The sequence below is a fragment of the Rhinopithecus roxellana genome, chromosome 8 (assembly GCF_007565055.1).
Source record: "Rhinopithecus roxellana isolate Shanxi Qingling chromosome 8, ASM756505v1, whole genome shotgun sequence".
Taxonomy (NCBI): Eukaryota; Metazoa; Chordata; class Mammalia; order Primates; family Cercopithecidae; genus Rhinopithecus; species Rhinopithecus roxellana.
In genome coordinates this window covers 47,764,969-47,909,147 of record NC_044556.1, presented here as the reverse complement: position 1 = coordinate 47,909,147, position 144,179 = coordinate 47,764,969, and the positions used below count along the sequence as shown (strand labels likewise).

The window sequence follows — 144,179 nt, the reverse complement described above, 5'->3', positions numbered from 1 at the left end:
TTAGGAGAGCCTATATGAACAATGATTCTTGCTGCACTTTGGGTAATCAGGCTAAGTATATGGGACTGAAGCTTCTTTTGCAGGTAGGTTGGTCCTGCTGTGTTTTGTCTTTAGTGGAAGTGGGGAACTGGAGAAAGGAAGATGCTGTTTCAGGAGAAACTACAGTATTTGCTTTCCTTCCTGGGTGAACGTTTGATTCCTGGATGGCCATGCGGTCACCCATGGTGTGAAGCTGCTCAGGATGCCCCTTCTCTACATGACGCAGACAGAAAGATGAATGACCAGATTCCCCATGATTGAGGAAATGAGAAATAGAAAGTAGGGACTCAAATTGATGCAATAGTCCCACAGACAGTGTTTTTGGATAGACGTAGAAATGGACCCTTCTGGTCTTAAAGCTTGAAACTTACATTTGTTTTACCTGAGTTCCTTCCTCAGGAAAGGACGCTCAGGCCTCTCAAAAAGCATCTTAGACCTGAAACTTAGCAGATCACAGCCTCCAGACAATAAGATGTCAGACCCCTCACTCATCAAGAGTGCTTCCTCAGCCCTCCCTAGTTCCTCTTTTCCCACCCACAGTTACATTTCTTCCCTGCTAAATAAACCCCTCAGTTCCGTTGATCAGGGAGATTAATTTGGAACTGATCTTCCATCTCCTCAGCTGCAGCACCCATTTAATGCCTTCTTCCTTGGCAATACTCAAGGTCTGAATGATTGGCTTTCTGTGAGCTGAGCAGCACGGCCTAGACCAAACACCTGGCCTTTCAGTAACAATACATGTACACTTTTGAAGACCGCAATGAATGGGTCATGAGATATTGAGAAATTGGAATGGCATTAACTTGACCAATTCTGAGAAAACACACTGTGCTTAAATGTTAGGGCCCTGCCTCCTGACCTTGACAGTATATGGTTGATTTTGAGTTATAGCAGGTGAGTATGGCCTGGTTTGAGTGTTTTATAGAAATGTAAAACGTGGCTGACTGCATTTATTTTAAATCCAAAAGATTTCCATTTCTGGTGAGAAAATTTTATTAAAACCAACCAAACAAACAAACATAGAAGTATATGAACAAGACAATGAAGGATTCACTGCTTCCCAATCTCATTTGATTGCTGTCTTCTGTTATATACTACAGGAAGGAAGGGGGCAAGGCGCCCAGGAAGTCCCATGTCCTGTTTTGACAATCATCTGGCCTCCTTGGGCAAACAGAAAAGAGGGAAAGCAAAAAGAAAATAACAGAAATTTTGCAGAAATTTCATCTCCAGTCTGGGTGTGGTGGCTCACACCTGTAATCCCAGCACTTTGGGAGGCCAAGGTGGGCAAATCACTTGAGGTCAAGAGTTCAAGACCAGCCTGGCCAACATGGCAAAACCTCATCTCTACTAAATTTACAAAATGTAACCAGGCATGGTGGCCTACGCTTGTAATCGCAGCTACTGGTGATTACAATCACTTGAACCCGGCAGATGGAGGTTGCAGTGAGGGGAGATGGCACACTGCCACTGCACTGCACTCCAGCCTGAGTAACAGAAGGAGACTCTGTCTCAATGCAAAGAAAGAAAGAAAGAAAGAAAGAAAGAAAGAAAGAAAGAAAGAAAGAAAGAAAGAAAGAAGAAAGAAGAAGAAAGAAGAAAGAAGAAGAAGGAAGGAAGGAAGGAAGACGAATGAGGAAAAGGAATGAAGGAAGTCATAATTCCGTCCCTAATTCCTCCCTCCCTCTTGCCCTCCCCCCTTCGCTCCCTCCGCGCCCTCCCCCTCCCCCTGCCCCCCCCAGCCCTCCCCTCCCCCCCCTCCCTCCTCCCCCCCTCCCTCCCTCCCCGCCCGTCCCTCCCTCCCTCCGCCCTCTCCCTCCCCCTTCCCCCCTCCCTCCCTCTCCCGCCTTCCTTCCTTCTTCTCTTCCTTTCCTCCCCCCCTCCTTTCTTCCTTTCTATCTCCTTCCTTCCTTATCACTAAAACCTAGAGAACAGAACTACAGAATCTGCAAGAAGCAAGTCGGAAGAAATTTCACCTCAGCACAGGAAACTCTATAAACAAGGCTTCAGGGGCTCTTCTCTGGCCCTAAACCCACAGCAGATTTTTGCCTCATTTTCCGGGGTGCAAATGAAATGATAGAAGTCGATCAAAGGAGAGAGCAGAGAGAAAGCAAGAAGGATGGCTCCTTCCTGCTGCTCCACCTTCCTCAAGTGGAGTGACATGGGTGGGTGGGAACTATTGCTACTTATTAGGAATGCAGATGCCTCTAGCAAATTTGCACTGTGAGGTTCCATGGTGTAATGGTAAGCACTCTGGACTCTGAATCCAGCGATCCGAGTTCGAGTCTCGGTGGAACCTTTCTGTTTAATTAGGACGGTAATGCCGTGTTTTATTCCCTAAATGGGATGGGGATTCCGCTGACGTTCAGAAGCTCTGTGCTGGAGGACCTCCGTGTCCCTTCTGCTCCCCCTGTCCGAGCCTCGCGATGTACCCCGCACTCTTTGTCCCTTCTTCGTCTCCCTCTTCGGTGTTTGGGGTCCCAGAAACCGGGTTCTCACATTGGCCCGGACTACAGGGAAATCGCCGAATCATCCGGTCGGGGTCACCGAGCCTGCAGGGTACCCCTCCAGGGCCAACCTCCTGGCACCCAGCAATCGGAGGCCCGGACCGCCCCGCCAGGGATCCAGCGACCCAGCAAGTCCTCACCCCTTCTCAGGGCGATCCTGGGCCTCGGGGTGAGAGGTCTCCTCCACCAAAAAGGCTGCCGCCCCTCAATCCTAGACCCAGAGATTCCTTTCACCCGGGAAATCTCCTAATGGCACCCATTGTCATTTTGGTAAGTAAACGGTGGCGTGAGAAATTTTGATGGGGTTAGCTCAGTCATTGGAGATTGTGTCTCAGCTTAAGATCGATGGTTGCAGACCTAACTTGGGAGTAGCACTGCTTTATTCACATGGTCCATCTGATTCTGAATGTTAATTTATTCTGTTCTTCATATTCAGATTTTTGTGACGAATTTCTAGCTCCTACGTCTCTATTGCGGGCCCTAAAAGTCGCTGTTTCACTAAGCTTTGGAACCTGACTCCTGGAAATTTCATTCTTTCGTCCCAAGATCTCAGCCAGAAAGAGAAATTCGCACGGCGGCCTCTTCAAGCACACAGCCAGGGAGCGCGGGTTCTGATCCTCCGCCGCCCCGGCCGAGCTCCCGCGGGACCACGGGGAAGAGGAGCCTGAGCAGCTCTGACGGGCGAGTCTCTGACGGTGGGGCTCCCCCTCGTCCCGTCAGAACCCTGCCCCAAGAAGAAGACGCCTTAGGAGCTACCAGAGTTAAAAATGTTCTCTCCTGCTCTTCAGAGCACTTGGGATGAGGTTCCTGATGGCTCTTGGGAGCTAAGATGTCGCTCCAGGCGCTCAGGACCATCGCTCTCATTTTCATATTTCGGGGCTGAGAGGGATTATGAAGGACTGAAAAACACCACAGTCTTTGAGGGGCTCAGTTTGGAGGACGAGCCGGGAGTGGGGGGTGAGAGGACGCCTTCTTGGCTCCTTGGAGTGGACTGGCAGGTAACGAAACACAAATTCTGTTTCCTCTTGCAGGCTGGACTGCAGGGCCTGGGATGGAAAATTGGACAGTCAAAGAGTAACCATAGTTATGCAGAGGTTGGCTGCATGCATTAAAATTTGTTATCCCTAGAGATAAGTGTAGGAAGGGACCAGGGCTCTGCTGTTCACCACCAGCTTTGCAGCATATGTAACTTTGATAACAGAGTGTAGTGCATAAAAAATTCATTCCTGTTTACAAAGAAGTGATCACAACCAGTTACAGGTTTCTTTGTTCCTTCTCCACTTCCACTGTTTCACTTGACTAGCCTTACAGGAAAAAAAAAAAAAAATCATTTGTAAATATTGTTTCAGTTGACCCTCAGCCCACGCATTCCCCACCCCCTGAAAGTAGCTGGACAACAGGTGTGCACCACGTGCTGGGCTAATTTTTGTATTTTTAGTAGAGATGGGGTTTTGACATTTTGGCCAGGCAGGTCTGGATCTACAGAACTCAAGTGATCCGCCTGCCTGGGCCTCCCTGCACCTCCCTGCTGGGATTACAGCCATGAGCCACCCCTCTTGGCCATCATTTGTATTTTGAATTTAAATATTTTGTAGTCATTGTTCTTCAATGACTGGGTTTTGTTGCATGAGCATGATGGGGTTCAGGACATGCTACTCCAAAATATAACATCTTAGGGTATTGAATATTTTATGCTAAAGAAATTTGAGTAAACAACAGAAGCAGGAAGGTCACTGTCACCTCCCCCTGCCCTTCTTCCCTGAAGTCAATTATAAGACCCTTATGTGAGAGGTGCCCTCTCTGTACCCAAAGGAAAGGTGCATCCTGGAGTGTGAAGACACAGGGACACAGAGAAGAGCCTGAACACAGAGGCCCGGCTACATTTTCCCCAGTTTGTTACTGTTAGATCATACTTCTGTTGTCTTATCATACTTCTCCATGACTATCCATTCTTCAATATAACTACTGTTAAAAAAACAAAAACAAGACAAAACAAAACAAAAAAAACTGAGGTTTAGCTGTTTCCATGGGCTTTCATTTTCTTTGGAAGGCGCTCCGGTCATGTAAATCTTACATTCAATAAATACACATGCTCTTCTCTTGTTGGTCTGTGTTTTGCTGTAAGGGTCTCAGCAGTGAACCTAGGCTGGGTGAGGAAAAGTCATATTTCCTCCCTTACATGTACAAATGTATTTCATTATAAAACTATAAACATTTTATTGGGGCAGATTTGAAGCAAGAAATTGAATCATTATTCCCCTGTGTATAAGCTGAACAGATGAGCTAATAAGCTCCCAGTTCCTCCCAGATAGAAATACTTCTCTAGCTCCTTTCCTGAAGCTCCTTGAGGGTCAAACCTGCTGGAGATTGAGGGGCCTTCCTGGGATCTCCCAGCCCAGGAGGTTACTGCTGGTGAGAGGATTACTGCAGGCTCCCTGGGAGGGTGCAAGGCCACAGCAAAGTATCACGGCTATAACTTCCGTGCAACCGGTTTTCATCACATCTGTTCTTTGTGCAGTGTTGCAAGCAAAATACAAGAGCTAACATGCACATGAGTAACATATGCACATCATCAACTGTGCCTGAATCACAAAGTGCCACATGTCACGCACAGTTGATGATGTGCATATGTTTACTCATTTAGTCCTTACCTCAGGCCGAGGTCACACCATCACTTTCATCTTCCATATGAGAAAACTGAGATGCACAAAGACATTAAGTGACCTGCCCAGAGTCACTCAGCCAGCAAAGGAGGATTTGAAAGCAGGAATTTGAAGTGAAGGCAGCCTGGCTCCAGAAGACATTCTCAGAACCACTGCGTTTATACTGCTCCTAACGAAATCACCCTTGCAAAAATTATGACAGTGAGAAAAACCTGGCATAGGAAAACTATGACTGTGAAAGAAATCTGACCTGACTGACTGCATCTTGCTTCTAACCTCTGAGCTGCCCTTGTCCATTCCTGGGCATAGGCCAGGCTAACTATGAGAGGAGTTTAATTCCAAGTCTAAGTCTGAAACAGAGATGACTACCCCTTCCTGAGACAAACCCCTTCCTTTCTTGGGGATCAGACCTCCTTAGCAAAGCTAACAAATTAGGCACGAAATTGGAAATTATGGCTCAGGAGCCACGCAACCAGAAGCCTCATGATTCCTAAGCTCCCCAACTGTACCTTTATATAACATTATTAGTATCAAACCTAAGGTTTGACAGGGTGTTCAAGATATTTTTCAGACCCTGCCTTATGATGGACTAGCTGGCACACCCAGACCAGTAAACTGGCTCATCTGGTCCTGTGGCCCTCGCCCAGGGACTGACTCAGTGCGGTAAACAAGCTCTGACACTGTGATTTCATCCCCCAAACCAACCAATCAGCTTTGCCCATTCCCTACCCCCCTGCCTGCCAAACTATCCAAAAAACAAAACAACAACAACAACAAAACCCTAGTCTCTGAATTTGGGGGGAGGCAGATTTGAGTAATAATAAACCCTTGTCCTGGTCCCTCAGCTGCCTCTGCATTTATTAAATTCTTTCTCTATTGTAGAAAGCCTGCTGTTCTCAGCTCCATTGGCTTTTCTGGGCAACCAGCAAGATAAACCTACCGGGCAGTTACATTAATAAAAGAGAAACACAAATGGTAGGCAAGCTTGAAAAGATATGTAAGTCTGTGTATTTCTTTTGAAGAAACACAAAAGGAGGAGGAATGATGAGACAGGCAATACACTGTCCTAAATATTTTCGTGATTTTCCTGCCTCCCCATTTCCTTTTTATCCCAACAACTGCTCCCCAGAAACCTTCAACTTAAACACGGTCCTGCCAGAACTGGGTTTGTCCTTCCCTCTACATTTTCCTCTCACCTGCTCCACACCCCTTCCATAGCTAATCTGTTCTTTCACTTCCAGGTCATTGAGTTTTTCCATTTAAAAATATAAAAGATACAGAAAGAAAAAGATAACCAGTCATCCATATTCCCATCACCTAGAATTAAGTACTGTTTACATATGTACATATTTTTCTTCCAAACAATTTTAAAGTTACTCTCACTTTTTTAAAACAAAATTATACATGCTTAGCATAGACCATACCACCAATACAGAAAAAGTGCAGATACGTAAAATTTCTGATCACCTTAAGTTCAAAATAATTTTTGTTAACATTAGGGCAACACTGATTGAGTCATGTTCTTCTGGTATATCTACAGAGAGAAGAATGTATATTTTAGCTAGACTGTCCCCCTGCCCCACGCACCCACAAAAGAAAAACTAGAACAATAAAGAAAGCTATATATATATAGGAGTTATATTATATATATATATATCCACATATATATATATGCTTTTATAAAATTGAGCTTAGACTGTACTTTTATTTTACAAATATTCCATTTAATAGTGCATGAATTTAACTGAAGACAAAGAGACAGAAACACAAATGAAGGAATTCCTGAACTCTCAATCACATTTCAAGAGACACTTTTCTAAAGGAATCTTCTAAAGCTAAACCTACATGAAACTAAGTAGAAGACATTATGGTTTGCAGTGTTTTTTTGTTTCTGTTTTTGTTTTGTTTTGTTTTGTTTTGAGATGGAGTCTTGCTCTGTCGCCCAGGCTGAAGTGCAGTGGCATGATCTCGGCTCACTGCAACCTCCGCCTCCCAGGTTCAAGCAATTCTCCTGCCTCAACCTCCCAAGTAGCTGGGACTACAGGTGCGCACCACCACACCCAGCTAATTTTTGTATTTTTAGTAGAGATGGGGTTTCACTATGCTGGCCAGGATGGTCTTGATCTCTTGACCTCGTTATCCGTCCACCTAGCCCTCCCAAAGTGCTGGGATTACAGGTTTGAGCCACTGCACCCGGCCTTTTTCTTTTTCTTTTCGTTGTTGTTGTTTTTAACTTTTTATTTTATTTTATTTTATTTTATTTTTTATTTTTTTATTATTATTATTTTTTTTGAGACGGAGTCTCGCTCTGTCGCCCGGCTGGACTGCAGTGGCCGGATCTCAGCTCACTGCAAGCTCCGCCTCCCGGGTTTACGCCATTCTCCTGCCTCAGCCTCCCGAGTAGCTGGGACTACAGGCGCCAGCCACCTCGCCCGGCTAGCTTTTTGTATTTTTTAGTAGAGACGGGGTTTCACCGTGTTAGCCAGGATGGTCTCGAACTCCTGACCTCGTGATCCGTCCGTCTCGGCCTCCCAAAGTGCTGGGATTACAGGCTTGAGCCACCGCGCCGGGCCTATTTTATTTTATTTTTAGTGTGGCATCACTCACTCTGTCACCCAGACCAGAGTGTAGTGGCATGAGCTTGGCTCACTGCAACCCCCACCTCCCAGGTTCAAGACATTCTCCTGCCTCAGCCTCCCGAGTAGCTGGGATTACAGGCACCCACCACCACGCCCAGCTAATTTGTGTGTGTGTGTGTGTGTGTGTGTGTGTGTGTGTGTGTGTGTGTGTGTGTATGTATTTTTAGTAGAGATGAGGTTTCACCATTTTGGCCCACCGGTTTCAAACTCCTGACCTCAGGTGATCCGCCTGCCTCAGCCTCCCAGAGTGCTAGGATAAAGGCGTGAGTCACCGTGCCCAACTTGCAGTGGTTTTCTTATTACTTTTTACAATCAAATTGATTAAGGCATTGGTTGAATATGGTACAATGCATCCATTTCAAGTTTGATGACATGTCTATTACTTCAAAAGGTCCTCTTGTGCCCTTTGCAGTCAGTACCCTCTACTCTCTGACCCCGGCAATCAATGATGTAGTTTTCTGTCACTATAAGGGTTAGTTTCACCTGTTCTAGAAATTCAGCTTGATGGTGCCACACAGAATGCACTCTTTTCATCACTCAGCATGAGGTTTTTGAGATTCACCCAGGCTATTTCATGTTTCCATGATTTGTCCCATCTTCCATTGGATGAATATATCACAATAGGTCCATTCACTTCTTGATGCATATGAACCCTTTTCAGTTTGGGGACTATTGTAACCAAAGCTGCTAAGAACAAGTTCTTGTTGTGAATATATGTTTTGTATATTCCATTCGTTATTCTTTAGTATTAACTTAATTTGTAAAAGGATGTCACCTTCACAAGTGCAAAATTCATTCAAATGTTTTTTGAAAAAAGTTGAGGCCTGAAGCAGAAGTCTACACAATTTTCTTTATTATATTTCATAATTAAGGGGAAAAAACTTTATCTGGGATATTGTTTCCTATCAGCAAATCCTTAACATAAGCCACACACGATGCTAGCTGTACTATTAGACTATCTCCTGTAATCTGTGCAATAACTCTAATTGCACATTATTATTATTATTATTTTCCTTAACACTTTCCAACTTGAAGCCTAGCAAATTGAAGGACGTGGCCCAAGGTCAAACAGAAGGCAAGTGGCAGCGCCAGGACCGGAAGAAGGCCTTCCCAAAGGCAGACAGAAGCTCATGTCTTTGTCAGAACCTCGGTATTTCTGATGTGCCTGGAAGCCAATATCCAAGCAGTTCTCAGCCACTGGATTGGTGGGCTGCTTTTGCTCAGAAACTCCTCGATCAGGAATCCCAAGCATACGTTATTGATGCCGGTCCCGAAACAAGGGACATTTCTTAAACATTCTAAAAACCCGTTTGCTCATCAGTAACACAATGAAAGTTGTTTTCGATCTTGGTTCATATATTTTATATTTGAGCAAGGCAATGTCCGCTGCTGGGGTTAGAAGTAAATGGCTCGTCTTCCTCAAACTAGATCAGTCCGTAGGACGTACGGCTTCCACTCACAGTGTCCTGAACACTTGCCGGGTGCCCTGTGCGTTCTAGCCGGTTTTCTTTGGAGAGGCGGGTTTCTGCACCTCACCCAGGACGGGATGGCAGAGGCTTCTCGGGACAAGCGGATCTATGAGTGCCGTCCCCAGGGTAGCCAACAGAGGACACCATAGGCCTTCCTGCCATGGTCCTCCTTGCCTTTTCCGTTTGGGCCAGGTAGTTTCTATTGACCAGGACATTAGCGATCAGAAGTGGGTGGGGTCAGAAAACACACCCTGGAAGAGGCTGAGAAAATGCCCAGAACCGCCATCACTAGGCCTGGGATTTTCTTCTGTAGTGGAATTCTCGTGATCATGTAATGCAGGGACAAAACCAATTAGATACTTCTGGGAGTTAAAAGGAGATGAATTTACAATGCCATTTGAGAAGGGGTATTAAGGAAACGTCCGAATTTGCCAGGGTACTCATGCGTGTCAGGTGCAAAACGCAGGTTGAGAGAGAGCTAAGTATTCTCTGTCCATGAAGGTGATAAGCGAGGGCTTGAAGAAAGAGGGACGGGGGAGGACACTGGCGCCAGAGATAGGAAGAGGCGGCTTGGGGTTGGGAAGGATGGGTCGGGGTGCTATTTAGAAAGTTGCCTGTCAATGGATGTAGGATGTGGAAGCGAGACATCAAACAAGAAGCTGTCACTTGAATGAAGTCTGAAGAAAGACTAGATATGTAAACGGCAGGAGATAGTGGATCCGGCTCCTCATAAACTTCCTGCCTGGTATTTCAGGGCGGATCGCAGCGCATTTTCGCCAAGACAGATGAGACTGCGGTTCTGACCTGCGGGCCTCAGGATGAGTTGCGTTAGGGCACCTGGGCGCCGGCAGACCTGTTCCACTCCAGTTTCATGAATCTTGTAAGTTTTTTTCAAATACAGCAATGTACAAAAATGTGCTGCCCCAGCAGACCACACTGGACAATGTAAGCGTGTTATGTATACAACCCAACGGGAACACTAAGAGCTCCAAAGGCCCTGCTTTCATGCCAAGGAACAGGGCCCGTCTGCATAGTTTATACCTGGCTCTATGAGGTGAGAACACATTCCCCGCTAGCACAAAAATCCTACAGACTCCTGCGGGGGCTGCGGTTAGAAGCGGAGGCTGTGTAAAAGATGACTGGGGTCTAGAGAAAAATACGAAGATTTTTACACAGCGTGAGAACGCAAGACACTGGAAACCACGGACCAATCTCTACAATAAGTAGCCTCATGCAGAAGGAAAGGAGCTGTGCGGCCTTCGAGCTACTCAGCTTGTGTTAAACAGGAACATCATTGTCAAACAGGAACATCACAGCTGATGCTTCTTATTTCTCCTTCTGCTGGAGCGATGCAGATTTCCTATCACTTCCTCTCTCCCTTCCATTTGGTTATAAGAATAACACAACACCGAAATTACACACCAATAAAAGCAAAACGTAGACCTTCGCAGATATCCTGCTTTTAGCACTACAAAAACCAGGGAAAAGCACGAACGCAGTCCCCCCATCACAAATTATGCAGTCGAGTTTGCCACGTTTGGGGAAATCGCAGAGGTCAGTACATCCCGAGTGCAATGGATAAACCCTCAACTCTGGGAAATCACTCTGCAAAGTCACCTTCGTGATCATAGTATCTTCCCTGCCCGATAAGTATAACTTCATTCACCTCCGCCCTGCCACAGCCCCATACGCCTCACCCTTTACACACACGGTCACCTGCCCCGCGCACTCCAAACGTCGCCCCCGCCCCGCCCCATGGCACTCCGAGTCCTCCCAGCCCTGACACACAGATGGGACTCTCACGTCCAACCGGCGGTCCTGACTTGCTCCCAAAGAAGGAGAGATCCTTCTTGGCGAAGCAGCGGCCCGTGAGCTGCCTCATCTACATAGGAATCGCCCTATCCGTGATGTCACCGACAGCGCCTTTCCCGGTCCCCGTCTGCTCTTCCGCCCCACCCTCCGCCACTCAGCCGACCAACCCGTTGCGAGAGCCGGCTGAGGAAATGACGCCTGCCTCTATCTCCTTCCCCTCCCTTCCCCGCCCCTGCTCTCTCCCAAAGAAGTAGGCTCTTAGCCTGTGATGCCAAGGACCCCTTTGACTGCCAGCTGAAGCCTGTGCTCTCTTCTTCAAATAATGGCTTTTAATGCGCAAACTAGAAAGTTTAGGATTACACAGAAAACCGGTTCTTTTCACATACGGTTATCCTTGTGATGTAGCTTTCTGCTTGAAATTAGAAGTCGTTCAGTATCAGAGAGAAACCTTATCTGTGAAACTAGACAGGCTGCTCAAATGACTGCAAACCAGCCATCCTTACTTGTTTTATCACTAGGAGTGTTATAAAGACGGTTGTCCAGTTTCATGAATCTTGTAGGTTTTTTTCAAATACAGCAATGTACAAAAATGTGCTGCCCCAGCAGAGCACACTGGACTCAGGCATGGTGCTGGAGTCGTTTTGTCATATCTTCCACTGCCTTCTTTAGACCTTAGCACTTACCTCATGTTAACACTTTATATTCTGCAAAGACAGAAACAAAGTCATCCAAATTTGGCAAAAATATTTGAGGGAAATTTTATTTCAGGTGTTTAACTGATTACTTTTAATATGTAGACTACAACACCAAACTCTGACAATACTCCACAGACTTACTAATGGTTTCCACCCCGTCTCCGCAAATCTATCAGGCAAGTTTTTCCTGCCCTTTACTTTCCTATAAACTGAGTGTAGTGGGTTTTGGGGGCTGGAGTGTTACTGCCCAACAGGTTCACCTTGCCTGCTGCTTAGACAGAGCCAATTTTTTGACACAGGGGAATTGCAATAAAGATTTATTGAAACAGAGCTGGCCGTGTGGGAGACCAGACTTTTATTTTTACTCAAATCAGTCTCCTCAAGCATTCCAGGACCAGTTTTTAAAGATAATTTGGTGGATGGGGGCCAGTGAGTTAGGAGGTCTGATTGATCAGGTTGGAGATGAAATCAGAGGGAGCTGAAGCTGTCGTCTTGTACTAGGTCAGTTCCTGCGTGGGGGCCACAAGACCAGATGAGCCAGGTTATCAGTCTAGCTGATGCCAGCTGATCCATTGAGTGCAAGGTGGGCAAAATACCTCAAGCACTCATCCTAGGTTTTCCAATAATGATGTGATCTCCAGGAACAATTTGGAGAGGTTTAGAATCTAGCAGCCAGAGGCTGCATGACTCCTAAACTATAATTTTTAATCTCGTGGCTAATTTGTTAGTCCTGCAAAGGCCATCTAGTCCCCAGGCAGGAAGGGGGATACTATCTCTCACAGCTAAATCCTAAACTAAGTTTCTCCCAAAGTTATTTTAGCCTGTGCCCAGGGATGAACAAGGACAGCTTGGACGTTAGAAACAAGATGGGATCAGTTAGATCAGATCTCTTTCACCATGAAAATTGTCCCAGTTATAATTTTTGCAAAGGCAGTTTTCAGAAGTAGGTTTGACTTCTTCACTCAGTCTTATGTCTATGAATTTTTCACCTTATTCATATGGTTATTTGTTTCTGTGTGTATTATTTGTATGAATATACATTAACTTATTTATTCATTTGACTGTTGCTGAACATATTGACCTAAAAGAAGAGGCTGAAGCACAAAATATAATTTAGAGTTTACTTGAGCCAACATGAAGACAGCTGCCTGGAAGACTCACACCCAAGGAACCTTGGATCTGAGCTCCCTTTGGCCTTTGTCACAAGTGGGTTTTTAAAGGTCAAAAGCAGGGGCAGACAGTGGGCTGATAGAAAGTGCCTGTCAGGAATTCTTATTGGTTTACAGAAATAACATTGATTGGTAATTGGCTATATGTTGTTAAGTTATAGGGTATGGGGTATAGTGTTTGGTGTGGCATTATTACGATAATTTACAGCTAATTGAGGTGATAATAAGCAATTTTAACAGATGAGTAACAGCTCAGTGCAGCTCAAAAGGAAGGAACAGGAAGGGGTTGATGTCTCGGTTTAACATCTCCCTGGGCCTGATCATTTGAAAGGGCTCACATTCCTCAGATAAAAAAAGTTTTTTAAAATTTTTCTTTTTGAAAGCATTGATAATCAGAAGCTCAGTCAAGGTGTCCCTCTTTGCCAGAAAGGCTCATTCCCAGATAGTCCTATCTTAGGCAGGGGACAAGGGAGGAAAGGAACCACCTCACTGAGGAATTTTTAAGAAAGCCCAAAAGTCCAATTGAAAGGGCATTACAACTAGACCCGGTGGCTCACACCTGTAATCTCAGCACTTCAGGAGGCCAAGGTGGGTGGATTGCTTGAGTCCAGCAGTTCGAGACCAGCCTGGGCAACATGGTGAAACCTGTGTATTTTTGTCTCCACAAAAAATACACAAATTAGCCAGCTGTAGTGGCACACACCTTAGTCCAAGCAACTCAGGAGGCTGAGGTGGGAGGATTGCTTGAGCCTGGGAGTTCGAGGCCGCACTGAGCTAAGATCACGCCACTGCACTCCCGCCCGGGTGACAGAGTGAGACTCGGTCTCACAAAAAAAAAAAAAAAAAGAAAGAAAGAAAGAAAGAAAAAGGGCATCATAGAGTGGCAAAAAAAAAAAAAAAAGAGAGAGAGAGAGGCCTCAGTGAAGTCTACAGTTGCTGTCACTTGTTGAATCATCTCTAGTCTTCAGAATACCATGAAATTAGTTTTCTCAGAAGTAAAACAATGAGAAATACATAACAATTATGACATTGCACGTCATCATTCCATGCCTTTAGACATTTACAGGGCCATGGATGGTGGTCTTTTCAAGAAACAAAAATAAATGCTGGTGCAAAACAGGTAAGTGTGCTATAATTTGAGTACATCAGCTTTTGGGCATTTAAACCGTGGGTCAGAAATTTAGAGCAAGAGGTCAGGTTGGATCCTGATAGCAGGAGGGAGTGTTTTTCTTTTAACTTTCCAACAGCATCATGGTGTTTACCACTGTCATTTCAGAGTGAAGTGACAATTTTTTGTTTGGTTGGTTTTGTACTTTTTATTTTTATTATAATTACTTTTTGAGACAGGGACTCACTCTGTCTCCCAGGCTGGAGTGCAGTGGCAAGATCACAGCTCAGTACAGCCTTGACCTCTTCACCTCCAAGGCTCAATGACTCAAACTCCTAAGCAGCTAGGATTACAGGCACACACCACCATACCCAGCTTATTTATTTATTTTTGGAGACAGGGTCTCACTCTGTTGCCCAGGCTGGAGTGCAGTGGCATCATCAGGGTTCACTGCACGCTTGAACTCCTGAGCTCAAGTCATTCTCTCACCTGATCATCTCACGATCCTGAGTAGCTGAACTACAGGTGGGCACCACCACACCCAGCTAATTTGTACATATTTTGTAGAGTCAGTGTTTCACCATTTTGCCCAAGCTAGTCTCAAACTCCTGGGCTCAAATGATCCTCCCGCCTTGGCCTCCCAAAGTCCTGGGATTACAGGCAGTTATTTTGACAATACGATTATGATGGGTTAAACTGAGACGTGAGGCAGGAAGGTTAGGGTGAGGGAGGAAGGTTAGGGAGAGTCAGACAGATTTAATGGAACAGGTTTTGCTTGATATGACCCTGAGTTGCATCATGAGTGCAATCAGGAGGAATACAGGTAAAATTTAGCACAGGATGTACCAATGGTCATTATGGCCAAAAGTGGTTGGTGGTTTAAGGTGGCGAACCCAGCACCTTGTTAAATTTCCCACAGTGCAATGGTTTGTGAGATTCTGATCAGAGAATTATCCCTCCCTGCTATAATCAAATTAATTAGGGACAGTAAAACAACAATCTGATCATAGGCATTTTGCTATGTATGTATGTATATGTATATACACATACACGCAATAGGACTACTGTGTTGTATCTTTAAAGAATATACATATAGGGTGATTTCACCAAAACCTCCAAGAGAGGACCCCTGCACCTTAAAAGAGCCCTAACAGTGTATGTATTCCAGTCAACAGAAAAAGAGACTAACTCTTTCAGGTGCAGTGAGCACTGGAATTGTATCTTGGGCAAAAGCGGACTACAACAGATGTCAGCCACTTGCCATCTCTGTCAGGAAGATTGCAAGTTACCTTTAAGTGAAAATCTCCACTGACAGATATCCACCCTGGTAGGGTTGCCTTTTACAAGAGAAACATTAATCCATGTTTACTTAAGTTTACTCGCACAGATTGGTCAGTAACACTGTTGTGAGTCAGGTGTGGTGGTCCATGCCTGTGGTCTCAACTATTTGGAAGGTTGAGGCAGAAGGATGACTTGAGCCTAGGAGTTCAAGGCTACAGTGAGTCATGATTGTGCCACTGCATTCTGGCTTGGGGAACAGAGTGAGATCCCACCTCAAAAAAATAACATAAAATAATAATACCCGATGTGGTCCCTTGCAACAGTCTTGGGGGGAATATTTTATCTGATGTTGTTTCCAGTGTACAATAACATCTCCAGGTTATAGGCCGTGATTTTTGATATTTTCTTCTCCCAGGAGTTCGTTATGAAAGGAATCCTCTGTTAATGTAGAGTTCTTAATAAGTTTTGTGAGATCTTAGCAGTAATGGAGAATGTCAACTTTAAGAAGTGCAGATTCATAAGCGTCTTCATCTAACCACTGCATGGGTCTTCCTGTTATTATTTCAAAGAGACAGAGTGTGGACATTTTCCCGAACCAGTGAGAGATCCTTGGCCAAGAAAGGTTAAAAACTTCTGTTAGCTTTGCCAATTGAGTTTTTATTGTATCATTAGTGCATTCCGTCAGCCCGGAGGATTAGGGGTGATAGGTCCAATGGAAATGCTGGTACACAGAAAAAACGTTACAAATGGATCCAATTACCTGGATGTATTCCTCGGTTGCTATGGAGTTCAGATGGCACTCCCCATGAGGAATTGCCTTTTCTAATCACAATCTACCTACTGCTTGGGCTGTGGCTCATCGGCATGGAAATGCTTCACCCCAGTGAGCAAGTACAAATTAGCACCAGAAGGTATCTGTAACCCTGAGATGGAGACAGCTGGGTAAAGTCTAAGTGCTATGTCTCAAAGGGTCCTAAAGGTAAAATGTTCCTGTGACCCTTGAAGTGGTCTTCCAGGGTTATGTTTGGGACAGACAGTATAGCAAAAATAAACATTTTCTGCAATCATAGGCAATGATTTTCAATACCATTGCTTTCCCCATGCTAATATTTTGTCTGGATTCCAATGACTCAGTACTGTAAAAAGGGTAATTGAAGCCTAAGGGGTGGATCAGTGTATCATTGAGCCCATACCATAAGCCTGTTTCTGGAAGAAACTTGTTCCCTTTATCCTTCCAGAGATCCCTCTCCTACTTGGGAACTCCCACTTATGCTCCTTCTTTTTTTTTTTTTTTTTGCCAGAGTCTCGCTCTGTCACCCAGGCTGGAGTGCAGTGATGCAATCTCTGCTCACTGCAACCTCTCCCTCCCAGGTTCAAGCAATCCTCGTGCCTCTGCCTCCTAAGTAGCAGGGATTATAGGCATGTGTCACCACGCCAGCTAATTTTTGTATTTTTAGTAGAGACAGGGTTTTACCATGTTGGCCAGGCTGGTCTCAAACTCCAGACCTCTGGTGATCTGGCCACCTTGGCCTCCCAAAGTGCTGGGATTAGAGGCACAAGCACCATGCTCAGCCCACTTGTACTTCTAATGAAGTCTTCAATGGGTCATAAGTCAGCAAGGTCATTTCGAGAAGTTCTGTGTCTGATGCCACCTTCAGAGCCACATTCTTAGTTGCAGCATCAGCAAAATGGTTGTCCTTACTCTCCAGAATATCTAATTTTGAATGACCAGGAATTTTGATGATGGCTAAAGATTCAGGTTTTCAAATTGCTTCTAAAACATCAGACTTATTGGTCATTTTTGATGACTTGACCTGATGAAATCAGAAATGTATGTTGCTTCTAAAGGATTCCGAAATCATCACCTGCTCCAAATGCATCTCTGCTGCCAGTGTAAATGTTAGGCTGAGGTGGGAGGATTGATTGAGCCCAGGAGTTCATTCAGGTCCAGCCTGGAAAACACAGCGAGACCACCTCTCTACAAAAAAAAAAAAAATCAAAGAATTAGCTGGGCATTGTGGTATGCACCTGTGGTCCCAGCTACTCAGGAGGCTGAGGTGGGAACATTGCTGGAGCTGAGAGATTGAGGCTGTGGTGGGCCATGATGGAGCCACTGCACTCCAGCCTGGGTGATAAAGTGAGAACCTGTCTCAATCAATCAATCAATAAATCTCAACCATTTAAAATAACAATGACAGATTTGCTTGACCTTTTAAGTGCATTGCTGAATTCTCCAATCTACATTTTTAGGAACGAGCTGGGGAATGGCAACATGGAGGTATTTAGCCAAAATGCAGACCCCTTCATTGTCTGCTTCAGTCTGTTTTTTAAAAATCCTCTAAAGGATTATTACAATTTGCCCTTTTCAACCATTTAGTGGCCCTGCCTTCTTACACCAGCATGTGAATTAATTGATAAAGATCAGAATGTCCAGGCTCAAAAGTTTGGACAATTAAGTCAAATTTCCTCCCAAACACTGTAGGATCTTGGAGGCTGCTTTAGAATTAGAAGGGGAAAATTTATTTAAATTTCGATCAGGGAAGTCTTTTTTTCTTTTCTTTCTTTTCTTTTCTTTTTTTTTTTTTTTTTTTTGGATACAGAGTCTTGCTCTGTAACCCAGGCTGGAGTCCAATGGCGCAATCTCGGCTCACTGCAACCTCCACTTCCCGAGTTCAAGTGATTATCTTGCCTCAGCATCCTTAGTAGCTGGGATTACAATTATGTGCCACCATGCCCGGCTAATTTTTGTATTTTTAGTATAGACAGGGTTTCACCATGTTGTCCAGGCTGGTCTTGAACTCCTGACCTCGTGATCTGCCCACCTAGTCCTCCGAAAGTGCTGGGATTATAGGCATGAGCCACCGTGCCCAGCCCAGGGAAGTCTTTTATGATATTCTTAATCCACAGTTTGGTGAAGCAGTATACAGAATGTTAGGCTCCCCTCTTCCTGTGGGTTTTACCTTGAAAGGAGCTGTCAGAACAGAAGTCTCAGGGAAGGGGCCAGAGCGCTGGGGACTTTCCTCAGGTGATGGTGATGGAAGAATAGGCAAGGCAGGACTGGAGGACTCAGGTAAGGGAGACTACGCAGGTGCAGGGGCAGGAGGAGAAGGAGCAGTTGGGGGTGAAAGAGACAAAGTCTCCCCAATATTTCTCAATTCAGAAAACATGTCTGTTTACCTCCTTCGGCTTACTTCCTCACTGGAGGCAATTTTCTCAGTTCTTTTAGAAATTTCTAGGTATTATTGAAGTAAGTCTCCCATTTAATTTGATTCTAAAACCAAATCTTTCCAATTGTGCACACTAATAAATTATTTTAAGCATTTCAAAAGATCCCCATTTTCTTCATTCTGCTTATGACTTTTACTGGTTAGGTGGGTCCAGTTTCTTGGACATTTACAAGAGGATGCCTTGTAAGTGTTATACATAAACCCAGCTGGTGTTTCTAAAGGCGTTTGTTTCTTCACAGTGTGCTAAATTTTGAAGCTTGATTTCCCATAATTCAGGAGCTTTTCAGATGACCAAGGCCTGCAATGTGATTTGGTCACGGTGCGGTGCTTATGAAGTCACTCCTACAGATAATACCGGAGTTGTGTATCGCTGTCTCAGTGGTTCCCACTGTTTCTAACCACCAGGTGGCCACAGAGTGCATGTGCTCTGGGGGACCCATCCGACATATACCCTCCCAGAAGAGCAGGAAAGGGGGTTCATAAAGATGTTCTTCTGATGGGGAGTGCCCTATGAGGCCACCTTCACATGGTGAGTAATGACCCCGACACCTCTGCAGCGTCCCTGGTCACTTGGAGCACCTGAATGGGTCAGCGGGAGCAGATCACTTCTTTTCTTCAGGGCAGGGAAATGCACCTCCGTGCACTTTCCAGTTAAGAACTAACAGGAACTAGTCACAAATGAAAAGCTAAGTCCGAATGTTCAAAACAACATACTACATGAAAGGAAACCACCAGTGCCTACCTGCCAATACCTTGACCCAGATCTTCCTGCCGAGGAACAGAGGCAGAAAAGGCAGAAGCTCTCTGGAGAGTTCTTTGCCTGACTATGACCCAAACCTTCTGTCCTGACGCAGAGGTGGAAAAGGCAATTATTTCCCCCTGAAACTCAAATCTCTTACTCACAGGGTAAAGACAGAAAACCTCCATTCTAGAAAGGGAGAGTTGGAAAGGACGCTCAAACAAACCCCAGGCCTTCAACCAAAGAGTGGGAAGGTCCAGATTTCAGGAGAATTTACCACTTACTACTGCCCAACTGTTTCTCTCAGAGTCAGAACTCAAGAGCTTCAGAGCTGGCCAGGCACCCAGTCCGGGAGGAATGTGGTGTGATCTGAGAGACGAAAATACATGCCCCCTTAGAGAATAAGACTCTAAGGTTAAGGAAACAAAAGTTTGCTACAGGTCAAGGGTTCAGGGCTCAGCTGGCATGGCAACTTCCTGAATTCCTATGGCTACAGGAAAAACCACACTCTTGCTAAACTCCTTAACAATAGGAGCTAGCAGGCAAATTGTCAAAATATTCCCGGCCCTTCTCAACTGGATTTACAACCCAGATCACTAGACCTCCGATGGGACAGAGGAGTGGCCTTCCATTCTCTCCTGATAAGCAACTGCAGGTATCAAGCCAGTTTCAGCCATGTTACAGGGACTGCACACAGACCGACTTCGTGTCCAATAGTTCACCTTTTGACATAAAGAGCCAATTTCCACCTCATTTTAATGCTAAAATCCCTTCCCAATGTGAAGATGAGGTGCATGTTACATATATGTTTACCTGTTGCACATGAGCTCAATACGCCTCAGAAATGGACTTTCCCCAAACCTGATGAATATGTTTAACTCCATTGTGTGATACACACCCTGTGAGGCACAAAAACCAACCTGCCTTCTCTCTCTCTCTCAAGAGAAAGCACCTCTTCAAAGACACACACCGGAGATTGTCTCTTCCTGGACTTCAAACTGATCTCACCAATAAAATTCTTACTACTATTTAGCCACCCTGGAGGCCTTTGAGAGGACAGTCAGATGGTCAGAGATGAGTCGCTCTGAATCCTGCTCCCAGGGCCAAAAACGTCCACCTAGAAGGCAGGGGCTTAAGCACAAAATATGATTTAAAGAGTTGTTTGATCCAGTGTGAGGGTAGACGCCCGGAAGGCTCAGACCCAAGCAATCTCGGATATGGGTTCTGTTTGGCCTTTGTTACAGCAGGTTTGTAAAGTCCAAAAAGGGAGACAGGGAGTTGGCTGGTAGAAAGTTGTTTGTCAGGAACTCCCAGTGGTTTACAGAAATAACACTGATTAGGGATTAGCTACACATTGTTCAGCTACAGGGAATGAGAGATGGTGTCCAGTGCACATGATTAGGTTACTTTATAGCTAACTGTGGCAATAGCAAGCAGTTTCAGTGGATGCATACATAGCTCAAAAGTGAGGAAATGGCCAGTGGCGGTGGCTCACGCCTGTAATTCCAACACTTTGGGAGGCCGAGGTGGGCGGATCACCTGTTAGGAGTTTGAGACCAACCTGGCCAACATGATGAAACCCCGTCTCTACTAAAAATACAAAAAAAAAAAAAAAAAAAAAAAAAAAAAAGGCAGTCATGGTGGTTCGCGCCTTTATTCCCAGCAGCTCAGGAGGCTGTGGCAGGACAATCACTTGAACACGACTGGAAGAGGTTGTATTGGGCCAAACTACTGCCACTGCACTCCAGCTTGGGCAACGGAGTGAGACTCCATCTCAATAAATAAATTATTTTTTAAAAAACTTAAAAAAATTTTAAAAAGCAGGGAAGTAGGATGTGGTTTCTTTCTCCAGCTCTAGGCATGCTAATTTGAAAGCACACATTTTCCTCACATGAAGAAGTTCTTTTCTTTCCTTTCTTTTCTTTTTTTTTTGGAGACACACTCTCACTTACTGTGCCACCCATGCTAAAGTGAAGTGGCATGATCTCGGCTCACTGCAACCTCCACCTCCAGGGATCAAGCGATTCTCATGCCTCAGCCTCCCAAGTAGCTGGGATTACCGGCGCCAGACACCATGCCTGGCTAATGTTTGTATTTTAGTAGAGACGGGGTTTCACCATGTTGGCCAGGCTGGTCTTGAACTCCTGACCTCAGATGATCCACCCGCCTCAGCCTCCCAAAGTGCTGGGATTACAAGTGTGAGCCACCAAGCCCAGCCAAGACCATTAATTTAATCTACAGTTAAATCTATTATTTTTTCATGTTACAAATTCAACAAGAAAAGTTTTCCCTAATGAAAAACCACATTTAAAGCATAAGTAGTAAAGAAAAAAAGCCGGGGCGGGGGGGGGGTCTTGCTGTCGTCCAGGTGAGAGTGCACTGGTGCAACCACAGCTGACAAACCTGGAACTTCTGGGCTCAGGCAGTCCTCCCAGCTCAGCCTGCCTTTTAACTTTTTAGAGATGGCATCTTGCCCTGTTGCCCAGGCTGGTCTCCAACTCCTTGCCTAAAGCAATCCTCCCACCTCAGCCTCCTGATTTGCTGGGATTACAAGTGTGAGTCAACCAGCCTGGCATTGAAAAAAAAAAAAAAAGTCAAGAAATTATTCTTTATTTTATTTTGAGTTGAGGTCTTACTCTGTCACCCAGGCTGGAGTGCAGTGGTACAATGAGAGTTCACTGCAGCCTGGATCTCCCGGGCTCAAGCGATCCTCCTGCATCAGCTTCCCAAGCAGCTGGGACTACAGAGGTGAGCCACTGTGCTGGTTAGTTTTTTGTTAATTAGCTCATTTTAAAAAATTTGTAGAGACAGGGGTCTCACCATGTTGCCCAGGCTGGTATCGAACTCTTGGCTTCAATCCTTCTTCCCTCCTCAGCTGCCTAAAGTGCTAAGATTATAGGTGTGAGCCACCACACCCTGCTTACTTTTCATATTTTAATTTTATATACATAATTATTACTGTCCTTTAGATAACTGGGGCAGTAATCTCTTTTAAGTTTTAGAGACTTAGTTTATCTGTTCACTTCACTGGAAGAGTATGCCAGTTGGTTTCATAAGAAAATATATTTATAAATCAGAAAAATTCTTTCCACCAAACTAGGGGGCATTTGAAAGCAAATAATTGCATTAAGTAACATCATTTAAGGTGAAAACAGACGCAATGGTTATCAGTGCGGGAAACGAACTGAAAAAAATGAACATTATTAGATCCTTGGAAAACCCTCACTGCTGAAAACCTGAGTGATTCTGTGATACCCTTTTGAGTCTTGCATGACATTCTCTTTCTGGAGCATATAAAAGTGAGTAAATCATTTCTTTTCATCCATTTTCATTAAGAGCTGAACTTACTTGATGTTCTGGAGATTATTAAATTTGATTTGTGGCCAGGCGCAGTGGCTTACACCTGTAATCCTAGCACTTTGGGAGGCCAAGGTGGGTAGATCACTTGAGTTCAGAAGTTCGAGGCCAGCCTGGCCAACATGGCAAAACCCCATTTCTACTAAAAATACAAAAATTAGCCAGGCATGGTGTCACATGCCTGTAATCCCAGCTACTCAGGAGGCTGATGCACAAGAATCGCTTGAACCCAGGAGGCCAAGGCTGCAGTGAACCAAGATCGTGCCACTGCGCTCCAGACTTGGTGACAGAGCGTGACTCTGTCTTAAGCAAAAAAAAATTTTTGATTTGTATAGTTGTGAGAAGTGCTTATATTGCTGACTCCATTGCTTATTTGTGATCATATAAATCTATTTTCTCCTGTCTGCAGTGTGATTTAAACTTAATCCTTAAAGGACATGTATTTCAGCTGGTTAGAGTTGTTTAGCTGGTAGAAACCTGAGTATACGAACAAAGAAAACTGCTCCTTACATGCCACAGACTTAGTTTTCTTTCTGTACTAAGACTTTTCTTAGTATAGTAATTTGTTAAAGTCAAGAGCTCCTATGGAATGAGGTTAGGTGGGAGGGGGACATTGAGTAGTAAGATCATCTTTATAATAGAGATGCCACTCTTGCAGGTATTGACAGCTATTGGGCCCAAAAAATTGTTACCAAACATTGGAAAGACAAGATATGAGCAACTTCTGATTACTGCAGTCTCAAACATCAAGAAACACCATTATCCTCAGGACAATGAATAGACCATCAAAAAAGAGTCACAGACTAGATTAGCTGTCATGTATCACCAAACAGGGACTGGATCCTTGTCAAACACCACCCAGCAGAGATTGTCCCCAGAAATTCACTTCATAACATCAAAACCAGAAACCCACACTGATGCCACTGATGGCAGAAAACAATGATGCAAAAATGAGAGAGAGAGAAAGAGAGAGAGGGAGATAGAGGACGGACCTCCCCAGTTACCATGCTTAGTATATAAAAGCAAAAGAGATCAAGTTTTGCTCATGAACACAGAAGAACTGAGGAAACAAGACCCAATAGCTCTAAGGATCCAGGTCTGCACCAGGGGCCTGAGGATTCTGTTGGCTCCAGTGATGGGTCTCAGATGGGCTAATTTTTATGGACATAGTCTCTGAAAAAAATCAGTCAAGAAATAATATAGAGACACTTATCTGCATGCTCATTCTCCATTAATATAGAAAGGAAACTGGCATTAGATGGTTTTCATCAAATAAAATTAAAATCAAGATTTATAAAGAAAAGAGGAAAGGGGAGGAGAAAAAAATGACTGGGACCATTGTGATTTTGCTCCCTTTGGATAAGCAACTTGGCAGAAGGCTATCAAAGAGATCACTGTGACCTGTCTTCTCAGGACCAATGTGACTTGGTCATCACAGGAAACAATTACAGGCTAGGCACAGTGGCTCATGCCTGTAATACCAGCACTTTGGGAGGCTGAGGTGGGCAGATCACTTGAGCTCACGAGTTGGAGAGCAGCCTGGGCAACATGATGAAACTCTCTCTGTACAAAAAATACAAAATTTAGCCGGGCATGGTGGTGTATGCTAGTAGTCCCAGCTACTCAGGAGGCTGAGGTGGGAGGATCACCTGAGCCCGGGGAGGTTGAGGCTGCAGTGAGCCATGATTGCACCACTGCACTCCAGGTTGGGTGACAGAGTAAGACCATGTCTCAAAACAAATAAATTAAATTTGAAATAGAAACAGGGCCAGGCACGGTGGCTCACACATATAATCCCAGCACTCTGGGAGGCCAAGATGGGAATATCACTTGAGCTCAGGAGTTCGAGACCAGCCTGGGCAACATAGTGAGACCTCATTTCTAAAAATATATATATATATATAATTATATATAATGTATAATCAAATATATATATTTTATTATACATAATATATAATTATATATATTTATGTTCATATAATTATAATAAAAATATGTATATATTTGATTATATATAAAATAAAATAAAAAAGAAACAATTACAGATGTTGGAGGACCTTAAAAATATCTCAGCCAGGTACAGTGGTCCAGGCTGGTAATCTGAGCACTTGGGAGACTGAGGCAGGAGGATCACTTGAGCCCAGGAGGCTGAGGCTACTATGATCATGCCACTGCACTGCCACCTGGGTAACAGAGCAAGACCCTATCTCCAAAAGTAAAATAAAATGTCTTAGAAGTTTAGCTGTCCATCCTATGCAGCTGAATATCTGTGTGTAATGTCCACTATGTCCTCCTTTTGTACCTCCCCCTTACTTAATCCAGGAAGGCACTTGTCCCCTTATTAGAATATCATTGGCACATGGCTCAAGTGATCCTCCTGCCTCAGTCTCCCAAAGTGCTCGGATTACCAGCCTGAACCACTGTACCTGGCTGAGATATTTTTAAGGTCCTCCAACATCTGTAATTGTTTCTTTTTTATTATATTTTATATACAATCAAATATATACATATTTTTATTATAATTATACGAACATAAATATATATAATTATATATTATGTATAATAAAATATGTATATATTTGATTATATATTTTATATATATATATATATATATATATTTTTTTTTTTTAGAGATGAGGTCTCACTATGTTGCCCAGGGTGGGCAGGGTGGCTCATGACTGTAATACCAGCGTATTGGGAGGCTGGTCAGCAGTTTGAGACCAGCCTGGCCAACATGATGAAACCTTGTCTCTACTAAAAATACAAAAATTAGCCAGGTGTGGTGGTGCAGGCTTGTAAGCTGAGATCACTCCACTGCACTCCAGCCTGGGTGACAGAGCAAGACTGTGTCTCAAAAGAAAAAAAAAAAGGAAAGAAAAGAATATTATGGGCACAGGTATAGAAAGTTTGTTAGGCCAGGTGCGGTGGTTCACACCTGGAATCCCAGCACTTTGGGAGTCTGAGGCAGGTGAATCTCCTAAGCCCAGAAGTTGGAGCTCCTGGGGCCAACCTGGGCAACATTGCAAGACCCTCTCTCTAAAAAAAGAAAAAAAAAAAAGTTGGATTTGATGGTGCACATCTGTAGTTCCAGTAGTTCCAGCTATTCTGGAGGATCACTAGAGCCAGGGTGGCAGGGGCAGGCAGTGAGTTTGCAGTGAGCTGAGATCACACCACTGCACTCCATCCTGGGTAACAGGGTAACACGTAGTCTCAAAACAAAAAGGGTGGTGGGGGAGAAAATTTGTTGTGTTGGCAAGTAAATGAAGAAAGGGACATTATTAGAGTTGAGAAATAAATTAGAATATGATTTGGTACCTTTCCCACAGAAGATAAGTTTGCTAACGTGCTGAAATTAGAAGCATTATATAAGTCACCGTGCAGTGGCTCATGCCTGCAATCCTAGCACTTTGGGAGACCTCAGAGGTGTCTGAGCCCAGGAATCTGGGGACCAGCCTGGGCAACATAATGAAACGCCTTCTCTACAAAAAATACAAAAGTTAGCTAGGCCTTTCAGATGCGACAACTGATTATTCCACAGAGACACAACCTTAGTGGCTTAGGACTCTGGGAAGATATAGTCTCCCATTTATCTAGTGATCGATAATGCATGAACACTTTAAAAGCTAGAGCAGGTGGCTGGGCGTGGTGGCTCACACCTGTAATCCAGGACTTTGGGAGGCCGAGGCGGGCGGATCACAAGGTCAGCTGATCGAGACCATCCTGGCCAACAAGGTGAAACCTCCCTCTCTACTAAAATACAAAAATTAGCCGGGTGTGGTGGTGTGCGCCTGTAGTCCCAGCTACTCAGGAGGGTGAGGCAGGGGAATAGCTTGAACCTAGGAGGCGGAGGTTGCAGTGAGCTGAGATTGCACCACTGCACTTCAACTTAGGTGACAGAGTAAGACTCCATCTCAAAAAATAAAATAAAATAAAATAAATTAAAAAAATAACGTAATGAACTTTTTCATGTCTTTATATGTTAAATATTTACGTTATTTAAATTGTTCAAAAGCATCGAGAGGCCGGGCGCGGTGGCTCAAGCCTGTAATCCCAGCACTTTGGGAGGCCGAGACGGGCGGATCACGAGGTCAGGAGATCGAGACCATCCTGGCTAACACGGTGAAACCCCGTCTCTACTAAAAAAAATACAAAAAACTAGCCGGGCGAGGTGGCGGGCGCCTGTAGTCCCAGCTACTCGGGAGGCTGAGGCAGGAGAATGGCATGAACCCGGGAGGCGGAGCTTGCAGTGAGCTGAGATCCGGCCACTGCACTCCAGCCTGGGCGACAGAGCGAGACTCTGTCTCAAAAAAAAAAAAAAAGAAATTCAACAAGAAAATTTTTCCCTAATGAAACCTCATATTTCAAGTATAAGTAGGCTGAGCGAGGTGGCTCACACCTGTAATCCCAGCACTTTGGGATGCCGAGACAGGTGCATAACTTGAGGTCAGGAGTTTGAGACCAGCCTGGCAAACATGGTGAAACCTCATCTCTACTAAAACTATAAAAATTAGCTGGGTGTGGTGGCGTGCGCCTGTCATCCCAGTTACTCTGGAGCCTGAGGCAGGGAAATAGCTTCAACATGGGAGGCAGAGCTTGCAGTGATCTGAGATCTCACCACTGCACTCCAGCCTGGGCCACAGAGCAAGACTCTGTCTCAAAAATAAATAAATAAATAAGCATAAGTAGTAAAAAAACAAAATAAAATAAAAAATAAGGCACAGTGTCTTCCTCTGTTATCCATGCCAGAATGCAGCAGGGCAATCATAGGAGACCAACTTGGAACTTCTGTGCTCAGGCAATCCTCCTGAATCAGCTTGCCTTGTATTTTTTTAGAGATGAGGTCTTGCCCTGTTGTCCAGGCTGGTCTCCAACTTCTGGCCTAAAGCAATCCTTCCACCTCAGCCTGTTGAGTTTCTGGGAGTACAGGCACAGGCACAAGACATGCAGCCTAGCATTGTAGTAAAACAGTTTTCAACAAGTTCTTAATTTTCTTTCTTTTTCTTTTCTTTTCTTTTCTTTCTTTCTTTCTTTTTTTTTTTTTTTTTTTTTTTTTTGAGTTGGGAGTCTTACTCTGTCACCCAGGCTGGAGGTCAGTGGGGCAATCATAGTTCACTGCAGCCTGCCTCAGTCTCCCTAGTAGCTGAGATTACAGTCATGCATTATCATGCCTGGCCAACTTTTGAAAATTAGCTAATACTTAAAAATTTGTAGAGACAGGGGTTTCACTATGTTGCCCAGGCTGGTCTCCAACTCCTAACCTCAATTGATCCTCCCTCCTCAGCCTCCTAAAGTGCTGGGATTGCAGATCTGAGCCACCACACCTGGCTTAATTTTCTTATTTTAATTTTATATAAGTGATTATTATTGTTCCTAAGATAATTGGGGCAGTGACTCCTTTAAAATTTTAGAGACCTAATTTGTCTATTCACTTCACTGAAAGAGTATGCCAATTTGTTTCGTGAGAAAATATCCTATATTTATAAAGAAGGAAAATTCCTTCCACCAAACTAGGGGGCATTCTAAAGAAATGAATTGCGCTAAGTATCATCACTTAAGGTGAAAACAGAGGCAATGGTATCTATTAACAATGTTTATCAGTGAAGGAAATAAACTGAAAATATGAACATCATTAGATCCTTGGAGGAACCTTCATCCCTGAAAATCTGAGTAATATTGTGATACCCTTTTGAGTCCGACAGGACATTCTCTTTCCAGGGCATATAAGAGTGGGTGAATAATTTCCTTTCATTCATTTTCATTAAGGGATGAACTTCCTTAATGTTCTGGAGATTATTTAATTTGATTTGTATCATTGTGAAAAGTGCTCATATTGCTGATTCCATTGCTTATATGTGATCATATAAATCTTTTCTCTCCTTTCTGTAGTGTGGTTCAAACTTAATCCTTAAAGGACAAGTATTTGAATTTTTCAGCTGGTTAGAAACCTGAATACACCAATCACAGAAAACTGCTCCTTACATGCTACAGATTTAGTTTTCTTCCTGGACTAAGATGTCTTTTAGATACAGTAAATTTGCTAAAGCCAGGAGCTCCTATGGAACGAAGTTTGGTGGGAGGGGGGACACTGAGTAGTAAGATCACTCCTGTAATAGAGATGCCACTCTTGCAGATATTGACAACTACTGGGCCCATAAAATTTTTACCAAACATTGGAAAGACAAGATATGAACAACTTACCATTGCTGCAGTCTCAAATATCAGGAGATACCATTATCCTCAGGACAATAAATAGACAATAAAAGAGACTCACAGACCAGATTAGCTGTCTAAACAGGGACTGGATCCTTGTCAACACGACGCAACAGAGATTGTCCCCAGAAATTCACTTCATAACGTCAAAACCAAAAACCCACACTGATGGCCAAAAAAAAAAAAAAAAGATGCACAAATGAGAGAGACAGAGAGAGACCTGTCCTATAGCCATACTTAGTGGGTAAAAGCCAAATAGCTCAATTTCTGCTCATGATACTTAATAGAACATAGGCAACATGAGCCAATAGCTCAGTGGGTTCAGATCTGCACCAAGTGCCTGTTGGATGAAGGATTCTACTATCTCCAATAATATGTCTCAGATGGACTAATTTTTTTTTTTTTTTTTTGAGACAGAGTCTCGCTCTGTCGCCCAGGCTGGGGTGTAATGGCGCGATCTCAGCTCATTGCAACCTCCGCCACCCGGGTTCACACACACCACCACGCCCGGCTTTTTGTTTGTTTGCTTGTTTTTTTAGTAGAGACGGACTTTAGCCATGTTGGTCAGTCTGGTCTGGAACTCCTGACCTCAGTTGATCAGAAGTAGGTGAGGTCAGCAAACATACCCTAGGAGAGGCTGCACAATGCCCAGAACCGCCATCGCTAGGCTTGGGGTTTTCTTCTGTAGTGGATACTAGTATTCACGTAATGCAGGGACAAAACCAATTAGATACTTCTGGGAGTTAAAAAGAGATGAATTTACAGTGCCGTTTGAGAAGGGGTATTGAGGAATTTGCCAGGGTACTGACTCGTGTCAGGTGTAAACCTCAGGTTGAGAGAGAGCTAAGTATTTTCTGTCCATGAAGGTGAACAGCGAAGGCCTGAAGAAAGAGGGACGGGGGAGGACGCTGGCGCCAGAAATAGGAAAGGGCTGCCTGGGGGCGGGAAGGATGGGTGGGAGTGCTATCTAGAAAGCTGCCTGGCAATGGATGTAGGATGCGGAAGCGAGACATCAAACGAGAAGCTGTCGCTTGAATAAAGTCTGAAGAAAGACTAGACATGTAAACAGCAGGAAATAGTAGGGAGACTGGACCCGGCTCCTCATAAAACTTCCTGTCTTACATTTCAGGGAGGATCGCGGCACATTTCGGCCAAGACATGTGAGACTGCGGTTCTGACCTGCGGGCCTCAATGGATATGCACTAGGGACCTGGGCGCTGGGAGAGCAGTTCCCCTACAGAAAGTAAGTGTGTTATGTCTACAACCCAGCGGGGACACTAAGAGCCCCAAAAGTCTTGCTTTCTTCCCAAAGAACAGCGCCCGTCTGCGTAGTTTGTACCTGGCTCTATGAAGTGAGAACGCATTCCCCCCTAGCACAGAAATCCTACAAACTACTGTGAAGGCTGCAGTTAGAAGCAGAAGCTGTATAAAAGGTGACTGGGGGCGAGGGAAAAACACGAAGATTTTTACAGATCGTGAGAACCCAAGACACTATGAACCAATCTCTGCAGAAGGCAGCCCCGCATGGAAAGGGAAGAGCTGTGTGACCTTCACAGTAGTTATCTTATGTTACAAGGGCTGACCCTTCTTTTTTCTCCTCTGGCAGAGAATCGGCATGTTACTTACTATTCTTCAGCCTTCCACGGTAAGCATAACATTTACACGGCACACAAAACACAAACCTTAGTACACAATCTGTTCTTTCAAATACAAAAATTCAGGGGAGAGCGCGAACGCAGTCCCCCACTACCACAAATTACGCAGTCGAGTTTCCCACATTTGGGGAAATCGCAGGGGTCAGCACATCTGGAGTGCAATGGACAAGCCTCGCCCTGGGAAAACCACCTTCGTGATCATGGTATCTCCCCTGCCAGGTAAGTATGAGTTTCTGCACCTCCGCCCCGCCACAGCCTCATACGTCTGACCCTTTACACACAAGGTCACTTGCCCCGCGCACTCCCGAGCCCTTCTAGCCCTGGCACACAGCTGGGACTCTCAGGCCCGACCAGCGGTCCTGAACGCGCTCCCACGGCACGGGAACTCCTTCGTGGGAAGCAGCAGGTAGGGAAGCAGCAGCCCCTGCGCTGCCTCATCTACATAGAAGTCGCCCTCTCCGTGATGTCACCGACAGTGCCTTTCCCAGTCCCTGCCTTTCTGCCACTGAGTCTACCAACCCGCTGCGGAGCCATCAAAAGGAAGTGACGTCTGCCTTTCCTTTTTTCCTCCCGCCACCGCATCTGTTCTCTCCCAAAGCTGGTAGTTAGCCTGTATTGAGTAGCAACCTTTCGGCGACCAGATGGAGCCTGGCAACCCTGCTTCAAATAATGGCTTTTAATTCGCAGACTAGAATGTTTAGGATTACAAAAGAAACCGGTTCTCTTCACATCCTTATCCTTGGGATGTAGCATTCCGCCTGAAATTGGAAGCAGTTTAATATCAGAGAGAAACCATATTTATGAAAGTAAAGAGACTGCTCAGATGACTGCAAACCAGCCTTCCTTACTGATTTTATCACTGGTAATGTTATAAAGACAGTTGTCCAGTTTCATGAATCTTGTAGGGTTTTTTTGTATTTTTTTTCCCCCAAATTCAGTATTGTAGAAAAATATGCTGCCCCAGAAGAGATTATTGGACACTCTCAAACGTGGTGTTGGACTTTGTCATCTCTTGCACAGCCATCTCCAGACCTTAGTTCTTACTTCATGTTAGTATTTTATATTCTGCAAAGACAAAAACTAAAATAATCCAAATTTGACACAAATACCTGGGATACATCTTATTTCACATGGTTAACAAATGTCTGGGTCATCTTTTCTTATATTGGATTACAACGCAAGAAACACTGTGAAGTAAGCAAAGTTGGAATGCCCAAGTCAAAGACCATTTGAATATTTCCAAGTAGATTTGAGACAGGAATAATACAGGGTGGTCACAGGATAACAAATTCTAGGCAGCAGATTTACCTGACTTAAGGCTATGGGCTCATAAGACGCTGAAAAACCAGTGTGGACCAAGCTAAGTAAGACTGACTGCACCCAATTTGGTGCTGGATTTGATGTAGGTTTTACCTAGGCCCTCATTATATGCTCATTAACATACTAAATCACACACCCACCAGTGCCATGACAGTTCTGAGACCAATGTTTGATGTAAAAATGGATGGCACCACAGTTCAGAGACATCTCCACCTTTACCCAGAAATTGTCATGAATATTCCACTCCTTGGTTAAAGTAATCCATCAACATGAAACCCCAGAACCCATTGTTCTCTCTCGGGTATGCCCGAACTCACCTTTCTTGAGTGTGTACTTTATGCTTTGCAATAAATCTCTTCTTTCACTGTTTGCTGACTCATCCTTGACTTCATTCTGGAGATGGTGTCAAGAGCCTGGACACCACGGCTGCAGTCAAGTTCCCACCAGTGTCCGGGGACCTTCCCCAGCCCACCAGTATCACATTCTATTCCATTGCTCAAATCATAAAACATCGAGTGGAGAGTTCTCCTTGGAGACCATAAAGTAAAGATTCTGTGGCATGGCAGCCAGTTAGGCCACTGGAAGGCATGGAAAAATACTGAAAATGAGGGATTAGGTGACAGTATAGTAACTGCTGAATAAAAAATACTTGATCCAGGCCCCATTCCCTGGATACTGACAGGGAGACACATTGTCCAGGTAGTAGTGGAGAAATACTTTCTGGGTATCTGACCAGCCTTTGTGGAAAGAACGGGCACCATCCTGCAGATGTAACCACCTGATGGGTTCTTCCTGACCACTGTACACACAAAATCAATTCACGGAGACCATGGCATTGCAGTAAAGAGTTTCACTGACATAGGCCAGCCACGACATGTGGGAGACAGAGTTATTACTCAAATCGATCTCACTGAAGGCTTGGAGCTAAGGGGTTTTTCAAAGATAGTTTGGTGGGGATGGGGCTAGGGCTTGGGTGGTGCAGATTGTTAGGGATGAAATCACAGGGGTGTGGAAAATGGCCCTCCCGCATTGAGTCAGCTTCTGGGTGGGGGCTAAGGGACTGGTTGATTTTCGGGCCAAATGGTGCCATCCAGTAGTCAGAAATGCAAATGCCTGAAAAGATATCTCAAGAGACCAATCTTAGGTTCTACAGTAGTGATGTTCTTCACAGCAGTAATTGGGGAAGCTGCAAATCTTGTGACCTCTGGAATAATGGCTGGTAATTTTTTAACAAGGCATACATCTTAGTAGAATTCACACCCCTTTCATCCTTCTAACTTGGTGGCCTTTCATTAGTTTTACAGGGGTAATTTAGTTTTGGGGAAGGTTATCATTTAAACCAACCTTTTTGGCTGTCCCCAACCTTTTTGGCACCAGGGACTGGTTTCATGGAAGACAATTTTTTCATGGAAGGGGATGGTGGATGGTTTCCCGATGAAACTGTTGGCACCTCAGGTCATCAGGCATTAGTTACAGTCTCATAAGGAGTGTGCAATCTGGAATCCCTCACATGCGCAGTTCCCAATAGGGTCCGAGCTCCCATGAGAATCTAATGCCCATGCTGATCTGACAAGAGGCGGAGCTCAGGGGGTAATGCTCCAAAGCCTGCAGCTCACTTCCTGCTGTTCGGCTGAGTTCCTAACAGGTCATGGACCAGTACCTGTCTTGTGGCCCCGGGGGTTGCAGACCCCTGATTTAAACCATAAACGCAATTTTTCCCAAAGATAGCTTGGGAGAAATTGCACAGGAATGAGCAAAGACAGCTAGTCTGTGAGGCTAGAACCAAGATGGAGTCAGCCGTGTCAGCTTTCTCTTATTGTCATAATTTTGCAAAGGCAGTTTCTGAGGGACTACACTGGACACTTGTTAAAAACATCAGACAGATTTTATTGTATGTACTACAGTAGGCAAGAGAGACCAGCAGAGAACAGAGCTCAACCTCAAATACAACAGGAAGAGTTGAAGATTATAGCCAATTGGCAAGATAAGAAAGTTAGTGGATGGAAAATTACTAAGAGGAACTTGTTTAGCTATCAAAGGTGGTTGGGAGGACTCTTGCTAAACTAGACTCAACAGTACTCTTTCCTAAAACTGGACTTGGCAGGCCAAGAACTAATAGAGAAAAGGGCTCAGAGGAATCTACTAAGGTTTGGTCAAAGATGGAGTCCTTGTCAACTCTACATTGAAGTTTCTGCAAATAAAGACCAATCAAATGAAAAAAAGCAAAGGCTATTTATTCTGAGCTTGCTATAGCAGGGAGTCAGCCACTGTTACTTGTGTTTTGGCAGAGACTTGAAGGCAGTCAGAAGGATGGGAAAGCTTTTTAAAAAGAAAGGCTTCAGGTATGCTTGGACTGGAGGCTGTCAGCATGGTGAAGCTGTAGATAGATGGAGAAAATCAAAATATTTTACCCCAGAAAATATTTCTTTGGCATATTTTAAGATGGCTGTCAGAGAGCCAGCAAGCAGAAGTAACTCTGCAAAACTGTCTTTTGTAGGGGAAATTTTCACCTGGAGAGAATCTGCATTAATCCAGCCTTCCCTTGTCAGGATTGAGAAGTAAAAATAAGCCATAGGCCCTACAACCAACCGAACCAACCTCCTCTTGGCTGACAGGACTGCAGAGAAACCTTGAAAGCTGTTTCTGGCTGTGACAGGATAGGTGGTCGGACATGCCGCCTTAAAACCCCTCCCTCACTAACTGCCATTATGAGGCAGGAGAGCAGCAGAGGGAATTGGAAGTTGGATAAAAGGCAGAATGAGTAAAGGCAGAAACAGAAGAAAGGTGATGGGGCAGGAGAGCAGGAAGCAAGATAAAAGGCAGAAGGTGAGCAGCCAAAACAAAAAGTAAGATTAAAAAATGCAAGCAAAGCCAGGCGCAGTGGCTCACGCCTGTAATCCCCAAATTTTGGGAGGCCAAGGCAGGTAGATCACCTGAGGTCAAGAGTTTGAAATCAGCCTGGCCAACAAGGTGAAACGCCGTCTCCACTAAAAATACAAAAAGTTAGCTGGGCGTGGTGGTGCACTCCTGTACCCAGGCTACTCAGGAGGCTGAGACAGGAGCATCGCTAGAACCTGGGAGGCAGAGGTTGCAGTGAGCTGAGATTGTGCCACTACACTCCAGACTGGGCAACAGAGGCGACTCTGTCTAAAATAAAAACAAAACAAAACAAAAGAAAACAAACAAACAAACAAAAAAAGCAAGCAAGGACCCCCATTGCTGGCAAGATCCAAAACAGTAAAGGGGCAGCTCCTCAGAGATAGACATGTACATTCGAGAAAAAGGTATCCTTAACATGACTCTTTATGATAATCAGCTCATTAAAACTCAGGCATATGGACTGCATAACATGCATGTACTTATGGACTGCATAACATGCATGTACTTAAAATTATGGGATGGAGGCAACGTACAAGCACACAAGGGCCAAAGTAACTAAGCAATACACCTATCAATCTAAAGGCAAACAATGGCTAAAGATTAGGCATCCTTGTGAAGAGACGAAAAAAAAAAATCACACATAAAAAGACCCAAAGTACATCAAACTAATATTGATCTCATCTCCCAGAGGTCAGCCCACACTCCCCACTCTGAGAGTGTTACTGTGCTTACTTAATAAACTTTTGCTTTGCTTTGCTGCTTTGTGTGTGTCATGTACAGTTCTTCGTTTGGGACACCAAGATCCTGGAACTGCACGGCACCATCTGGTAAGAATTAGGATTTTTTTCCCTAAGGGTTAACAAACCAACTCTTTGGAAAGACTTGCTTCACTACTGTTATCAACCAGCAGCCTGATACTTTCCCTCCCTTTTGTGGTTTTGACAAAGCAAGCAAGCAGCATTCCCTCCTGATAAGAGACCACCCACCTAGGAAATGATTCTGGCCAGACTACAGAGGATGTGCAGAGAGGGTTTTCATGTCCTCTGCTTCAGCTTTTGACGTCAGAGGGCCACAAACTCCACTCTCAGATAGCTAATGCTACCATTTTATGAACATGGGCCCCATGGAGAGGCACGAAGCTCAATTGCACATCTGCACATTTTTCCTCTTATAAATATTCATATTGGAATATTATTTGGTACTGCTCCCATGAAAGATACATTTGCAGAATGTACTCAAATTAGAAGCATTATATAAACACTATAATGTAGCAATGGTGCATCCAGTTCTCTACACTGTAGAAATATCTGCGATGTAGACGTTTCCACAATGACCAAAGATATGTATACAAGAATGTTGACTGCAGCATTCTTTGTAATCCTAAAACCATGAAACCAACCGCATCCCAAAAACATTTTCTTTTTTGAGATAGAGTCACACTCTGTTGCTCAGGCTAGAGTGTATACCAATCTGAGCTCACTGCAACCTCCACCTCCCAAGTTCAAACGATTCTCCTGCCTCAGCCTCCCGAGTAGCTGGGATTACAGGTGCATGCCACCACACCTGGTTAACAAAAACATTTTGAAAAGGGTTAAATAAATCATGCACAAACTGGGGAAAAATACTGTTTTCAAAAATGATGGAGAGGATCACTATGATGATGACTGATTCCACTGGTCACATTATTGATAGAGCAATCAGTAAATCCAGGCACATCCTGGAGATACCACTGGACTCTTATTACTAAAATATGAAAAAATGGAGGCATGTAAATTACTCGTTTAAGCGTATAACTCGCTGAATTAGAATTTTATCACATCAGAAGTGGGTTCCTAGGTCTCTGTTTCAGCATTCCCGAATTACACAGGTGTAAACCTGCCACTTCAGGAGATACCAGGTTAAGAATCTGGTCGGGGAGGTGGGCTGGCCCTCGACATAGATCAGTCATAAATTAGTGGCTTGGTACTCCGGGAAGATAAAATCTTCCCCATTTATGTAGTGATTGACAACGTGTGCATGCTTTAAAAGTTGCAATAAGCGTCCCTGGGTGGGCTCGAACCACCAACCTTTACGTTAACAGCCGAACGCGCTAACCGATTGCGCCACAGAGACAAGCACTGCTGAGTCTCCTACGCGATATACGCAGGGCGGACTCACTAAACTTCCTCCGTTCCTTTCATTGTCAGGGCCGGTCCGGAAGGACGACCGAGCAAGACCTTGGAAAACCAGAGAGATTAGAGCGGTGAGTCGCCCTGGTCACGTCGGACACCTGCGTGTTAGGAGATTTTGGAGCCAGACGGAGAGCCGAATGGCCTTCGCCTGCCCTGCTCCTCTCCTGCTTCAGAAGCCCCCAGAAACTCCCCGGTCGGCGACCCAGCCCGAGCCGCCTGGGGTCCCAAGGGAAGCTGAACGCCCGGTGGGCTCCCGGGATGGTTCTTCCGGTTCTTTGTGCCGCCTTCACCCAGTGAGGGAGCCTGTGCCCACCCCGCCCAGTCGCTTTTGGGGCCGCTGCGGAGCTTTCGCTGCCATCTTCGGATCCTGTGTTCCGCAAGGGGGCTCCACCAGGGCAGGGATGGTGGCGAGGGTCGCTCGTGGGTCCCCTCGCGCGGAGCAGGGTCTGGCACTCACCAGGGCGCCCGACTAGGACTTGTCGAATGAATCCATCGTCACCTTTAGCTTCTAGTACTTTGAAGAGCCCTGAGAGTGGAAATCAAGAGGTTTTTTCCACGGGGAAGTTCTGTTTACAAAGCGTTGATTTCTCGGCACCCCCGCGGGGCGGGCAACTGGCAGGGCCTCCGGTGCACCTTCTGCGCGGTGGAGCCGCGGGGACTCAGCTGGGCGGTGGTCGGGTCCTGGGGCCCTAGGGTGGGAGCAAGGGAAGGGAAAAGCAAAAGCTGGGAAAGAAGCCGGGGAGCGGCGGACCAAACAACTGAAAGGCTCGTGCAGAGGCACAGGTGGGATCTTCTGGAAGTGAGTATTCTTTTTGTTTATTTATTGTAGCAGAATGAGGAAATGGAGAGAGAACCTGAAAAAGCCCCAAACTCGAGGACCTGTAGCTCCCAAAGAATAACATCTTCCAGAACTAGACAGAAACCTAAGCGTTTGGGAACCCTGAAATCCTTGGAGGAGTAGCATCATCATGACCCTCTGTTCTTTTTGCAAAGGACTTGCTTCCATTGTTTGTTTGTTCAATTGTCTGTTAAATAAATAAATAAAACCCTTTTCATATCTCTTTAAAATTACTTTGGTTCTATTATTTTATGATTACAAATAATGCTGCAGTCATCATTCTTGTACACTTCTCATTGCCCACTGGTATATTTCTATAGGGTGGAGGCCTGGAGAGCAGTTGTTCCAGCATAGTGTTTACACAGCTTTTATTTCATTCCATTTTCTTTCCTTTGTTGCTTTATTAGCTATAACCCTTTTCTTATTTCAGTGGCTGCATTAGGGTTTCTGGGATACATCTCTAATTTATCACAGTCTGCTTTCAAGTGTCATCATACCTCCCTCTCTGGCCTTTATCCTAGTGTTATGTAATTTTACTTTATTTATTATAAACTTTGTGATTATTATTACTTTTATTTATTAGGTCAAATATTTTTAAAAATATTTAAATTATAAGAAAACGTATAGTACATGCTTTCTAAATGCCATTTCCAAGATTTGTTTCTTCGTATAGGCCCACATTTTTATCTGGTATCCTTTTGCTTCTGCTTGGAAGACTCTTAAGATTTCTTGTAGCATGGGTTGGTGAATTCCTTTAGCTTTTGTATGTTTTTCAGTATCCTTATTTCACTCACAGTTTTGAAATTTTATTTTTGCATAGAATTCTAGGTTAACTTTTTTTCTCTAAGTACTTAAAAAATGTTGCCATTTATGAAGCATTGTCATTATAATATCATCTTTCTTTACTGTGTTTGTAAAAAAGGCATAAAGCCAGTTTCTCGTGCTGGTTATATAATTTTCAGAATGTGTATTTAAAATTAAAATATTAAATTTTACTAAAAAACTGAAAATATTAATCATGAATGTCCTAGATTCATCTTAAGTTCCACCAACAGTGCACTTAAAATGTGCCCAACGTAAGGGTCAAACCTACCTGCTGACGTGTAATTTGTGTTTGTGAGACATTCTCAACAGCATTTGCTTTCCCCAGCCGAGTGATTTTCCTCGCATCTGAATGTCTTCAGTGCAAAAGGAAATATTTTTCTTTGCAAAAATACTTTAAACTGTTCTTACCTCAAGTAAGTGCATTAAAAACAAACTTCTCAGTTGCATCCCTGGAACCCATGGAAAGCCTGAGAGAGACAATCAAGTCCTTCAGGATCAGGAGCTAAACAAGGGACGACAAAGAGTGGTTTCTTCACTAGGAGTCAAGTCAAAGTCAACTGATTTGGTCTCCAAAGGAGACCAGAACTCGGTTCACCAGTGTCATGAGGACCCAGCCCAGAGGAGGCGGACTTTTCTCTTCATGGTGCCTTCAGATAGGAAATCTCCTAGGATTTCTTTCTTTCCCTTTGATCTACTTCCAACTCTCCCGTTTTATTTCTTCAAGACCTTTTTCGGATCCCTACTGAGAAGGACCTAAGGACTGGTGCCCTTCCCTACCGGTCCCTCTCTGGTTGGGTGTCTTTGCCACCCAAGCTCACCCGGAACTTTGCTGCCTGCCTGAGACAGTGAGAGGACCAAGGAGGGCGGCGGGTGCGGTGGGAACCACAGAGTCACCATGCACCTGCGCCTCCTGGGGTCCTAGCAAATTGAATAAATGCCCCCTGGAGCTTCTCTGCAGGTCACAGGGAAGGGGAGGGTGGCTGCTGACCCAGCGGGAGAAGCTTCAAGAAGCCTCGGAAGGACCTGGCCCTGACCCTGGGCCTTGAAGACAGGCCTGGCCAGGCTGATTTTGACGAGTAGACCCAAAGAAAAGGTTCAAGGGTGGCCCAAACCTGGACCCCGAGATTGAAGCTCTTAAATAAGTCTGAGGGTTTTGAGCCTTGTCCTTAGACTCGATCTCACCTGTATCAGGAGACTCCTTTGCCAAAATTCAGAGACCAAGAAAGAGAAAGATTGGGCAGATCAAAGTCTGTAATTAACCCAAACAGGAAACATAATTTTTCTGAAAAATAGTATGTGTGCTGTGAGAAAAAGACTACCTCAAGGAGAATCTGTTTCTTTGGCTTGAGTGTAGGGAAGAATGGAGTTGCAACCAACAATGGTGAATTGAAACAGCAGGTGCATCAGGATGTAGACATCAAGGAATCAAAAATATTTTACTTCAAAATACATTTCTTTGACACATTTTGATATGTCTGTTTAGAAAGCCAGCTGCAGAAGTAGCCCTGCAAAGTTGTCTTTTGTTGGGGAGATTTGCATCTGTAGGGAATCTGCATTGATGCATCCAAGTCTTTCCTTGCCCAGATCTAGGAAAGATGAACTGAGAGTCTGACACCTGTAAAGGTCTGAAAGAAACTTTTAGGATTTATTCTCTCTGAGAGCTGCTACTTGTAAGGTTTCATTTACATATTAAGACCAACTTTGCTAGCCAAGCCTCCTATTCTCTCCCTCCCACAACCTGTCTTGCCCACAATAAATGGATATACCTCTGACTCTGATAGCACCTGGCTTTGGCCATGCTTTGAGCCCTCATTCATTCTGTTACCTCAAGATGGTATATAAGCTTATGCATCCCATTTTGGGTAGGGTAGGGTAATCACTCTGTGGCCCTCCCCATGTACATGTTAGTACATTTTATGCCTTTTCTCCAACTAATCTGCCTTTTGTGACTTGATTTTTGAGTGAAACTTCAGAGGGTTAAGAGGGAGGGATTCCATTGACCCCTACAGTTTTGGAGCTATAAGCAGGATAGCAAAGCTCTGCTCTTCTGGAAGCTGCAGTGAAGAACCCAGGATCTGATCAGGTGTCATAAAGGTAAGAATTTTTTACCAGCCAGGCTCCCGGCCTCCTTCTCTGTGTGGAATCTGATCAAGTGGACAGTAAAAATCACTGTTTCTTTTCCCTCTCCAAAATCTTCATTAATGGGAGAAAAGGATGTGTGTGACTAGTGTTGGGTGTAGTGACTCTGGTCTGCTTTTTGATACTTTGTGGTACCAATTCATATTGTTTAATCCCTTTCTTCCCAGAAATTGTCTGTTCCTTTGTCTTTGTCTCTATGTGTTATTCTATCATAAAAGGGGGTACTGGTTGAGGTTCCTTCTCATCTTATTTGATGTCCTTGAGAGCTTGACTTGCGACCAAGTGGGAGCACTTTCTCTTGGTTTCCCCTATCTGGTAAGAGGTGGTAACTTTCAGGTTATAGTAGGTGGCCTGTCTGAAAATGACTGGGAACCCGAGCACACTTTTTGTTCTGACTATGTCAACTTCTTGGGGTTTGTCTTAAGAAATCCCATCCCTTCGAGGCTTTTGTCATCTCAACTCTTGTTGCCTGATTAGTCCTAAGAAAACTCAATCCCAAGAGGGCCTACATGGTATCACAGACTCACAGGTCTGTGGCTGGAAGCCCCCACAAATGTGTCCAGATGATATCTGGAGGCAAATATCATCCTTAACCATCTGTGGCCTACTCCTTGCATTGAACTTTTTTCTTGGAGGGGAATCTTTGGGATTGCCTCTTCTATGACCTTCCCAGGTAGTTAACCTGAAAAATGACATCCTGGGCTTTCCACAAAGAGGCTATTTGGTTGAATTGCTATTGGAATAATTACACCATTGGAAATTCTAGTTGCCAGTAGACTGAAGATGGATCCCTTAAATTAGACACCTGAATTTTAAAAAGTTTAGAGATCTCTTATTTTAAACAGTTGATGGAAGATCAAATTAAAAGAAAGGCACATACTAGTGTCATAGCTACCCTTAAAATGCTCGACCTTGCAGTTCAGTACTTAAAGTTCTGTGCTTTTGCTGCCATAGCCTGAGTTCAATTTCCAGTCAGGGAACCAGTTTATTTTGGCTTGATATTTGTGTGGCTTTTGACTTTTTGGAATACCCATTTATTGATCCTTTCCCCTTTCATGGGCAGCTTTTGTTTGTTTGTTTATTAAGACGGAGTCTCACTCTATCACCCAGGCTAGAGTACAGTGGTGCAATCTCGGCTGAATTAATCAAGGACCTATGGCTTCCAACACCATTAGTTGCCTGTACTCAGCCACCTTCAGCAGTGCTATCTGGCTCTAGTGAGCAATAGCATTCCAGGAGAGGAGAGAAGGCTGCACAAAGGCCTGGTGTTTGTGTCCCCCCATCTAGACAGACATAGTAGCATGCAGGGACAAAGCGAAAGAGAAGAGTAGGCAGAGACAATGTGAATCTGTTCACCACATATTGTAAATGCATTTAAAAAATTCTTAGCTCATATTTGCAGGTAGTACTAATTATGAAGTTGTTGGACTGAGGAGTTTATTTGTGACTCTCACCATCTTCAAAGTCAGCAATGAAGAGTTTCTTCCTCATTGAATCACTAACATGTTTTGGATCTCCCTGACTTCCTAGTTTGCTGACCTCTGACCTCTAGACCCAGACTTTAAATGCCCATGTTATTACATTAGTCAACATTTATAATCTCCCCATTTTAAGGTTAATTTAATTGTATATGCAAAATCCCTTTGCCATGCAATGTAACATAATTATGTAATTAGCAACCATAAGAAAGCTGAAGTGAGTTTTAAACCAACCCAATTGTCCCATAGAACTGATGTTTATGGTTTCTTTTGAATAAACATAGAAATTGACCCTTTCAGTCTTGAAATTTGAGAAAGTTACATTTGTGTTATCTGAGTTCCTTTCTCAGGAAACCAACCATGGGACCTTCCAGATAGTATCAAAGAGCTGAAATTTACCAGAGTACCACATCTGGACAATGAGATGTCAGACCCCTTATTCCATCATAATTGCCTAAGTGACCACATGCTTCCTGTTGACCAGTTCCTCTTTCTTACCTCTCCGTAATTCCTGTTTTCCTGCATGTAGTTCCATTTCTTCCCTGCTATCTAAACTCTGAATTTTTGTTGATCAGGAAGATGGATTTGAGACTGATCTCCCATCTCCTAAGTTGCAGTGCCTGATGAAAGCCTTCTTCCCTGGCAATACTAGTTGGCTCAGTGATTAGCTTTCTCTGCAGTGAGCAGCAATTCTTAAATCAAACCTCTGGTGTTTCAGTAACAACTATCCTAATACCAGACAAAATAAACAAGAGACTTTAAGACAAAAAAAGTTACCAAAGACAATGAGGAATATTTTGTAATGATAAAAGGGTCAATCCATCAGGAAGAGAGTACAATTATAAATACACATGCATCTAACAGAGCCTCAAAACACAGGAAGCAAAAACTGACAGTATTGAAGGCAGAAATAGACAATTTAACAATAGTAGATGGAAACTTTAATACCACAACTTCCAATAATGGATAGAGCAACTACGCAGAAGACCAATAAAGGAATAAAAGATTTAAACAACATACCCTACCAGACTTCTATAGAATACTCCACTCAACAGAAACAAAATACACTTCCTCTCAAGCACAAATGGGACGTTCTAATGAATAGACCATATGCTAGCCTTAACATATATCTTAATAAATTTAAAAGGACTAAAATCATATAGCTTCTGATATATCTCATAAACTAATACTATTAAACACTATAGTTTCAGGTTAACATGTAGGGTATGCAGTTTGTTGGTCCTGCTTCCTTCTGTTTGTCATGAATGTGGAGGTGACCATGGTTACACATGTGTAGGCCAGTAGCCCAGGAAAGTCAGGCAGCTGAAGGGAAAGGACAGATATTCCATAAGAGTCTCCCTATGTCAGTCTCACAAAACCAGGGAGGAATTGACACATAGGAAGTGAAGAGGTACATCAGGGGATCACTTCTCTTCTGTCTATCTATGCCTGTCTTTAAAACCTCAGTTTCTCTCCCACTAAACCCCATTGCACAGGCATGCTGTTGATCACCACCAACCACCACAGACTCATGACTTTGATTTTTACCATGATCTGTCTGAGAATATATCCTCAGGCCAATGGCTTTGGCTCAATGCAAATCATTAGTGTTCCATAAAAACTGCTTCAAACAAATAGTAACAGTTTATAAGTCATTCCAAATTAGGTGGCCACTACATGTATTTAAAGAGATATACATACATTATTTCAGTGATTGTGATAAATTGGAAAGAAAGCCTGTGGAGTTAGAATGAAAATCATAAATGACAAGCAAAATATATGTATGTAGAGATTATAACACAAAGCAACCCACACATAGAAGAGGAGAGTGGGGTTAGGAGTTATGAATATCAAACTCGTCCTCAAGTTAAGTGAAAAGCCAACATGGGCCAGGTGTGGTGGCTTACGCCCATAATTCCAATACTTTGGGAGGCCAAGGTGTGAGAATAACTTGGGCCCAGGAGTTTGAGACCAGCCTGGGCAACATAGTGAGACCCCATACACAAACACACACAAAATAGCTGAGGGTGGTGACATGTACCTGTAGTCTGAGCTGTTCAGGTGGCTGAGGCAGGAGGATCCCTTGAGCCTGGGAGTTTGAGGTTGCAGTGAGCTGTGATCATGCCATTGCACTCCAGGTTGAGCAGCAGAGCTAGACTCTGTCTAAAAAAAAGAAAAAAAAAAAAAACTAACATGCTTCCCCAGTGGGGGAAAAGATGCCACTATAACATTGGTTTGCAGCAAGAAGTATATTAAGACACTGACCAAAATCCTTTTATTACTTATTTTGCTTTTATTTTTTGAGACAGGGTCTCACTTTGTCATCCAGAATGGAGTGCAGTGACATGATCTTGGTTCACCGCAGCAAAAAACACCTGGACCCTAGTGATCCTCCCACATCAGTCTCCTGAATAGCTGGGACTACAGACACGCCCCACTATGCCCCGCTAATTTTTTTTTTCTTTTATTTTTTTGAGGTGGGGTCTCGTTCTGTTGCCCAGGATGGAGTGCAGTAGTGCTATCTCCACTCACTGCAAGCTCTGCCTCTCAGGTTCACGCCATTCTTCTGCCTCAGCCTCCCAAGTAGCTGGGACTACAGGCACCCGCCACCGCACCCGGCTAATTTTTTGTATTTTTGGTAGAAACGAGGTTTCACCATGTCAGGCAGGATGGTCTCGATCTCCTGACCTCATAATCCATCCATCTCGGCCTCCCAAAGTGCTGGGATTACAGGCATGAGCCACCATGCCCAGCCCTATGCCCAGCTAATTTTTAAAAATTGTTTGTAGAGGCAGGGTTTTGCCCTGCTGCCCAGGTTGGTCTCAAACTCCTGAGCTCAAGTGATCAGACCACCTTGGTCTCCCAAAGTGGTGGGATTACAGGTGTGAACCACTGCACTTGGCCTCTAAATCCATATAAATCAGTTATTCACACACTGAGCAGAATATTCAGGATTTTTTTTCTTATAATATAAATGATGTGGAAAACTGGAGAACCAAAGAAGAACATCAAGACTATCTAAAAGTGTTAAATTTTTCATTAAGAAGAAAATGACTTCATGACAGTCCTTAAGACAACGATAGAACTTGAGGAAATATGTATTCCTTGATATTTTCTATGCATTTGCATAATAAACAATGAAAATATGGTTAAATTTTAGAAAGAGATAGGCCTGTGGTATTGTCACAAGGGTATACAAGTACTGAGAATGACTGCTGAGGGAGTGGTCTCCATTGGTGGTGACCTTCAGAAGAGACCTTGTGTTGCCACATGGCCTAGACACCTGGAAGGCAGAGATCCTAACATTCCATGACACCCCCACCTTCTAATTCTGTTATCGTTACTCCAGACCCTTACCTGGCACTGGGTCTTATCTCTAGCATTCCTATCAGAGCCTGAACCACAGACAGTACCTTAGACTCTAAGCTCAGGCACCTTGTGCCTTGTTTTTGTGGCTAAGGATTCTCAGAGCTGTGGGATGCTGACAAAGTTTATCCCAAAAGTAAGTTATGAATCAGATCTGCTTTCTTTTGACTCATTTAAATCCTTTGTTTAATGTAAAGAAACTTTATTGAGGTATAATTTACATACTATAAAATTTACCCATTATAATTGTACAGTTCAATAATTTTTAGTAATTTACTCAAGTGGTGCAACCATTACCATAATCCATGCATTTGTTTTTAATGTATTATTTGTTTGGGTTTATTCTCCCTAGGCTCTGATTCCACTTCCTCCACAAGCTTCAGCATGGCCGTATCTCCCACCACTTGTTTTGGTCCAAGGGCAGAAATGAACATCCTGGAAACCAATCAGTACTTGCGCTCTGAACTGGAAAAGTGCAAACAGAACTTCCGAGACCTCACAGAGAAATTCCTGACATCCAAAGCAACTGCCTACTCCCTGGCCAATCACCTGCAGAAATACAGTAGGTCCCATAGGGGCATGGTCACCAAAGTGATAAATGATTGTCCATTTTCCTCTGTGAAATGAAACACTGCAGAATTTATTCTCTATCAAAATTAATTTGATCCTAACTGCACTCCCAGAAAGGTAGAAGTGGGCATTTTACTCTCAATTTGCCAAGGACAGAGAAACTGAGGCATAAAGGTGTAAAGTTTACAGAGCAAGTGGAGTGAGGAATAGAGACTAAAACCTTGGTTTAGGCATGAAACTGCCTTTCCCTTCTCAGCAATGAGTATCAGCTTCTACAAACATGTAACATCACTGTTGGTTAAAACAGCTCAGGATTCAATTTAAACTTTTTAAAGAGCACCCATTTGCACAGCACTGTGCCAACAGAACCAGGGGTGAAAGAAGAAATAGTATACCCTATCTGCCTTGAAGGAACTTAAAACTACTTATTCTCAACTGAGTCACAGATATGTGGAGGTGCGAACTTCAATAGCAGACATGGAGAAAAGTCTTTATGTTACCTGGATCAAGAGTCTCTTCCCACATAAGTTCAAATAAGCCATTCCTCATGCTCTGGTTAGATTGAGGGTATTTCCAGAAAAATCAGAGACTTTGTAACACCCTTTCTGTCTCTCTCTGAGTATCAACTTTACAGACAGCAAGCAACTGCAGGTGGACATCCAGGATCAGAGCTATGAGACATATGGCCAAAATGAAAACAAGGCCAAGTGGAGCAGACCGCCATTCTCAGTAGAAGGCCAAGCCAGGTTAAGAGCTGGTCCTTTCCTCTCCACAGTTAGCTCTCACATTTTTAAATTCACTATAAACTCCCAAACCTGTTACTAATAGTCGGGGAAAGGAGAAGCTGTAATGACAAGGAAACATGGGAACAAGGGCATGAGAGGAACAGGGATATTAATTAGAAGAGGATTCTGGTTAACACTGAAATTGAGTTTGCTTTCCAATTTCTACAATTATTTTAAAATAAATCATTGTGGGGGTGGCTAAAAGTTGCTGTCTAACTTACTGTGATAGAAAAGTAAAGCCAAAAGCCCACTTACTAAAGAAGTGAAAAGATGAGCTTTGGTGTGTGGAAAAACTACTTTAAAAAAAACTTCATTCATTATAATTGTAGGAAAAAAAAATTCTCAAGCTAGAGAAGAAGAATGATATTACCTAAGACCTTAGTATAATGGTATTATTGTGCAGTGATTAAAGAGCATATACCCTAGGACCAAATTTCCTGAGTCAAATCTAACTTATCACTGTGCCTCAGTTTCCTCATCTGTAATGGTAATAGAGTAGTAACTACCTCTTTGGATAGTGGTGATGATCATATGATGATAATTCTTAAAAACCTACTGCAACAGTACCATGACAAACACTATATGTTGGTTTTCCCTTCAAAATACCACCTATTAGCTTTCGGGCATATATCATTTGGATCTTTCTCCTCCATATACAGTTTTACACAGTTGTATACAGATAAATGTTTAAATCTTTGAAATATTTTGGGATTATTGAAACTCTTAAAGCAGGAGAACCATCAGTCCTACAGTTCTTAGTATCTTCCCAAACACAGGAAGCGACACAGGAAGCCATTATTTCATGGCCTTATGTTCATGTTTTATTTAAGAGGCTGTAAGGCTTGATAAATTGGCATTAAGATTTGAAGTCATGGCTGGGCGCATTGGCACACTTACTGTAATCCCAGCACTTTGGAAAGTCAAGGTGGATAGATCATTTGAGGTCAGGAGTTCAAGACCAGCCTGGCCAACATGGTGAAGCCCTGTCTCTACTGAAAATACAAAAACTAGCAGGATGTGGTGGTGCACACTTGTAATCTCAGCTACTTGGGAGGCTGAGGCAGGAGAATAACCTGGGAGTCAGAGGTTGATGTGAACCGAGATCATGCCACCGCACTCCAGTCTGGGCAACAAAGTGAGTTTCCATCTCAAAAAAAAATAAAGAAAGAAAGAAAAGAAAAGAAAAAAAAGATGTGGAGTCAGACCTCAGGGGATGTGAATTCTGACTGCCCCATTCCAATTGAATTATCTTACCAAGTTGTTTTATCGGCCTGTGGGTTCTTCTTTCCTCATCTCTAAAACGGGGAGTAGTTGAGAGACTGAGGAATAAAGATATGGAAATCGCAGTGTAAAGCCTGGTACTGAGGATACTTTTATCTTTGAGATAGACCCTGCCTCCTGCCCTGCAGGCAGTGACCACAGTAGCACATCCAGCCTTCCATGATGCAGGCATGTCTGTCTTTTCTCAGAGTGTGAAGAGTGCAAAGACCTTACAGAATCTGTGCTGCAGGAGGAGCTGCAGTTTCAGGAGAGGGAGCTGGCCGAATTGCCGAGACCAGCTACAAGGCTCTGGTAAGGAGGTACCACTGTGGGAAGTGTATAAATCCTGTTTGAAGTGGGGCAGTCTAGGCTGGTAGAACAAAGAGAAAATTTGTGCAAGGAGAAGGGCAGAAACGTATGAGGCAGGCACAGAATTAGACTAAGACACAATGAGGCTATGGTCTAGTTAGGCGTCTAGGGTTTTCCGTTAAATAGCATGTTAGTAAAATGGAGACAGCTGCCTGTGTTGGCATGCTAGCAATGTGGCTTCTATCTGTGTGTCCTTGGTCAAATTTACTTCACTTTTCTGCATGTCATTAACCTAGGCTACCTCATTTATAAAATGGAAATACTGACAGTACCTACCTTAGAGGGTTATGAAGATTAAATGCACAATTGCAAGTAGTTAGAATCATCTCTAACACATAGAAAACTCTGAACAACTATTTTCTATAATTATTATGTTTGTTCCCATTTATAGATGTGGTGATTGTCATTAACATTTTCTTTTTTTTTTTTTTTTTTTTTTGAGATGGAGTCTCGCTCTGTCGCCCAGGCTGGAGTGCAGTGGCCGGATCTTGGCTCACTGCAAGCTCTGCCTCCCAGGTTTACGCCATTCTCCTGCCTCAGCCTCCCCAGTAGCTGGGACTACAGGCACCCGCCACCTCGCCTGGCTAGTTTTTTTGTATTTTTTAGTAGAGATGGGGTTTCACCGGATTAGTCAGGATGGTCTCGATCTCCTGACCTCGTGATCCGCCCGTCTTGGCCTCCCAAAGTGCTGGGATTACAGGCTTGAGCCACTGGTCATTAACATTTTCTATAAGAGATATTTTCAAATTTTCCAAAGTGCCTTTCATGGTAAGAATGTTTCTCCTCCAAACTTTTTTAAAAAGTGTTATACTAGGTGGAGTATTAACTGGTAGGGCTATGGGATAGATAGATGATTGAGCAGCTGTTGTGTAGAAAATGAATTATTAATTTGCTCAGGACCAGCATTGACTATCCTTAGAGGGTTTCAGACATAACGATTCAAAACTTCTTTTAATCTTTCTTTTAATCCTTTGTTGAAATGAAATCATAGAAGCTCAAATGTGTAAAACTCACCAAAGCAGAGAGATTTGATTGAAGGGGGGATAGGTCTGGAGCCCCTGTTTCTCCCCAGTATGTGTCTTTACTTCCCCTGACACTTTCTAGTAACTCTAAGGAATAGAGTTTGAAAGAGGACCTGCGGATAACTACTTAGAAGAATATCAGGGAGAAAACTTGAGCATGAGATGGGGTAGATGACTGCAAATGTTCAGTCCATCTCTGGGACTACATGGTTCTAAACATTAACTGAATAACTACTTGCATGTGTACATACTACTGGGTGCTGTAAGTTGGGTAATAGGTGGCACTGTCTTTAGACTCACAGAGCTCACACTCCACGCTGGAACCCATGTGTATTAGTCCATTCTCACACTGCTATAAACACGTATCTGAGACTGGGTGATTTATAAAGAAAAGAGGTTTAATCAGCTCATGGTTCTGTGGACTGTACAGGCTTCTGCTTCTGGGCAGGCCTCAGGAAACTTACAATCATTGTGGAAGTTGAAGGAGAAGGAGGCACGGTCTTCACATGACCAGAAGAGGAGAGAGAGAGAGAGAGCAAAGAGGGAGGTGCTGCACTTTCAAACCACCAGACCTCATAAGAACTCACTCACTACCATGAGAACAGCAAGGGGGAAATCCGCCCCCATGATCTGGTCACCTTCCAGCTGTTCCCTCCCCCAACATTGGGGATTACAATCCAACATGAGATTTGGGTGGGGACACAGAGCCAAACCATATCACCATGAGAAATGCTTATACCATAATTAGAAAACAATGAAATCCCACATAGAGTAATGAAATTACTACTCAGAACTTTACTTTTTTTTTTTTTTTTTTTTTGGAGATGGAGTCTTACCCTGTTGCCCAGGCTAGAGTGCAGTTGTGTGATCTCAGCTCACTGCAGCCTCCACCTCCCAGGTTCAAGCGATCCTCCTAGGTCAGCCTCCCAAGGAACTGAGAGTACAGGCACACACCACCATGCCAGCTAATTTTTGTATTTTTAGTAAAGATGGGGTGTCGCCATGTTGGCCAGGCTGGTCTCAAAATTCCTAAGGTGATCCTCCTGCCTCGGCCTCCCAAAGTGCTGGGATTACAGGTGTGAGCCACTGTACCCGGCCAGAACTTTAATTTTAATTGCCTTCTTACTGATTATGGTCTATCTCTTCATGTCATTCAAAAGAATACTTCCCTTCTTGACCTTTTCACTGATTTTTCTTTTTAACTTTCAATAATAGCAGAGATACCTGGCCAACATTTTTGAACCTGGCTTTTTTTTTTTTTTTTTTTTTTTGCCAGTTATTGTATAATGCTTGATGTATATTGTACGAAACTGTACTTGGGCTAAAGTGGGGAACCAAAGGGGCGTCTTTTTAAAGCAAAGTTAATAAAATAACAGACAACCCCAAGGCTGTTTCTTCATTCCTTCTGCCACAGGCAAGTCACACAACTTGTACAAGAATTAATCTTGGGCCAGGTGCGGTGGCCTCATGCCTGTAATCCCAGCACTTTGATACAGTGAGGTGCATGAATCGTTTGCGGTCAGGAGTTCAAGACTAGCATGACCAACATGGCAAAACCCCATCTCTACAAAAAATATATAAATTATCCTGGCATGGTGGTGGGCACCTGTAGTCCCAGCTAGTTGGAAGGCTGAGGCAAGAGAATTGCTTGAACCTGGGAGGCAGAGGTAGAGGCAGAGGCAGAGGCAGAGGCAGAGGCAGAGGTTGCAGTGAGCTGAGATCACATCACTGCACTCCAGCCTGGGCAACTGAGTGAGACTCTGTCTCAAAAAAAAAAAAAAAAAAAAAAAAGAAAAGAAAAGAAAAGAAAGAAAAGAAAAGAAAAAAGAAAAAAAAGAATTCAACTTGGGAGTTCCTCACAGGGATCCTAAGAGATCTCTCCTCTGAAACTTCTATAATCTATTATTCACTACATTCCCTTCCCTCTTACTCCTCTTTCCCACCTTAAGATACATGATCCCTTAATTCAGGCTCAGGCTGAAGAACTGACCCACTTACTACAGAAGATACAGGAAGGAAGAGGTGTCTACTAGCTTTTCACCCAGCATGTGAAGAACACAGTCAAGTCTTTTGAGGGCCTTCTCAGGAACACTGGCATTGCCTACTACCAGAGACAGAGATTCTGTGAGCAAATGGTACAAGGAATCCAGCTGACAGAGGTTCTTGTCAGAAAACTTGCCACAGGTTAAATTGGCTACAGGCTCTGAAGACCCTTAGCTCCTCCCAAGTGCCCCAAAGTGGGGAGAAAAAATGCAGAGTTATCTCCATTGTAAATTTTATTTTAGTTTTGACTATGGTCCTTCATCTGCATTCTATTGTTTTCTCTTTAGAGCACTCAGGTAATCACTTTTCATATTCTTTCAAGAGTTCTGAGTTTTGTTTTTTATTTTGAGACAGAGGCTTGCTCTCTTACCCAAGCTGGAGTGCAGTGACACAATCTTGGCTGACTGTGATCTGTGCCTCCTGGGCTCAAGCATTCCTCCAACCTCAGCCTCCCAAGTAGCTGGTACTACAGGTGTGTGCCATCATGCCTGGCTGACTTTTGTATTTTTTGTAGAGACAGGGTTTCTCCATGTTGCCCAGGCTGGTGTTGAACTACTGAGCTCAAGTGATCCACCTGCTTTGGCCTCCCAAAGTGCTGGGATTACAGATGTGAGCCACTGTGCCTGGCCTGAGAGTGTTTAGTTTCAATCAGTAAGAGGGATAGAGTATAGTGGATTACTTCATCTTGATGAGCATAAGAACTCACCTTCATTTCTGGAAGATATTTTCACTGGGTGTAGGATTCTAGTTGACAGTTTTTGTTTTTTAAAAGTGTTTGAAAAGTGATATTCCACTGTCTTCTGGCTTACATTGTTTCCAACAAGAAGTCTGCCATAATTCTTATTTTTGTTCCTCTGTACATAATGTGTCATTTTTCCTCTGGCCACTTTTGAGATTTTCTATTTACCACTGGTTTGAAGCAGTTTAGTTAAGATAAGACCTTGTATAGTTTTATCTTTTACATATTGTTTTACTTTATCTAGTTTCTTGCATCTGCATGTTTATAGTTCTCATCAAATTTGAGTAATAATGACATATATATGTCTTATACATGGCATATACAATATAGTATATATGGCACATATATATCAAATATATATAATGTATATTCTCTTCTTTCTCTCTAGCCTCTCATTCAAAGACTCCAGTTATATTTGTATTAGCTGCTTTGAAATTTTACCACAGCTGACTAATGGTCTGTTCATTTTTGTTGTATCTTTTTTTCCTCTCTTTGTTTGTTTCTATTTCCATGTCTTGTAATTGGTTAATCTTTCCTCAGTAGCACCTAATCTGCTGTTAATCCTATCCAGTGTATTTTCATCTCAGACATTATTTTTCATGTAAATTTAATTTATATCTTTTTTTAAGGCCTTCTATGTAACACTTCATCATTTCATATTTTCCCCTAGCTTGCTTATTTTATTTTATTCTCAACTCAAATTTTTTGAGACAGAGTATTGTTCTGTTGCCCAGGCTGAAGTACAGTGGTGAGATTTCAGCTCACTGCAACCTTCGCCTCCTGGGTTCAAGCGATTCTTGTGCCTCAGCCTCCTGAGTAGCTGTGATTGCAGGCACGTGCCTCCACACCCAGCTAATTTTCATATTTTTCAGAGAGATGGTGTTTCACCACATTGGCCAGGCTGGTCGCCAACTCCTGACCGCAGGTGACCCACTCACCTTGGCCTCACAAAGTGCCAAGATTACAAGTATGAGTTGCCACACCTGGCCTAGCTTCTTTAATACAAGGAATATAGTTATATTTGTTTCAATGTCCTTGTCTACAGATTCTGTCATCTGTGTCCTTTCTATTGTTTTTTTAATTCTCACTTGATGTGTCCTTTCTAAGTCAGTTTAAGCAGATTGATTTTTTTTTTTCCCCTTCTTATCATGGATTACAGTTTTCTGTCTCTCTGCATTCCTAACATTATTTGATTTGGTGTTAGACATTGCGAATTGTAACTTATTGAGTGCTGGATTTTTTTGCATTTTGTGTTAAAACTATTTTAGCTTTGTTTTGGTATACAATAAAGTTACTTAAAATCAATTTGTGTCTTTTAAAGCTGGCTTTTTAAATTTTTTAGGCAGGATAAGAGCAGCTATTAGTCAACGGCTATTTTTTTTCCCACTGTGGAGGCAATATGACTTTTAAGAAAATAGACCTTATTTTTTAGGGTAGTTTCAGATTCACAGCAAAATTGAGCAGGAAGTACAAAAAGTTCCATATACCCCCTGCCTCCACACATGCATAGCCTCCTAGACTATCAACATCTCTCTCCAGAATGGTACATTTGTTACAGTTGATGAACTTAAATTGACATGTCATTATCACACAAAGTCCACAGTTTACATTGGGGGCAATACTCTTTTGAAGATTCTAAGCCAATGATCTCCCACAGATTTGGCACCAGGGACTGGTTGCATGAAAGACAATTTTTCCACAGACAAGGTGGGGGTGGGATGGTAGGGGTTGGGAGTTGGGTGGTTTCAGTACGAAACTGTTCTACCTCAGATCATCAGGCACTAGTTAGAGTCTCATAAGGAGCATGAAGCCTAGATCCCTGGCATGTACAGTTCACAATAGGGTTTGTGCTCCAATGCTGATCTAATGCCATTGCTGATCTGACAGGAGGTGGAACTCAGGCCATAATGTTTTCTGGCTGGCTGCTCACCTCCTGCTGTGCGGCCCCATTCCCAACAGGCCATGGACCAATGCTGGGGATTGGGGACTCCTGTTCTAAGCAATGCTCCCTCTATTAAAAGGGATTTTCACTCTAGCTGATGGAAACACCAAGTGTTACAAACTCTGTGTGAGCTACAGAGATTATTCCTTTTAGGAAGTTCTTTTCCCTGCTTTGCATAATTTCCTCAAATTCATGTACTAATGAGTACTTAGCTGAAGATTGAAGACAGATATCCAAGGCATTCTGTCTGTGCAGCAATTTATTCTCTAGTCTGTCCTGTGATGTCTAGCCACCCTGACTTCTTCAAGCTTACTACCAGGCTCTGCCTGGGTCCTCCCTCCCTGCTCTGCAGTTGACAATCTCAGAAAGTAAACTGGAGCAATCACAGGACTCATCTCTTTTATTTTCTCTCTCTCAGGGATCACTGTACTGTACTGCATTATATCCAATATTGAAGCTACAGTTTAAAATACTTTTTCCAGTTTCTTAGTTGTTTAAGGTGGAGGACAAATCTGGTCCCTATTACTCCAACTTGGCCAGAAGCAGAAGTCTCCATTCAACCTTTGCGGTCAGAAAGAACAGTATGACAGAAGGCAGCTTGTTAGAATGGGAAGACCCCTGGGCTAATAATCAGAATTACCTAGGCTCTAGTCTCAGCACTGTATTTACTAACTTTGTGCAAGTGATTGATCCTTCTTGAATTTCTGTGTCCTCATTTGTAAAGTGGGTCAAATCATAATTCCACGGCTGCTGTACAGATCAGTTGAAGTAGTGTCTTAATGTTCATGAGTGTATTTCTCTTTCAGGGTTATTTATTTATTTATTTTCAGGTCCCAATAAACTGTCCACATCTTTTGGAGTTAGTTTAGGCACAAGATATAGTAGAAGCTGATGTTAGAAAAGTTGATTTATACTGGAATATTTTTCATGGAATCACCCCCAATTCTCACTAACAAACTGAGAAAAAAAAAAAAGAATTACCCCCAAGAACATCTGAGGAAGCACAACAGGGACAGACTTGAAGGCACCTGGGCAGTCCTCTGGTTTTGGAGTAGAGGTAGGACAGGGCTATTTGTCCTCTCTGAGACTGGAGCAGGTTCTGTGTGTGAGTAGCAATGCGACAAACAGTCATGGTCTGGCAACCAGCCTGTGGCAGGAAGGAAGGTTACAACTGGAGAAGTCCAAAGGGCAGCCAGGCAAGAATTCTTTGAACTGGGGAGCAAAGACATTTAAAACTTTTTGCTCTGCTTCAGGCAGCTGATGTCATGGTGATGATTCACCACATCAGGAACACGCTGTCCAGTGGACTCAGGCAAGCCCGCCAGGCCACTTCTCTAAAGACACAACCTGAGGCCTCCTGCAATAATTCTCAGAGAGCATTCTGAACACACATGTAAAGTGTTATGTCCCTGATCATATAGGCCCCGTGTGTGCAATGTGTGAAATGGGACCTGCTTAATTTCTGACCAGCTCTTTGTAATTTTGATTTGCAGAAAATCACAACGGTAAGAAAAATGAAAACAGGCAAAGACTATTGGCTTCCAGGTAACTCTAAATGATGAAGGGGCTGATAATGGACTGATCAAATCTAAAGAGAATTCCAGAAGCAAGGGCTCAAGAGGTTAAAGGTCCCAGATCTAGAAAAAGCAGAAACTGCTGAGTGTTCCTTTTTTGGTTGACTGACTATACAATGTATCCTTTAAAAAATGGTTCTCTGCTCTCTTTGCAATTCTTGTGTTGGTTCTTATTTCCTAGTAATTTCTCACACTTAGTTAACTAGTCAGTCTTACTGAAAAGTAAACTAACCAGGGATCCCTGGTTTCTGTATCTTTAAAACCTATATGGTTACAAACCAAAGTGAGATGCCTTTCTGGTTTCTGCACAGTTTTCCTGAATTATGTTGGCAGATGTTTTATAGCCAGAAAATTACCTTGAAAATAAACTGAAACCATGCCAAGTATTTAGAGCTAGGGGTCTAAAATCTGCAAAAGCCCTGGGATGTTACATTGTCTCAAGAGCCAGTATTCAATGGACCACTCCACATCATATTAAATAACATCTGAACACAGCATTTTGACGCCAATAGTATGGGTCTCTGTGTCCTGTGTGCCCTGAGTGTATTTTAGAGTAGTTGTTGAGTCTGCTGCCTTATCTGTGTGTTATGAGGTCAATGCACTGATCACTTGCTGTTTTCACTTCTATACTAACTCTCGGCCCACTACACTCCCAGTCAAATGTGGATTGTATACTTCCTCTTTGATATGATGGTCCATTTTGTTTTGGTGCCTCTTCAATGAGCTTCAGATCAGAACTGGCTATGAAGCTGTGGTTCCAGGCTGCCTTGGTTTAATCCCTTGTCTTGCCTACTCCACCAGGCTCAGGAGGGAGGTGTAGGAGGAAGAAATGGATGAAGTCCTGGAGGACTCACTAGATGAACAGCATTTGACTCATTCCAGCTGCCATGTCTCCCACCAGCTTCCCATTAGCAATGCCTTCCCCTTTGATGCACAGGAAGACCCCTCTGCTCTGGATTTAGCCAGTGAGTGCTCCTTTGATAAGAAAATAAAGCTCCATCAATCTCTCAGTAGCTCCTACATTCTACATGCTTAACACCTCTGTCTAAACTGAGAGATGTTATTCTCTACAGGCAGGCCCTAAAGATTCACTTTTAAAAAGTGATTAGGCTGAACACAGCTCTGGGATCAAGTCTCAAGTACAGGTCCTTGTTGGGTCAGGTGATTTGCTCTGTTCCTGTCCTCACCTCAGTCCCTCTGACCCCGAATGGCATCTGCAAGCTGGTATACTCAAAGCAGGCCAGAATGGAGAGAGTGAAGAGATTATGGCAAACTCTCTGCCACTGCTGCAGCACATGTACAAATCCGTTTAACAGATCTCCTTCTTTAAAATGGGATATCTTACCTTTCCTGAAATATATATATATTTTTTTTCTTTTTTTTTTTTTTTTTTTTTGAGACAGGGTCTCTTGTTCTGTCATCCAGGCTGGAGTGCAGTGGCATGATCTCGGCTCACCACAACCTACAACCTGGGTCAAATGACCCTCACACCTCAGCCTCCTGAGTAACTGAGACCACAGATGCATGCCACTACTCTCAGCTATATTTTTGCCTTTTTGGTAGAGACAGGGTCTTGCCTTGTTGCCCAGGCTGGCCTCAAACTCCTGAGCTCAAGCAATTCGCTGACCCCTGCCTCCCAAAGTGCTGGAATTACAGACGTGAGCTACCGTGCCCAGCCTTCCTGAAATATTCTTGATAATTATGGTTCCTGAATAGTTTTCCCAAGCTGTTCTAGCCATCCCAAGAATGTTGGCAGGCTTGTCCATATGTTTGGAGGTGCAATTATAATGCTTCCTGGGTTCAAGCTCCGGTCTCCATCTCCCCTCAGGTGCTTGCTTTCCCATAAGGTGCCATCTGACTAATAGAATATCAGGGGATTTCCATAAAGACAAGACTTTGGGCTGGGCGCGATGGCTCAAGCCTGTAATCCCAGCACTTTGGGAGGCCGAGACGGGCGGATCACGAGGTCAGGAGATCGAGACCCTCCTCGCTAACACGGTGAAACCCCGCCTCTACGAAAAAATACAAAAAACTAGCCGGGCGAGGTGGCGGGCGCCTGTAGCCCCAGCTACTCGGGAGGCTGAGGCAGGAGAATGGCTTAAACCCGGGAGGCGGAGCTTGCAGTGAGCTGAGATCCGGCCACTGCACTCCAGCCCGGGTGACAGAGCGAGACTCTGTCTCAAAAAAAAAAAAAAGACAAGACTTTGGTCTTGGCAACCCTTTGGTGAATAGTCAGGGTTCTCAATCTTTGTGCAGCACTAAGGTATTTTTAAGATCTCTGTTAGTTTAGTCTCAATGTTGTAATTCAATCTAAATAAACAACAAGGCTATCTGCTGGAGAAAAGACTGAATCTAACAGCAATTCCACCAGCATGCCCTCTTCCCAGAATAACTCCACGGTAGCCATTGGAGCTTCTTTGGGTATGTCAGAGCCCTTTGGGTTGATAGCCTCACTGGTGTGTGTATAGATTAAAACCTTGACCTATATCTCCTCTCCCTTACTTGAATGTTTGACTTGGCTTTGGGGCAAAAGTTTGGATTGTTAGGGGACTATATGCTTTATATACTCTTCTATGCAATAGAAAGAGACTTATTGAGCTTTCATAGTAATATAAACCCTATTAGGCTTGTCATTTTGCCAGGGATGAGTATAAGTATGCGACTTTTATTACTCATACTATCCTCTGACAAAGGCACCCTTATTATCCTTTCCAATTTCACAACAAGGTGTAGAAGAAGGTCTTTACCATCTGTTAAAGATGTTCAGGGCCGGGCACGGTGGCTCACACCTATAATCCCAGCACTTTGGGAGGCCTAGGTGGGTGGATCACTTGAGGTCAGGATTGGAGACCAGCCAGGCCAACATGGTGAAACCCGGTCTCTACTAAAAATGCAAAAAGTAGCCAAGCATAGTGGTGTATGCCTGTAGTCTCAGCCACTTGGGAGGCTGTGGCATGAGAATCCTTTGAACCTAGGAGACGGAGATGCAGTGAGCTAAGATGGTGCCTCTGTACTCCAGGTTGGGCGACAGAAAGAGACTCTTGTCAAACAACAACAACAACAAAAAGATGTTCAGGAGAGATATTTTGTACTATTTGTAACATATTCCCTAGTACCTATAAGTCGTCTCAAGGAGGTGGCCACACCTTTCCCAGTGCTAGAAAAGCCCTACTCAGAGACCTTCAGTGTTTTCCCACCTCCTGTCAACCTGCTTTATACTTCCCATATCTCCATGTGGGAGGCATCCCTGTGGAATTTGCTTAGCACTTGGCCATGCTTTGTTTGAAACCTTAAAAGCTCCTAAAGAAAGTTGCCTTATGTTCCCTGATGAGAAGATGAAGTTGGCAAAAGAATGGTGAAAGGCAGGCATCTTGATGAGAGGCCCCTGACTACCCCTTTAGTGATCGGCATTCTTCATTTCCCATCTCGTTCCATGTCCTGGTGGAATGGCTGCAGAAGATGAGATCCAGAGCCAGTGGCAGCACCTGAAGGAAACCCTTTTCATCAACAACTGCCTGCCAGGAATGCTGGAATGTCATCTCAGCAGCTTTGACGAACAAAATGGTAGGAGAAGCCCAAGTTGGTCTGCTTCTGGCAATATGTATTTTTCTAAAGGCATGTCACTGGTGCAGAGTTTTATAGATTTCAAGCACTTTGACATACTTTACTTCACTTATTCATTACAAAGTTCCCAGCTAGAGAGGTAGGGCAAGTACATCATTCCTATTTGTAGGTGAATATATAGGCTTAAAGATTTGCCTCCATCTTAGAAGTATCTACCTCTAAAATCATTCTTGTGATTCCTAGGCTGTCTGCTATCTTCTGTCTGCTTCTGTACACCGCCTACTGTCTCTCTGCTTCTTATGTGATTGGCATTCAGTAGAACCCAGGTTTCTGAGCACCTCATGTAACAGAATGAGAGTCTCCTCTGCTGCCATCCTCATCAGCTTCCCTTATGTCTTTATTACTCTTCATTCTACCACCCCAAGGTGGTTCTGTCCAACCCCCTGCTCCTAGATTGCTCTCACACAGAGGCCATCATTTCACAACATCGTGCTGGGCCAGAAGAACAGTAACCAGGTCCCTTCCTATACCAAAGCAGCAACTATTTCAGGAAAGCCTCCTTCATATTGCAGCCATTGGACATGATAATACATGTGATGTGCTGGCATTTGTTCAGAATCATGTGAAAATTTAGCTTCTGTCCCATCACACTAAAGTTCCAGCCCTGAGTCCCCATGGTTTTCTCCCTACGCTAAGATAGAGAGGAAGAACATGGAATGTGCAGAAAGCATTCTCTTAAGCAAACGTGTATGACTTGCGTAAATTGTAATTATTTCCTGGAACAGGATGCACCTCTAACCTCTACAGGCAGATCATAGATTTCGTTGTCCACCTATATAATGAAAACAGAGTTCTCAGAGAAGAATACCAGAGACTACCCCGGCTTGCCTGAATCAAATTTCCAGAGGTAAGTGGTGAAAGGCCACAATATGAAGTCACTCTCAGATGGGTCCCTTCTCTTGTCACACCCCACTGTAGAAGCAAAAGAGGATGGGGAGGCCAGAGCTGCTCAAAGCCTTATAACCCACAATTCTCATAGTTATTCTCAACTTAGAGACTGCTGCTTTCTAGGTGCACCCCCTCCAGGCCCCCAGACTGCCAGGCTCCAGGAATAAGTACCTCTAAGAAATACAGTATTTCAGTGCACTCACATTCCACTATTGCAAATTGGAGAAGAGAAGGACAAACTTAAAAGGTGAAAAGATTTAAGAGAACAACATTGTGAAACTCCGCCTCTACTAAAAATACAAATATTAGCAGGGCGTGGTGGCACGCGCCTGTAGTCCCAACTACTCGGGAGGCTGAGGCAGGAGAATCATGTAAACCCAGGAAGTGGAGGTTGCAGTGAGCCAAGATTGCACCACTGCACTGTAGCCTGGGTGACAGAGCAAGACGAAAGAAAGAGAGAGAGAGAGGGAGGGAGGGAGGGAGGGAGGGAGGGAGGAGGAGGGAGGGAAGGAAGAAGGAAGGAAGGAAGGAAGGAAGGAAGGAAGGAAGGAAGGAAGGAAGGAAGGAAGGAAGGAAGGAAGGAAGGAAGGAAGGAAGGAAGGAAGGAAGGAGAGAGAGAGAAAGAAAGAAGGAAAGAAAGGAAGAAGGAAGGAAAGAAGGAAGGAGAGAGAAAGAGAGACAGAGAGAGAAAGAAAGAGAGAGAAAGAAAAGATTTAAGAGAACAATTATTTTAATTGAATACATTTTGTCAAGATTAAATCAACTTTTCCCTAGAGTACTGAAAGAATAAGCAATCATAATTTAGATTATAAGTTACTTGTCTTTGAGAAAGTGTGAAAACCAAAAAGGTGCCATAAGTCAAAAAAGGAGCAAAAGTCTTAATTTTCAAACTGATGAAAATAAAGTACTAAAAATTTGAACTCGTCATAGATCATCTTGGTCCTTGGCAAAATAAAAATGTATTGATTCAAATTATAATAGCCTAGCTACCTTATTGTGCTTAGCTCTTACCACTGAGGAGAAAAACCAAATGCAAACAAAAGCATGTTCAAATTGGCACAAATGTTTACAAACCTGTAAAATCTCTTCAGCCTATCCCTTAAACTCCAGACTTGGTATTTACTAAGCTCTGCTGTGTACAATACCCACCTTAATATCCATTCTTGCACAAGTTCTGTTAGGTATAAGCCAAGATCACATGGGATTTTTTTTTCCCCCCGTCATGCCTATGTTTGTTTTTGCTTCCAAAGACCCTTCTGAGTAAGGACTGTCCTCAGGCTACTGGAGTTACTTAGTCACAAGCTTGCCTGAGGCTCAGAGCTGGCAATACCTGGGAGTTTATGTCAATCCCACAGCACCCAGCAACCCTGCCTGCAAAGTATTTACCCATGATTGACAGGTGCAGGTGTATGAAGGCCCAGCTCCTTGACTTGAGCAGTGCCTTTGTGGTGAATTAGCTTTGAGAAAAGGGAATCCAGAGGCCAACTTTGTAAAAATCCAGATAGATAAATGGAAAGAAATCTTTGCCTTGGCAGTCCAATTGAGAAAGATAGTGATTTACTTGAGACTGTGAAAAGAGAGACTGACATCTTCACTTTCTCATGGGAAAGAAGCCTATGGTGAAAGAGAAACAAAGACAATGGTGGGAAGTAGGGTGGGTCTACTCAGTAGCTTTAAACCATTCTGTCACATTATAAAGACTGGTGAGGTTTTTAACTAACACAAGTGCCTGGACTGTACACACAGAGATTCTGATTTAAATGCTTCCAGGTGGATGGAAGCCACTAGTAGTCTTAAAAAGCTCCCAAGTAATTTTTACATGTGGCTAGAGATGAAAAGGACCATCTATCTACTAGAATCTCAAGTCACCAGCATAGAAGTGTCCCAAATGTGCAGCTATCTCATAGAAAAGGCTTAACACCATCCATTGATGGAATTTGCCTTCCTCTCTCCCCAGTCTTGTTTGCATAGCATGGACAAAAAGATAAGAGAAAAAGAGGTAGATGGATAGATTGAACCTATAATTTGCCTATGTAGAGCAATTTCTCAAACTTTTCTGACCACAAGATGCAGTGAGAAATATCCAATTCTTTGTGATCAGTTTTTTAAAAATCTTTTACTATGTGTAATCCACCCTACCTAGTATTTAAATAAAGCCTGTAGTAGTACGCCGTTTATTATATTGATTTCACAACCCATAAGTGGTTAAGAATTGCAATTAGAAAATTTTTACTTTTGGCCAGGTGTGGTGGCTCACGCCTGTAATCCCAGCACTTTGGGAGGATCACCTGAGGTCAGGAGTTTGAGAACAGCCTGACCAACATGGAGGAACCCCGTCTCTACAAAAAAATGCAAAAAAAAAAAAAAAAAAAAAAAAAAATTAGCTGGGCGTGGTGGTGCATGCCTGTAATCACAGCTACTTGGGAGGCTGAGGCAGGAAAATTGCTTGAACCCCAGGGGTGGAGGTTGTGGTGAGCTGAGATTGCACCATTGCACTCCAGCCTGGGCAACAAGAGTGAAACTGTCTCAAAAAATAAAAAAATAAAGTAAAAAAAAAGAGAAAAGAAAAAGAAAAGAAAGAAAAATTTTTCACTTTTGCTCAGCTTTTTTATCAAGCAAAATCCCAAAAGAACATGTACTGTAAAAGAATATTCACTATAAACATCTTTCTGTGAATCCTTATTTCTGTCCTAGCCACCATGACTCAATAATCTCTAGAGCCTGTTAGTGTTCTCCAGAATGAAGCCTTCCCTCTAACTGCTCCTAAACTCTGTGATGTAGTGGAAAGGGTTTGAGGCCTCGATTCTCATCCCAGGTTTTTCACCTACAGATCATATGGTCTTAGCCTCTTGACACCATTGTCTCCTTATGGCCAAAGGTGGAACTGTACTTGGGTGATATCTGAGCACCCTGTTGGCTTTGACATTCTAGGGCTCTTCCCTTGGCACCACTCTTAATTAAAAGGAATAGGATGTGGACTTAGGAGGGTTATTTCTCTGCAAACTGTCCTCTCTTTCTTGCAAGTTATTTCTGAATGTGCACATTTGAGGCTAAGCAAATCCCTTCCTGGAGGTGGGAAAGACCTTTATTTCTCTCCACAGGAGTATTATGGAGAGTCAATTGATGCTGAGGAGGTGGTAGAGACCTAGCTAACTCATCTGCAGGGGCTTTGAACAAGGCTTTTAGAATCATAAGGTGACTGGGGTCCTGTATCCTACACCACAGGCCAGCTAGTTCATTTCAGGAGACTTTCTTTTCAATCTGTTATTACTATCTTCTTCTAGGACAGAGATTATCTTCACTACCAGAGATTATCCACTTAGCTGCACTCAGTTTGCACCTGGCCTGTATCACCACTTAGCTCTCACTCCAGCCTCAGTTAGGTATCAGCAAGACCTCACCAAAGGTTATTGTTTCATTGTGTGTGTGTGTGTGTGTGTGTGTGTGTGTGTGTGTGTGTGTGTGTGTGTGTTTCAGGTAACAACTAATGTTGGAACTATCAAAAGCTCTTCTCTACTTTTAACAAAGCTTAGTCACAAACAGTTCCCCAGTTGATGAGAAAAACTGAAACAGAACGATTAAAAGTCCAAATCTGAAAGCTCCATCTCTGAGAAGCAAATTTTACAGCCTCTCCAGATTTGTACTCCAAATGGATAGTTTGTAGAAATCACATCCCTTCATCCTGCAAATGTGATAACTGCCCAAGAGACAGTGATGCCTAGATTCATAGATAATCCCCTTCCCCCAACCTATATGTAACTGGAGTCAACAGCAGCTGGAGGAAAATGGCAAGGACTTGGAATTAAGAATAGGTTAGAATAACACTGCTGTAGACTGTTTATCAGCTCTTCAGCATATGTCCGTTTTCCTTGAAGGATGAGCGTTTAGAAACCTCTGACAATAAAGTTTATTTTACACACATTCTCTTGCCTATGATTTGTTTGTACAAATCACAATTATAAAACTTTCTTGCTCCAGCTAAAAGCAGGAAACTCAATCATGAATGTGTTCACTACATGTATACCACAAAATGATAGCAACCAGTCTGAATGCATCACTTGATTCCAAAATTAAATGTTAGCACTCAGTAGTGAAACTACATGTATCTCCAACTCTGGAAGCCGCAGGCAAGATATTCCTGTTTCCTTGCAAGGAAACAGATCTATAAGCAGGGCAGCAGTCTCACAAATGTACATTCCTGGGAAACCCAAGGAAACAATGACAGTGACGCAGGGCAGGCGAGCCCCAAAACTGGTTTGTAGCCTGGGAAATTTCTCCCAGACTGTTGTTTCCTTGGCTTTGCCAAGGAAATAATTCAAGGGAAAGTTGCTGGTGAGAGAAAGCAACTTTTATTGAACTGGTGCTGCTTCTTGCAGAGCAGGGCTAATCCATAGGCAGTGTGCCCAGAGTTGGTGCCTGTGGGCTGCTAGTTGTATTTAGACCCACTTTTAATTACATGCCAATTAAGAGGTAGGTTATTCAGAACTTTCTGGAAAAGGGGCAGGGAGTTTCCAGAACCATATAAAGTAACTTCCAGGTCATTGCCAAGGTGTGTTGCCATGACATTTGTAAACTGGCCATGTCCCAGTGGTAGTGTCTTTATGCTCATAAGCAGTGAGAGCAACTAGAGGTCACTTTCGTCATCATCCGCTGGTTCCAGCAGGCTTCTTCACTGTGCCCTGTTTTGACCAGATCCTGCTCTGTTCAATGGGATTGTGACTGGAAAACTACACCTACTGGTCTCCTACTTCATTTCCCCGTCAGAGATTATATACTCCTCCTTAATCTTAAAGGGCTTGCAGAAGGGTAGAGGTTCATCTTCTGTAACTGCTTCCTGCTGATGTTATGGGCATAGACCCTGCCTAGCAGTGGAGAGGCAAAATCTCTGGATACCTGTTCTAAAAGGCCCAAAGGCAGGATGTCTTTATTTTCTGGGTCAGAAGAGGGGATGGATTGAAAGCCTTGTGCCAGCATCATCTTTACATGGAATTATTGTAATCTAGAAGACACAAACTTTACAAGGTACAAGCAAGGACCAAAGATTAGTAATAATCTTGGTTTCTTCCAATGCCAAGAAGCCTTAGACAGTCAGCAGCAGTAAAATTGGGCAATGAATCATAACTTTTCTCACTGTTCATAATATCCTCCATAATCCCAGTATAATATGAAAATGGTGTTATCCTCAAGCCCTTCACCATAATATCTGATACGCGGTAAGGGTACAGCATGAGATGATCTTGACTGTACTTTAGCAGTTCCTCATAGTATCTGTGTTCATCTTTCTTGACATGTTTAAGTTATACATAATTTCCACCATCCCAAAAAGGTCTGTAGATGCCAGGCACGGTAGCTCATGCTTGTAATCCCAGCACTTGGGAGGCTGAGGTGGAAAGATTGACTGAGCCCAGGAATTTGAGACCAGACTGGGCAACATGGCAAGATCCCCATCTCTATAAAAATTATTTTTTCATATTTAAAAAATAAAAAAAATTAAAAAGGTCCATAGAGTCCCTTTCCAGGCAATCCCACCCTTTCCCCTTAATCACTATTCTGATGTTTATCATCATAGATTATGTTTCTGTCTTCTTGAAATTCACATAAATTCATTTTTTGTGTTAAGCGTTTTTTTCATGTCTTTGAAGTGTATCCATATTATTATATGTACCTGGTTTATTTGGGTGTTACTGGTGAGTGATATTCGAATATGTGAATACACCACATATTGGAATATGTTGGTGGACAATTTGGTTATTTCTAGTTTGGACTGTTATGAAGAAGACTGCTGTGCATGAATATTCTTGTACAAATCTATTTATCAACAAATACTCTGTGTTTTCTTAGACTTTGTATTTGTCTCTATTCGGCATCTATTCATCACAGGACAATTACAATAACTATATTTTCTTATTTTATTTTCTTTCTTTCTTTCTTTTCTTTTTTTTTTTTTTTTTTTTTTTTTTTTTTTTTTTTTTTTTTTGAGGCGGAGTCTCGCTCTGTCGCCCGGACTGGAGTGCAGTGGCCGGATCTCAGCTCACTGCAAGCTCCGCCTCCCGGGTTCACGCCATTCTCCTGCCTCAGCCTCCCGAGTAGCTGGGACTACAGGCGCCCACCACCTCGCCCGGCTAGATTTTTGTATTTTTTAGTAGAGACGGGGTTTCACCGTGTTAGCCAGGATGGTCTCGATCTCCTGACCTCATGATCCGCCCGTCTCGGCCTCCCAAAGTGCTGGGATTACAGGCTTGAGCCACCGCGCCCGGCCTCTTTCTTTCTTTTATGAGACGAGAGTCTCGCTGTCTTGCCCAGGCTGGAGTACGGTGGCACCATCTTGGCTCACTGTAACCTCTGCCTCCCAGTTCAAGTGATTCTCCTGCCTCAGCTTCCCCAGTAGCTGGGACTACAGGCACCTGCCACCATGCCTGGCTAATTTTTTGTATTTTTAGTAGAGACTGGGTTTCACTGTGTTAGCCAGGATGGTCTGGATCTCCTGACCTCGTGATCTGCCCACTTCGGCCTCCCAAAGTGCTGGGATTACAGGCGTGAGCCACTGTGCCCGGCCCTTTATTTTTTTCTTAAAACAATTTATTGATGTATGCTTGGTATACTAAAAGCTGTACATATATAATGAACACAACTTGCTGAGTTTGGAAATAAGTATAGACCCATTAAATCATCACCACAATGTACACAATAAAACTATTCAGCTGGGTGCAGGCACTCACACCTATAATCACAGCACTTTGGGAGGCCCAGCCTGGTGGATCACTTGAGGTCAGGAGTTTGATACCAGCCTGCCCAACGTGGTGAAATACCATCTCTACCAAAAATACAAAAATTGGTCAGCACGGTGGCACACACCTGTAATTTCAACTGCTCGGGAGACTGAGACATGAGAAGCACTTGAACCTAGGAGATAGAGGTTGCAGTGAGCTGAGATCGCACCACTGCACTCCAAGCTGGGCAACAAAGGAGACTCCATCTCAAAAAAAAAAAAAAAAAAAAAAAAAAAAAAACTATTTGCCACCTCCAAAAGTTCTCTCCTGCCTTCTTTGATTATTATTATTATTATTTTAAGTTTTATATTCTAATTGATACAAAATAATTATACATGTTTAGGGGAGTACATATAATATTTCGATACATGCCTACAATGTGTAATGATCAAATCAGGATGTTTAGGATATCCATCATCTCAAACATTTTCTCATTTCTTTGTGTTGGGAACATTTCACATTCTCTCTTCTTAGCTCCTTTGAAATGTACAATATACTGTTGTTAACTGTAGTCATCCTACTGTGCTGTTTCTTTTCTGAGACTCCACCTAACCCCTTGATGTCCCAACTGCTGTGGTTGTCTAAACTTTGTCCTCTGTTCCTTTAACCTAGGAAGTTTGGTTTTGTATTATAATTTAGCTAACCCAAGTAAGGTGGAGCAAAGTTTGTTCTATAAACTAAAAATAAAATCCTAAGTCCCCCAACTGACTAAATGGACCCCCTGTTGGCCAACGGAACCCTAGGAAAACCTTAAAAACTGACTCCCAGGCCAAGAAGGAACAGGAGGCCAGAAAAGCCTTATTATATTCCCACCCTTTTGCAGTTTAGACAAAACTTTGCAGTTTAGATATTAATGTTATCACAGAGATCATAAGGCTGACAGAACGGACTCTTTATGGCAATAAGATACCAAATTATAAATAAGACACCATGCCGGGCAAGGGTTAACTCATGCACCCCCTACATGCAAAGAATAAACTATGTTCTAACTGCCACAAGGTTTTTTTTCTAGCAGCTAAACAAGTACTGGCCTTGAGAATAGGGAGTGTTGAAGCACTTGCTGCTCACCCCTCACCAGATGCTGAACCTCGCTGTTCCACAAGCCATAACTACAACCTTGACCGACAAGAGACTGATTTCAGTAACTTTCTTCTGATGAGAAGACCAGCGACCATGGACTGGTTCTGTCAGTTTTACAGTATCTGTGCATTTGAGTGCCTTTGTGTCCTGAAAAGACCTTTGTGCATAGGGCCTAATTGTAATGCATTTAAATGCTAAGTATCCATAACGAGGTGAACAAGGTTGTATATTACGTGAATGTTTGTTGAATAAGCATGCATCAGGATGACCTTCATAAATATTCATGAATCCTCCTATAACTTGTTGAATATGTATGTTAGGCCAACCCATTCAACTTAAATTCCTGTCTTGCCCCTCCCTCCCTCAAAGTGCCTGCTTCTGGGCTTCCTGCGTTTCCCAGCCTGTCAGGACGACCACCGTACACGCTGCAACCCTTTATAAGAAATAAATTCTCCTCTGTTACCTCACAAATTGTATGGTTTTTCGGTGAACAGCTGTCTGCCGAAAGTTTGCAAAATGTGAAACTCACTACATGCCGTTCTTCCACATGTCTGCCTGCTTTTGTTCGGTCTTCCAGCACCTTCAGATATATATATATATATGTTTATAATTTATGGTCGTTATCTGTGGGAGAGTTACTCTGAAAGCAGCAAGCAGCCATTACCAGACACAGAACTCATTCTGTCAGTAATGGCAGCCCAGCAAATAAGGCAGAAGCCCCACCCAAGTGTGGATCAATGCATGGCTGTATAACCTTGAACAAGCTGCTTAGTCGACCTCTGAAGTCAATACTGATGTGTGAGAAATGGAGATATGAAAAGAACTGGAGTGCTAGGGTGCCCAAGGGAGAAAAGAGTAGGTAACAAGGTTTTCGGTCGGGAGCATGAGAATCAGGCCGAGGGTGGCCATTCACTCCCCTTCTTCACCAGAGTTTTCTGAAACCCGAGACTACAGAACCTCTCCTGCATATGAGCCTTGGGGCACATAGCAAGTTCCAGCAAAATGGGGGAAGATTGCCTGCTTTTTGGAGACCTTACAAAACACATATTCCATTACCGGGAATCGAACCCGGGTCACGGCGCTGAGCCGAATCCTAGCCACTAGGCCACCAGGGAAGTTCCAGCAAGCGTTTTTCATTCCTGTTGCCTTCCGAAGGTTTCTCCAAAAGGTGAACCTACCCTCAGTGCTCACGAAGGCTGCCAGATGCACAAGTCAAAACTGATCTAGACGCTCTGAAATCCACTGTGCTCCCTGAGGAGTGCGGAGGCACTGGAATGGCAAGCAGCTTCAGACAGGAGCCAATGAGGCCATCAAAACCCTCAACAGAGGCATCTGTGAGTTCACTGTGGTGGCTGCAGACACCACGTTGCTAGAGAGCATTCTGCACCTCCCACTGCTGTGTGAAGACAAGAATGTGCTGGGCCTGCCTGGAATGTTTGTGCACTCCAGGCAGGCCCTGGGGCAGGCCTGTGGGGCTCCAGTCCTGTCATCACCTGTTCTGTCACCATCAAAGAAGGCTGATTCAGTTCATTCAGCACTCCATTGAAAGGCTCCTAGTGTAAACCTGTGGCGTCTAAACCTGTGGCCTCTGCTTCACAATCTCTGCTGACTCCTCCCCCTGAGGTTATTTTCCGCTACTTTCTATTGTTATAAAATATTATAGTACTAAATCTGGTTTCTGGGGTTTTGTACAGTTTTTGTTCTGTTTTATAGGGTTGTTTTCCCACTTCTCCCTGCCCACCCTCTCTCTGCCATCCTTCTCCTCTTATCCTCTCCATTGAAAAATGAAGAAATGTTCAGAACAGAAGAAGTAGAATGGTGGCACCATCCAAGGCAGGAAGGGCCAGGAGAACCTGATGGGAGCAGGGATACAGACCTGGTTCTAGCTTCCAGTCACTAACTTTCAACTGTGTGCAGGGTACAATGGAAGTAAACACCACCCACTACATACCCCTGTGCCTGGCATACAGAATCATTCATACATGTTAAAATGATCGAGGGGTTTCCTTTGCTTCTAGGGGATTATGGATCATATTGGGAGGAAGCATGTCTTCTGTGAGGTTGTTTGGTTTATGTCCAAGTGTCATTTACTAATGTAGCCCTGTTGTTTGCTTTTGTAAGATGATGTATGTTCTTCCTCCACCTGGCAATTGTGCCCCTGATGGTGGCTGGGCAGCAGCATACCAAACAGATATGATGCAAGATTTCAGAGGTGGGTGAGTGAGACATGGGTCAGTGGACTCAGGTCTTGAAAGAGTCAGGAGTGGCAAGGGCAAAGAACATGAACTGGTGCTGGAATGAAGGATTCTGGGAAGATTGTGGAGACCTGGCTGGTAGCTACAGCAGAGTTGATGGAATCCAAGGAAACAACTTCTCTCTGGTGAATCGAGATTTCTTCAGTGGACACATAGTCCCAGCTCTGATAGCCCTTACCCCTGTTTCCTGCCACAGTGTGGGTCATATGTATTCTTTATCACAGGAGGAGAGTGCTAATTCATGTGTCATTTATTTTGTGAGCATCCTAATAAATGTATTCATATTCCAATTTAATGAAAAAAACTGATCTAGAGATGCCCCATTTCGAGGTGACAGCATGGCTGTGGAGAGATGGCCACAGAAGCCATGGGAGTGGACCAGGTTGCTGGGAGAAGGCAGAAGGGGAGGCTCCCAAGCTGAGAAGGGGCTAAGCACTGAGCCCCTGGGACCGTCAACGGCAGGCCTGAGAGACATGCAGGAAACCACACAGCCTGGATGAAATTTCTTTTAAGCAAGGCCCGTGGTCCCTGACAGAACACCAGAGGTTTCCCCTAAAACCTTTCACATCTGCACTGTTTCCATCTTAGTCGGAACTCTTTTGTTCTCATCCTTGCAATACACAGGGAAAACAAATCGCAGGTTTTTGTTTGTTTTAAGATAAGGTCTTGCTCTGTCACCCAGGCTGGAGTGCAGTAGTGTGATCATGGCTCACTGCAGTCTCAAACCCCCTGGGCTCAAGTAATTCTCCCACCTCAGCCTCTGGACTAGCTAGGACCACAGATGCACCACCACAGAGACAGGATATTGCCATTTTGCCCAGAATGGTCTCAAACTCCGGAGCTCAAGGGATCAGCCTGCCTAGGCTTCCCAAAGTGGGGGGACTACAGGCATAAGCCACCTTGCCCAGCCAACCAGAGTTCTTTTTAATGCCAATATTTTACTCGGATTCCACATCTAGGCAGGAATTCGTGTTTTGAAGTAAAGATGTTGCTCTACACAATCCTCTCCTTTCCTGATCACTGAAGTAGAGTAAATGACTGTCCTGAAGAAGGTACCCTTGGGACAGTGGGTTGGCCTGTCTTTCCACCCTTTCTTGGCTCTGCCCTCACCTTCAAGCCTCTTTCTGGCCTCTGCTCAAGGTCCAGAGACATGCTTAAGATCTCTCTGTGTGGCTCCTCTTGAAAAGTCAGGAACCCCATACTTCCTGTTCAGTCGGCAGAGAAGCGTCAAGTTGCACATTTTTGGGTATGACAGGATTCCACAAGGCACAGATACGCCGTGGCCCACAAAGTGAGTCTGTGGGTCTCCAGATACCTGTAGCCCTTTCTGCTCCTGTAGAGTAAAGGGCAATTGCCTTTGTTTTCTGTCCAGGAAGGACCTCAAAATGTTCTGAGTCAGAAAGACAGTGAATCTTCTCTTCTGGGTCAGTGGGGAGGGAGAGAGAGAGATTTCAGAGGGAAGAAAGCAGAAAAAGATGTCACAAAATTGCCTAATCAAAAGTTCCCAGGATGCCTGCCTCATCTGGAACTGGGCTCCCAGTCTCTAGTGAGGGAGACATAGTCCAGTCCAGTCCCAGTCTCCAGTCTGAACCAAAGCAGAACAAAGCTGGACACTGCAGCCTGGCATCCTGCGAACATTTAGTCGCTTTCCCCAGGGTGGGAGCATTCGAACTTTGGATGTGAAGGAAACATGGTAACCACTGCAGTAAGAAAAGCAACTGCTGGAGAAAATGGCACTTTCTTCCCCAAATTTGTTTCTACACTCATGTCTAAAGAACACCTTAGAAACAACATTAACATCTTTCAGCAAAAGGAAATTCTGCCTGTTGACCTTTTGCTGTGAGACGAACTTGAAAACTTCACAGACGCTGCCTTTCTCTGAAAACTGCCCTTACCTCTTTGTTATAATTCACTTCAAGACCTGTTGAGCAGGAACATTAAAAAGGCAAATAAAAAATTCCAAGGATTATGAAAGAATGCAATAAAATTGCCCTTAAAAAATAATCTCAGGATGGAGGTGGAGATCCTGTGATCATGAAATCTGAATAGGCTGCTCCTGTGTCCTTCAGCGGTGATGGCTCTGAAACCCTTGTGTTCTATAAAACTCGTGGCCTGGTCTTCAAACCAATTCAATGCAGGCCAAGAAGCACAGTTTGGCCTGGGTTGGATGTTCTATATTTTCAAACAGTCAAATGCCTTGAGACACAGCCTTTGCTAAAGTACCTGCTAAAACTTCAATGTGCGAATAAATACAGCCTAAACTGAGTCGAATAGACTAAGCGAGAGTGGCAGTGAAGGATGCCCTTTGGAAGACTTCGAGGTGCTGAGGCCAAAGGGCTGGCAAGGAAAAGCCTGTGGGTCAGGCCCCTCGGCCTGAGGGAAGGGCAGGCAGGGAGGGTCTTATGGTTCCTGGGAGGACCTGAAGCGTGATCTCCTGTCACGAGCCAAGAGCCCTGATGGCCAGCACCAGGGGAAAAGGACCCCAAGGCACAGTCAGCAGCCCTGTGGGGGGGGTCCACACTCCTGTGTGGCACGGAGCACTCAGGGCTCCGACGCTCAAAACCCACCAGCTCCTGAAGCTTCTGGGAGCCAGAGAGAGTCAGCTGGGAAATTTCCCAAACACAGGCACTCAGTTCCTGGAAACCCTGCATGAAATGCAGCATGCCGAAGCCAGATAGGGGGTCCCTAGGGTCTTGGCTTCGGGGCTAGGTATGGAACCATAAATGAGGGTTCAGCCTGTCTGCCTGAGGGATTGTGATTCCTGGCATCTTTTTCACTCAAATTTTGAAAAGCAGTCGAATTTCTTATATTGGAAGTTCTAGTTGTTAAAAACAGCAGATGCTAACATTTTCAGGAATGTGTCTTGTGCCAGGAGCTCGGAGGGGTTTGTGTAGTGGAGTGATGACATGTTCGCCTCACATGTGAAAGGTCCCCAGTTTGAAATCGGGCGGCAACACCCTTGCTTTCCTGAAGGTTGGAAATACGTAGGGGATTCTAAAGAAACATGAAAGGAATGCCATTGCTAATCAACAAACCTGCTCACAGCGAACCTCATTCCTTGTCCTGCTAGTCAGAGTGGTGAGGAGGGAAGGGCACATTTGTCACCTAGCAGTCATTTCAGCAAGGGAGGTTGAGGGCAACACAACAATGGGAAGTTTTAGATCAGGAAATCTCACAAAGTTCTCTTCATTCTCTTCCAATGCCGGAATTTCTCCATGGGCTGACAATGTGATTACAGCTCTGAAAGCTCAGGAGTTATTTCCTGGGGGTCCTGCTTGGCTGCCCTCCATCTCAGAGCACAGATGTGGAACAGGTTAATTTGCCTGAGAAAACCAATCAGAAGCTGCATCTGGATCTCAAGCCAAGGATATGGAGTCAATATTCCATATTCACACCAAATAAGAACAGATAGATAGATAGACAGATGTTTTTTCTTTTGTTCTTGTTTTTTGTTGTTGTTCTTGTTGTTGTTGTTTGAGATGGAATCTCGCCGTTGCCCAGGCTGAGGTGCAGTGGCGCGATCTCGGCTCACTGCAACCTCCATCTCCCAGGTTGAAGTGATTCTCCTGCCTCAGCATCCCGAGTAGCTGGGATTACAGGTGTGCACAACATGCTCGGCTAACTTTTGTATTTTTAGGAGAGATGGGGGTTTCACCATGTTGATCAGGCTGGTCTCGAACTCTGTACCTCAGGTGATCCACCCACTTCAGCCTCACAGAGCACTGGGATTACAAACGTAATGGTAATACGTTGTCTCCTCATCAACGTGTCTGCCTTGAGGGCAGGGTTGTGATACTGGAGGAATTAGTACTTGGCCTGAAGGGCAGCAACAACCCCTCCAGCCCACACCATTCAGCTTCCAGAGTGGGAGGTAAGTTCTGGTGTGTTTCTATGGGTTTATAACCTTTAGAACTAGTAACCTTTTCACATTCGTCTATACTCTTGCTGGATCCATGAAGTCCTGACAAAAAATCATAAAGTCACTGTTGATCCATGACATATGTGCTGGGTCTTGGGCAGAAACTGAACCTCCAGGAAGATGTGTATATCTGGAGCTGGCTGGCAGAAAGCTGTGAGGAGAGCCCTTGGACCTTTGACCTGGGTAAAGGGCAGATCCCTGAGGATTCAGACGCCTTGGCCTGCAGCTACACCAGTGCTGGCCACTCAGTGGTTCCAAGCAGCAGTCTGGCACCCAAGTGCCTAAGCGCTCCCTCCAGAAAATAGAAGGCAAAGCAAGCCCTGGATGCAGTGATCCCAAACCTGTCAAGGCGAATAGAAGGCAAAAGCAAGAGACAAGGGTGGGAAAGGGTGGGAAAGTGGGTGAGAGCCTTCCGGGACCTGTACTGTGCCTTGCAAAAGTAATATTTTTAGGCCAGGCTCTGCAGCTCATGCCTGTAATTCCAGCATTTTGGGAGATGGAGGTGGGTGGATCATCTGAGGTCAAGAGTTTGACACCAGCCAGGCCAACATGGTGAAAGCCCGTCTCTATTAAAAATACAAAAATTAGCTGAGCGTGGTTGCGGGTGCCTGTAATCCCAGCTACTGGGGAGGCTGAGGCAAGAGAATCACTTGAGCCTAGGAGGCGGGGGTTGCAGGGATCCGGGGTTGCAGTTAGCCGAGGTTGCAGTGAGTAGAGATCACACCACTGCACTCCAGCCTGAGCGACAGAGTGAGACTCCTCTACAAATAAATAAATAAATAAACCCCAACGGGATTTTTCTTTCCCACATTTCCTCGACTGACAGGCTCACAGTGGCCCTGCTCCTGGATGCTGAATCTCTATGTAGACCAGACTCACCAAGTGAGTAATAAACACTCCAACAGATACAACAAATGAGGTTATATTGACAGTGAGAAAACAAAACAAAACAAAACAAAACAAACTACATGCTTTCGCCAGAAACCGAACCTAGGGAAGAGGAAAAAATTCCACCTGAATCACTAATGCTGTTAGTTTAAAAAATTCTGCTTAGCTTATGATACATTCAGTGCTTCTAGATCTGATTTTGTCCACCATTCACATTAGCCCTAGGGTTCATTTTCCAGACTCCTTTACAGACATGCAAATCAACTGGTTCAAACTGAATGTAATGGCCCAACTGTTTTCAGTTACACTGAACCTCCAATTCCATGTGGGATGGAAGGGAGTGCCAGCCTGGTGCAGAATTGTTTCCAGGCTAGGCACAAAGAAAAGGATCGGTGGCAGACTCCCTGAATTGAGGAAGTGAAGCTAAGTGTCTGGGGAGAGCAACACAGAGTTCATAGGACAAAGATCCAGTGAGAAAATAACTAAGCAGAGAGAGAATCTGGGCGTATGTACAGGTTCTGCCACCAGTATTCAGCAGAGCACTAGTCAGTGCATGATTGTGAAAAAGAGTAGCTGACTAGTACCAGGGAAAGAAACATCCAAGAAAATCATGGAATGGCATCCGGTACTCACACAGTGCAGAAAAGAGTATCTGTTCACACCAGCCAGACTGGAATTATTCATAATTCATATTGCTTTTGTAATGGGATATAATCAGCCTTGGACTGAGCACTACTCCTGAACCACGTAAAAGTTCATAAAAGCAAGATCCAAAAGGATCCAACTGTTTACAGGTCACTTAAGTGCACCCCGGAAAAAATTCAAGATGATTTATAGGAATTATAAAATATAACTTCCTGCTGGCAAGGGAAAAAAAGGAATTTAAAAATAGCTAGCATGCAAAAAGGTAAACTTCACAATGTCCTGCGACCAATTAAAGAATACCAAATAGGCAAAGAGCCAGGAAATGATGACCCATAAAGAGGGAAAATAATCAGTTAATCAAAGTTGAACCAGACCTAACATGATGTTAGAATTAACAGAGAGGACAGCCAGGCGCAGTGGCTCATATCTGTAATCCCAGCACTCTGGGAGGCTGAGGTAGGTGGATCACCTGAGGTCAGGAGTTCGAGACCAGCCTGGTCAACATGGTGAAAGCCCTTCTCCAGTAAAAATACAAAAATTAGCTGGGCATGGTGGTGCATGCCTATAATCCCAGCTACTCGGGAGGCTGAGGCAGGAGAATTGCTTGAACCCAGGAAGCAGCTGTTGCAGTGAGCTGAGATCGTGCCATTGCACTCCGGCCTAGGCAACAAGAGACTCCGTCTCAAAAAAAAAAAAAAAAAAAAAACACAGAGGACTTTAAAACAGTTATTATAACAATATTCTATGGGTCCAAAGAATTAAGCAGAGGTATCGAACATATAAAAACGGTCAGAATCTAACTTTGGAGATGAAAAACTACAACATCTGAGATAATAAATTCACTGGAAGTGATTAACAGCAGATTAGACACTGCAGAAAAAAGGATTAAGAAACACAAAGCCTCCAGGCGCGGTGGCTCATGCCTGTAATCCCAGCACTTTGGGAGGCCGAGGTGGATGGATCACAAGTTCAGAAGATCGAAACCAACCTGGCTAACACAGTGAAACCTTGTCTCTACAAAAAAATAGAAAAAATTAGCTAGGCGTCATGGCGGGCACCTGTAGTCCCAACTACTCAGGAGGCTGAGACAGGAGAATGGCGTGGACCCAGGAGGTGGAGCTTGCAGTGAGCCGAGATCATGCCACTGCACTCCAGCCTGGGCGACAGAGCGACACTCTGTCTCAAAAAAATAAAAAAGGAAAAAAAAAGAAACACAAATTCGCGAATGATTGAAATATCTAAAATACAACTCATGGTAACAATTTTTTGTTTTTTTAACGAACAGAGCATCAGTGAACGATAGTGCAAGTTTAAGACACCTAATAGACAAGTAATTGTAGTTCCCAAAAAGACTGGGGAAAAAGAAAAATATATTTAAGAAACAATGACGGGCCGGGCGCAGTGGCTCAAGCCTGTAATCCCAGCACTTTGGAAGGCCGAGACGGGCGGATCACGAGGTCAGGGTATCGAGACCTTCCTGGCTAATACGGTGAAACCCCGTCTCTACTAAAAAATACAAAAAACTAGCCGGGCGAGGTGGCGGGCGCCTGTAGTCCCAGCTACTCGGGAGGCTGAGGCAGGAGAATGGCGTAAACCCGGGAGGCGGAGCTTGCAGTGAGCTGAGATCCGGCCACTGCACTCCAGCCTGGGTGACAGAGAGAGACTCCGTCTCAAAAAAAAAGAAAGAAAGAAACAATGACATTTTTCAATCATAGTGAAAATTGTTAACCTACTGATCCAAGGAGGTGAATAAACCCCAAGCACAAGAAACCTGAAGAAAACCGTATCTAGTAGGCACTTCATAAATGAATTGATCAAATTTATTGAAAAAAAATCTCAAAATCAGAAGAAAAAGTCATAGTACTTACAAAAACCAGAAAGATTATATCATTGGAAGTCATTCCATAAAAGCACTGAGGGGAAAATGTCAATGTGAAATTCTACAAAAGCTGAAAATTCACTACCACCAGCCTACAATACAAAAAAAAAAAAAAAAGTTAAGGGAGTCCTTCAGGTAGAATGAAACTGACACTGGATGAAAATCTGGATGTACAAAAAAAAAAAGAAAGAAAGAAAGAAAGAAAAGAAAAACCACTAGAAATGACATCTACATAGGCAAATATATAATTTTAACATCTGACTATTTAGCCAGGCATGGTGGCTCATGCCTGTAATCCCAGCACTTTGGGAGGCCGAGGCAGGCGGATCACTTGAGGTCAGGAGTTTGAGACCAGCTTGGCCAATATGGTGAACCCCCCTCTCTACTAAAAGTACAAAAATCAGTCAGGTGTGGTGGCTCACGCCTGTAATCTCTGCTACTCAGGAGTCTGAGTCAGAAGAATCGCTTGAACCCGGGAAGCAGAGGTTGCAGTGAGCCAAGATTGTGCCACTGCACTCCAGCCTGTCCGATAGAGCGAGACTAGTCTTAAAAACAACAACAACAACAAAAAAACAAAAACACATCTGACTCTTTATTTTATTTATTTATTTATTTATTTATTTATTTTATTATACTTTAAGTTCTAGGGTACATGTGCATAACGTGCAGGTTTGTTACATATGTATACCTGTGCCATGTTGGTGTGCTGCACCCACTCAACTCGTCAGCACCCATCAATTCATTATTTATATCATGTATAACTCCCAATGCAATCCCTCCCCCCCCCCATGATAGGCCCCAGTGTGTGATGTTCCCCTTCCACAGTCCAAGTGATCTCATTGTTCAATTCCCACCTATGAGTGAGAACATGCGGTGTTTGGTTTTCAGTTCTTGTGACAGTTTGCTAAGAATGATGGTTTCCAGCTGCATCCATGTCCCTACAAAGGACGCAAACTCATCCTTTTTTATGGCTGCATAGTATTCCATGGTGTATATGTGCCACATTTTCTTAATCCAGTCTGTCACAGATGGACATTTGGGTTGATTCCAAGTCTTTGCTATTGTGAATAGTGCTGCAATAAACATACATGTGCGTGTGTCTTTGTAGTAGAATAATTTATAATCCTTTGGGTATATACCCAGTAGTGGGATGGCTGGGTCATATGGTACATCTAGTTCTAGATCCTTGAGGAATTGCCATACTGTTTTCCATAATGGTTGAACTAGTTTACAATCCCACCAACAGTGTAAAACTGTTCCTATTTCTCCACATCCTCTCCAACACCTGTTGTTTCCTGACTTTTTAATGATTGCCGTTCTCACTGGTGTGAGATGGTATCTCATTGTGGTTTTGATTTGCATTTCTCTGATGGCGAGTGATGGTGAGCATTTTTTCATGTGTCTGTTGGCTGTATGAATGTCTTCTTTTGAGAAATGTCTGTTCATATCCTTTGCCCACTTTTTGATGGGGTTCACAGAATTGGAAAAAACTGCTTTAAAGTTCATATGGAACCAAAAAAGAGCCCGCATTGCCAAGACAATCCTAAGTCAAGAGGACAAAGCTGGAGGTGTCACGCTACCTGACTTCAAACTATACTACAGGGCTACAGTAACCAAAACAGCATGGTACTGGTACCAAAACAGAGATATAGACCAATGGAACAGAACAGAGTCCTCAGAAATAATACCACACATCTACAGCCATCTGATCTTTGACAAACCTGAGAGAAACAAGAAAGAGGGAAAGGATTCCCTATTTAATAAATGGTGCTGGGAAAATTGGGTAGCCATAAGTAGAAAGCTGAAACTGGATCCTTTCCTTACTCCTTATACGAAGATTAATTCAAGATGGATTAGAGACTTAAATGTTAGACCTAATACCATAAAAACCCTAGAAGAAAATCTAGGTAGTACCATTCAGGAAATAGGCATGGGCAAGGACTTCATGTCTAAAACACCAAAAGCAACGGCAGCAAAAGCCAAAATTGACAAATGGGATCTAATTAAACTAAAGAGCTTCTGCACAGCAAAAGAAACTACCATCAGAGTGAACAGGCAACCTACAGAATGGGAGAAAATTTTTGCAATCTACTCATCTGACAAAGGGTTAATATCCAGAATCTACAAAGAACTCACACAAATATACAAGAAAAAAACAAACATCTGACTCTTTAAATAAAAGTAGTAAAGATGGATTGTAAGGTTTATAACACGTGTAAAGTAAAATGCATTACAATAGCATAAAGGCAGAGAGGAGTAATGTGAAGAGGTATGATACCACTTGAAGGCAGACTGTGATGGGTTAATTTTTGTGGAAAGCAAGGCAGAATTTTTGAAGTTTCTTTCTTCGTATACTTTCAGGTTCCCATACATACAACCTAGTTTGTTCTGGAGGGATCTTATTTTCTAGGAGGCTTGGAGAGGGACCTTCTGCTTTGTGTCTTTATGGGATGCACAAGACACAAGGGAACAGTCTCTCACTTTTAAATACAGTCATAGGCCTGAGGAGAAACAACTGCAATTTTTTTTTTGTAAATGAGATGGGATTCTCACTGGTCTTGAACTTAGCTCAGGCGAGGCTTCCGCTATGTCGGCCTCTCAAACTGTTGGGATTACTCATCGTCAGCCACCGCGCCTACCAACATTTAAAAGCACGTCTCTGGGTGGGCTCGAACCACCAACTTTCCGGTTAACAGCCGAACGCGCTAACCGATTGCGCCACAGAGACAACCTCAGCTGATTGTTTTTATCTCAACATAGATTAAGCAATCACTAAACTCTAGGGGTTGCCATTCGCTTTCTGCAGGACAAGTGTGCAGACTTCAAAACTTCGGAAAACCGGAGAGGCTGAGTCGACTAATCGTGTTGTTGCACGTTAGAAACGCGTGCATTGCGTGACTTTGAAACCAGAAGGGCGGTCGAATGGCCTTCACCCTGCGTTGACCCTCGCCTACTTCAGAAGCCAGTGCATCTGGAAATGCCTGGATCTGCGACCCCAGCCTGAGCCTAGTAAGGCCCAAGGGAAGCTGAACGCCCCGACGGCTCTCCTGGTAGCTCTTTGTGTTTTTTGCACCGCCTTCAGGCAATCATCTGCTCCGCTTGCTCTCCCCTCACTCAACTCGGCTTCAGTAGATGGAGTTGGTGGGGCGGGAGCGGGAAAGAGGCAGGGGAGTCAAAAGGGAAAAGGTGAACAGGGGAGACCAGGACGAGACAATGGGACAGCCCAGGATGCCCGTGCAGAGGGCACCGGCTGGATGCAGAGAAGATGGGAGATGTATCAGAATGGAGAGGAGAAGACGAGAGAGAAAATCGCAAGAACCTGTAGCTGCCCAGGAGTAAAGAAGTAAAAATCGCAAAAATGTTTTTACATTAAAAAAAAAATAATTTCGGGGGACCGGGCGCGGTGGCTCACGTCTGTAATCCCAACACTTTGGGAGGACGAGGTGGGTGGATCACTCACTTGAAGTAAGGAGTTCGAGACCAGCCAACATAGTGAAAGCCTGTCTCTACTAAAAATACAAAAATTAGCCGAGTGTGGTGGCACAGGCTTGTAGTCCCAGCTACTCGGGAGGCTGAGGCAGGAGAATCGCTTGAACCTGAGAGGCGGAAGTAGCAGTGAGCCGAGATCGCGCCAGTGCCCTCCAGCCTGGGCGACAAAGCAAAATTCTGTCTCTCAAGAAAATGCATACATAAATAAGAGGGGTGGGAAAGCAAAACGATGGGCAGTTGGGATTCTATAGTGGTTACTACCCTGCCTTGTGCCTGCAGCAACGTCTATTCTAATCCGAATCCCGGTATAGTCAGACTTTATCTTGGACCCACTGGGGCGAACCCGTGTATCTTTTGGTTTGCTTTTCATTCCTGCACCAGTTGCGGCCTTTATCTGCAGCCAGAAAGCCAGAAAGCAGGGTTTTCCCGCTGGCCCCACAGCGCCATACTGTCTGGGGAAAAGAAGGAAACCCAACAGCACACAAACAACGGCTCAGAGAGAAACCTTCGAAGTTCTCTATGCCTCACCCTTTAGCAGAAAATATCAAGCAACTCTCAACCTAACTGGTCTGTAGCTTCCACGAATGAAATAATGTATTTATTGGAGTCTTTCTGGTTGAGATATTTCAAATATTTGGTGGAGCTTTTAATGAGAGAGAGACACTCTCGAGTGTGGAAGAAAAAAATGAGGGGGTGTGAGGATGAGGCGACTTTAGGACAGAAAAGAAAGAGAGACTAGGAAGCCACGTAAACGTTTTTGGGTAGGCGTGAGGCGATGTCAGTCTTGAACTCCGTTGTGTTAGGTAAAGAGGGCAACCCTCTTTTAGCACAAACACCGTTTCTCACATTGAGGAAATCACAGGGATCAGCAACTCTAGAGTGCGATGAAGAAGCTTCACTCTGGGAAAATCCCCTTCGTGACCACGGTCTCTACTCCGCCAGGTAAGTTGGAATGAGCGCAGGCCCTGCAGGGACAGCACAGCCTCCTCGTCCTGGCCGGACGCTCAGGGTCACCACCCTACCCACTGCCGCCCCTCGCCATTCTTCCAAACCACTCTCCGCCAAAGATTCCACCGACAGTCACCCACACGACAACCCAGGCCGCCTTTCAGAAGCGGCTCCCGCCCCGCAGCCACAGCGCCCTGTCACCCCCAAGGTTCTGCCTGCCACCTCTGCCCAGTCTGTGCACTTCACCTCCCTGGCTCCCGCTCTCCCCTGAGCTCACAGTGGACGCGGGGTTCTTCCAAACACCTCTTGGGAGTACTGAATGGAAAATGGGGAGCGTGCGCAAGTGCTTGGTAGAGTATAGACATTGTGGGATTTGACTGTGGTACCATCGCTTCCACGTCCTAGTGCTGATTTTAACACCTGCATTCCGCTTAGGGCACCGGCAACAGTTTTCCATTTGTGCCTACTCCACCTGCTGTCTTTGTTGGCTCAGGGAACATCGCCTCCCTCTGCCGCTCAATCAGCAAACTGGACCGCCCCGGAGGACCTCACCTGCCGCTCACCCAACTCCCAACTTCGCGGGCATCGCCTCCAGTCACCTCTTCCGACGGCCTAACGAGCACGTTAGCTGCGAAGGGAGGTGAGGAGGCTCAGCTGACTGGCCCGTGCCCATGTCCAGGGTACGCACAAACAACACAACTTGGTTTGGCCTCTCTCTTAGTTATTCACAGCTCAGCCCGATAGGTGCCTCCGGGACGGCGACGGCAAAGAGGATGGCCTTATTGGGTACAACTTCACGGGGGCTGGTACCTCTGCACGGCTGTGTACACCTGAGCCAGACGCTCAGGCGCTCTCTAAAGCCTCTTCAGCGGATGACAGACGCGGAGATAAAGGTGAGAGGTGGTCCACCAGGACTTGCCCTCCTTCGCTGGGGTTTGCCCCTCGCTGCGGAGACTGTTCTGCATCTGGCCCTTGGAGAATGCAGGCTGACAGTGTAGTAAAGAAAGATTCCTGTGGGAGTGCGCCCAATACAAAACAATTCCCTGACCGGGAATCGAACCCGGGCCGCGGCGGTGAAAGCGCCGAATCCTAGCCACTAGACCACCAGGGAGATGCGAGCGGCTGTTTTCTCTTCCTTCTTCTGTCTGAGGCGACAGTTCCCCTGTGCTCTGGGAGGACGTTGGCCTTCTAAGGGTCGCTCTTTGCTCCTGGAGTCCTCTCACAAGGCCATTCCCTCCCTACTTTCTTCAAAACAAAGAGCCTGCAGGCGACACACCGTAGGGCTCCGCGAGGGACACCAAGGCCACGAGTCCCGAGTCCTGGAGCGAGTTGCAGCGAGCCGGCGGCAGCTCACCACTGGTCTAGAGATGTGCCTTTGCTAGGCGGCAGCAAATGACGAGACGGTCGCGAGTCGCCAGGTTTGGAGTCGCGCACCAGGTTGCCAGGAGGAGGCGGGAGCCGGGAGGGGCCCGGGGTGAGACGGGGATACCCTCTGCATCATAAAGTACCCAGACCCCGGCACCCTCAACATCATAAGGAATCAGACGGATGCGGAAACCGAAACGGGCTGGATAGGAAACTCTTTCCAGGAAGGCTCCGGGGCCCTCAACTGGTCTCCGTCCTTCCCCTGCAACCTGTGACACCTGCGATTTTCCCATTTTAGGCGATGGCAACGCCACCCTTCCGTTTGCTCCGGGCAAAACTTCGAGAGTTCCCTCTGACGCTGGAGTTTTTTCCTCAGATCCAAAATCCAATTGGTCACCAACTCGTGATTTACCATCGGCCAAGTGCGTGGGCATTGACCTACAAGCGAGTTTCTCCACCTCCGCAGAATTGCTACTTAGGGGTGGGGGAGGGGCCCCTCCGCGGTGAATTGTAAGGTGCTTAGCAGCATCCATCGCCTCCGCTGACTAGATACATGCCAGGGGGTTAACATTCTCCCTTCCGCTTCCCCCAGTCGTGGCCTAGTGTCCCAGCGGGGATGGGACAGGCGTGTGAGAGCGAAGTTGCCCCCAGTGGAGAACCATTGCTGCGCGTTGTCCTGCTCTCTGAACTTGTGCAGAGGACTCTCCAGGTGAAGACTCAAGGATCGATCCAGCTCAAGACACCCTCGCTCCCCCTCACAGTCAGAACTTAGGATTTAGGCTTTAACATCTTGACATCATGAGATTCTAATCCTTTAGGTCCTCCAAATCGGCCTCTTCCGAGCCTGTTGACCAGGGCCAGCCAGGCAGAGGGCTGGGTTCGTTCGACGAGTCTCCTCTCGCCCCTCCTGGACCTTCAGGCTTCTTTCGGTTGCAGAGAAGCTTTATGGGCCACTTCCTTCAGCACCCCCGGGGGCAGGTGCGCGGTGCGCAGGGAAGAAGAGGGTTTGACTGCGGTTCGCAAACCCCAGCGCCCAACCTCCACCCCTCTGCGCGCACTCTTCCAGGCTCCTGCTGGTCCCACTCGCCGGGAGTTAGGTCTCAGGTCAGCCTGAGCTCTCAAGACGCCCAGGCCCGGAAGGAAGCATAGGGGGAAACCAGCTGCTCACTTCGGTCCTGTCCGGAAGGGATCCCTTGCTGACTTGAAAGAAAGGCGGCGAGTCCTGTCCTGTTGGGTAGGCGGAAGAGAGATCAAAGGGAAGACAAGAAAAATCCTGTGAGGTTTCAGGATTTAAAGTTACCATGAAGTCGACCTAACCTCCTCTGGAGGTCCTCCCGGTCCTCCGTGGCTGGAGAGGGTGAATCGAGTTTCCATCTCCAGTTTGTCGAGGCGGACAAAGCCGATGGCAATGGGCCTGTCCACTATCTTCTTTCATATGCACAAAATGTCAGCTCTTCCTGTTTCTAACTTACAACATGCCACCTGATGACCAGCTTAGCAAATTAGAGACCCTCCTGGGATTCCATCTCTGTCTTAGTTCGGGTTTCTATAACAACGTACCATAAACTGGGTGGCGTTCTAATTCACAACAGAAATTTATTTCTCACAGTTCTGGAGATTGGTCCGAGATCAAGGTGCCAACATAGTAGGGTTATGGTGAGGGACTTTTTTTCTGGTTGTAGACTGCCACCTTCTCATTGTATCTTCGGGGGCAGAAAGAAGGCGAGAGAGCTCCCCGGGGTCCCTTTTATAAGGGCATTAGTCCCATTCAGACTAATGGGACTAAATCCAGACTCTGTGCTGAGTGTTGCGGATTTTTTGCATGTTCATCCTCCCTGCAGACAACTGGAGATGTATTGTCCCCAGAGGGTACAATAGAGAATCTTCGGTCACAAGTCAGCAACCAGTCTAGTGAGTGAGAGCATGTGTCCGACTCTGAAATGAGAGTGTATTAGTCCGTTTTCACGCTGCTGACAAAAACATGCCAGAGTCTGGGAAGAAAAAGAGGTTTAATTGGACTTACATTTCCACATGGCTTGGGATGCCTCAGAATCATAGTGGGAAGCAAAAGACACTTCTTACATGGCAGCAACAAGAGAAAATAAGAAAGAAGCAAAAGCAGAAACCCCTGAAAAACCCATCAGATAGTGAGACTTATTCACTATGAGGAGAATAGCACGGGAAAGACCCACCCCCACGATTCAATTACCTCCTCCTAGGTCCCTCCCACAACACATGGGGATTCTGGGAGATACAATTCAAGTTCAGATTTCGGTTAGGGCACAGCCAAACCATATCAGAAAGGGATGAAGTGACAGCATGTCCTGATGTGTGTGATGGTTTTATGAGTTATTACCTATTTCAAAATTTATTGCTATGTGTGAAAAAGAACAAAGACTTGTACTATCTGACTTTAAGGCTGACCATAAGCTATTATAGACAAGGCATCAGAAGTGACAAATAGATAAACAGACTGAGTTAAGAGACCTGAAACTGATCCATAGCTATACGGTCAATAAATGGGTTTTCAATGAAAGCAGTTCAATAGAACAAAATAAACCATTTCAATTAATGGACTTTCATATGGAGGTAGGGGAAGCCAATGATGTTATTCTCCCTCACTCTACACACAAAAGTAACTTGAGGCGCATTATAGACCAAAACTTAAAAGTTAAAGACATAAAGCATTTCAAGCATACTTTGTGACTTGTTGGTAGGCAAAGATTTTCAAGGATACTTTGTGACTTGTTGGTAGGCAAAGATTAGCCTACCAACAAGTAGGACACAGAAAAAATATATATCTATATGAAAGACATGATAAATTAGACTTCATCAACATTAGCCATACTTTCTCATCAAAAGATACCACTAAGACAGTGAAAAGGCAAGCAAGCCACACACAGAGAGAGAGTAGTCACAAAATGTATCTGACCTCCACACCCTGTAATTATTATTACTGTGTCTGGTACACTGCACCCAGTTTCTGCTGGAGTATTTCCCGGGTGTCTCTAATGAGTAAGAGAGGGCCCCATGGGATATTCCTACAGTTCCCAGACGAACAGTGGGAAAGACTCCACGTTGACCAACCCCAAGGGGCCTGAAAACTCAGGTCCTCAAGGAGGGTAGAGGATACCTGGACCCTGACCCAGACCCCTGGATGGGCTGTGCCAAGAGACCCAGCAAGGGAAGGGATTCCCTCCTGCCTCAGGTTCTGTGTTCTTCTGTGGTTAGACGACCTGAACCCAACTCCCTCCCCAAGCACTGGAGTTGGGGCTTTTCCAAGGGCTGGGAATCTTGCTGTCCTAAGGATAGCGAGCAAGGGGGTCGAGGAGGAGCTTGGGTAGTGGAGGAGGGGAAACCGGGTAAGATGCGTGAAGCGGTCAGCTACACAAGGCACAGACAGGACCTGCTGGGACCCAAGCGCCTTCATGTGAAGCTTGGTCTTGGGCCACCTTGTTCCTCAAAGGGGTGCCTACTTCCATGGGGTCTTCAAAGGGGCTGTGGAAAGAGAGGCCTTCAGCCCACACCTCTGAATGCTTTTCCACCACAGCATGCCCTGTAGCCTGTATCCTGCTGGCGTGGAACAGTCAGACCCCTGCACGGCTGCAGAGCCTCTGTACTGGGTGGCATCCCAGCCTGAGTGCCACAGCTCAGTGGGTAGGCCCCCGAGCAAGTAGAGAGGAGGGCACCTTTTGGACAGAATGTGTGGGACAAGAGCGATGGCTCATCCGTTCAGGTTACTCACAAAATGAGAGTCAGGAAGATCAGGGCACAGACCTGATTTCCCACACAGGGCTGAAAGCAGACAACCGGAGGGAGGCAGCACCTGGGCCAATGAGGTAGAAGACAGAAGACCACAGTATACTCCTGCCCTCAAACCTCAACCCCTCCCACACACATCCTCCACGCCCCCTAACCACCTTCCTCAGAAGTGTAATGGGAATCCAGATATCCCCTGGCCTGGTTGCTGCAGGAGGCACAGTAGCCTGGAGGATCCTGAGACAGTTGTGGGAAGATGTGGATTGTCTAACTGGAGGTTGGGAGTCCAGGGTGCAGAAGGAGAAGCTTGGAGTGCAGGATTTGGTGGTATGTGTGTGGCAGCAGGCGAAAGAGACAACTAAGCCACTTGAAATACCATGAGAGATCAAATTTAGAAAATTCCCGGGGACGTATGCATGTAGGCATTCACGAGATCCAGAAAACAGCTGCTGCATAACTGCATGTTGCAAGCAAGCCCTAAGTTGCTGATTTTTAAACAGCCTGATGGGTTCACAAAGGCAATTTCTGAATAGTCTTTTTTTTTTTTTTTTTTTTTTGAGATGGAGTCTCGCTCTGTCACCCAGGCTGGAGTGCTGTGGCCGGATCTCAGCTCACTGCAAGCTCCGCCTCCCGGGTTCACGCCATTCTCCCGCCTCAGCCTCCCGGGTAGCTGGGACTACAGGCGCCGGCCACCACGCCCGGCTAGTTTTTTGTAGTTTTTAGTTGAGACGGGGTTTCACCGTGTTAGCCAGGATGGTCTCGATCTCCTGACCTCATGATCCGCCCGTCTCGGCCTCCCAAAGTGCTGGGATTACAGGCTTGAGAATTTCTGAATAGTCTTAAAAGCCGGGGTGCACTAAAGCCACTGTACCCTGCAGCCCAGGATCCCAGTAAGTTCTTTGACCATTTATGGAAGATTTTTGGAGTTGTCCTTGGTAACCCCCAAGAATGTCTTGGTTAGGAGTAGAATTTTAGATGTCATCATTTTAAAAATTAAAAGTTTAAAACTGTGGAACTCATAGATAAAATTAAGAGAATACATTCACTATCCTGAGTAGAAAGATTTCTTATAGAACATAACAGGCTTTAAAAATAAAGAAAAAATTTCGTCAAATTAAATGCTTTGAGAACTAAAATTAAAATCCAAAGCCATCCAACCAACTGGACAGACCCCATCTTGGCCAAGGAGATCCCAGAGAAGTGTTAAATACTGAGTTCCTGACCAGTATTTGGAAGGTCAGACACCTGTCCTTATTCTCTCTCCCTTTTGTGGTTTAGACGTAACTGACCGGCATTATTGTTAAAATAGAGATCATAAGACTGACAGAACAGACTCCTTACAATAGTAAGATATTATATTATAAACAAGACCTAAGGCCATGCCAGGCAAGGTTAAGTCATGCACTCCTCAACTTAAAAAATAAACCATGTTCTATCTGCCAGGTTTTTTTTTTTTTTTTTCTTCTTTCTTTTTTTCTCTAGCTAAGCAAGCACTGGCCTTGAGATAAGCAATGCTGAAGCACTTGCAGCTCACCCATTACCATAAACTGCCTGAGCCCTCCCTACACAAGCCATAACTACAGCCTTGATTGGACAAGAGACTGATTTCAGTAACTTTCTCCTGATAAGAGACCACTGGCTGTGGACTAGTTCTGGACAGTTTACAGAGGCTGTGCACTTGATTGCCTTTGTGTCCCTGCTTCACCTTTTGAAGCATAAGGCCTAACTATAATGTATTTAAATATTGTCTCCACCCCAAAGTGAACATGGGTTGCATGTGACAGGCATGTTTACTCAGCATGCATGCAGCAGGATCCCTTCATGAATATTCAGAGCTCCTCCTATTCCCTGTTGAATATATGCGGCCAACCAGATCAACATAAATCACTATTCTCCCCTCCCCTCCCTGGAAACCTATTTTTCAGGTTTCAGCAGGAAGGTATGCCTCCCAGTCTGGCAGAATGGCCACCTTGCAGGCTGTAACCCTTTATAAAAAATAAAATCTCCTTTCTAAATTTATAAATTGTGTGATTTTTTCAGTTGACAGCTTTCAGTTGTCAGTCAAGTCACTGGGAAAAGTCCTTTGCAATATATTTATTTGAAAAATGACGGATTTCCTGAATATATAAGAGAACTTTTATAAATCACTAATATAGAGCTAAGCCAAATAAAATCAGGCAAAATATTCAAATAGGTCTTTGCAAAGGAGAATTTCTTATATGCTGGAAGCCATAAGAAAATATGCTTCATAGTATTGCTCATTAGGCAAGTACAAATTAATTCCACACAAAGACACCACTAACCACTCACCAGTGTATGGGTATTTTATTTTATTATTATTACTATTTTTCTGAGACAGGGTCTCACTCTGTCACCCAAGCTGGAGTGCAACGGTGCGATCTTGGCTCTCTGCAACCTCCCCCTCCTGAGTAGCTGGGACTACAGGTGCATGCCACCATGCCCAGCTAATTTTTGTATTTTTAGTAGAGACGGGGTGTCGCCATGTTGGCCAGACTGGTCTGAGAGCACAGCTACATTTAACAAAGTTAGTACACCAAATGCTGACAAGAATTTGGTGCCACTTCAACTGTCACTGCTGGTGAAAAAACATTCTAGAAGACTGGCAATTTATACCAATGTTAAACTTATACTCAGGTCATGACCCAGCAATTGAAGTACTTCCATGAATCTCAAGTGCACAAAAAGACTGTTACAAGAATATTCATTACAAGAATTCAGTAACACTCCAATTGAGAAGTGATCCATGAAACTACGTGGATGTATCTCATGAGTATAATGAACATAACTGCAGAAAAAAGGCCAGATACAAAAGATATGTCCATTCACTCATGAGAACTTTAAGAATAGGCAATTGTAACCTATGGGAATAGACATCAGAATGGTGATTAACTAAGAGGACACAGGGTGGGAATTGCCTGGAAAGGGGCTCTAACAGGCCTTTCTCAGATGATGACAATTTTCTATAACTTGAGCTGGGTAGTGATTACATTTATCAAAATTAAACAAATTGCACTAAAAATTTGTGCACTTTATGTGAACTGTAGTTTATTTACTATTCGCATTGCTTGAACCTGGGAGACAGAGGTTGCAGTGAGCCGAGATTGAGCCATGGCACTCCAGCCCGGGTGGCAGAACAAGACTACATCTCAAAAATAATAATAATAGTAGTAATTTACTGTTCTCATAAAAATTAGCGGATGCGGAATGGAGGCAAGCCGGTGTAGATCATGACAAGTAGTTTAGATTTTATTGTAAACTCATTAAAAGCTCGTTCTCGTTTTGTGTTTTTAAAAATCCCACTGATTCAGCCGTTTTCTCTACCAGAAAATACTATAACCACATTATTTCATCAGTGGAAGCTACAGACAAAGGGCTCTTGAGAGGCGGCATCTTCACCTATGGGAATTTTTTCTGCTCAATTGTGAGACAAAGGGCATGTCCAGGTTTTCCTTTTGGTCAGGCCACCCCCTAGTTTATGCACAGCGGGCTAAACTCCAGAAGCTGGAGCCCTTCTAGGCCAGCGGTTTACTCTGCTCTCTGGAGGCTGCTAGGATTAAAGGCAAAGCAAAGGACAGGTCTATTAGCTACAATCGACAGATAGAAAACACTGCTGTGACTCAGATTTGAACCCAGGTTGTGGGAACCACAACTACAAGTATTAACCACTACACGGCCACAAGGCCTGCTGACAACCATTGTGCTTCTTATCTTTTTTATGTAAAAACACTCATACTATTTTCTCTGCTTTATTCTTGAACGTCTGGAGATTTTCGTGCTTTTCTCTCTTTCATGTGCTTCTCTGTTTCTCTCTCTCCATTCTGCTACATAATTACAAAAAAAAAATCTCATCTCTTAGGATCCGGCCCCTGCCTCTACAACAAGCCTCCTGGGAAGTCTCATTGTCCCAACAACACCTCTGCCTCCTTTCACTCCTTTTTTTTTTTTTTTTTTTTTTTTTTTTTTGACGGACTCGCTGGAGTGCAGTGGCTCACTGCAACCTCCGCCTCCCGGGTTCAAGCGATTCTTCTGCGTTAGCTTCCCAGGTAGCTGGAATAGCAGGTGCATGCCACCACATTTGGCTAATTTTTGTATTTTTAGTAGAGTCAGGATTTCGCCATGTTAGCCAGGCTGGTCTTGAACTCTTGTCCTCAAGCTATCCATCCACCTCGGCCTCACAAAGTTCTGGGATTACAGGTGTGAGCCACCGTATCCGGCCAAATTTGAGGCCAACACCTGTTGATGCACATTGCCAGACACACAGAATCCCTCGCGGAACACCGATGGGCCCACAAAACACGAGGAGGCCAAGGTGGCTGACGATTTTAGCAAATTCTGTTCACGATGTCTGGGGTACAGCCCGGAGGGTCCACTGGCCAATCCTGCACAAGGACCAGTCTCCGCTGCTCCCCTCATCTCTAGGCAGATTCTTCCCCACACACCTCCCCTTTCTTTGGGCCGTGGAGGCCTCTTGGACCTCTGAGGTGACTACCCCGCCTGCAGCTCCTCTCCTTCTGGGAGCTTCAGGGTAAAGAAGTGTAGAAGAGCAAAAACCTCTTGCATTGGCCGGGAATCGAACCCGGGTCTCCCGCATGGGAGGCGAGAATTCTACCACTGAACCACCAATGCCTCCCCATGGAAACCCCCTGTGGAAGGTGAGAATTCTACCACTGAATCACCAATGCTTCCCTGTACCGGCTTCCTGGAAGATAGCTGAAAAGAGTATCCAGGAAGACTTAGAAACTTGCAAGCGGCTTTTTCAAGAGTCGACTAAAAGCTAACAAACACATCCAAACCAAATGTTTTTATAGGAAACTTTTACTAAACAAAGTTATAAATACCAAAATAGCTCATTTGTCGCATCAAACTCTTAACTCTGAAAAAGGTCTTTCTACCTGCATTACAAACCTTTATAATAAAACATCAGAAATTCATTCATGTTTCTTTTCTCTAATCCTAAATCTTCAATTGTCAACCTCAAACTGCTGCCTTAGTGGTTCTGAGAAGGTAACCTGGTAGTTTAGGTAAGTAAAGTTCTAATCCAGGGAGGAAATAAGAAGCAGAAGCAAAATTAGAATTAGAGGAAAGAGGAAATAAAAGGATAGAATCAAGGTAGAGATAATGAAGAAACAAAGGTTGGTATACTAAGTCTTTTGTCGCTGTTTTTTTGGTAAGAGTAATGATTGGTCTTGTAATCATTATAATACTGTTATTTGTCTGCTTGAAGATGTATAAAGCACTTGAAGGAAATGTGATATAAAAAGATTAATAATGCTTGCAGTCAATATTTCATTTTACAGAGAATCCAATGTCCTAAGTTAATATGCTTGATGTATTAGCTATGTAAGGAGTAGACTAGCTTAAGGAAATATTGACAGTCAAAATATTAGCATATTAGTCTTTTGATGAAGTTCAAATAGTAGAGAGATTTCTTTCCTCAATTTTCCCTGGAGAGATTAAACTGAAGAGAAAAATCCAGAGTTTGTCCCATATGTTGGGTCTGGGAATCATTATGACTTTTTCAAAGACAGAAGCTGTGTGTGACATGGAATCATGCTTCTTCTCTAGCTGAGAGGCCAAGCTAGGTCCAGGCTGAGTCATAAACTTGAGCCCAACAAGGAAATCACCCTTCACATTGACCTAGAAGAGCTTTGACTGTTCTCTGTTCTTTGCCCAACACCCAAGACACACATCAGCTCTGGCCAACAAACCTTAACATATTATCTATATCAACCAGAGCTACATGTATTCCCAAATCTCCTTCTAAAATACAAACCTGTACTTTCTACTCTCAACTTCTAAATTTACAAAGGCCTCATATGCATCTCAGAGTCACAGATGCTAAAACTCAACACACCAGTGAGTTCCCTGTCAGCATCATGTACCACCTTCTATCTCAAAACTCAATGATCAGACCCAAGTACAGCATCTCCCAAAGAGTAGTGCACTGTCCTGGGTGTTTCAACGATCACTAAAACCTGTTTCTAGCCCTGCCTAGCACACTTATCCTCGCCACCATCCATCTTATTTGCCAAGCCAGATCTTTCTTTGGATAAACTCTCGTTTTCACAACACAACAATTTCAGTTCAATTCAAAAAAATAGTGTTTAGGTTTACTGGATACTCCACAAGCTTACTGCCACTTTATTACCACACTTTTCCATCTATCAGCTCTTGCGTCCATTAACATAAGCAGACAAAAAAACTGGACTCCTGGCCAGGTGCAGTGGCTCACGCCTGTAACCCCAGCACTTTGGGAGGCCAAGGCAGGCAGATCACGAGGTCAGGAGATTGAGACCATCCTGACTAACACAGTGAAACCCCGTCTCTACTAAAACTATAAAAAAAAAAAATTAGCTGGGCGTGGGGGCATCCACCTGTAGTCCCAGCTACTTGGGAGGCTGAGGCAGGAGAATTACCTGAACCTGGGAGGCGAAGGTTGCAGTGAACCGAGATCACACCATTGCACTCCAGCCTGAGTGAAAGAGCAAGACTACATCTCAAAAAACAGAAACACAAACAAACAAAACTGGACTCCCTACAGCCACTGTAGCACGCACCACTCACTTGCCACACTGTATGCTAAGTGACCCTTCCACAGCTTAAATCTTCACATAACTTCAGCCTAAAACCATGTAATGTCCCTTTAATTCTTCAGTACAATGATACAGTGATTAATACCTTATTCTCTGTACGCTTCTTCCCTCTGTGCTCATCATTCTAATAGTTCTTGCCAATACTCAAATCCAGGAGCAGCAAACTACTTGACATGTCATAAACTTTTCACAGGTTCATGCCAGTGGATTCCCCGGTGAACCAGCTATCTTAACTCAGGCTTCCATAACAAAATACCACAGACTGGATGGCTTAAACATGAGGAATTTCTTTCCCACAGTTTGAGAGGCTGAGAAGTCCAAGATCAAACTGCCAGCTGATTCGGTTCCCTGGTGAGGGCTCTCTCCCTGGCTTGCAAACTGCTACCTTCTCCTTCTGTCCTCACATGGTGGAGAGAGACAGAACACTTTGGTCTTTCTTCTGTTTCTTATAATGACACTGATCTCATCATGGAGATCCTATGGTCATGACCTCATCTAAACCTGATTACTTCCTAAAGGCCCTACCTCCAAAATACTTTCACATTGGGAGTTAAGGCTTCAATATATAATTTGAAGGGAACACAAACATCCATTCCATTACACTAGCACCTGCATTTGCAATCCAGCCTCTGGGCCAGCCTTAGCAGTGCAGAGCCCAAGGCTTCAATTGACAGGATTTTTATGCTCTCATGCTCTAGCTCCTTGGCTCCGGAAGCTTCACAGAACCAGTAGGGTAATACATCATTTAGCAATTATGCTATAAAACACATGGTGGGTAAAAGAGTGCCCTATTAAGTATTTTGGTTATGTCCCTATTAGTGTGCTTGGCTCAACCTATTAATAGTAAGTAGTGGTTAGCATCCACCTCAGTACCATCCCCTGCAGTCATCCTATCCATTCCATTTTCCTATCCTTGGTTTGCTGATTCAATACTCTTAAGTGATTTACTCCTGGTGCTCTCCTTTTTCCCTCAGAGATATCTTGTGATTTCTTTGATTCTCTCCACCTCTACAGGTTAATAAATCTAATATTTAAAAAAATTTGTAGAGGGATGTTGGGAAGCTGTGAGGAGAGCCCTTGGGCTTTTCGCCTGGGTAAAGTGCAGACTCCTGAAGATTCTGGGCCTTGGCCTCCAGCTGCACTACTGCTGGCCACTTAGCTGTTCTCAGCAGCCTGACCTGGTGCACTGGTGCTGAAGCACACTGCCTCAAGGCCAGAAGGCAAAGCGAGAGTCGTTGGCTATGACCTGGAACCCATTTAGGCAAAATTGAGGGCGCTCAGGGACAAAGCAATAGAGAAGGGTGGGCAATACAGGATGTGTACACTACACATTAGGAATTATATTTACTAAATTGTTGATTACCTAAGCCTCCAGAGAGTAGTTTGGACACTTACCGGTTTGCTGAGGATTATTTGGGGAAGGGGTATGCATGCAAATGTATATACATAATTCGTGTGATTTCACAATATTGACTCTACGAGTTCCAGATGCAGATTTAGAACCTTTTTAAAAAATGTTTTGTTTTGTTGTCTCTCAAATCAGCCAGATCTGCAACTGGATCAGAGTAAAGGGAAGCCAAGCGGGACCCTTAGGAAATGCGCTAAGATGTCATCCACTTTCAGTGTCAGCCTGTGAACATTCAGGCGATAGAAGAGAATGAAGAGAACTTTAAGGAATTTCTGGAACCAAAGCTAATATTAAGCAGGCCTGCTGTGACGCCCTCTTATTGGCAGACCAGTGGAAACTGAAGACTGATCGACAATCTGTCTAGATTGATGAGGTCTAAAATGTATCCACAGCTTCAACTACTTTTCTGTTTGTTTCCCAACCTCGATTAAACTCCCCTGCCCACTCTGAGAGGATTCGCCACCTTTATGTCGGGTCTGGACCCTTTGGAGTCCCACATGGACAAGACAAAAGGGGCATTGCCTTTTCCTACAGGAGCGGGAAGAGCCTTCACAGCGGAGGAAACACAGACTAACAGAGCGCATCCCCATATACTTGAGTCCTGCCGGGTTCCAGCAAATCCAACAAGGCATTCTCTGAAGCTTCTCTGGAAACAGAAGGAGTGTGAGGTTTCTGATAAGACAAGAGGAGCCAAAGAGAGGGGACTCAGTCCTTTCCCTGGCTCTAGAGAACAAACCCAGAAGAGGGGCAGATCCAAAGGAAAAGCGCAAAGGCGGCCCAACCCCACGACCTGAGCGACCCAAGGGTGGCGGATTAAATTGCTTTTACCAGAACAGTTGTTTGCTCACATTAAGAAATCATGGAAGAGGGATTGTGTAAGCAATCTGAGCGTTTTATTCATGAAGGGGTATTGGATTTTGCCAATGCTTTTTCTGCCTCAAGTGGTATAATCATCTCCTTTTTCTTTTTAGTTTGTTGATATGGTGGAGTACACTGATTAATTTTGGAATTAAGGAATTTCTGGAACCAAAGCTAACATTAAGCAGGCCTGCTGTGACGTACTCTTACTGGCAGACCAGTGGAAATTGTAGCCTGGTCGACAATCTGTCTAGATTGATGAGGTCTAAAATGTAGGTCACAGGTTCAACAACTTTTCTGTTTTCCAACCTCGAGTAAACTCACTAAATTTAAAGGCAAAAGCAGACCTGTTTCCGCCCGGTTTCGAACCGGGGACCTTTCGCGTGTGAGGCGAACGTGATAACCACTACACTACGGAAACCACACACACGCGAAGCGACGCAAAATATAATCATGAAAATCTTAGTTCAGCCATTTCTACTATAGTTTACAAATCCGAGATCGCGCCACTGCACTCCAGCCTGGACGACAGAGCGAGAGTGTCTCAAAAAAAGTTTGGAGAAGAAGGTGCCATTTCCCCTAGTTGCTTTTCTTACTGCAGTAGTGACCGCATTGCCTTCACATCTGAAGTCCAAGTGCTTCCACCCTAAGGAATATGCAGACCGCTAGGTCACTGGACGCCAGGCCGCAGCGCCGGCCTCGTTTTGCCTTTGGCTCCAAATGCAGTCGGCGGACGCGACTGAACCTCACCAGAGACTGGTGGGATGTTACCCTTACCAGCGACTGGAGAGCCGAGCTCCCAAAGAGGCCTACTTCATGATAGCCTTAAACCAGGAAATTTCGTGAAATCCCACCCCTCTACGGCCCCATTCCCATATTCCATCTCCTCCCCTGCCCACTCTGAGAGGATACGCCGCCTTTCTGTCGCGTCTGGACCCTTTGGAGTCCCACATGGACAAGACAAAAGGGGCATTGCCTTTTACTACAGGAGCGGGAAGAGCCGTCACAGCGGAGGAAACACAGACTCACAGCGCGCATCCCCACATACTTGCACCCTGCCAGGCGCCAGCAAACCCAGCAAAGCACTCTCTGAAGCTTCTCTGGAAAAGGACGGAGTGTGAGGTTCCTGATAAGGCAAGAGGAGCCAAAGAGAGGGGACCCAGTCCTTCCCTTGGCTCGAGAGAACAAACCCAGAAGAAGGGCAGATTCAAAGGAAAAGCGCAAAGGCGGCCCAACCCCACGACCTGAGCGAGCCAAGGGTCGCGAGTTAAATTGCGTTTATCAGAACAGTTGTTTGCTCACTGTCCCAAAGCCCTCCAAGGGGCAAAGAAAACACTGGCATGGCACCAATCGCAGAAGCGGGCAGCATTGACATCCAGGAACGGGCGTGAAAAAGCAGGGATCGTCTCTCCCCTATCCCCTGTATGGCTGCAGACGTAGCTAGCAGTGGTTCTTTTCTCCAGGACCCAGTGAGTGTGCACTAGGACAGAACACTATTTATATTATTCATGGTGGCACCACCCAGGCTGAAAGTGAGCCTGTGCTGCTTCGGTTTTCAGGAAGGACGGGCCCAATTCTTCCTCCCTATACAAAGCTGCAGTGCCCTGGCAATGGAGGACAGATCATGGAGTTGCCTGCCCTGGACTCGGGGAAGAGGCTCTGCCCTAAACCCCATTTTAGTGGTAGCTGTCAGAGTGGCATATCCATAGACTTCAGCTGCACCACAGCCAGGAACCGAAGGACAAAGTCTTTATAAAATGAAGGTTATGAGCTCTGTGACACGGGCATGATAGGGAAGCGGATCACATTCTTGCCTACTCAGGAGGAGGAGCTACAGCACCTCTGCCGCTTCCCCTGAGGCCTCAGCACACCCCAACATGATCTCTTGCCACCATCCTGTCAGGGCAGGTTTTTCCACTGGACACCAGCCTACCTACCCGCCCTTACTCTTAAGCACCATCTACTGGACTGCATCCTAAACTGGACCACTGAATAAAAAAACCCTGCTACCCAAAGGGCTTAGTGCTAGTCCATGAAATAAGCTTCCTGAGAATTCCCTACCCTCAGCCCCCAACAGGGGTTAGTGTGTTAGCTTTTACTTCCAGTACATCACCACAACAAGCAGCATCTGAGAAAGCTACTGCTCAGAAGCTACCTACAACCAAGAAACACATACAGAGATAGGGCCCCCCAAAAGCACCCAGAAATGAAGCCAAACAATCATACACAACACATACCACAGTCATAGCATCAAGGAAAAAAAAAGAATAAAAAAAATTAAAAATCTTCATCCAAACAATACCAAATTCAAAAATAAGAAGCAACAGCTTCCTCAGATGAGAAGGAATCAGTGCAAGAACTCCAGTGTACCCAGAGTATTTACACACTTCCAAAGGATTGTACTAGTTCCTAGCAATGGATCCTAGTCAGACTGAAATGTCAGAAATGACAGATAAGAATTCCAAATACGTATTGCAAGGAAACTCAATGAGATCTAAGAAAAAGTTGAAGGCCAATGCAAAGAAACCAGAAAAACAATACAGAATATGAAAGACAAGAAAACTATATTAAGAAAAAAACAACTACAACTTCTATAATTGAAAAATTCACTAAAGGAATTTCAAAACACATTGAAAGCTTTAACAATAGACTACACAAGCAGAAGAATGAATTTCAGAGCTTGAAGGTTGGTCTTTCAAATTCACCTAGTCAGACAAAAATAAAGAAAAAATAGTTTTTAAAAATGAACAAAGCTTTTGAGAATTATGAGGTTATGTAAAGCGATCAAATCTATGACTTATTGGCGTTCCGGAGAGAGAAGAAGAAAAAGTAAGCAACCTGGAAAACATATTTGAAGGAATAATTCAGGAAATAATTTTCCTAGTCTTACTAGAGAGATTGATATTCAGATACAAGATTCAGACAACTTCTGCAACATACTACACAAGATAACCATTGCAAAGCATACAGTCATCAGACTTTCCAAGATCAATGTGAAAGAAAAAATCTTAAAGGCAGCTGAAGAAAAGGACCAAATTATCTCTAAAGGAAATCCCACCAGACTAACAGCAAACTTCTCAACCGAAATCTTACAAGTCAGAAGAGACTGGGGCCTATTTTTAGCCACCTAAAAGAAAAAAAAAGTGCCTGTCAAAGTTTCATACTCTGCCAAACTAAGCTTCATAAATGAAGGAGAAATAGTTTTTCCCAGAGAAATGCTAAGGGAATTCATTAACACCAGACAGACTCTAAATAAATGTTCAAAGGAGTTCTAAACATGGATGGTACTTGCTACCATAAAAGCACATGTAATTACAAAGCTCATAGACCCTATAAAGCAGTACATAATTGGGTCTACAAAGCAACTAGCTTAACACTATGACAGGAATAACACCTCACACATGAATATTAACCTTGAATGTAAACGGCCTAAAAGCTCCACTTAACAGGCATAGAGTAGTCCAGGCATGATGGCTCACACCTGTAATCTCAGCACTTTGGGAGGCCAAGGCGGGCAGATCACTTGAGGTCAGGAGTTCGAAACCAGCCTGGCCAATATGGTGAAACTTCATCTCCACTAAAATACAAAAATTAGCTAGGTGTGGTGGTGGGTGCCTGTAATGCCAGCTACTCGGGAAGCTGAGGCAGGAGAATCACTTGAACCCAGGAAGCAGAGTCTGCAGTGAGCAAAGATCGCACCACTAAACTCAGCCTGGGTGACAGAGTGAGACTCCATTAAAAAAAAAAAAAAAAAAAGGCATAGGGTGGCAAATTGGAAAAAAAAAAAAAATCAAACTTTCTGTGGCCTTTAAGAGAGACCTATCTTACATGTTATAGCTCCCAGAGGCTCAAAGTAAAGGGATAGAGAGAGATCTGTTATGCAAATGGAAAACAAAAAAGATCAGGAGTTGCTATTCTTATATCTAGTAAAACAGACTAAACCAACAACAGTTAAAAAAAAAAAAAAGGACAAAGAAGGGCATTATGTAATCAGAAAGCATTCAATTCAACAAGAAGATTTAACTATCCTAAATATATATGCACCTCACACTGAAGCACCCAAATTTATAAAACAAATACTACTAGACCTAAGCAAAGAAATAGCCATACTATAATAGTGGAGGACTTCAACATCCCACTGACAGCACTAGACAGATCACCTAATAAAGAAACTTTGGACTTAAATTGGACTCTTGACCAAATGAACCTAATAGATATCTATAGAATACTCTATCCAACAACCACAGAATATACATTATTCTCTTCTGTGCACAGAACATTCTCTAAGATTGACCACATAGTCATAAAGCAAGTCTCAATAAATTTTTTAAATGAAATTATATCAAGTATCTTCTCAGACAACAGTAAATAAAAGCAGAAATCAATGCCAAGAGGAACTCTCAAAACCACACAAATACATGGAAACTAAACAACAGAATCATTTTTGGGCAAACAAAATTAAGGCAGAAATAAAAAAAAATGGAAACAAATGAAAGTAGAGACACAATGTGTCAAAAACTCTGGAATACAGCAAAAGCAGTGTTAAGAGGAAAGTGTATAGCATTCAATACCTACCTTGAAAAGCTAGAAAGATCTCAAATTAACAACATAATATCACACCTACAGAACTAGAAAAAGAAGAAGAAACAAAACCCAAAGCTAGGAGAAGGAAAGAAATAACTAAGATCAGAGCAGAACAAAATGAAACAGAGACCAAAAAAAAAAAAAAACCACAAAGGATCATGAAATGAAAAGTTGGTTATTTGAATGATTGATAGACCACTAGCTAGATTAACCAGAAAAAAAAGATCCAAATAAGCGCAATCAGAAATTACAAAGGTGACATTACAACTCATACCACAGAAACACAAAAGATCCTCAGCGACTACTATGAGAATCTCTATATACACAAACTACAAAACCTAGAGGAAATAGTTAAATTCCTGGAAGCGCACAACTTCTTAAGATTGAACCAGGAAGAAACTGAAATCCTGAACAGACCAATAATGAGTTATGTAATTGAATCAGTAATAAAAGTTCTACTAATCTGAAAGAGCCCTGGACCAGACAGAATTTTACAACTGAATTCTACCAGACATGCAAAGAAGAGCTGGTACCAATCTTACTAAAACTATTCCAAAAAATTGAGGATGAGGGATTCCTAACTCATTCTATGAAACCACTATCATCCTGATACAAAAATCTGGCAGGGACACAATAAAAAAAGAAAACTACAGGCCAATATCTCTGATGAACATAGATGCAAAAATTCTCAACAAAATACTAGCAAACTGAATCCAGCAACACATCAAAAAGATAATTCATCATGATCAAGTGGGCTTTATGCCTAGGATGCAAAGATGGTTCAACAGATGCAAAAAATATATGCTATTCACTGCATAAACAGAATTAAAAAAAAAAACATATGATTATCCCAATAGATGCATAAAAAGCATTCAATAAAATCTTACATCCCTTGCATGATACACACCTTCAACAAACCAGGCATCAAAGGAACATAACTCAAAATAATAAGAGCCATCTGTGACAAACCCATAGCCAACATCATACTGAATAGGCAAAAGTTGGAAGCATTTCCCCTAACAACTGGAACAAGACAAGGATGTCCACTCTCACCACTCCTATTCAACACAGTACTGGAAATCCTGGCCACAGCAATCAGTCAGGAGAAATAAAAGCCATCCAAATAGGAAAAGGGGAAGTCAAATTATCTCTGTTCACCAAAGACATGATCCTGTATCTAGAAACCACTAAAGATTCCTCCAAAATACTCCTAGACTTGATAAACAAGTTCAGTAAAATTTCAGGTTACAGCATCAGGATACAAAAATCAGTAGCATTTCTATACACTAAAAATGCTCGAGCTGAGAGCCAAATCAAGAACTTAATCCCATTTACAATAGCCACACACACACACACACAGAAAAAATAAACAAAACACCTAGGAATATATTTAACCAAGGAGGTCAAAGATCTGTACTGGGAGAACTACAAAACACTGATGAAAGAAATAATAGACAACACAAACAAATGGGAGAACATTCCATGCTTGTGGACTGGAAGAATCAATATTGTTAAAATGAGCATTCTGGGCAAAGCAATCTAAAGATTCAACGCAATTCCTATCAAGTTACCAATGTCATTTTTTACAGAATTAGAAAAAACATTATAAAATTCTTATGGAGCTGGACATGGTGGTTCACACCTGTAATCCCAGCACTTTGGGAGGCTGAGGCAGGAGGATCCCTTGAGGTCAGGAGTTAGAGGGCAGCCTGGCCAATATGGTGAAACCTCGTCTCTACCAAAACACACAAAAATTAGCAGGCGTGGTGGCACACATCTATAGTCCCAGCTACTTCAAGAGACTGAGATGGGAGAATCACTTGAACCCAGAGGCAGAGGTTGCAGTGAACTGAGCTTATGCCACTACACTCTAGCCTGGGTGACAGAGTGAGACCCTGTCTCAAAAAAAAAAAAAAAAAAAAAAAAAAAAAAAAAAAAAAAATCCCCATGGAACCAAAAAAGAGCCCGAATGGTTAAGGAATCCAAAGCAAAAAGAACAAATCCAGAGACATCACATTACCTAACTTCAAACTATACTACAAGGCTATAGCAACAAAAACAGCATGGTACTGGTACAAAAATAGACACATGAATCAGTGGATAAGAATAGAGAACCCAGAAATAAAGTCACACACCTACAGCCAACTGATCTTTAACTAAGTTGACAAAAATAAACAATGGGGAAAATGATACCCTATTCAAAAAATGGTGCTGGGAAAACTGGCTAGCCAAACGCACAAGAATAAAACTGGACCCCCACCTCTCACCATATACAAAAATTAATTTGAGATGGTTTACAGGCTTAAATATAGGATGTCAAACTATAAAAATGCTAGAAGAAAACCTAGGAAAATCTCTTCTCGACATTGGCCTATGACTAAGACCTCAAAAGCAAATGCAACAAAAATGAAAATTGACAAATGGGACTTAAATGTAAAAAGCTTCTGCACTACAAAAGAAATAATCAACAGAGTAAACAGTCAACCTACAGAATGGGAGAAAATATTTGAAAACTACGCATCTGACAAAGGACTAATATCCAGACTCTATAAGGAACTTAAATCAACAAGAGAAAGCCAAATAACCCTATTTTAAAAATGGGCAAAGGACATGGGTAGACACTTATCAAAAAAAGACATACAAGCAGTCAACAAACATATGAAAAAATGCACAACATCACTAATTATCAGAGAAATGCAAATTAAAACTACAGTGAGATATCATCTCACAGTAGTCAGAATGGCTATATTCTAAGCATAAGGCAACTGTGCTCTTCACAATTTCTCAATGTTTACTCACATTGAGAAGCAGGTTCTGTCATTCTCTTGAATGAAGCTCACCTGGTATGGTAAGTTGTCCTCATTTTAAAACATTCAGAGTTTATCCTGCAATGCTTTCACATGTGACAGTTTTTCTGTTCTTTCTAAGCATGTAATGGAAGTCAAGGAATTCTACATCCTCACGATCTATTAATATTTCTTACCTTCCCACAGCAGTGAAATTCCTGTTCTAGTCTTCTGAAACAGAGATAGCTAATAAAGAAAACTCATTTCTCCTTTAACCTTTTCCACGAATTTCAGACCATTCTGGTTTTATTCTTTTTTACACAAATTTTACTCCTTATAGGTGTTCAATAAATAAAATATAAACACTACTTTAAAAAATAATTTATTAATTTGATCTCTTCATTTAAAGATAATATCCAATGCCTCCAAGTTCCCACCCAAGAATTCTGTTGGACAGGGCTGGAAAAGTTCTGGAGAACATTCTTCTAGACCCTCTAGGCATCATGTCACAGGATGTCCTCACCATAGCTGGAAGAGTGACTCTGAGTATATGAACCAGGGGCTACAGTGGACTGTGCAGTACCTAGGGAGGGAGAGACAGGACTGCAATGAAGTCTGGAAGGATTAGGGAATTCACTGATTGTACCAAACAAAAACTTATATTTCTTCTCTCCTATTCCATACCCAGGTGAAAGTGGGAAAGACAGGAAGAGAGACACCAAGCTGCTTTCTAGCTGACAGCTAGTGACTCTCTGATTATCTGCAAAGATTGGGAAAGGAATTTAAACATGACATGTAGATTTTCCAGAACTATTTACTCCTGGAGCCAGGAGTCTGTGAACATGTAGGTGGGATCTTGTAAGAAGCAGCCTTATCTAGATTGGGAATAAGCTATGATAGTTTTAGGCTGTGTGGATCTGGTCAATTTTTGTGCTGCCTACTTATCTTTGCTTCTACAACTGGGCATTGCTGCAGAAAAGAATAAATATGGAAATGACTTCATCTTTGATTTTTTTCCTTCTGGAAGCCTGAAAACTCCAGTTTGCTTCCCTGAGCCCTTTTTCTGTTGCAGAACTACAGTGTGGACTACAGGTCCTACCCATGGAAGATGGAGGTAGATACTTCACAGGGAATAAAAACAGCCCAGACAAGTCACATCTTTAGGTAACTGATACTTTCAAAGATGTACTTTCCTGCACCCATTAAAATTTTAGTCTCAGCCAATCAGAAAACCTGGTGTCTTCATGCAATGGGATAACAGTGCAATATGGCTCAGGCTCAGTGCAATATGGCTTTTGCTGGGCACACCACAGTAGGCTACACACTCTCACATGCAAGGGCTTCAGGTATGGACCAGGGTCTTTCCCCCTAATTGGCTTTGGTTATGATGTTGTAGGTCATCATTCTTCTGGCCTTAATATGAGAGAAGAAGATGTGTGGAATAATTGGTCTCCAAGTGAGAGCATCCAGGCTGAAGAGTGTGGGAATAAGGGTCGTTAGCACAAGAGAAGAGGCAGGTGATATCCAAGGCATGTAGTAATGGCATGAAGGTAGAATGTTGCTCTCATTCTGCTGAAGTGGGCACCATGGAAACCTTGGTGCTACCAGTCGCCAGTTGAGCCACAAGCCCAAGAACAGCACCAGGCAGTATAAGGACATATAAGAATGACATCACTTCAGATAGTCCTGAGAATAAGACCTAGCCCTGTTTGGGGCAAACCACTCGCTGGGAGGAATAGTACCCTTCCTGCTTCCCTATCTGGGCTGATTGTAAGGAACAAGTGAAATCATGCACGCCAATGTGCTTTACACCTGTAAAACTCTGCCCCAAGAAGCTATATGCCCTTTTGAGACTCCCTAGATGTGGACAGAAACATAAAATTTCTGCCTTTCTACCTTTTCCTTGGTCACCATTGCTGAGCACATGCTCCAGCCTCTCCCTCAGGCGGTCATTGAGGCTGACGGACTCCTCCAGGCGCTGGCGCAGTTTCTGGATCTCAGCAAGATTCTTTTCCAGCAGGTCGGCCACTACTGCAAACCACCAAGACATAGGAGAGGTAGGATGTGGGGAAGCCTGATCATCCCTGGGCAGCTGTGGGGCCTGCCTGGCATCGGTCTGCAAGATCCCTACCTATCTCTATCCTTCCGTCAGCGTCTTCCTCTCTCCTTGGCATTCAGGAAGCACCAGGCAACTTTAGTTAAATCTCCTGGGCTTTCAATCACAAGGTGGCCCCTGTGAGGAAACACCACAGGCCTCATCCCAGACAGAGACCACCACGTACATCTAAGGGAGATGGACACGGGGTGAGAAACTACTAAAGGCCTCTAGGCAGAACTGGCCTAGTAATGGGAAAGGCTGTCTACCTCCTGGACATGGATAACAATCCAGAGAATCTCCCTCTCCATCTCATCCCTCTCCCCCATCATGATCCCAACTTAACAGCCTTTGAGATTCACTCACTCACAGAGAGAAAGACCAAGGTAAGTGCATATGAAATTAAACCAGGCTGTGAATAATGAGTAATAGTGAATGTTCTCCTTTAACCAGTTTTGGCAAAAAGGAACATGAAAGAGCCTGGGGAGGTGTCAGGATCTGAAGGGGGAAGAGGAGAGAAGGGAACAATCTCCAAGGAAGGAAAAAGATGCACAGAGGGAGGAGGCTGAGAATAGGCTTCACCCACTGGGAGATTTTGCGTAGGGTCAGGTTTTTCTCTGAGAATTTAAAATGTCTTATTGTTATATTACCCGGGACACAGAAATGGAGCTACTTCAAGCCATTCCTCTAAATAGCTGCACTCCTAGCTGCTGGGTGCCAGGATGCTTGGCTCCAAATCCAAAAGCAATGTTTATGGGGGCAGGATTGGCTCGTGGTTGTATGCATGGTGTGTGTGAAAGAGTGGAAAGAGTGTGTAGGGGTGGGTGACTCTAGAAATAGTTTTCCATCCTACAGTAGCTCTTGACCTAAGGAAGGCCTTCCCCATGGAATCTGAGCTTAGCATTCCAGGGCAGTCTTAATCCAGGCTTAAGAAGGTTGTAATACAGAGAGAAGCCAGCATTTCAATGTGAGGTAACTTATCCTCCTTGTAGAGCACCTCAGAACGTCCCTGACTTCTCCTACTCTCCTGCCCAAAGTGAGTTCCTAGGTCGGATGACTAGGAGAAGGCACTTACAAAGAACCAGCACTGAGCTGGTTCTCACTGTCTGGCTTATCCACATATTGTCCCATCATTTTTTATGAGCCAAGTTCTAACAGAGGAATCAAAAAAATCCTCTGGCCAGGAAAGAAATGTCATTCCTATCAATAGGCTTGATTTCACCAAGTGCACGTTTGTGTTTTACCAGAGGTTTCGGAGTTGGGCTGGTACAAACAGGAGAAGGAGGCTAGGTCTCCAGATGCATTCATTTTTTGAGGCCTCATCTCTTCCCATGGGCCACTGCTACCGTGTTCTAGTGTCCTGCTCAGCTGGCCAGTGCCGCTCGAAGGATGGAAGGGCTGAGCAGACCTGGCTCCTTGGTTGCTGGGCAAAGCAGCTGAATCAGCAGAAGTGGCAGTGCTGGCATCTGTCCAGAAAGGAATGTGAGTGAGAAACCAACAGGGAAGTCATAAATGAGTGTTTTAAAGGTAATTATAGTGAGTTGAATAGCGTCCTCCAAAAATTCATTCAGTGAATGAATTCATTCAGTTCACTTGGAACTTCAAAATGTGATCTTATTTGTAAATGGGGTTTTTGCAGATGTCATAAGCTAAGATGAGATGATACTGAATTGGGGGTATGTCTTAAATCCCACATGACTGATGTCCTTATGAGAGGAGAGGAGACACAGAGATAAAGAGACACATAGAGAAGAAGACCAGGTAACAACAGAGGCAGAGATTGGGGTGATGTGTCTATAAGCCAGGGGAACACCCCCAGAAACCACCAGAAGCTAGGAAGAGGCAAGGAAGGATCCTTCCCTGGAGCCTTCAGAGGGAGCATGACCCTGCTGACTTCCTGATTTCAGATGTTTTTACCTCCAGAACTGTGAAAGAATACATTTCTGTTTTAAGATACCCAGTTTGTGTTTCTTTGTGTTGGAAGCCCTCAGAAACTAATAAAGCAATCCATGGAATGAAGGCTAAGGCAGATGTCATCAGATTGATTTTCCAAGGACTCCCCATTTCACTCTAAAGTCACTGGTATTTCTCAGCCTATGACATAAGCAGTAGTGGTTAGATGTGATATCTGAGCATCACAATGCACACACAGGAAAAATGTAGGGCCCCTCTCCTAGCTCCCTTTATGATTCCCAATGCTGGAATGATCCTGGGGAGGACTTCAGAAATGTTTCTTCTAATAGCAGGACTCACACCCAGTTCTAGGAGTTCAGACAGTGAAGGATGAAGCATTTTGTTGGTCTGTAAACAGGTGACTATTTATTCAACATTCTATGCCCTTGCCAGAAACACACCAGCTACTCCTTCCTGGGATTGTTTTACATTGAGGCTATTGGAGGAGAAGGGGAAAACGGCGTCCACTTCTGGACAATGTGCAGAGAACCTAGACAGTGTTGCTTCCACTCCTGGTGGTTCTCGTTCTGGCCTCGGCTGACTCTGGACCTGCAGTGAAGCTGAGCGGGTGTCTGTCTAAGGCACGTGGTGATTTGGATTCTACCTAGAATGGCTTTTGACACTGCAAAAATAATTCTTATGTAGAGCTCACATTGTCTGGCTCCTATCCAAAGAACAGCTAGTGTTCTGTTGCATAGGGGATTGTAGAATCAGAAAACACATGGCATCTTACAGCTCAATGATGCCATGACAACATGGCCAGATCCTCTGGGCCCTTCATTACTGTCTCCCTTTGAGAGAAAAAACCCAGCTGGGGTGGCAGGGCCATAATTCAGAGAAAAGTTTGAGTCTTTCCCCTTTCAAGGATTATTATCAAGGGCTAAAGAATAGACAAGTGTCTCCTCTGAGCAGGTGAGAGTGAGGTTTCTGTTTGCCCTCAAAACATCATGTTCTTTTAGGAACTGTATATTTAAATCAGTATCCAGTAGGTCTCTCCTTCTCCAGTTGATAAAATATCAGATACTAATTAGAATCACTGTGAAATAAAGAGTAAGGACAACTATGTTAAGTCTTTAATACAATGCCTGACTTAAAGTAGGAACTCAATCAAAATGTGATTCCCATCCCCTTTCAAACCTCCTTTATCTCAGAAAATCAGTTTACTCTCAACCATGGCCATAGGAAGTTCTAAGTTTTATCAGTAACAGTGATCAGTGTTTTAACATTCCCTGGCCATACCACACGGGGAACATGCCCTACACTGCAGATGGAAAGCAACAGAGACTAGACTTTTGTGAGGGAAATTTAGCCTCACAGTGTGGTTGTCATGTCAGTGCACCACAGGTTGACTGTTCTAGAAATTCTGGTTCAAAAAGCAAAGAGGAAGTGGTGATAAACAATTGCCCCTCTGAAAGAAAAGTGACTTCCAATGGGAAAGAGAAGGGCTTCAATCTCCCTCAGGGAAGATATTTGCAGCAAAAAGTAAGGCTAGTGCTCTCCAGATGCATCACTCCAGAGGCCACACCTCACTCCAGGTGGTGGCAGGGACTGCAGGTGAGGGAAACGTGGGCTTGCCCTTCTGCCATCTCTCGGGGCAGTACTGAGGTTGAAACAAGTGCCTCTGGGCAACTGAATCAAGGATGCACGTAAAGGTCCCATTGGCCCCTTGGAATAGGTGATGTACACATCGGGGGGGCTCATCTATTTACAAATTCTTAGATAGAAGTGTACTATGTATAAAGTCTTGTCCCATCTTCAGAGGCCAGAACTCTGTGCTGGGTGCACATAGCAGAAAAAGTGAAATGAGAAAAATACTGGCTCCAGAAGCCTAGCAAAAGAGGTGCTGAGGAGTGAGCACCCTCTGCATGCAGCCCTTGACTTCTCAGGCTGCAGAGTGAAATACTCAGAACCTGAGCTTCGAGTCAGGTAGACTCAAAGTGTATGTTACCCCAAGCTGCTTTGTCTTCAGTAAGTTCCTTAACTTTGCTGAGTCTCGGTGTCCTCCACTATAAAAGCAGAACACCACTACCTACTTGAGGGGATCACTGTGTCAGTTAAATGAGGCAATATATGTATAGTGGTCAATATTGTGAGCATAATAGGTGCTCAATCAATGAGAAGTTCCTGTCTTTCTTTGGCTGCTATAATCTTAGAGGAAATATTTTGCTGCTTTGCTCCTCATTGTGAAATGAGAAACGGGAATAGTACCAGATCAAAACCCATTACAGCCTGGGCATGGTGGCTCATGCCTGTAAGCCCAGCACTTTGGGAGCCTGAGGCAGTTGGATCACCTGAGGTCAGGAGTTCGAGACCAGCCTGGCCAACATGGTCAAACCCCGTCTCTACTAAAAATATAAAAATTAACTGGGTGTGGTATCAAGCACCTGTAATCCCAGCTACTTGGAAGGCTGAGGCCGGAGAACCAGTTGAACGCAGGAGGCAGAGGTTGCAGTGAGCTGAGATCGCGCCACTGCACTCTAGCCTGGGTGACAACAGCAAAACTCTGTCTCAAAAACAACAACAACAACAAAAACCATTATGGCTCATTCATTACCTAAAATAGCCACTTTAGAAAAAACATCAGCTACAGCCAGGGACTAAAAATAATTTCCTGGTATTGTCCACATTAGGATTTGATTCATACTGGCCTAAAACTTCAAACACTTTTCTCAGGAGAAAAATTAAAGGGAAAACTGAGCAGGAGAAAAAAACTTAATCTCCTCTTCCCATCTCTACCAAGGCTACCCCAAGGACCCTTTCAGGGAAATTCTCAGGAGGGACATGCTAGGCTGGTTGATGATATACTCAGCCTGAACCTCGCAGCATGTCCCCATTTACTGATGGTTTAGAGGGTGTTATAGCAAACTTATTAGGATGATGGATGGGGTCTGTAAATTCACAAATGATAAGGGTGATTTTAGTGGTAAACAAAAAAATAGGAACTGTGACTGTTTACCCCAAGGATTCCAGGATCAGGTGCACAATGTTAGCAACACTCATGTCGCTAGTTTGAAAGATGACATAATTGTGTGCAGTGAAGAGGAACTATTTGCCCCCTTTCTCCCCTTCCCAACTCATGCCCCCCAAGTCCAACACCATGTATGTGCCAGAGAGGATCTAGTGACTGATGACTTGTGAGACCGGGAATGGAGAAAAGCTATCTGAAACCCTTGGGGCTTATGCTCAGCACTGAGTCCCAGAGCTATGTCCGACTAGGTACATCATGGTGGATCTACAGGGCCCGGCTGCAAAGATGCCACCTCTTGGCCTAGATAATGTGTGAGCACCGAAAAACTGGAGCCATGTGGGTACTCACTGACTACAGTCACTGAAGGACGCACTTCCTGCTTGTCAAGCTGTGGAGACGTGCTGCTCAGGGAGTGATGTGGGGCAGACCGGGTGTGGTTGTTGCACCAGATCTGTGGCTGAGTCTGGGACCGGGCATCCTGCTTGGTCTCTAGGACTTCTGTCAGTTTACTCATATTATGCATCTTCCTCAAGATACTAGTGGGGTAAGAAGGAAGAAAAAATAAAGGCCACCTAATGTCACAGCTGTACTAATCTGGAGGCTCACAGGAGAAGTAAAGGGGAGGTCAAAAGGATCATTCCTGCAGAGAAGCCAAACAAATCTCTGTTTAGTGATAGAGTATGGAGGGAAGGCAGGGGGCAGGGAGAGCAGCAGCTGTCCAGTGCATTGGCTACAAACATCCTGAGGAAAAGAGAAGCCTTAACGGGCCCTTTAAATAACACTCATGCTTCCTTCACAAGACACCCAGAGACCCATAAGAGTTCAACTCCAGGTATGGGCATGGTGGTGCATGCCTGTAATCCCAGCAATCTGGGAGGCCAAGGCAGGAGAATTGCTTGAGCCCAGGAATTCAAGACCAAATTGAGAAACATAGTAGAGACCCTCTCTCTACAAAAAAATAAAAATAAAAAATGAACTGGGTGTAGTGGTGTGCACCTGTAGTCCCAGCTACTCAGGAGGCTGAGGAGGATCACTTGAGCCCAGGAGGTCAAGGATGCAGTGAGCAGTGACTGTGCCACTGCATTCCAGCCTGAGCAACAGAGCAAGACCTCATCTCAAAAATAAAGTTTAAAAATGTAAAAAGAAAAAAAAGTTCAATTCACTCTGTGAACACAATTTTTTAAATAGTATTTGCCGTAGGCTGTTTAAAACAGATTCCCCGGGCAATGTAGCCTCACTGGTGTCTTGCAGTTTCTAGATCTCCTTCCTAAGTATAGAGACACAGTATAAACTTTTGTTTGCAAGGAAAATTTGTAGCTGCTTAACATCTTCCAGCACTCCTTGGGTCACCCTTGAAGAAATCAGATAGGCCTGGCGCGGTGGCTCAAGCCTGTAATCCCAGCACTTTGGGAGGCCGAGACAGGCGGATCACGAGGTCAGGAGATCGAGACCATCCTGGCTAACACGGTGAAACCCCGTCTCTGCTAAAAAATACAAAAAACTAGCTGGGCGAGGTGGCGGGCGCCTGTAGTCCCAGCTACTCGGGAGGCTGAGGCAGGAGAATGGCGTGAACCCGGGAGGCGGAGCTTGCAGTGAGCTGAGATCCGGCCACTGCACTCCAGCCCGGGCGACAGAGCGAGACTCCACCTCAAAAAAAAAAAAAAAAAAAGAAATCAGATATAATCTTACTCTGGTCTTTAAATAAGGGAAACCAGAGGTGATCCCTGGAGGTTCAGAAGACTCCTAAGACCCAGATAGGTTAGAGCAGCTCTGTATTACTAAACTGGTGAATTAATTGGTGAAAATAAAAGAATAATACATTTTTTAAAAAAATTTAAAAATGAGACTGCCTTATCACTAAGGATACATAATGGTTTAATGAATAAATAAGCTATTTGTTTTTTACGGGCCATGTATGCTACTATTTCTTTGAACTTCTGGCTCTTGCTTCTAGATCTTTCACCAGACTACATCTTCGATAGCCCCTGAAAATTTGGAGTTACCTGAGGGTCGAAGGCACCTGTCCTACTTGATTCTTCTTACTTGTACAGTCATCTGAGAACAAAATTCAAAAGGACCAGTCATGCTTTAAGCGGGTCTCATTTCCCAGACTGCAAACAAACATGGAGTTCTATCTGGGACCAGAGACCTAACTACCTGATGCTTGCCTTGATTCCAGGATACTCTGAATTTTCCCAGATCTTGGGGTGAGTCTTTAGAGAGCTTGCCTGGCAGGCTTTCCTGACCCCACCATGAAGGTCATCATCTCCACTTGCTTTGCCCTGAGTCACAGCAAAAAGCTAAAAATGTCTTTATTCCCACAGATCATGGGACACGTATCTAGCTGCCCTCTGGACCACTCCTGTCAAAGCCTCCAAGTTCTGGCACAAGGCCAGCACCCAAATGCCTGGCTGTGTGTTCCACCATAGATTTCATGCAGAACCTTCTCCCTTCTCCAAGATGATAGACATCCCTGTCCCACATGCCATGAGGAGACAGCACAGTGAACTCGCCTTCTGCTACTATGTGCCTTTGGGTCCTCAGGGAGAAATTTCATGTAAAAGGCTCCTGAAACAGCTAATTATCTCAACACCTTGTACTAGTACACACAGCGCCTAAACCATGCCAAAGTCAACGTGATTCTTTATCTTTTTTTGAAGTGCACTGATTAATTTACTTATTTAATCCCTAGAACAATCATGCAACATTCAAGGACTGGTATTATTTGACTTAATTTTTTTAGGTAGAGAAACAGAAATCAAAATAAATATTAACCTGTCCAGAGCTAGTAAGGAACACATATAAGCTAGAGGTAGGGTCTTTGGATTCCCAGTTCAGGGCCCTTCCCAGTTCAGCTGCCCTTGTTCCTTCTGTCTTTCTGCCAATTAGTTTCAGATAAATACCATCATCCCCAGGGATGCCTCCCGCCCTCACAGTCATATTCCATGAGGGATGGAGGTGCTGGTGGTCATCATGGCATCCTCGACCCTTCTTCTTGGAGCTCCTCACCAGCCAGTCCTGACTCTGTCATGGTCTTAAGGTGGTAATTACAAAGCAGGACACCAGTTGAAAAGTGACTTGTGAATGGGGGTAAGATCCTGTGAGCTTAGGACCTTGGAAAAGACTGAAAATCTTCCTAAGCTCTGCAGCCAACTTACCAGTCCTGAATTTTCTGGCAAGGCTCTCTGCCAGCTGGCTTCCTTTGGCCAGCTGCTCGCGGAAGTGCTGCTCCATATAGTGGTCAATGTTATTGCTGTGGAGTAGCTCCTCAAAGGCCTTTACTGTGTTCTTGACATGCTGGATGAGAAGCGCAGAGGCTACTCTCCCAAGCTTCATCTTCTGCCGTAGATGGGTTAACTCTCGAGCCTGATCCTGAATCAAGGAATGATACTTCCTAAAGTAGAAAAAAAGAAGTAAAGTTGGATAGGAATAACGGATAGGTTATAGCAATTTAGGAGAAGGGACTTGAGAGTATCACCAAAGGAGGCCACACACTGAATTCTAGCATATGTTTAGTGTCCTGAATATTGTAAAAGGAATGAAGAAAATAAAAACAATCTTTATGTGAAAGATCCCTTCTAAGATTGTCATTTTCCCTGCCACTTGCTAAAGAAGAAAAATCACATGATCATATTCATAGATGAAGAAAAAACATTTGACAAAATTCAACACTCATTCATCATAAAAGCTCTCAATAAAGTGGGAATAGAGGAGAACTTCCTCAATTTGATAAAGAACATCTATAGAAACTCTAGACTAATGCCATACTAGAAACTAGAAGCTTTCTCACTAACATCAACAATAAGGCAAGGATTTCCCCTCTTACCACTCCTTTTCAACATCATACTGGAAATCCTAGCTAATGCAGTAAGATAAGCAAAGGAAATAAATGGCATATAGATTAGAAAAGATGAACTAAAACTGTCTTTGTTCACACATGATGCAGTTATCTATATATTATACAAAATCTCCAACATGGTGAAACCCTATCTTTACTAAAAATACAACAATTTCCTGGGGGTGGTGGCATGCGCTTGTAATCCAGCTACTTGGGAGGGTGAGGCAGGAGAAGTGCTTGAACCCAGGAAGCAGAGGTTGCAGTGAGCTGATATCATGCCACTCTGCACTCCACCCTGAGTGACAAAGTGAGACACTGATTCAAAAAAAAAAAAAAAGAAAGAAAAGAAAGAAAATATGAAAGAATTGTCAACAAAAATCTCCTGAAACTAGTAAGTGATTATGTCAAGGTAAAATCTAACAAAACACGTACAAGATCTGTATGAGGGAAACTACAAAACTCTATTAAGATCAAAGAAGCACCAAATACATAGAGAGATATTCCGTGTTCATGAACAAGAAGACTAAATATTATCAAGACGTCAGTTCTTCCCAACTTGATCTAAAGATTCAATGCAATACCAATCAAAATCTCAGCAAATAAATTTTGTAAATATCAACTAATAGATGCGAAGGTTTACATAGAGAGGCAAAAGACCCAGAATGGCCAACACAATATTGAAAAGGAACAGAGGGCTGATTTGACCTGGCTTCAAGACTTACTGTAAAGCTACAGTAATCAGGACAGTATGAGATTTGTGAAAGAATAGACAAATAAGTCAGTGGAACAGAACAGAGATTCCAGAAGACTCCAAAATATAGCAGATTGATCTTTGACAAAGGGACAAGGGCAATACAGTGGACAAAAGATGGTATTTTCAACAAATGGTGCTGGAACAACTGGACATCCACATGCAAAAAAAGTGAATCTAGACACAGACTTCACATTCTTCATGAAAACTTACTCAAAATGGATCATAGGCTTAAATGTAAAACACAAAATGATTAAAAACCCCTAAAAGATAACAACAGCAGAAAATCTAGATGACCTTGTGTTTGGTAATGACTTTTTATTTATTTTATTTATTGATCTAAAGATTCAATGCAATACCAATTTTAATTTAGAGACAGTCTCTAAATAAATACATTATTTATTTGTTGGAAGGCATGATCATGGCTCACTGCAGCATAATCACACCATGGTGTGATCATGGTGTGATTATGGTTCACTGCAGCCAAACTCTTGGGCTCAAGTGATCCTCTTGCCTCAGCCTTCCAAAGCCTGTGATTATAGGTGTGAGCCACTGAGCCGAGTTATGTGATTACTTTTCAGATATAACACAAAAGGCATGATCCATAAAAGAAATAATTGATAATCTGGACTTCATTAAGATTAAAAACTTCTGCTCTGCAAAAGACACATCAAGAGAATGAGAAGACAACACACTGGGAGAAAATATTTGCAAAAGACATACCTGGTAAAGGACTGTTATCCCAAATACACAAAGAACTCTTAAACTCAACAATAAGAAAATGAACAACACCATTAAAAATGAGCAAAAAACCCTGAACAGACACCTCACCAAAGATGACGATAAATAAGAATATGAAAGGATGCTCAACATCATATGTCATTAGGGAAATGCAAATTAAAATAACGAGATACCACTCTACACCTATTAGAATGGCAAAATCCAGAACACTGATAACACCAAATGCTGGTAAGGATGTGGAACAACAGGTATTTTCATTCATTGCTGGTGGGAATGCAAAATAGTACAGCCACTTTGGAAGACAGTTTGGCATTTTCTTGTGAAACTAAACATACTCTTACCAAATGACCTAGCAATCTGCTCCTTAGTATTTACCCAAATGAGGTGAAAACTTAACTTCACACAAAAACCTGCACATGATGTTTATAGCAGCTTTATTCATAACTGCAAAAACTTGGAAGCAACCAAGATGTCCTTCAGTAAGTGAATGGATTCATTTTGGTACATGCAGTCAATGGAATATTATTTGGTACTAAAAAGAAATGAGTTATGAAGCCATGAAAAGACATGAAAGAACCTTAAGTGTGTATTACTAAGTGAAAGAAGCCAATCTAAAAAAGCTACATACTGTATGACTCTGACTATATGACACTATGGAATAGGTAAAACAGTGGAGACAGTAAAAAGATCAGTGGTTGCCAAGTGTTAGGGCGAAAAGGAGAACGAATAAGCAGAGCACAGAGGATTTGTAGGGTAGAGAATAGTCATTCATTATGATAGTGGATACGTGCCATTATACATTTATACTTGTGTCAAAACCTATAGAATATACACCACCAAGAATGAACCCCACTGTAAACTGTGGACTTTGGGTGATGATGAGTTAACGTAGGTTCGTCAATTGTAACAAATGTTGTCACTCGGGGACAAGATATTGAGAGTGAGGGAGGCTGTGTCTGTGCATGGGTAGGGGGCATATGGGAACTCTCTGTTACTTTCCACTCAATTTTGCTGTGAACTTAAAACTGTTCTTAAAAAGTCTATTAAAAAAAAGAATGATCACAGAAGTATAATTTTTAAAAATATGTTTGATAAAGTAGGTGTAGTGTAGGCTTTGCGAGAGCACAGGATTCTAATGTTATCTCTGCCAGAGGCTATTATGCAACTTTGATCAAATGACTATCTCTTAGGGCCTAAGTGTTCTCGTTCTAAAATGATGAAATGAGACTAACTGACTCTAGAGTTTTTTGGGTGTTTTGTTTTGTTTTGTTTGAGATGGAATCTCGCTCTGTCATCCAGGCTGGAGTGCAGTGGTGCCATCTTGGCTCACTGCAATCTCCACCTCCCGGGTTCAAGCAATTCTTCTGCCTCAGCCTTCTGAGTAGCTGGGATTACAGGAGCCCACCACCATGCCCAGCTAATTTTTGTATTTTTAGTAGAGACGGGATTTCACCATATTGGCCAGGCTGTCTCCAACTCCTGACCTCAAGTGATCCACCCACCTCAGCCTCCCAAAGCACTGAGATTACAGGCGTGAGCCACTGCACCTGGCCTAGAGTTATTTTACCTCTAACTAACATTATTCTCTGGGTCAGTGAAATTTAAGTGGAATATATTGGGCAGTGACCTAATGGAGCATGAAGCAGGATTTGAATCACTTCCAAAGATGTGCACCAACCACTTAGGCAAATTAGTGATTTCAGTAACTTAGTATTTCAGTAACTGGTGCTCACAGGTAAAGGCATAATGGATTAACCCCATATTATTTAAATGCTTCCAAAAAGCTATAGGAAAATGGCCATTAAAAACTAACTGACAAATCTAGCCAATGGGCCTCTATTTGACAATTCTGCAAGCTTATTTTTAAAATTGAGCTTATCAAAATTGCCATTCCAGAAGCCAGGACCTGAGTTTCCATAGAGGATGGAGTAGAATGGAGGGGCCTCTGTATAAATCTACCTCCTCAGGAACTGGGATTGTTCAGCATTCACCAGAGTAACATATGAAGAAATAGGAGATTCCTGCATGCTCCTGGGGATCCAGAAGAGAGACCACTCATGTGACTGGAAGATTTCCAGCTCAGGTAGCCATGAAGACCATATATTTGTTGAATACATGCAATGTTAGTTAGAATAAAACCAAATTTCTCTGAATAATATAAAGTCATTACTAATAAAACTTTAATAGATTTTTCTCTAAAGAAATTTCCAGGAAGGAGTTAAGAGAAAGTCCTACAATTAAGGTACGGAGGCTGGCTGCAGGCCCTGAAAGCTACTCTGACGATCTATGACTTAATGCTGATAGTGGGAAGTCTCTTACCCACTGCAGGATACAGAGGAGAATTCTGCTTCCTCAGGCTGAGGCTTCTGCTCATTCACTTCCTTCTCAGCAGGTCCCTTCTTCTCCGAGGGCTGATGTACCCCAGCCTTCAGCTGGGACATTTTCTCATGAAGAGTTCTCCTACAGCTGTCTTTGAAAGGAAGGACAGAGAAGAAAGATGTCTATGTCTCCACAATGGCCAGGCTTTTCTCCAAAGCTACCTAAAGAATTGAAACAAAATTATGGCTTACAGAGGTTGGATTATTAGTGAAGATCCTGTAGGAGGATAGAATCTCAAAAGCAGAGCCTACCAGGAAGTAAAGACTGAAGCCTACAACTTTCTCAGCCATGAGGACCCAACAATCCACTGGGTAAAGGAAAGATGCAGCAAGTGCGGGGAGTGAGGGGGGGGGTGCTGTTATGAGGAGGATGTGGAGGTCCCACAAGTATTTAGAAAAAACAGGCAAATGATGAAATAAATGAATGATAACAATGGGGTTTAAACTGAGCTAAGGGATAAGTATTTTTGTTTCTTATAGTTGAGATAAGGTTCTTATAAAGTTCCCAGGGAATATCCCTTCAGAGGTCAGGAAGCATTTTTGCTTCCACAAGTTTTGAGAGTCATGAAGGCAGGAACACATTTTGAGATGCCAGAGCTCAAATCCCATGTCACTGGGACATCAACAATAGTGCTATGGAGAAGACTCAGGTTGCCAGCTCTTGAGTAACAATCACAGAATTAGAATGTGGAAGTAGCTACAGAACCCAAGGAAGCCCTGCCTTCTGATAGCCACACTCAATGCAAGGCTGCCTGTTTCACCCTGGAGGTCTCTATATCAGTGGAGGCCACCCCTCAACAGCCGGCTCTAATGTTTGTGTACCCTTTTGCTTATATTGTCAACCAATTTCTAACCACAGCAAAATAACCTAAGTATACCTCTCCTTGAAAACATCAAAACATTTTCTCAGCAGACAATTTCAATAAAAACAATTCTTGTGGCTTTTCCTTAATTTTTTTTTAACTTCTACTGATTCTTACTGTTCCTTTTTAGGAACTCTCCAGGTTTTCACTTCCTACATTCTTTCAACAGTATAGTGACTACAACTGGAGAATGATCATCTAAGTATGACTAATAAATTTAGCATCATGTTGTATTACCTTTTAATACATAATAAATAATATATCTCAATGAGATACTTGCTTCCTTTCCCTTGCAGTAGCAATGTGTAGGGGTTTCATTTAATATGAGGTCAATTTTTACCTTCCAGACTCCCATCCCACCCACCTTTGCTTGCACTCATGGGAAGGCTTGGTCTATATCTGGTTTGCCCACATTCCTAGGCTATAGAATTCTAGGGCTTCCAATCTGAGAGGCACCATTTTTTTGGAAGGTACTGAATTTTAATTTCTGTCTCCTTTGCATCCTTACCAATGAAAACTGCTTTCAGCCACTCTCTGCTAGCCTCTCACCAGCACAGAGCTGAATTCACAAATGCCTTGAGGGGAAAACCTTTACCAAATGTTCAGTTCACATCTCAATTCACTCTAGAATCTTGGCTTTTCAAGTCAGAATACCAGGACAGCTCCACATGTCTACCCATTCCCCACCCCCATGAGGTTACTTAAAGTGCTGCTGTTTTCTCTAATTCTTAACCACTGCCCTCTCCCCAGCTTCTCAACCTCTTGTCCCTTGCCAAGAACTAGCAAATGGCCTGAGGGGAAAAAATTGTTTAATTCCAGTGATCTTCTCTCTCTCTCTCTCTCTCTCTCTCTCTTTCTCTCTCTCTCTCCACCCCCTTTCTGTAGCTGGCCCTGTGGGTCCCAGCTTTTCAAAGACTTCAAACAATATTCCTTTAAACAAGATTTTATCTACTTTTCAAAGGGAGTGCTGGTTTGCTACAAAACTCTATCGTAACTGAAAGAGGAAATCTTCTACAAATTCCAGGTAAATCAAATTTTCCTACCTTGATTTCTGAAGAAAACAAAAAAAAAAAAAAAAAAAAAAAAGAGAGAGAGAGAGAGAAGAGGCCACTGGTAGGTACATACTTGCATTTTTCTTGTAATACTTAGGTAAGTCTGAATGGGTATTAAAGGCTCTTGCTAGAATCAAGTGCAAAAGATTGTCTACCATGAACCAAACAATCATGCCTGCCCAAGGTCCAAGAATTTGATAAGGTTGAATCCAGTCCCCTGGTGCACTAACAGAGATCCTGTAGGGGATAGAATCCTCCTATAGAATTCTATGTCTGCACTTTGAGTAGATCCTTCAAGTAACCAGTTTTTCAGACACACCTGGCCATTAATGTGGGGAGAAGAGGTCAACTAAACCATTGAATATTTCTAATTTATTTTAGGGAATGTTGAAAGTTCTCACTGGTACAGTTAGAAATGAAAACAAAGACATAATAATAATAACTGTTTCAAGAGCATTATCATATGACTGGCATGGTTCCTAAGTGCTTTACTGTATAGTAACTTATTGGGGCTAGGGAGGGAAGAATGGGAAATTAATGGGTATAGGGTTTAGGAACTTTAGTCTAAGAAAGTAGAATATTGGATGCCAGAAATTCAGTTTTCTTTCTGTTCCAAGATCCCCTTTAGCTAGAGCAATATATTGAAGTCAGAGTTCCTAAGGGAAAATTATTGTATATGGAGATCATCCTGTGGATCAAATGTGACTCAATAGTAGATCAAAAGATGTTCCACTTTTGCAGATATTGACACCTGTTGGACCCACAGGATTTTATCTAGTATTAGATAGATAAGATGTGAACCACTTCCCAACACTGCAGACTCAAATACTAGGAAATACTAAGAACCTCAAGACAAACAAATAGCTAATCCAAAAAGACTCACAGACTAGATAAGCTGTCAGCTACCACCTAACAGAAAATGTATTCCTGTTAACCACTATCCCCAGATGTTCATTTCATAAAATCAAAAACAGAATTCCATATTGATCACTGATGGGAAAAAATAGTTGACAATGTACAAATGGGAGAGAGAAAAAATACTTGTCTAAGAATTACATTTAGTGTCTAAAAGTCAAATAGCTCAATTTCTGCTCATAAGATTCAACAGATGAACTGAGGGAACATATGCCAATAACTCTGAGATTACAGGTCTGCATGGAATGCTCGTAAGGTGCAGGATTCTATTAGCTGTGATGATATGTCTCACATGGGCAAATCTTTGTGGAAATAGCAGGAAAAAAGAAAAACTGTCAAGGAATAATATAGAGACAGTGTGATGGTTAATTTTATGTGTTAACTTGACTAGACCACAGTGCCCAGGTATGTGGTCAAATATGATTTCAGAGGTTTCTGAGAAAGGGTCTTTTGAATGAGAGTAACATTTACATTAGTAGACTTTGAGTAGAGCAGGTTGCCCTATGTCATGTGGGTGGACCTAAGAACATTCAAGATATTTTGTATAGCTATAATTTGTTTCTGTGGTGACCGGTCTGGAGAAGACCAGGTGAAGGCCTGAATGGAATGAGATTGACCTTCCTGGAAGAAGAGGAAATTCTACCAACAGAATATCTTAGGACTCACATAACAACTCTTCCCTGGGTCTCTAGCCTGCCTGCCTTGAACTTTCACAATCATGTGACCGAATTCCTTAAAATAAATCAACAAAAATAGATAATAGATGATTCTGTTTCTCTGGAGAACCTTGACTAATATAGATAGCATACTAATTCACCCTTGCCATTTCCAGAGGAAAAGAGTGGAGTAATAAATATCAGAAACCAATAACGTTTTTCTTCCCTTGTGAAAGCTGCTTGGCACAAAGCTATTACGGCCGCGGTGGTTCAAGCCTGTAATCCCAGCACTTTGGGAGGCCGAGACGGGCGAATCACGAGGTCAGGAGATCGAGACCATCCTGGCTAACCCGGTGAAACCCTGTCTCTATTTAAAAATACAAAAAATTAGCAGGGCGAAGTGGAGGGCGCCTGTAGTCCCAGCTTCTCAAGAGGCTGAGGCGGGAGAATGGCGTAAACCCGGGAGGCGGAGCTTGCAGTGAGCTGAGATCCGGCCACTGCACTCCAGCCTGGGAGACAGAAGGAGACTCCGTCTCAAAAAAAAAAAAAAAAAAAAAAAAAAAAAGCCTCTAGCCTGGTCTTCTCCACACCGGTCACCACAGAAACAAATTATAGCTATACAAAATATCTTGAATGTTTAGCTGAAGAGATGGGGAGATACCCTACTGCTCAATATCCGTCATGTCACCTCTTGTACCTCCCCATAGTTAAGTCAGGAGGGTAACACTCCTTTTATTTTTTATTTTATTTTGTATGTATGTGCGTATGAGATGGAGTCTCGCTCTGTGGCCCAGGCTGGAGTACAGTGGTGTGATCTTGGCTCACTGCAACCCTGCTTCCCAGGTTCAAGTGATTCTTGTGCCTCAGCCTCCTGAGTAGATAAGATTACAGGCACAGGCCACCACACCCGGCTACTTTTTGTGTTTTTAGTAGAGATGGGGCTTCGCTATGTTGGCCAGGCTGGTCTGGAACTCCTGACCTCAGGTGATCTGCCCACCTTGGCCTCCCAAAGTGCTGGGATTACAGGTGTGAGCCACAGCGCCGGGCCCCTTTATTTATCAGACAGATGTATAGAAAAGTTTATTGTGCTACCAAGAGTTTGAAGAAAAGGATTCTCTGAGTTGAAAAAATAAATTGGAATATAAATTGGTACCACTTCTACAGAAGGCAAATTTACAGGGCTTATTAATTAAAATAAAAAATGTGTGCTATAACCACTATGATACAGCAATTGCGCTTTTAGGACTCTACCCTATAGAAATCTGTGTGCAAATAACAATAGATTTTACGCACATGTATGTATGTGCGTGTTAGATGGAGTCTCGCTCTGTGGCCCAGGCTGGAGTACAGTGGTGTGATCTTGGCTCACCGCAACCCTGCTTCCCAGGTTCAAGTGATTCTTGTGTCTCAGCCTCCTGAGTAGATAAGATTACAGGAAAATCATGGAACCAACTTATTTTCAAAAACAACATGTAAAGGATTAGATGATGGAATAAACAAAAGAAGAAATGCCTTCATCAAAAATAATGCACACGGCAATAATAATCTTGGTTCTACTGATAACATTATTGATCGAGCAATTATTAAATCTAGGCACATCCTGCAAATGAGGTATTATTACCATCCTCATATTACAGTTGAAAAAATATTGAGGTACAAATAGCTTATCAACAGCCCAAGGGCACAGACAAAGAGAAACAAGATTTCACCCAGAACCCCTGAACAGATCACACACAGTTTCTCTTGTTCCCTGGTCCAAGGAACTTCTGTACCCTCCAATTACATTTCTTCCCAGGCAGAGACCTTCTTGGAGGATGAGAAGCAGCCACTAGATGACAGGAGGGGAAATGAGGTATGCAGTCTTCAAGGGAGCAGACCACCTTGGGAGTTATAAAAGGTTACAGACGCCTCTGGGTGGGGTCGAACCACCAACCTTTTGGTTAACAGCCAAACGCGCTAACCGATTGCGCCACAGAGACACGAATAAGCTTCTGCTTTCATTCTAAAAGAGGATAAGCTGTCACTAAACGCTAGCTAACACCATGTGCCTTTTGCAAAATGACTGGGTAATCTCCAAAGCCTCAGAAAGCCGGAGCAGTCAGAGCGACGAATCCACTTGTTTGTCAAGTTTGAAACCTGTGCGTTGGGTGATTCCGAAACGCCCCGCGCCCCGCCTTGTCCCCTCACCTAACTCAGAAGCCAGCGCCTCCGGAGACGCCGGGACCGCCACTCCTGTTAGAGCGACTTGGGCCCCAGGGAAGTTGAAATGCCCAGGGTGCTCAATTAGGACTAGTTGAATTAATAATACGTTTGAGAGACTGAATATACAATCCGACAGTGGCCGGACTTTACATAAAAATAGAACTCTGATCCACTACCTGGGGCCACCTGTCCAGGAAATCAACTTCCTTATCTACAAATAAACAACCGGTGAAGCCAGCCTGCTATTTATATAAGTCAGACTCACAGGGAGCCAGGCAGTTATCTGGAGTAACAAACAATAACTTCCATAACAATCGGCTCCAAATGGCCAGAGCTTGGTTAGTAACTGACACTTTCCCTAATTTATCTTCCCACTTGCAACTTAGGACGAACCAGGGAAAGCCAAATATGCACCCCTAACCAAGCACACAGGATGTCCCCCTTCTAGGTAGCCCCCTGGCAGCTTCCCCACACCAACAGCCTCCAATCAGGGCACACCTGAAGCCTTTCCTTTCCTCAGCTATAAAGCTGTCCCACTCCTCTGCCTGCCTTCTAAGCTCTGCCAAAATGCAAGTGCCGTTAACTGATGCCCTAGTGTCAGAATAAATAACCATTGCTTTTTTCATTTGATTGGCCTTCATTTTCACACTTTGTCATCTTTAAGCTTTTAGTCCTTTGAAGAATTCTGAGAGTGGAAAATAAATGAAAGGTTTTTTTCAAAGTGGAGAGTTTTTTTTTTTAAAGGCTTTATTCTGGTCAACAGATTTCCAAGTGTGCAGTGTCCCATGGGGTAGGTCACAAAGGGGCCTAGAGTGCACCATCTGTGCTGCTGCAGCTCCTGGCTCTCAACAGAACTGAGATCTAAGGGGTCTGTGGGTCAGTGGGCAAGATCAGGAAAGGGGCAGGGACCAAAGGAGACATGAAGAGGGAAAGAACAGGGACAATGAGACCTCCCAGGAGACTTGTGCAGAGGTAAAGGCTGGGTCCTGAGAGATGAGAATTGTTTTTGTCATGTATTTGAATGGGAAGAAATAGAAAAAGGACATGAAAGAGAAAAAAAAAAAAACACAAGAACTTGTAGCTATCCAAGAACAAAACAGGAAAATATTGTGGATATGTTTGCATCAAAAATATTAAAAGCAGCACACTGGCAACCCCAGGTTTATGATGCACCATGATGGTATAACAGTTAGCACTCTTCGTTGTGGCCGAAGCAACCTTGGGTGGAACTGGAGCCGCAGTAGCATCTGGCTTCCTTCTTGGCAAGATTTGGTATGTGTTACAGTTTCACTTTTTAAATCCCCTTACCAACTGCACCCAGTAGCTGTGGTCAGAGAGTAGGGTTGTGTCTCCCTGCAATGCAGTCAGGACAAGAGAAGGAAACCCCCACAGTGCACTGACCTAGGGCAGAGTCTTTGGGGAAGGTTAGAAGGGGCCATGTGTCTGAGCATGTGCAGGAACCATCTCAAAAGGTAAAGAGCCCTGACTCTCCAGGAGCCTTGTCTGTAGCTTCAACTGATGTAATGGTGTGGTAATAACCATTTTTCTGGCTGAGATATTTCAAAGGTCAGTAAGGCCTTATTAGATGCAATGACAATGAGCTTTGTATGAGTTCTCATTCAACAGGGTATTTTACAATAAAATCTGATAATGTAAAACCCAATAAATGTAATAGAACCTAAACTGGATGCCATCCTCCACCTCCCCCACCCCATTTTTTGGTGGGGAGAGGGGAGCTAATAGTACATTATTGAAGTATAATTCACATAGAGTAAAATGCATAAATCTTAAGGGCATAGAAATGTAACCATCACCTAGATCAAGTTATAGAAAATTTCCATCAGCCCAGAAAGGTCAATAACCTCCTTTAGATTCCCACCTACCTTCCTTTCACTTAGGCAAACCATTCTGATTTCTATCTTCACAGATGAATGTTGACTGTTTCTGAAATTCACATAAATGAATATACATTTTTGTGTCTGATTTCTAATTTCATGCGGCATAATGTTTTTGATATGCATCCATGTTTTCAGTATGTTATTTTGGTGTTATTAATGACGATTATTTCTGTGTGGTTGACTGGGTTATTTCCTATTCTGGCTCTCAGGAGCAAAGCTGCTATATTCCAGTATGATTCTTTTTGTAGACATGTGCACTCATTTTTCTTGAGTTTCTTTATACTTTGAAGTGGAGTGGCTAGGTCATGGAGTAGGTCTAAATTTAACTCTATTATAAACTGCCAAACAGTTGTCCAAAATGGTTGTGCTATTTTACCTTCTCACCAGCAATGAGAGTATAGTTACGCCACATTCTTGTCAGTACTTCTTGTCTTTCAAGATTCTTCCATTCAAGCTGTTAAAATACCTTAAACTGAGTAGCTTACAAACAACAGAAATTTATTTCTCACAGTTCTGGAGGCTGGGAAGTCCAAGTTCAAGGTGCCAGCAGATTTTGTGTCTGATGAGGGCTCACTCTCTGATTCATAGGCTGTGCCTTCTCCATGTGTCCTCACATGGTGGAAGGGCAAACAAGCTCCCTCCAGCCTCTTTTATAAAGATACTAATCCTATGCATGAAGGCAGAGTCCTCATGATCTGATCAGCTTCCAAGGGCCTAAACCTCCTATTACCACCAACTTGGGGATTAGGAGTTCAACAAATAAATTTGGTGGGGGGATGCAGACACACAAACATTCAGACCATAGCAGTGCATAAAGGTAGCTCATCACTGAAGTTTTAATTTGTGTTTCCCTAATGAGTAATGATTTTGAACATTTTTTCTTATGTCTTTTGGCCATTTAGAAATTTTGTATGTGTGAAGAAAGTCTATTCATGTATTTTGCTCATTTTTAAATAGCTTGGCTTTTATTATTAATGTCTAAAAGTTCTCTCTAAATATTCAATATCTGAGTTATTTTTCAAATAAGCATACTGCAAATATCTTCTCCCAGTCTTAAGAAGGCTTGCCTTCTTTCTTGTGGTAATTTTTTGATGAGTAGGAGTTTCTAATTTTGATGAAATCCAATTTTCTTATTTTTTTGTGACCTCTAAGACACCTTTCCTACCCTACAATTGTGCATATATTTTCCTGCATTTTCTTCCAGAAACGTGTGTTTTTATTTTTATTTTTAAATCTATAATTCTTAATTTCATTTTCTGATCTCAGCACAATGCTTAACCACTATAAAATCCACAACTTGCAGACCAACAGTTCAGTCTCCCAGAAACTTGTATAACCCTTGATGTAACAACATTTACAGTAGTTTCCTGCTGTGCTCTTTGACAGCTATAGATCCTTGTGCTTCCACCCCTCACTCCCTCCCTCTCTTGCCTTCTCCCTTCTTCTCTCTCCTTTTCTCACCCCTACAAGGTGAGAAAACCAGAAAGACCTAAAACTGAGGAGAAGAAAGACCTGGTCTAATCTGTGCTCAAGATATGAGAGCACAAGAAGAAGAAAGACTGGGTCTGATCTGTGCTCAAACCACACCTGTATTCTGGTTTGTAAATCTAGTTCTGCCCCTGTGTGGCCTTGGATAAATAACTTAAACTTTATGTGCCTCCATTCTTTCTTCTGTAAAATGGGGCTAATAAGAGTAGTCTTAGGCCAGGCGTGGTGACTCATGCCTATAATCCCAGCACTTTGGGAGGCCAAGGCAGGCAGATCACTTGAGGTCAGGAGTTCAAGATCAGCCTGGCCAACACGGTGAAACCCCATCTCTACTAAAAATACCAAAATTAGCTGGGCATGGTGGCAGGCACCTGTAATCTCAGCTACTCAGGAAGCTGAGGCAGGAGAATTGCTTGAACCCAGGAGTTGGAGGTTGCAGTGAGGTGAGATTGCACCACTGCACTCCAGCCTGGGCAACAAAGCAAAACTCCATCTCAAAAAAAAAAAAAAAGAAAGAAAAGAAAAAAGTAGTCTACTTCATTTTGCCATTGTTAGCTGTGTCTGGATATGGTTGACAATTAATTAATAATCAAGCAGAATGATCTTCCTCATTGTCATTTTCCTCTGTATTATTTTTGAAAGCCACTGTGCTGATGTTTTGCATCTTAAATTAGTTTCGCTTCTAAGAATTCCTGTAGATGGACTAATGGAGAATGCCCACTGTTATGTCCAGTTTTTCTTTCTTCATAATGTCTCTGAGTTTTATTCACATTGTTGAGTATATCAGATGTTCATTCCTTTTTATTGCTGAGCAGTATTCCATTGAATGAGTATACCACAGTTTATTTACCAGTGTCCTGATAATGGACACTTAGGTTGTTTGTAGTTTTGGGTATTGTGAATAAAGCTGCTGTGAACGTTCCTGTTATAATTTGTGTGTGTGTGTGTGTGTGTGTGTGTGTGTGTGTGTACATATGTTTTAAAGTCTCTTGGAAGAATATCTAGATGAAGAACTGCTAGGAAAAAAAAAAGATGTTTATGTGTAAATTTATAGGAGACTGTCAAACCAAAGTGATTATAACATGTTACATTCCCTCTAAAAATGTATGAGTTCTAGGTTTTCCACATCTTCACCAAGATTTGGTGTTTTCTGACTTTATAATTTTGCCATGCTAAAATGGTGGAGTGGTATCTCAATCTTTAAATAATGGTTGACCCCTTAGCCAAAGATCCTCTGTTGTACCCTCTGGAGAAAATAAATCTCCAGTTACCTTAAGAGCTGATCTAGAGGCGATCTAGAGGTAAAATGTCTGCAACATTCAGCAATGAATTTAGATTTTCCTTGAAAAAAAGTTCATTTTCAAGGTGTTTTGTTTTGTTTTGTTTTTTGCCACAGAATTTTTTTTTTTTTTCCTGTTACTTAGTAGCATGAAGTACAACGTTTGGTTTGCAATTTCTGTTCTGCATAGGAAGAAAAACTTTAGTGGAAACAAATAGTACTTAAAGACCATTTTATGAGGCTGTCATTCACATATTATCTCTTTTGCCGTTTTTGTTAAAATGGTATAAGGTGGGCTTTATATGCTTTCTGTATATTCTTTGGAATGTGTATTTAAATTAAAAACAAAATTGAAATATTCATCCTAGACTCAGGTTAAAGTCCACCAACAATACACTTAAAATAGGATGGGCCCAACCTAAGTGTACAACCTACCTGCTTGAAGTGTGTAGTTGGTGTGTGTGTGAGACATTCTCAACAGTATTTGTGTTCCCTGATGTAGTGATTTTCGTTTTCTTCCCACCCTTGAAAGTCCTCGACTTAAAACCCATCTAGAACATTTCCTTTGCTAAGACTTTAAAGGATTCTTTCTTCAAGTAAGGGCAGTTTTTAAATAGTTATCAGTTGCATTCTTGGAATTCATAGAAGGCTTTGGGAGAAACAATCCAACGGCACAAGTTCAAGTGCCCGACCGGACCGAGAAGGGACTGCATACTCACTGATTGCCAGGCCGAGGTTGTCCGCCTTGCCTGCTTTGGTTGAGACTAGAGACGGAAACTCCATTCAACAGAGACTAGAGGGCTGAAACAGGGCGCAAGAGTGCGGCTGCCCTTCGCCTACCGGTCCCTCTCTGCCTTGGCGCCTTCGGAGTTCGAACTGACCCGGGACGTTGCTGGAGCTGGCAGGAACTGCAAACTCACCACGCGCGTCCCCGCACACCCGCACCTGCGCCTCGAGAACTTCTGGCCAATTGAATACCTGGTCCCCCGCCGAGCTTCGCTCCAGGTTACAGGAAAGAGGTGCAGGGTTGCGGACCTGGCGAGAGAAGCCGAGCGGAGAGGACCGGGTCCTGCCGCTGGTCTCCGAGAAGACAGGCCTAGAGAGGCCGATTCTGACCTGCAGGGCCACAGTCTAACGGCAGCCTAAAACCCTAACGTCTGGTAGCGAGTTGAAGCGATCTCTGTGCCTTGCTTGTTGTTTGCCAAAATTCAGAGACCAAAAAAGAGAATAGTTGTGGGGATCAAAATCTGCAATTAACCTGAAAAGAAACATGATCCTGTGTTAGCTTGTTTAGGAAAAAAGGAAGAAGGAAAGAAAGAAGGAATGGAGGGAGGGAAGAAAGATGAAAAAATCAACCAAAAAAAGAAACATGATTTCCTAACTAATCGGATGTGGGTCCTGAGAGAAAGACCTGCGTCGAGCTTTTGGCCTGAACGTGTGGAGGGTGGAGTCGCCATTAACTAACGTGGGAAAAGGCAGGTGTAGTTGTAGAGAAAATACCCGGAATTCCGTTCAGGGCTCTGGGGTCTTCCTTGAAAGAGTTTTCCATCCAGGCCGTCTCGGTTTCCGCATCCGTCTGAGTCGTTTATGATGTCGGGAATGCAGGAGTCTGAGTCCTTTATGATATTGAGGGTGCCACGGTCTCACCCCGGGCGCCTCCCCGCTGCAGCCTCCTCCCGGGAACCTCGTGCGCTCCGGCCCCGACAACCCGCGACTATCTCTCCACGCGCTGCCGCCTAGCAAAAGTGCATCTCTAGGTCGGTGGTGAGGTGCGGCCGCGGCGCTGCAACTCGCTCCAGGACTTGTAGACCTGGCAGGTCTTCTGAGAGCGCCACTGGCTGGACGGAAAGGAGAGCGCCACTGGCTGGACACGTCGCGTGTGGGCTCGCAACTTGGAGAAAGCAGGGAGAGGACGGCCTTTTGGGACTATTCCTTGGATGGGCAGGTGGCGCCAGGAAGGGTAGATGGAGCTTTCTAGAGGTCAACGTCAGCATAATTTCTACTGGAACAATTGAAGGAGAGAAAAAAAAAAAAACATGTGCGTTGTGGTTTCCTGGTAGTCTACTGGCTAAAGTTTGGCGCTTTCACCGCCGAGACGAGTTGATTCCAGATCAGGGTACGGGGTCTTGGCCTCACTGTGTGGTATTGTTCTTTCCTGTGTTTGCCATCTACCACCGCTGTGGCTCAATTATTCCAAGGCTCCTGGAGAAATGGAGTTAATTTCGATCCTAAAATTTAAGCTATTTATCTAGAATAAACTCCAAATAGTGGAACTGCTAGGTGAAATTGAGTGTGAATTTAAGATTCCGATGTATACAACCCACCAACGTATAAGCACCAATTACATGCCCCAAAGTGTGTGACATTGTATATTTTCCCCAGCATTTAAAACCAACGCTAGAAAGTATCAATCCTTTAGACATAAAGTTAAGCTATATTTATCATCGAAGGATTTCTTCATAGTCAGTTTCCCCTTAGACTATATATCCGCAAGAGATGGCAAAGCTGGAAGAACTTCCCAGAATTTCAGCAAACTTGAATTCAATAGTCTCTCTGTTCTCTCCTGTTTTGGCATCTATCCTTTTCTTCCAGGTAAGATTGGACACAATAGAAAAATAATTTAATAAAATGTAATAAAAATGTAAGCCTTGACTTTTTACTCACAGTGTTCTCACTGGGTCTAAATTTTGTGAATGTGGTGCTGTTCCTTGGATAGTCTCATGGGTATGCTTGAGACTTTAGGCCCTTGGGACACCTGGTGCAGAGAAGGGTCCCAAAACCCATCTTTGGGTGTGCTGGCAGAGCAAATAGTCACCAGTAATAAAGGCAAGGGCGCCTGAAGACCTAAGGCTGGTTGAAACCAAAGCAGATTTTTCAAAACCAGAGAGGGCTTGTGTTCATAATTTAATAATTTAATTTTGATTTTGATGAAATTTAAATTTGATTTAAATTTTCATAATTTAATTTCGTTTAGATGGCCACTTTATTTTGAAAAAGACACTAGTGGAGGAAAGTCTCTTTATTGGATCATCAATTTACCTATAAATCTTTGTCTCAGAAAAATTTAATAATAATTTAATAATAAATTATAATAAAATAATGTTTCACATCTTACATTATTCACATTTGACTTAGTTGGCTTATGCTGTCAATATGTTGCCCACTGTATAACACTACCTGAAGAGTTACATTCAACTATGTAGTAATACATATTACTATATATACACATATGTATACATGTGTATACGTATACGTGTGTGTGTGTATATATGTATATAACCATATGTGATTTCAAAAGGTAAATTAAAGATAATGGGAAGGTATTGGTAACCTCTCAGATAGTGTAACACTAAGATAACTGAATTTATGGTGTGGTGTCACATACTTCAGATACCTATGCTGTAATGTTAAAATGGCATTTCATTGGCCAACTAACTTGTCCATTTCCTGGGCCAGCATGATACGTGAAAGGAGTGAAAATGGGAAGCAAATAGCCTTTTGAAGGACTTGCCTAATAAACTTCTCCCTTAGCATTACTTGGAGTGACATCAGAAAATTGGAATGAAATAATTGTGTAAAAAAGGCAAATTCTCTCCTCTCTTTCTCCTCCAATCCTTAATAACAAGGAGGAAACCTAGACTCAGGTTAAGTTTTCTCTTCTTATTCTTCACGTACCAGGACAGGTACTGAGCTCGTTTGTTACTATTTGGGGACTTAGTATATTGTACAAAGGGGTGTGGCTATTACTGCCCCTTTTCTACCAGAGCATCAAAACTGGCAACCTGGCTGGTGTTAAGGGGAGCTTCTAACCTTGAATCCCCACTCCATGTGACTTCTTTCTGGTTCTCTCTTCTCAGAACTTGCAGTCATCAGATTCATTTGGAGAAGTTTAATAAAGGTTATTTTATGCTTAGACAGAAGAAAAAGCCCTAAGGCCTTGAACTGAGCCTTATCCTCTGATACGGTTTACTGGAATTCCCTCCACTGTGGCACAAGCCCTGCCGTAAATTGTGATTATCTATACCTTGTCAGTTTTATCTATGTATATATCTTTTATAGTAGTCCCCACATCCACCAGAGAACCTAGGTTATTGGCAGAATGAGATTTGGCAATTCTTTGGTCCTCTGGCCAGACACTATCAGTTAGTACTCTGATTCCACCATTTTTGAAATTATATATAACAAATTATAAGTACTGTTTATTTTGGAGAGTTCAAGTTAAAGGAAATGAAGGTTATTATTTGCCGGGGTCCAGCCCTAGCGTGTCCAAGGTACCCCAAAGGGGAGAGGCAAGGTGGCGAAAGACAATAAAGACACCAGACACAACATGCAAGAGGACACAGACAAGACTGCAGCCCAGCAAAGGGCTGACAGCCCCGAATGATTTTTACTACAAGCTTATATAGTATCTTATAGAACAATTGTCAATTAGTAGAGCATCAGGCGATTACATAATTATAGAACAATTGTCAATCAGCAGAGCATCAGGTGATTACATAATTATATATTGATTATTAGGATAGTATCAGAAGTACATCAAGAACAGTTCTCTTCATAGATGGTCAGTTTGTTCTTCTTTCCTTGGTTACCCTTTTGGGGAATAAGCAAGCTTAATGGTTAACATAACAAAGTCTTATATTAGACTTGGTGGCTCTTGCGGTTACAGGTGCTAGAAGGGACTATTGTGTGGTCTTTGAGGAAATGGTCATAAGGACAATTATAGCAGCACAATTGGTTACAGGCTTAGAACTGGCACAGCAGTCTCTATTAAGTGCAAGGTTATACTTTAACATTGATTATATAACTATATACAACAATTTTTCTTTTTTGTAAGTTTAGTATTTTACTTTTATTTTTGTTTAGGGCACCAAATTTAATATCCTTGTCGTCTTACTGTGTCCCACAAACTTAAATCTTTTTATAGAATTAACCTCCCATCTATCCACACCATTTTTTCACCATTTATATAATCCCCAGAGTATGAAATAAGTTAGGAACTTAACCATGACAAATTTTGCATAGAATTTTTGCCTTTAGGGAAATACCATATTTCCTTTTTTCCCTTATGTGTTTCCATCACATACCCCCACTGGCCATTAACCCATATTGTAGGGACAGGCCCAGGGCCAAATTTTCCGAGGGTAATGTGGTAAGATCTCTCTTCTATCTTTCCAGCTCATGGGTATTGCCCCATTTTCCAAGATCTGGAGTGGGGGTGGGCAGTACCATTACCGAATGAGTAACACTCCCCAGACCTCACCGTGAATCCCCTCTAATAGTTATCTGCATATATATGATCAGCCAAATGCAAAGCAAAATAGCATAGATTATTCCAGCGATACAGAAGAGCCCACCAGCGCCACCTGCTGCACAGGCCTTGAAAGTGGCCTTGCCAACATCCAGAGGGCTCTGAGCCTTGCTCGAGAGCAGCCTTATGCGATCAGGGTCCGGGCCGTCCCTCTCCTGTATGGCCTGCGCCATTTCCCCCTTTTTTATTTTGTAGTTTAAAACGAATAATTTCTTGTTGGAGGGTTTTCACAGATGTGAAGAGTCTTCGGGAGAGCACTGGAAAGAAAATTATAAACAAAATAATTATAAATGCAAAGGCTGCTATATGGTAGAATGATGTTGAGAGTATTTTTGAATTTACCATGGTATGGAAAGAATCTACTATGCTTTGAGCAACATCTGCAGGGGAAACAGTAGATAAGTGTGCATGAGAAATATCAGTAATTTGTTGTTGTAGGGATTGCATATCATAGGTGAGGGAATGGTTCCATAATCCTGTAATGTGATACTGAATTTGCTCCCAGGTTACTTCTGTATGATTGTAAGGAAGGGGAGTTACACAAATCCATTTATAATTATGATGACAAGCTGTAGTTAATTGTACTTTAATATTTTGAATTTCTTGCCCTAAATATAAAACTGCTTCTTCTAAGACATTTATTCTATCTATTAATTTATGGTCTATGCTTTCTTGTAAAAATAAAGCCTTAGAGATATTTAGAGAGAGATGATTAACATGTTGAGCAGTATGTACTTGTTGTACCAAGGCGGTCGCTGAGGCAGCAACTGATCCAATAATAGCAATTAAAGCAGTGATTCCTAGAATTAATGCAGCAATAAATCGTTTAGGCCTAGTTAAGGCTTGCTTTATAGCTTGCAAAGCTGTTAATCCGGGGTCCGTGTACCATCCTTCAGATACATTTACAGGCAATAGTATGTAAGTAGGACGCTTTAGCACATAGAAATGAGACTGAGAAAATGAAGTATTAAGGCAGTTAGTTATTTTGCATCTTGTACAATTTACGGTATATAGATTATTTTGATAAGAAACTTGTAACTGAGTAATATTGTCATATATTAAAATAGAGAAAGGGGAGCGTACACAAGCTTGATTATTAATTACCTCTTCATTAGTAGGTCTAGTTAAGGTGGTTTTATTAAGTGCAGCTATTAGTCTATATAGTTGTGACTGAGGTTTGTTATTTTTGTGATTAAATATCCAAGTAGGTGTCACCCATCCCGGAGAATACCAATTGTCTATAGTTTTATTAGTTTTATATAACTTGCTGTTGGCCCAGTTAACGAACGTATGGCCTTGATTATGATTTAAATAATTTCTGTAGTCATATCCTACACCAGAAATTGACCAATCATAAATTTTATATGAACTATTATAAAGAGTAAAGGTGGTAGTTTTATTATAAAATGCACAATTGTACCATAAAGGTTGCCCATTTTGGTAAGAAATTGGATCCCAAGAATGATCTACTTGGTGGGCATTTTTACATAATCTTATAGAGGAGGGTAGAGTAGTAAAAGGTTCGGTGGTTTTCACAGAAGAATTGTATTCATTAATAGAAAGATAAGATAAGAACCATAAGTAACGAGAATGAGCATCATTGCTCTGACCTGAGGTAAAAGTAGCCTTTTTATCATTGAGGGGTGAATCAGCGACAGCTGTGCGCATGACCAGTGAGATACACAGTGGCATAGGAGGAGTATTATCTCTAGAGAAGCATAAAGGAACATGATGAGTAGTAGCATAGAAATTAAAGGGCGCAGAAACTCGCGGTATAGTATACGAATTAGAATCACCTCCCATAATTTCAAAGTAGCGAGAAGAAACTTGAATTTCTTCGCCATCCCAAGAAGCAAGATGAAACAACGGAGGACTAGGAACATAAGCCCAATAAGTATTGTTTACAAGATTGTTCATAGGCAAAGGTGCAGAACTTACCTGGACTGTGAGGAGAGCAAGAATAGCAATAAACACAGTTTCAGGAGTAACAGGTTTGCGTTCTCCCTCCACCAAGGCTAAAGCAGAAGTGGTAAGAGCTTTTATATCACCCCAAGTTGGTAAGTTCCTTTTTCTTGTAGAAGCCGCAAGACGGAATTGAGTCAGATTCAGGGAAGCAAAAAGAGAAGAAAGTTGAACTTCAGATATCTGATGACTCGTCGGGTGTGGTGGCGGCCGGGTTTTCCGTGGTCGAAACCGTTTCCTGGGTATGGTGGGTTTTGTTGGCGACGGGAGATTCATGATGTCTGATTAGTCTGTCCGGTATCCAAATTGGAGTGGCCGAATCCTAGGGAAAAACACAAGCATATCCTCGACCCGAGGTTAACAATACATCTGGTCCCTTCCATTGTCCTGTTAATAAGTCTTTCCATTTAACCAGAGTGACTGGTTTACTTTCTTTTAAGTAATGCCTCTCGAAGGCTGTTGTGCCCTCATTGTTGACATTAAGATGGTTTAGCACAAAGAGAGTATGAGAAAGAACGTGATGGGGAGAGGAATACTTATACTCTCCTTGTTGTAACTTGTGAATCTGGTTTTTCAAGTTTTGATGTGCTCTTTCAACAATGCCTTGCCCTTGAGGGTTATAAGGAACTCCTGTAACATGACTAATAGACATTTGTATACAGAAATTTTTAAAACTTTTTGCTGTATAAGCTGGAGCATTATCTGTTTTCAAAATTTGGGGTTTTCCTAAAACTGCAAAGCTCGCAAAAAGATGCTGAATAACATCCTTTACAGCTTCTCCAGTTTTGGCTGTAGCCCACACAGCATGAGAAAATGTGTCTATAACTACATGTACATAAGATAATTTTCCAAATGAAGTTATATGTGTTACATCCATTTGCCAAATAGAATTTGCCCTTAGTCCCCTGGGATTTACTCCCATGGGTAAGGAAGGGTGATATTGAGGGCATATATGGCATTGCTTTACAATCTGTCTAGCTTGTTCCCTAGTTAGTTGAAACTGCAGTGCTAAAGCTCTAGAATTTTGATGATGTATAGCATGACTCTGTTTTGCTTCTTCCCACAAGGAAAATATTTGCTGTGTTAATTTGTCTGCCATAGTGTTCCCTTCTTGGAGACTTCCTGGTAACTGTTTATGTGCTCTAATATGACCCACAAAGAACCTTTTTACTCTTTGTGTAATGGCAGTTTGTAATTGTGCTAACATATTATGAATAGTGCTTTTTGTAGGAGAAAGAGGAGCTGATTCAATATGAGGAAATAGGTTCACAATATACATGGAATCTGTATACAAGTTAAATTCCTTTTCTGTAAGTTTACTAAATACTTTTATAACTGCTAATAGTTCTACCTTTTGAGCAGATTGCTTAGGATATTGTGTAGAAAACTGTTTCCCATCTATAATATAAGCTGCGGTTCCGTTAGAGGAACCGTCTATAAAAACTAAACTAGCTGGAGGTGGCAGAGGGGTAGTACTAAATTTTCTATGGAAGATAACTGGATGTGTTTTGATGAATTGTAACAAGGGATGATTTGGCAAATGATATAAAGTTTGTCCCTTATAATTACTATAACAAATTTGCCATTGATCATTATTTATTGATAACATATCTAGTTGTTGAGCTGTATAAGGGACAATTATACTATCAGGTTCTTTTCCAAACAATTCTTTAGCTCTTTGTCTTCCCTTATATAATAATAACGCAACTAAATCTGGATATGAAACTAACACTCTTTTTTGGGCTACTGGCAAATGTAGCCATTCTAGAGGCCCCTCCTGCCATAGACATCCGGTAGGGGTATATTCTGTATTTAACAAAATTAAAGAAAATGGTTTAGTATAGTCTAGACGTAGCAAGGTTAGGTTATTTAACTTTTGTTCTACAATTCTTAATGCTTGTTTAGCCTCCTGAGTCAAAACTCGAGAGGATGTGGGTTGCTGCTCACCACAAAGTATGTCAAACAGAGGTTTTAATTCTTTAGTAGTAACCTTTAAAAAAGGCCTTATCCAATTTATATCTCCTAACAGCTTTTGAAAGGCATTTAAAGTTTTTAACTGATCTGTCCTAATTTCCAATTTTTGAGGAGAAATTTCTTGATTGTAAATTAATCTTCCCAAATAATTATATGGTGGATCAGTTTGAATTTTCTCTGGTGCTACTTTTAAACCATAATTTAACAGTTCTGAAATTAATTCTGACAGTGCTTTCTGTAACAATTGCAAATCTGAATAAGCCAATAGTATATCATCCATGTAATGAATTATATAAAACTGAGAAAATTTCTTTCTAAAGCTTTGTAAGGCCATATCTACAAACTTCTGGCATAAAGTAGGACTATTTTTCATTCCTTGGGGCAGCACTTTCCACTGGAATCTTCTATATGGCCTCTGTAGATTTACTGAAGGTAAACTAAATGCAAATCTTTTTCTATCTTGTGAAGCTAATGGTATCGTAAAAAAGCAGTCTTGCAGATCTATAACCATAATATGATAGTCCTTAGGAATGGCTACCGGGGAGGGGAGTCCTGGTTGAAGGGCTCCCATATCTTCCATAGTTTCATTAATTTTTCTTAAATCTTGTAACAATCTCCACTTACCTGATTTCTTTTTTATAACAAATATTGGAGTATTCCAAGGACTATTTGATGGCTCTATATGTCCCAATTTTAATTGTTCGAATACTAGGGTTTCTGCTGCTGACAATTTTTCTTGTGTCAGAGGCCACTGCTCCACCCACACACTAGAATTTGACTTCCACTGAATGGGGTCAGCAGTTAGAACAGCAGCCTCTATGTTAAATCCTCATAGCCAATCCCTTGTCTGTTTATATTTGGAGTTGGCATAATTGGAGCACATATCCCTTGTTGATACTTTCCCAATCCTTTCTGAGGATCATAATTCATATTTAGCATTTGTTGTGTTACTCTGGCATCAGGACTGACAAGCATTAGACCCATAGATTGCAATATGTCCCTTCCCCAAATAGAAATAGGAAGTGAGGCTACCACATATGGCTGAAATATGCCTGTGTCTGTTTCGCAAGTCCATGTCAACATCCCTGAGGACTGGGCTACATTATTAGCTTTTCCTAAACCCACCAATGTAGAATGAGTTATTTTAGTGGGCCAATGTTGTGGCCAATCTTTTCCTGCAATACATGACACATCTGCTCCAGTGTCTAGCAATCCCTTAATCTTTTTTCCTTGTACTGATATTTCTTTCATAGGTTTTTGACTAGTAATCTGTTGAATCCAATAGACATCACTTGATCCAAACCCTTTATTTCCTCTATTGTCTGTCATACTTTGTCCTACTTTTAAGTAGGGCAAAAGTAGTAATTGAGCTATTCTTTGGCCTACTTGAATAATTTGTGTTTCTTTTGGGGGAGAGACCATAATTTTTATTTCCCCTGTATAATCTGAGTCAATAACTCCAGGTAATACTGTAATTCCTTTCAGGGACATCGAGCTTCTTCCTAACAAAAGTCCCATCGATCCTTCTGGCAGGGGCCCATACACCCCCGTAGGAATTACCGTAGGAGGCATATCTGGAGTCAATATTGTAGCGGAGGAGGCACACAAGTCCAAGCCTGCACTCCCTGAGGTTGCTCTGAATAATTCTGTAACTGTTTTTTTAAGAATGGGTTGTTGCTCTGATTGTTGCCTTGGAACGGTGTCCCATTTGTTTGCGGGGCCTGGGACTGGCCCCTTACCCAGTTTCCCTGACCATTAGTTGATAGTAAATATCCATCTTTGTGGAACTTGGACTTACAATCTTTAGTATAATGAAATCCTTTTTGACATCTTTGGCAGACCGTGTTTGGGCCTTTTTGTTGTTGATTATTGCTATCATTATTGGGATCTCTATTAGGTCCTTTATTAGGGCACTGCCTACTAAAATGTCCTGTCTGACCACAGGAAAAACATTTGCCTTGTCTACTACTACTATTACCATTTCTTTTATTAGTGTTTAAATTTTGTAGAAACTGAGTAGATGTTTGCCCTTGTAACGCAGCGGCTATTGTTATCCCTTGGATAAATGTTGGAGTGGCCTCGGAACATGCTTTTATAAAATCTGAAATGCTTCCAGTCTTTCTAACAGGTCTTAGCAAAGTTTGACAAGTAGCATTTGCATTTTCAAAGGCCAATTGTTTTAAGATTAAATCTCCTACTCCCTCTCCCGGCAGCAGCCTTTCTACTGCAGCTTTAAGGCGGGCTAGAAAGTTCTCAAAGGTCTCCTCAGCTCCTTGTTTTATAGCTGTAAGTCCTGGAGCTTTATGGTCAAGGGGTGGCAGCCTTTTCCAGGCTTGTAAAGCCAAGGCTGTCACTATAGCCAAATGATTTTTTGGCAATTTTGTTTGCTCTTCTACCATCATATAAGGGCCTTCCCCTAACAACATCTCTATCTGCACAGGGGGAACCCCCGGACCTGGCGTCCGAGTTCTTGCTACAATCTCACTAAGCCTGTGTTGTGGTTTATTAACCTCTTGTTTTGCTAAATCTTCATATTCTGTTTTCCACAGCAGGTAGTTTCCTCCCGTGAGACAGGCTTTAGCCACCTGATTCCAATCATAAGGAGTCATCCATTGGGCAGCCAAACCTTCCACCAATGTTAATGTATACGGAGCGGTTGGTCCATAATCTGTAACTGCCTGCCTAATTTCTTTCAAGAGTTTATAAGGCAGAGCCTCCCATGCAGGCTCATCCCAGTCATATGAAATTGGGAAACAAAAGGATATATCTCCTGCCTGCAAGGCTTGCTTCATAGCCCCCTTAAAACCTCCAACAGATTTTACTTTCTTTTCTTTTTCTGGGGATGAAGCTAATAATGTAAAAGGCCAATCATTATCGTGATATCGGGCAGCAGCTTCATCTAATGTTTCCTGATCCTTTTCATCTAGTTCATCATCTGAGTCATCTATTTTTGCTGCGGCCATTAAATTATTCAAAGGAGAAAGTTTTTGTTCTTTGTTCTTGACCGACCCTGCTACGGAGGGCGGTTTTGATATTAATGGCACCTTTTCATCTTCAGTGTTTGGACTAGGGAAAGTTGAATAAGAAGGCGGATCTTTAAGATCGCTAGGCTCTTTAGACAAAAACAATGCATGTTTAATAATACCCCAAAAAGAAAATGCATAAATAGGCATGTCTTTCCCACCATTGGTCTGATACCACTGTGACATATTTTTTCCTACCCTATCCCATATTTCTTCATCTAAGGTGCCCTCTTCTGGGAACCAAGGACTTACCTTTTGCACAAACTGCAGGAATTCTACTAATTGATGTGTATTTGCCTTAATACCTACCCTTTTTAGGGTATATTTCAAAATATCTACATATAAGCTTCTATCTGAACTATGGGAATTTCCCATGGCACCTAGCTTCTCAGTAATATGTTCTTGTACTTTTTACCTCCTCTCTCTACCTGGAACTTCCAGGGGGCCTGCAGAACCCTTGAGGTAAAGTCCAACCTTGCCCCGAAATCTCACCTTAATATTATACTTACCCCTTCAGGTCCCTGGTTCGGGCGCCAATCCCCTCTAATAGTTATCTGCATATATATGATCAGCCAAATGCAAAGCAAAATAGCATAGATTATTCCAGCGATACAGAAGAGCCCACCAGCGCCACCTGCTGCACAGGCCTTGGAAGTGGCCTTGCCAACATCCAGAGGGCTCTGAGCCTTGCTCGAGAGCAGCCTTACGCGATCAGGGTCCGGGCCGTCCCTCTCCTGTATGGCCTGCGCCAATTATTGAGTATTATTTCTGTAATTTTCTAATTCTAACCATAACATAGGTTTCTTATCAAAAAGTATGGAAGCCAGAAAGCAGTGAAGCAATAATACTTTCTCCAAAACAAACAGGCCAAACTTTGGCAGGAGTTACAAATCTGACATGCAATCATGGCTTCTGTATCAGAAATCGAGTCTTTTACTTTGTGAGAGGCAGTAGCCTTTAGTTTTTTGTCTTCCTTTTGGCCGCCAGAGGAACTGAACATTGTGAATTCACTGGCATAGTCCTAAGAACCTTTACCTGGCAAACAAGCTATTGATTTTGGTGGGGTTTATCAGTCACTCCTACTAGCAGAGATGTGATAACACTGCAGTCAGAGAAGTTGAGCTTTAAAATTTTGGCTTGTCAACCAACAGGACATTATTTATATGGTGAAACTTAGACATCAGAGGCTACAGGCACTCAGGCTAAATTCTGACCCATTCATTGGTGGCAAATATTAAGGGATTTTAGCCCCATTAGCCCTTTTTTTACTCATGATGGTACTCTGAACAGAAGAAACTCCTCTAAGAGTTTAAGACCATTCGTTGTAGAAGCATGTAACTCATCAATCTCAAGGACACATTTTCACAACTATACATTGAATTGGCTCAGAGGCTTCACTCATAACTTTAACTTTTTTTTCCCCCTTTACTGAAAGTTTTACCCAAACTCTGTCAGTTGAACTCACACTCTGCAGGAACACATACCAAGAAGTTTAACACATGCGCTTTAGTTACAACAGCACCTGCCAGGAGAACATCTTACCGCCTTGACTGAGAGCTCAAGGAGTGCAGGGAGGTGTGACCAGCCATCAAGAAGCAGTAGAAAGACTTCTTTCCTTAAAGTACCTGAGTCAGGTTGAGGGACAGAGAAGAATTAGGAGCACAAAGAGAGCAGGCACACAACAGGAAGCACAACTCTGCAATTGCTTATGGTTTTAAGAGGCTGTCCATTCAGTTTTTTTGGGTTTTTGTTTGTTTGTTTGTTTTTTCCTTTTTCTGAGATGGAGTTGCCCAGGATGCAGTGCAGTGGTGCGATCTCAGCTCACTACAACCTCCACTTTCTGGGTTCAAGCGATTCTCCTGCCTCAGCCTCACGAGTAACTGAGATTACAGGCTCCTGCCACCATGCCTAGCTAATTTTTCTATTTTTAGTAGAGACAAGGTTTAACCATGTTGGCCAAGCTGGTCTCGAACTCCTCACCTCAGGTGATCCGCCTGCCTCGGCCTCCCAAAGTGCTGGGATTACAGACATGAGCCACTATGCCCAGCCTATCCATTCAGTTTCAATGAATTTTAAACAACAAAAAATGCCATTTGGGTGGCTGGTTTCAAGTCCTCCTTGTCAATGCTCAGCCTCCAAATATTCACTAACACATAGGACAGTAGGAGGACTGTTCCTCTCCTCTCACACCTACTACTTGAGAGAGAACATCTACCAAATCCTGGATGCCCTTCTCAAGCCTGCTAACCTGGCCCCACGCAGTTCTTTCTGTTTTTTCTCCTAGAAGGCATTGTGACCTTACTGGTCCCATGTTGGGCATCAAATCTGTGAATAGCTCACACTTGGACTTACGCACACAGCATAAGTAATAGGGGATATCTATGCATCAGAAAGATTAGTATGTTGTCAGCTCCCCATATCCATAATTCCACAGCATGACACCAAACTGGGGTTACTAGATGACAACCCAAGTGGTGGGTTGCTCTGTCAAGAAGGGGCCAATTTTATATTGCAGCTAGGCAGTTATAGTCTGTAGTTGTACCACTGAGGGAATTGGGGCAAGATGGAAATTTCCATGTCTTATCAGAAACAGGTGAGAAACTGCCTGCTGGTAGCCTGTTGCAAGACAAGGAGGCCCCCACAAGAGATGAGTGAGAAAGAGTCTTACGATAATGCCTCAGAAGACTACCCATCTTACCATGGCCCAGGAGGGCATTTGGTCAAGGTTTGAGTCATAGTTTGGTTGAGCCTTGCCTATGAGAAGTTTAAGCAAAGCTATTCCCTTGTACCTTGTACCTTGAATCTTGAAGAGAGCTTCGTTGGATATAATATCCTTAATTTGCACTTTCTTGTTTTTAATGAGTAAATTGCATTTTATTTTATTTTATTTCATTTTTTGAGACGGAGTCTCGCTCTGTGCAGTGGCACGATCTCGGCTCACTGCAAGCTCCGCCTCCCAGGTCCATGCCATTCTCCTGCCTCAGCCTCCCAAGTAGCTGGGACTATAGGCACCCGCTACCACCCCTGGCTAAATTTTTGTATTTTTAGTAGAGATGGGGTTTCACTGTGTTAGCCAGGATGTCTTGATCTTCTGACCTCATGATCCTCCCAAGGAGTCTCTCTCCCTCCTTGTGTTCTAGTCTGTGAATGGTTCACACTTGAACTTAGTGTAGGCTCCTAGTGGGAGG

General features: G+C 43.3%; 3 protein-coding genes, 8 non-coding genes and 4 pseudogenes across 12 annotated transcripts; 3 read left to right on the top strand and 12 right to left on the bottom strand.

Annotated features, from left to right (window-relative positions):
* Positions 1-2,263: 2,263 nt before the first annotated feature.
* TRNAQ-CUG lies at positions 2,264-2,335 on the top strand. The gene has a single exon. It is a non-coding gene; the product is annotated as a tRNA-Gln (tRNA).
* An 8,457-nt stretch (positions 2,336-10,792) lies between these two features.
* LOC115899300 lies at positions 10,793-10,968 on the bottom strand (annotated as a pseudogene).
* A 19,662-nt stretch (positions 10,969-30,630) lies between these two features.
* Positions 30,631-30,794, bottom strand: LOC115899295. The gene has a single exon (XR_004059046.1). It is a non-coding gene; the product is annotated as a U1 spliceosomal RNA (small nuclear RNA).
* A 6,011-nt stretch (positions 30,795-36,805) lies between these two features.
* Positions 36,806-36,879, bottom strand: TRNAN-GUU. The gene has a single exon. It is a non-coding gene; the product is annotated as a tRNA-Asn (tRNA).
* Positions 36,880-40,604: 3,725 nt separating this feature from the next.
* LOC104667974 lies at positions 40,605-56,924 on the top strand (annotated as a pseudogene).
* Positions 56,925-80,490: 23,566 nt separating this feature from the next.
* Positions 80,491-80,564, bottom strand: TRNAN-GUU. Its single transcript has one exon. It is a non-coding gene; the product is annotated as a tRNA-Asn (tRNA).
* A 1,567-nt stretch (positions 80,565-82,131) lies between these two features.
* On the bottom strand, positions 82,132-82,275 carry LOC115899310 (annotated as a pseudogene).
* A 1,037-nt stretch (positions 82,276-83,312) lies between these two features.
* Positions 83,313-83,384, bottom strand: TRNAE-UUC. The gene has a single exon. It is a non-coding gene; the product is annotated as a tRNA-Glu (tRNA).
* A 77-nt stretch (positions 83,385-83,461) lies between these two features.
* On the bottom strand, positions 83,462-85,513 carry LOC115898984 (annotated as a pseudogene). The gene has a single exon (XR_004058608.1). The product of XR_004058608.1 is annotated as an uncharacterized LOC115898984 (transcript).
* A 1,605-nt stretch (positions 85,514-87,118) lies between these two features.
* Positions 87,119-95,760, top strand: LOC104670529 (protein FAM231D-like). The gene is given in 4 exon segments (XM_030934916.1): positions 87,119-87,455; positions 87,458-87,513; positions 87,515-87,724; positions 95,635-95,760. Coding segments are annotated over 4 exon segments (729 nt in total).
* Positions 91,974-92,044, bottom strand: TRNAG-CCC. The gene has a single exon. It is a non-coding gene; the product is annotated as a tRNA-Gly (tRNA).
* Positions 95,761-96,625: 865 nt separating the features above from the next.
* TRNAV-CAC lies at positions 96,626-96,698 on the bottom strand. The gene has a single exon. It is a non-coding gene; the product is annotated as a tRNA-Val (tRNA).
* A 7,318-nt stretch (positions 96,699-104,016) lies between these two features.
* On the bottom strand, positions 104,017-130,355 carry LOC104667971 (myomegalin). Its single transcript, XM_010370578.2, has 9 exons — positions 130,225-130,355; positions 129,444-129,982; positions 118,313-118,533; positions 113,822-114,057; positions 112,667-112,718; positions 111,012-111,199; positions 106,987-107,208; positions 105,544-105,678; positions 104,017-104,230 (listed from the first exon to the last, which is right to left on the bottom strand). The coding sequence occupies exons 3-9, from the start codon at positions 118,432-118,434 to the stop codon at positions 104,154-104,156; spliced, it is 1,032 nt and encodes a 343-aa protein (XP_010368880.2). The 5' UTR covers positions 118,435-118,533; positions 129,444-129,982; positions 130,225-130,355; the 3' UTR covers positions 104,017-104,153.
* Positions 123,763-123,836, bottom strand: TRNAN-GUU. Its single transcript has one exon. It is a non-coding gene; the product is annotated as a tRNA-Asn (tRNA).
* A 3,507-nt stretch (positions 130,356-133,862) lies between the features above and the next one.
* On the bottom strand, positions 133,863-136,500 carry LOC115899064 (pyrin domain-containing protein 3-like). Its single transcript, XM_030935276.1, has 2 exons — positions 135,971-136,500; positions 133,863-134,289 (listed from the first exon to the last, which is right to left on the bottom strand). Exons 1-2 carry the CDS (start codon positions 136,268-136,270, stop codon positions 134,260-134,262), a joined length of 330 nt encoding a protein of 109 aa, XP_030791136.1. The 5' UTR covers positions 136,271-136,500; the 3' UTR covers positions 133,863-134,259.
* Between the last annotated feature and the right edge of the window lie 7,679 nt (positions 136,501-144,179).

What these genes read in the sequence shown, in the direction of transcription:
- LOC104667971 (XM_010370578.2), bottom strand. Translation starts at nt 118,434, where the DNA reads ATGTCCCAGCTGAAGGCTGGGGTACATCAGCCCTCGGAGAAGAAGGGA. An exon ending in TCCTCTGTATCCTGCAGTGG is followed by an intron (nt 114,058 to 118,312) that starts GTAAGAGACTTC and finishes TTTCTACTTTAG; the next exon opens with GAAGTATCATTCCTTGATTC. An exon ending in CAGGTGCCTTCGACCCTCAG is followed by an intron (nt 111,200 to 112,666) that starts GTAACTCCAAAT and finishes TTACCCCACTAG; the next exon opens with TATCTTGAGGAAGATGCATA.
- LOC115899064 (XM_030935276.1), bottom strand. Translation starts at nt 136,270, where the DNA reads ATGAATCTCCCGTCGCCAACAAAACCCACCATACCCAGGAAACGGTTT. An exon ending in TTGCTCTCCTCACAGTCCAG is followed by an intron (nt 134,290 to 135,970) that starts GTAAGTTCTGCA and finishes TTTTCTTTCCAG; the next exon opens with TGCTCTCCCGAAGACTCTTC.